At 43.3% G+C, this 109,708-nt stretch overlaps 13 protein-coding genes and 2 long non-coding RNA genes across 18 annotated transcripts; 6 read left to right on the plus strand and 9 right to left on the minus strand.

The window, feature by feature from the left end:
- Positions 1–9,875: 9,875 nt before the first annotated feature.
- Positions 9,876–14,595, minus strand: LOC122779845 (homeobox protein CDX-1-like). The gene is made up of 3 exons (XM_044042496.1): positions 13,939–14,595; positions 11,652–11,800; positions 9,876–11,436 (listed from the first exon to the last, which is right to left on the minus strand). Exons 1-3 carry the CDS (start codon positions 14,477–14,479, stop codon positions 11,203–11,205), a joined length of 924 nt encoding a protein of 307 aa, XP_043898431.1. The 5' UTR covers positions 14,480–14,595; the 3' UTR covers positions 9,876–11,202.
- LOC122779869 lies at positions 12,514–24,142 on the plus strand. 2 transcript variants are annotated; one of them, XR_006361617.1, is made up of 5 exons: positions 12,514–13,309; positions 19,747–19,940; positions 21,271–21,397; positions 22,142–22,253; positions 22,412–24,142. It is a non-coding gene; the product is annotated as an uncharacterized LOC122779869 (long non-coding RNA). The 2 variants fall into 2 exon arrangements; XR_006361618.1 differs by lacking the exon at positions 22,412–24,142 and adding an exon at positions 22,363–22,377.
- On the minus strand, positions 21,345–24,180 carry LOC122779858 (cysteine-rich and transmembrane domain-containing protein 1-like). The gene is made up of 5 exons (XM_044042511.1): positions 24,148–24,180; positions 22,397–22,500; positions 22,150–22,193; positions 21,869–22,040; positions 21,345–21,466 (listed from the first exon to the last, which is right to left on the minus strand). Exons 2-5 carry the CDS (start codon positions 22,467–22,469, stop codon positions 21,345–21,347), a joined length of 411 nt encoding a protein of 136 aa, XP_043898446.1. The 5' UTR covers positions 22,470–22,500; positions 24,148–24,180.
- Positions 24,181–24,970: 790 nt separating this feature from the next.
- On the minus strand, positions 24,971–32,064 carry apbb3 (amyloid beta (A4) precursor protein-binding, family B, member 3). 2 transcript variants are annotated; one of them, XM_044042467.1, is made up of 13 exons: positions 31,758–32,064; positions 30,382–30,545; positions 29,572–29,627; positions 29,440–29,488; positions 28,535–28,684; positions 28,046–28,173; positions 27,948–27,953; positions 27,659–27,773; positions 26,684–26,765; positions 26,507–26,590; positions 26,117–26,232; positions 25,843–26,022; positions 24,971–25,739 (listed from the first exon to the last, which is right to left on the minus strand). In XM_044042467.1, the coding sequence occupies exons 1-13, from the start codon at positions 31,804–31,806 to the stop codon at positions 25,521–25,523; spliced, it is 1,398 nt and encodes a 465-aa protein (XP_043898402.1). In that variant the 5' UTR covers positions 31,807–32,064; the 3' UTR covers positions 24,971–25,520. The 2 variants fall into 2 exon arrangements, with proteins under 2 accessions (XP_043898402.1, XP_043898403.1); XM_044042468.1 differs by lacking the exon at positions 27,948–27,953.
- Positions 32,065–33,105: 1,041 nt separating this feature from the next.
- On the plus strand, positions 33,106–37,028 carry LOC122779825 (flavin-containing monooxygenase FMO GS-OX4). Its single transcript, XM_044042473.1, has 9 exons — positions 33,106–33,315; positions 33,743–33,955; positions 34,303–34,441; positions 34,782–34,924; positions 35,028–35,080; positions 35,310–35,434; positions 35,527–35,634; positions 35,950–36,159; positions 36,632–37,028. Exons 2-9 carry the CDS (start codon positions 33,744–33,746, stop codon positions 36,962–36,964), a joined length of 1,323 nt encoding a protein of 440 aa, XP_043898408.1. The 5' UTR covers positions 33,106–33,315; position 33,743; the 3' UTR covers positions 36,965–37,028.
- Positions 37,029–38,366: 1,338 nt separating this feature from the next.
- LOC122779823 (P2Y purinoceptor 3) lies at positions 38,367–42,068 on the minus strand. The gene is made up of 6 exons (XM_044042470.1): positions 41,992–42,068; positions 41,722–41,877; positions 41,481–41,588; positions 40,892–40,894; positions 40,038–40,609; positions 38,367–39,558 (listed from the first exon to the last, which is right to left on the minus strand). The coding sequence occupies exons 5-6, from the start codon at positions 40,475–40,477 to the stop codon at positions 38,649–38,651; spliced, it is 1,350 nt and encodes a 449-aa protein (XP_043898405.1). The 5' UTR covers positions 40,478–40,609; positions 40,892–40,894; positions 41,481–41,588; positions 41,722–41,877; positions 41,992–42,068; the 3' UTR covers positions 38,367–38,648.
- Positions 39,201–39,781, plus strand: LOC122779871. The gene is made up of 3 exons (XR_006361621.1): positions 39,201–39,286; positions 39,392–39,577; positions 39,672–39,781. It is a non-coding gene; the product is annotated as an uncharacterized LOC122779871 (long non-coding RNA).
- Positions 42,069–44,277: 2,209 nt separating the features above from the next.
- Positions 44,278–46,661, minus strand: im:7136398 (schwannomin-interacting protein 1). Its single transcript, XM_044042276.1, has 6 exons — positions 46,653–46,661; positions 46,502–46,608; positions 46,320–46,401; positions 45,490–45,603; positions 45,255–45,372; positions 44,278–44,818 (listed from the first exon to the last, which is right to left on the minus strand). The coding sequence occupies exons 1-6, from the start codon at positions 46,659–46,661 to the stop codon at positions 44,724–44,726; spliced, it is 525 nt and encodes a 174-aa protein (XP_043898211.1). The 3' UTR covers positions 44,278–44,723.
- Positions 46,662–49,797: 3,136 nt separating this feature from the next.
- Positions 49,798–56,542, plus strand: LOC122779855 (P2R1A-PPP2R2A-interacting phosphatase regulator 1). The gene is made up of 9 exons (XM_044042507.1): positions 49,798–50,725; positions 51,210–51,294; positions 51,384–51,440; positions 51,700–51,746; positions 51,819–51,876; positions 52,217–52,281; positions 52,356–52,411; positions 52,633–52,717; positions 52,801–56,542. Exons 1-9 carry the CDS (start codon positions 50,637–50,639, stop codon positions 52,907–52,909), a joined length of 651 nt encoding a protein of 216 aa, XP_043898442.1. The 5' UTR covers positions 49,798–50,636; the 3' UTR covers positions 52,910–56,542.
- Positions 56,543–59,511: 2,969 nt separating this feature from the next.
- Positions 59,512–80,000, plus strand: nup98 (nucleoporin 98 and 96 precursor). Of its 2 annotated transcripts, none has more exons than XM_044042416.1 (35): positions 59,512–59,684; positions 61,229–61,342; positions 62,358–62,456; positions 62,827–63,012; positions 63,171–63,316; positions 63,563–63,670; positions 63,757–63,940; positions 64,608–64,774; positions 64,855–64,995; positions 66,952–67,090; positions 67,183–67,275; positions 67,369–67,512; positions 67,581–67,714; positions 67,819–68,006; positions 68,139–68,255; positions 68,674–68,863; positions 68,953–69,052; positions 69,179–69,292; positions 69,367–69,505; positions 69,652–69,829; positions 70,226–70,387; positions 70,995–71,240; positions 71,327–71,459; positions 71,707–71,960; positions 72,040–72,224; positions 72,308–72,570; positions 72,646–72,918; positions 73,000–73,157; positions 73,600–73,743; positions 75,941–76,086; positions 76,491–76,712; positions 77,155–77,396; positions 78,719–78,873; positions 78,959–79,070; positions 79,260–80,000. In XM_044042416.1, the coding sequence occupies exons 2-35, from the start codon at positions 61,264–61,266 to the stop codon at positions 79,460–79,462; spliced, it is 5,544 nt and encodes a 1,847-aa protein (XP_043898351.1). In that variant the 5' UTR covers positions 59,512–59,684; positions 61,229–61,263; the 3' UTR covers positions 79,463–80,000. The 2 variants fall into 2 exon arrangements, with proteins under 2 accessions (XP_043898351.1, XP_043898352.1); XM_044042417.1 differs by having other exon boundaries at positions 67,372–67,512.
- Positions 80,001–80,592: 592 nt separating this feature from the next.
- On the minus strand, positions 80,593–84,268 carry rnasekb (ribonuclease, RNase K b). The gene is made up of 3 exons (XM_044042513.1): positions 84,037–84,268; positions 83,107–83,189; positions 80,593–80,978 (listed from the first exon to the last, which is right to left on the minus strand). The coding sequence occupies exons 1-3, from the start codon at positions 84,112–84,114 to the stop codon at positions 80,834–80,836; spliced, it is 306 nt and encodes a 101-aa protein (XP_043898448.1). The 5' UTR covers positions 84,115–84,268; the 3' UTR covers positions 80,593–80,833.
- A 4,481-nt stretch (positions 84,269–88,749) lies between these two features.
- On the plus strand, positions 88,750–92,445 carry lg13h17orf49 (linkage group 13 C17orf49 homolog). Its single transcript, XM_044042509.1, has 6 exons — positions 88,750–89,091; positions 90,313–90,407; positions 90,654–90,755; positions 91,152–91,381; positions 91,466–91,570; positions 91,936–92,445. Exons 1-6 carry the CDS (start codon positions 89,071–89,073, stop codon positions 91,998–92,000), a joined length of 618 nt encoding a protein of 205 aa, XP_043898444.1. The 5' UTR covers positions 88,750–89,070; the 3' UTR covers positions 92,001–92,445.
- Positions 92,446–93,445: 1,000 nt separating this feature from the next.
- LOC122779702 (odorant receptor 131-2-like) lies at positions 93,446–94,399 on the minus strand. Its single transcript, XM_044042277.1, has one exon. It carries the CDS (start codon positions 94,397–94,399, stop codon positions 93,446–93,448), a length of 954 nt encoding a protein of 317 aa, XP_043898212.1.
- Positions 94,400–96,659: 2,260 nt separating this feature from the next.
- LOC122779830 (odorant receptor 131-2-like) lies at positions 96,660–97,965 on the minus strand. Its single transcript, XM_044042477.1, has one exon. It carries the CDS (start codon positions 97,856–97,858, stop codon positions 96,848–96,850), a length of 1,011 nt encoding a protein of 336 aa, XP_043898412.1. The 5' UTR covers positions 97,859–97,965; the 3' UTR covers positions 96,660–96,847.
- Positions 97,966–99,758: 1,793 nt separating this feature from the next.
- On the minus strand, positions 99,759–101,168 carry LOC122779834 (odorant receptor 131-2-like). The gene has a single exon (XM_044042483.1). The coding sequence runs from the start codon at positions 101,038–101,040 to the stop codon at positions 100,066–100,068; it is 975 nt and encodes a 324-aa protein (XP_043898418.1). The 5' UTR covers positions 101,041–101,168; the 3' UTR covers positions 99,759–100,065.
- Between the last annotated feature and the right edge of the window lie 8,540 nt (positions 101,169–109,708).

The following is a 109,708-nucleotide window of genomic DNA, read 5'->3' on the forward strand; positions in this document are numbered from 1 at the left end:
GACGTTATTATCCCAGAATGTGACTTTAATCTCAGAATTCTGACGAATCTGACTTTAATCTCGGAATTCTGACGTTTTTATCCTACAATATGACTTTAATCTCAGAGTTCTGTCCTTTTTTTATCCCAGAATATGACTTTAATCTCAGAATTCTGACATTTTTATCCCGGAATCTGACTATAATCTCAGAAATTTTACGTTTTTATCCCAGAATATGATTTTAATCTCAGAATTCTGACGTTTTTATCCCGAGGTTTTTTTTCTTAGAATCTGTCTTATTACTTCTGCTGCTACTACTCACAGTACCTGCATTATTAGTCATAATAGTTTAATTTTTATTTTATTATACTTTTATAAAATTTAAAGTCCAAATCTAAACAATTGTAACTACAAAATAGATTAATAATAGATTTAATAGATTATTTAATCCATGACGATACAATCAACAGTGTAACTGTGTCTATGTCATCAGTCAACTGAAGCACCTTCTTCTTCGTCTGGAGTTTTGATCATGGCGGTCAAATAAAAGTGACAACACATGATAGAAACATGCTGTAACAACAGAAGACCTGCAGAGGGCGCTGCAGGAGGACACACTGACATTCTCAGGAGTAGAGAACCGAGTCCACTCTTGAATAAAATCCTTCCTCATGTTTGGTTTTTGTCGTGTTAAAAGGGGAAAAAAAGCCAAACAGGTTATAAACTCTACAACCAGGAAGTTTAATTACCTTGAATTAATCCTTAATATTTTATGTTTACTGAAAGCTTTATTACATATAAGTGTGGGACCCAATATAGAATCCCTGGTGATAAATTACTTTTTGTTAAATTGTGTCATCATAACCTGCTCCAGTCTGGGCTTGAATTTATTTTGTTTTTTAAACACGCTGTTTTTTAAGGAAGCGTATTGCTGCCACACAAAAGTGGGGTGCTCACTATTAGGTTATAACGAGAAACTATAACGTTATAACAAGATACAATGTTTTCTCATTATCCATCAGTTTAAGTCTACGATGTCTTAAGAACACGTTCCCGTCTTTATCTCACTCTGAGACAAACTTTTCCAACAGGAAACTGAAGTTTGTAAACCACTCACTCTCTCACACCAAACCCCATAGAGAAAATCAGTGATTTTAGCTCACAGGGACACAGGAGCTGCTGGTCCTCTGCTGCCTCGTGTGGTCACTTTTTGTTGCTGAAGTAACTCTGGTTGAAGGATTTCAAAATAAGACATCTGAACTTAGTGATGGAGGCAGCAGTGGATTAACAACTCCTGTGTGCTGTGATTTTGTTTCCTGTCGTCGAGTCTGAGACCGACAGGCTGTAAATGTTAATGATTTTTAAAACATAACACACACACACACACACACACACACACACCATAAAACCATGAGAACCATGACATCTCTGTGTGTGTGTGTGGGAAACACACGTAACCGACGCTTCCACCACCATCACTGATGGTGAACAGTGCGTAGGTCAAAGGTCACACTCCTTCCTCTTTTATAGTGACGAGATGATGGTGAGACAGTACATGTGGACACACAGCATGTGAATACAGCAGCTGTTAGCGTGTTAGCTCACGCCACAGTCTCTCTGTCTTCTGAGTAAATTGTTAGCGCTCCCCCCTGGGTCACATGACACTGGCAGTGATGGAAACATGACGATGACGAGTGTGTTTACACACACACACATGCTAACTAGTGCTAACTAGCTGTTGTTTTTGTGGCTGTTGTCATTTGTTGGCAGTTGGCAGTGGTTTTGTGTGTGTGTGAGTGTAAACATTGTCCACGGCTGCTGTTCCACTGTGAGTCAACACTTTTATCAGCCGACTCTTCGTCTTTGAGTCTCTTGATGTTTTTGGTAGCTGATTCATCAGCGTCGTGAAGATAACATTCGTACGCAGCTCCTTTTACGACTTCTGAGAAGATCTGTTATCAGCACAGCCGACGCTAACCACACTCGTGTTTCACCTCAAGCTGGAGTACCATCATATTATATTATATTATATATATATTTGGTTCCCAACGTCTGGGTCGGGACCCACAGATGGGTCATGGGAGAATTGTGTTTTGGGCCCCAAAAGAAATTAGCATTATTTTCCCAACCTTTAAGTCCAGATTTAAGAGTTCCTCAAAATATTGATCAGATTTGCCAGAGATTTGCATTAAATTAGCCTAAAATGGCTAAGCTACACACAAACTAATTTGTTCCTATGGACAAAAAATGTCCACCATAAAAACTATTTTTGATGCCACATTTGTCTTAATTTACAGATACAGCTGCAAATGAGTGGCTATGTTCTGAGCAAACTGGTGGAAACATTTATAAAATAATGGAATTTCATAATAAAAGGTATTTCAGAATGGCTCAGTAGCGCCGTCTGAAGGTGGAACTCAGTAGGACAAAGTCAAACTAAGTTCTGACAAATTTCCCAAATCTTGGTGGAAACACGTCACAACCCGAGACGAACAAAAAATTGTATCCGGGCCATGATGTCAAACTCTACAGCAATTTTGAATCTGGCGTCCATCTTGGCAAATCGCACGTTACGTAAATGAACAAACTCAACTGGGCGTGTTTATCGTACCAACATAAAAAATGTGCCAATTTGCACGAGACACATCGAACATGAAAAGTCACTCGCAAATTCTAAAGGGCGTGGCCACGGCAACTATTGGAATTTTGGGCAAATGTCGACCATTCGTCACTTAACAGGAAGTGCCTTTTAACTTTGACATACGCTGACCGATCGGCTTCACAATTCATACGTGAGACAAAACACCCACCCCAAACACGCCTGTCGCCTGCTGGCCCATTGGCTGCTGCTGCTGCTGCTTATATTGTGATTTGATTTTTAAAAAGTCGGCCCTTTGTAGAGAGTTTGTGAAACGCTGTCATGTACTTGTGTGTGTGTGTGGGTTCTCAAACAGGGGGTCCATGAACGTCTGCTCCATAGTCACTGTTGCTTGTCTTATCTAAGGTTGTTACATCGACAACAACCTAATCCATAAATTCTGTGAGACTGTTACCATGGTGATGTGACTCTTCTTCACTTCAAAATATCCCGGTGGGAAAATTCACGCTGTGACTTTCACAGGTGCAGTCTGGGTAAAAAATGGCGGGAAGCAGGAAGAGTTGGGGTGGGGGGTGACCCCCCCCAACACACAGACACACACACACACACACAGACACACTGCCTGCAAAGCATTAGCATCTTTAACCAGAGGTGATAGCGGCACTCGGTCGACTCTGGGTCATGACCTTTAACCTTTACACGGTTTAACATAGAGTGAAGTAAGACTCAGGTTAATGATGTCGTTAAAGTGTCACCAGTATTCGTGTGTGAGAGGTCAAATTATGAGATTATGACAAGGCAAACAGTGACACACACACACAGTTACAAACCTGTGGAGCCTCATTGACTGACACACAGCAGGGAGGTGCTGCTTTGATGTGCGTGTGTGTGTGTGTGTGTGTCACTGACAGCTCGTCATTTACTCTGATTAATGTCACTGACCAGACTCCTTTGATAGATTCATTGTCCACATAGTTCTGACCACATTAAAGAGACGGTTGTTTTGAAGTGTATCAGGTTCTGAAGTACAGTCAGAGCTGACCGCGCTGTGAGCGCCTCCTGCTGCCCTAAAAAAACCCGCCAGCTTCAGTCTGTGATACATTATGATATTTATCGTTATAGTTATGATACCAACACAGCTGCTGACATAAACAGGCTTCTGCAGAGCTCTTGACGAGCTGTTCGTCTGAATCAGGTGTGCTGGGGCAGGGCAACATGTAAAACATGCAGGGCAGTGTTCTCTGAGGACCAGGGTCGGGAAACACCGTGTTAAGAACACGTTCACGTCTTTATCTTTATATCTTTAGACACTTTTCTAATCGCATTTGAAATCCTTTGTTCAGATTTTTATCAGTGACACAAAGTGACCACACGAGGCAGCAGTTGACCAGCAGCTCCTGTGTCCCTGTGAGCTAAAATCACTGATTTTCTCTATGGGATTTGGTGTGGGTTAGAAACATGATTTTTGGAGGTAAATTTGGACGAGAAAGATGAGGGTGAGGTTGTTTTTATTTTTAACTGTTTTTAACATGTGTGTTTGTGATTCTCCAACAGAAACAAGAAGAAGAAGACGACAATTCTGATTCTTCTTCTGTTACCAAACATGAACTTGGAGAAGAATCAAGGTTCTGCAACGTCGTTTCGAAACATCGCAGGTTATCACCAGGACGAAGGTTAATGACGAGGGGGGAGGAGGTACACACACACACACACACACAAACTCTGAAGTGCAGGTCAAAGCAGGTCAAGGCTGATGAATCTTAAACATTATATACATATACTGTATATATACATATTTATACTTGTTAATAATTCTGATTTATTCATGTTTTACTAACATTTACGTAAAACTGTGTTTTTATTTTTATATTTTTTATAAAGTGCCAAAAACATTCTAGAAATAAAGTGAAATCAACTTAAAATCTAGAAATCTTTTCACTTGCTACACTTTTTTATTCCCACGGAAGTAGAATTGGCGAGGTCGACCTTGACCTGTGTGTGTGTGTGTGTGTGTGTGTGTGTGTGTGTGTGTGTGTGTGTGTGTTAAGGAAAAGAGGAAGAAAAGTGAGTTTCCTGTTTTGTCTTCAGAGGAACTTACAAACTGTTTCTATTTAAATTAAATCCACGATGACTTGTTAAACCAAAAACAATAAATTTACTTTAGTCGAAACTAAATTCATATGCAAGTGTATTTATTTAGCTGTAGATTTGAAATCATCAGATTATTGTGGCTGCTTTCATCAGATTAGAGATTAGAGATTAGACAGACACACAGAAATAATGAAGTGAGCGTCAGAGACGTTGAGAAAAAGAGAAAACAAAATCCAAACAACTGAAGGCAGTAAAATAATAAATAATCCAGATTGTATTATAACGTGGGTTAATGTGTGTGTGTCTGCGTGTTCGTATGTATATTTTAATAATTAGTGTTTTTCAATAAATCCACGCAAATGTAATTAAGTACTCATGATTTTAATGACGTTATTGTGTTTTTGTTCAGTGACAAGAGAAATTCATTTCACTCTTTTTATGGTCACATTTATTTTGATTGATTGATTGATTCATTCATTTACCTGTAAACACACAGCAGAGATTTAGAGGCACGTGTAAAGAACTAGACACTTTAATCTCAGAATTCATGCACTTTTATTGTGTTTTTGTGGCTCTAATTCTCTGCTGTAGTAAACACAAAAATAACATGTATGAGTGATTTCATTAAATGTGCTCAATTAACTGTGGACCTTATATATACACAGTATATGTATACTGTGTATATGGAATACAGTCTGCAGTGGTGTTGATGTGTGTGTATTTTCAGGGGAATACCAGTAGTCGTGTATTATTATCTGTGGTGTTATTTTACGGCGCACTAACGTCTTTACTGCTCGTGTGTTTATCCACAATCACTGCGGCTGATGCAGGGTCGTATTAGCGCTGCAAGGATATTGTAAATGAGAGTTTATGGTAAAATGGCCCATAAACACGCGGCCGTATAACGTCGCACTGCTGCTTTATGAGAGGAGGAGAGAGCTGTTTACACACTTTCACTGTATTTGCTCTTATTATCGTCATCATTATTATTATTGTTGTTGTTATTATGGTCTGTATGGTCTGACTGAGGCCATGCAGTAAACAACACTGCAGACGTGTCACTGTCGGCCATTTTGTCTGGGGGTGGAATGTCCTGAAATGGCCGTCGCTGGAGCGTGTGTGTGTGTCTCTGTGTGTGTGCGTGCGTGCATGTGTGTGTGTTTGTCTGTGTGTTTGTCTGTGTGTGTTTGTGTGTTTGTGCATGCGTGCGTGCGCATATGCATGTGTGTGTGTGTGCGTGTGTGTCTGTTTGTGTGTGTGTGTGTGTGCGCGTGTGCATGCGTGTGCGCTGTTTGTGTGTGCATGCATGTGTGTGTGTGTGTGTGTGTGTGTGTGATATTAATAACGTCAGCAGATTTTCACTCACAGTTTGTTCGTCTGTTGGAATCAACCAAACGTTCTTTAATGAAACTCTGATGACCTTTAACCTTTAACACCATTTTTCCAGAATAACGTTCAATCTCTGGCACCCTTAAAAATGAAGATAAACTAAGAAGTTTGATTGTTTGTACACAAACAAACAAACAGATAATTGTGACAAACTCGTTGATTCTCCGGCGTCCTGCAACAGCGTGGGTGAAATGACCGTAATAACTCGTCTGTGAAACATGTTCAAGTAAAAAAAAGTACTTTTCTGCAGGTTTGAAAGACAGAACTTATATGACTAATATTATTATTATTATCATCATCATCATCATCATTATTATTATCATCATTATTATTTGAGATGGCACATTTGTTAATTCTGCGTCAATTTGTGCTGTCGGTCAAAATTCCAGCAGTTTCTGAAAGCTGAGAAGTTTAAAGCTCACGTGTGGTTATTACGGTAATTTCACTCACACTCTTTCCATCGTTTCTTGGACATTGAGACAAAAACGAACACAAATGTGATTTAAAATATGTTTTACACTGTTCAACTTTTGAATTTAACAATGTACAAACAATAAAACATTTGAGTTTTCCTTAAAATTTTAGCATGCAGTAAATTTGTAAATAACTGCCAGAGATTGAAAATTATTCTGGTGTTAAAGGGTTAAAGTTAAAGTAAAGTCGTTGAGGTTCTTCTATTAACTGTATGTGGAGTTTTACTGGCGATCAGGTGATGGTCCCTGTCTTTGTCGTGTGATCATGTGACCTTGGCGATAACAGCCGACGTGTCAGAGTCATAAAAACACAGTGAAGCGTTTCACAATCGTCTGCTGAGGAAAAGTGAAACTGAACGCAGCCATTTAAGCCCCTGACTCATCCATCCATCCATCCATCCATTACCGACTGAACCTGCTAACTTTGGCGTGTAGATGTAAGTCACCTGACAGTCTGAGGGCGGGGCTTGTGCGTTTGGTTGGCGTGATAGCATGAGCTCAATTTTAAGGGAATAGAAACACACCAGGTCTTACTGTATGTATATGTTTTATTAGGTTGTGATAAATAAATGAGTTAAAAACATTGTAAACCACTCACTCTACCACACCAAAGTCCATAGAGAAAATCAGTGATTTTAGCTGGCGGGGACACAGAAGCCGTAGGTCTACTGCTGCCTCGTGTGGTCACTTTGTGTCACTGATGTTTATCTGAACGAAGGATTTCAAAAGCTGAATTAAAGAAAATAAGACATTTGAACTTAGTGATGGAGGCAGCAGTGGATCAACAACTCCTGTGTGTGTGATGTTAAAATCACTGATTTTCTCTGTGGACTTTGGTGTGGGAGAGTGAGTGGTTTACAAACTTCAGTTTAAAAGTCAGTCCAGTGAGATAAAGGCATGAACTCACATAGATTAGTCTTAAATGATATACATATATATGTAAAAGAACCACTTGTACACATATATTAAATTATTTTGAACTATCTTTTGTTTTTGGTCAGAAACAGAAACGTCATGTTGGTGAAAACAATTTTAAAATCTATCTTCTTCTTCTTCTTCTTCTTGGTCTGGGAACATGTCAGTCAAAGTCTCATGTCTGCGTCTCCACACGTCCAAACTCCGGCTGCGGCTGTCGTCCCCGCCGTTATCAGAGCTCATCACGCCTCCTCTGCAAACATATCTGCGTCTCTGTGGTGAAGCCATTTTTACGGTGTCCACCCCCCAATAAAGATTTACGACGGGGAGGAGGCAGCGCTGCACTCGCCGTCTCTGTTTGCCCAAAAAAAAACACAAACGGGGGACGACTGTTGCTACACACGACATGGACACGCTCAGTTTGTCCACTCTGGTTTCCATCGAAGACACGGAAGACGTTTAACTGGAGGAAAAGGAGGAGATAATCTGGAGAATCTCAATCTCAGTCTCCAGACATAATTTAACATCTTCAAACACATGAAACATGGTTTTTATTACCTGCTCTTAATCTGAGTTTAGCCTGACCCTAACCTGGTTTAATTTACTACAGTCTAACCTGACTCTACATTTGAGTCTCATATGAATTTCACCTGATTCAAACCTAGATTTATTCTGAGCCTAACCTGAATCTGAGTCTAATCTGGGTTTCCCTGAGCCTAATCTATGTTTGAGTCTAATCTCAATCTCCTCAGACTAAAATTTAAACGTAATCTGAGTCTAAACTGCCATAAACTGGGAATATTCCAAGACGAACCAGTCTACCTTGAGTTTAATTTGACTTAGTCCAAAATGTAACTCACTTAAATCTGAATATAATCTGAGTTTCCCTGAGCCAAATCTGCATCTCAAACCTAGACCCTAACCTAGAGGGTTTCCCTGAGCCTAACATAAGTCTGAGTCTACTCAGAATCTAACCAAATTAAAATTATAACCTAATCTGTGTCTAAATTGACACAATCTGGGTCAGTGCTAAACTGATTCTAAAATGAGTTTCTCTGGTCCTAACACAAATGTGAGTCTAATCTTAATGTAACCTGGCTCAAACCTAAATTTAAGCTAATCTAAGTGTAACCTGAATTTTGCGTCCAATCTGACTCTACCATGAGATTATTTGGCTTGAATTTGCTGGTCTATAAACCCATTTAATCCTGGGTCTACACAGGATTTTTTATCAGTGTTAATGTGTTTTAATCTGCCGTCACTCACAAAACAAAGACTCGACGGGCAAATGCACTCCGACAAATAAACACCACCAAAGTGGAAATTAGACAGACACACAGATGTGAAAGAAGCTCTCGTCTAACCTGAATCTAATCTGACTCTGGACTTGGTCTAACCTGAGTCTAAACTGACTCTGGTCTTGGTCTAATCTGAGTCTAGCCGGACTCTGGACTTGGTCTAATCTGAGTCTAACCTGACTCTTGACCAGGTCTAACCTGAATCTAACCTGACTCTGGACTTGGTCTAACCTGAGTCTAACCTGACTCTGGACTTGGTCAAACCTGAGTCTAACCTGACTCTGGACTTGGTCTAATCTGACTCTAACCTGACACTGGACTTGGTCTAACCTGAGTCTAACATGACTCTAGACTTGGTCTAATCTGAGTCTAACCTGACTCTAGACCTGGTCTAATTTGAGTCTAACCTGACTCTAGACTTGGTCTAACCTGACTCTAGACCTGGTCTAACCTGAGTCTGAGTTGAAAAAACGTAGGTCTTGGTTTTCGCTTCAAGTGAACCAAATGCAGGAGCCACAACATACTATGACGCCGGGCATTGTGGGTAAACGCAACTAAAACATACCGGTTAGCGGCATGATGCAGCACCGCCTCAGGCGAGGAGGGGAATACGTTAACTTAAAAGGTTCTGGTTTGTTTCACCGTGAAAGCAAACTCGCACCAACCCCCAGTCCAAGTCCTGATCCTGAAATCAGCCGTGAGACCGGACTTCATGTCCTCACTCATATACAAGTTCACCTAAACACCTGCTGATAGAGTCTCTATCAGTGTTTTTAAGATACGACAAAAATGAGCCCAGAGGGACAAAGGTTCACACACACACACGCGCACACACACACACAGCAGCAGATAGCAGGATCCTGCTCTGTTTGTCCAGTGTTCGTCTTCTTCGCCCTTTGGACACCACACCTCAAACTGCTCCATCAATTAGCAAATACGCCTGTGTGTGTGTGTGTGTTGTGTGAATAAATGTTTGCGTGTTTGAAAAACTGAAACAAATGTTTGTTACTTCAAACACACTCACAGAAATAATCGATGAACTGCGACTTCTAAATACCTTCATTATACTGTAATTGCCTGTTGTTATTGTTTTTGTTATTTTCGGGAAATGAAATACGTGAAACTCGGTCGTTAACAATAAAATCTTCAGCTTTTAATACAAATTACATTTGGAAAATATAAACATGACAAAGGTCACAGACATTTACATGGATTTTAGGGTTTGTTGGAAGTTTGAACACTTCTACACTTCTGGCTCGGCTCGTTCCCACAGGTCATGGAATTCCTGGAATGGTTTGGACTTTGGTGAATGTTTTGAATTAGTGACAATCCTATCTGATATATTTATTTTTCTTAAAAAAAAAAAAACTACAACAACTTTCATTTCTGCTCGTTTTAGACGTTTGCTGCATGAACGTCGCTCACATGTCACGGGATGCACAAGGGCGTCACCTGGTCCTGGATACAGGGGGTGGAGCTTCCAGTGACAACTAACTATTTAATCTCAGAATTCTCACTTAAACTCTCAGAATTCTCACTTTAATCTCAGAATTCTCACCAATCAGAGGTCGTCAGTCTGTCGGCTCAGCTGAACCTCGAACCTCGAGTCGGGCCGAGCCGAGCTAGAACTGTGTCATCAGGTCCATTTGTTTGAATATTAAAATAAGGAAATTTTCACCATGTTTTTACTGCTGATGTCGCCGCCATTTTGTGTCAAAATCTAAACCATCGTTATTGTTACACTTTTCGTTCTTCTTTGTCGTATAATTTCATCACAGATGAAATGAGCAGCTGCATCAGAAGATTATATTCTCCTGCTTTAATCTGAGGATGGCACTCACATGCTGCGTTCAGGTGTAAAAGTTAAATATTTATAGGGAATTCATGTCGTCACGTAACTGCTGAGCTAAACTGCAACTCCCAGCATGCATTTCAGCGAGAAAAACTTAACTGCTAGTGCATTCCACTTGCGTTCAGAGGTCGTATCCTCCTCATAGCAATTTATGAGAAGGGATTATCAAATTAGAGCGCCCCCTTGAGGCTGTGATTCAGCAGCAGTCATCGCCCTCTAGTGGTAGAAAAGTGAAAGCCATGATGTTGGCGAAAGCAGAATAATGCACTTTTTAAAAAAGCTAAAATTTCATTGGCTGCAACCTTCCATCAGATGGAAGCGTTCCTCGTGCCTCATCCTTCATTTTTGCGGGAAATTATTGAAAATCAAAAGTTCTGTGAGTTCGAATAAAACAACAAGCGCTGGGAGTGAAGAGCCGCGTGTGGACGTCACGTTAGCGTCTTTCACTTTGTCACTCGTCAGCTGGAATCACACGGCAACAGAGTTTCCTGATGGTAGCCAGTCGGGAGGTTTTCAACCTGTAGACCCTTTTTTTTATTCTGATCCCCGACGTCGTTGTCCAATAGAAACATCAGCGTCCAATAAGGACATCAGCGTCCCTCGTCTTCAGTACTCCTCTTTGATGTTCAGAGGCAGAGACGATGGGGACACCAGCCCGTTGCTGCCGCTGCTGCTCGTCACCATAGTGACACTGCTGCTACCGTTTCTATGGAGACCGCCTCCTCCGCCGCTGGTCCCGGTGGGAGGGGTGGGCGTGGTCGTGGAGGAGGCCGGCTGCTGGAGCTTCTTCTTGTTGATCTTTCGCTCCTTCGCTCTGCGATTCTGGAACCAGATCTTCACCTGTAGGAGGAGGAGAATTTTAAAGACGTGTCCTCATCCTGGACAATTTTCAGAGACATTTTAAAAAGATAGGACATTTGCAGAAAGTGAGGATGTTCTCAAAAAAACAGGGCATTTTTTAAAAAAGTGAGGATTTTTTCAAAAAGCAAGGACTTTTTTTAGACAGAGGGGACTCGCGTGTGTGTGTGTGTGTGTGTGTGTGTGTGTGGCTGTACCTGTCTCTCTGACAGACTGAGCGATAACGCTAGCTCCGCCTTCCTCCTGATGGTGATGTATTTGCTGTAGTGAAACTCCTTCTCCAGCTCCAGCCGCTGGTGGTCGGTGTAAACCACACGGTACTTGTCTTTGGTGCGAGTTTTTCCATCTGTGAAACAGAAACATAAAGATGTTAGCGACGTTATTGACGTCAGCGACGTTATTGATGTTATTGACATTATTGACGCGTCGGAGCCAAAAAAACGACGACGTTTAGACGAATCCTTCATTCAACTCTCCTGTAGTCCAGGACTGTTGCTTTTATGGTTTTAATTTTGACTGATATAATGTCCATCATTTGTTTACAGTGTCCCACACTAAGACCTTATTGTCACACCGGACCAGGTTTGTACGATCTTTGTATGAAATGAGTCTCGTTGCGACGCCTGAAGACAACTCCCGCAGTAACAGTTTGAGCAGAGATGTCAGGGACACTGAGGCTTTGGATAGAAAACTGTGACCACAGTGTTTGTTTGTTTGCTTGTTTGTTTGTTTCTTGATGGTTAACGGACTTGGCTAACGTTAGCTTTTGTGGCTCACTGTCGGTGGTGCTGCAGTGAAGCAGTGAGTCAACAGTGGACGTTAGCTTCTGTTGGACAGACATCTGTCCTCGGGACGCTTGCAGTAAGTGTTGTTAACACAGAGAATCACTGGTGTTCGACTCACTACGACCACGTAAATGAATTAGTTAGTGGAAACACACACACAGATGGTCGTGCTAAAGCTAATTAAAAGGCCGTCAGCTCATTAACACGCTCTGATTCAATATTAACTTTACACACACACACACACACACACACAGGTTAAACAAGTGTTGCTCTCTGTTCAAACACACACACCGTCAGAGAGAGAGTGTTTGTGTGTGTGTGTGATCGATCACTGGGGAAAATCAGAACTCAAACATTTTAGTTTGCGTTGAACATCTGTGTGTGTGTGTGTGTTTCCGCTCCATTTGTCAGAAAGTGAAAAACCAACAGTTTGATTCCCCATACGTCAGATAACGAGACGCTGATGCGGGTGCACAATTCAAACGCACCCTCACTGCGCCTTCGCTCAGAGACGCCCGTCGACTCCACCGATTCTGTGCCCGCGACGCGACGCCATGGTTACGCCCGGGGTCCACATTATAGACTTTGAGGAATGTTTCATTTTCACAGACAACAAAATGTATTTTTTTTTATTGGTAAATTCAAGCGGGGCGGGAAGTTTGACTTTGTTTTATAATAAAATAAAAAAATCGGTTTGATGAAAGGTTGATTGTTTTAGTGTGGATGCGGACAAATTCTACTTGGACAGAGTTTATATATTTTTAGTTTTAGTGTGGACAGTGTTATTACGTTATGTTATGTTATGTTATGTTATGTTATATTGCATGGTTACATATTCAGTCCATAAGGCAGCAGTGTGTGTGTGTGTGTGTGTCACACTTCTTCACACTTCAAAGTGAGAAGTGACTTGTAAACGCTTGTTTTCTCTTGTTTTCTTGTTGTTTTCTCCGCCCTGAGACAAAGCGCAGGACAAAGCGCCGCCCGCGGTCTCTTCACCAGCGGGGGAAACATTTCCATCACAACGGCTTCAAACCGGATTCACACGTTTGATCCGGCGACAGGACGCGACAGTGAGAGACACGTCAGACACACACACACACACACACACATATATATATGGAAATATGAGATAAAAACAAACAAATATATAAACATGTATTTCTGTTATACACACACACACATATGTGTTTTATTAAAAAACAAAACTTCTATTCTGTAATATACAATAGTAAGGTACAAATATATATGAATACAGATAATGTGTATAACAGAAAAACATGTTTAAATGTGAGTGAGTGAGTGTTACTGTCTGTGCTGCAACTGTTCACTGTTTAATCTGCACCAGAGTAAAATTTCTCTTAATCATCTGTCCCATATGAAAATGAAGGACACGCACACGCGCACACACACATTTAATGTCCTATTTAGGTCACATGATTGTTATTTAAACACCATATGGTTGATGTTATTCCTGTTAATATTTGTATTGATAGAGTTTATAAAATAACATCAAGTTATACTGAAAATGTTAAAAACGTTACGTTACACATTATGGAAATGATACATTAAATATTTTTAAGTTTTCACATAGAAATCAAACTTTTTTCTAAACTTTAACCTCGCTTCACTTTAAATGTAAGTGTCTCGCGCGCGCACACCGGAGGATGAGCGCCCGACTCGTGTGACCTGCGGCTCTTACTTGGGTTTGCGGGCGGTGCGGAGCTGCGTCGGATCCAGTCATACGGGTTCCTCCGCTGCGGGGAGCCCGGAGACAGCGGCCCCGCGGACACGTTCAGGGACGCGGGCAGCAGCGCGGGCGGCTGCCCGCTGAACTCCGGGGGGCTGAAGCCCAGCGTGGGCCCCACCGCGCCGGGCACCGTGGACGCGGTGGACGCGGCCGCTGCCGCTGCGGCGGCGTAATGATGATGCGTGGACCAGTCGTCACGCGGCGGCGGCGCGGCGGCGGCAGCGGATGGAGGCGGAGGAGGCGGATACGCCGGGCTCCAGCCGCCTGCGCCCGGGCCGGTTGCCTGCTGCACCGGGTCGTTAGTGAGTCCGTGGTGCGGGTGGTGCGGGTGATGGTGGTGGTGGTGGTGGTAGCCCGCGAAATCCGAGTACTGCGGCGGCGCCGGCACCGCGAAGTTCTGCGGGCTGAGGCTGAGGCCCGGGTGTCGGGTGACCGGGTTCTGGTGCGGGTACATGGAGGAGTCTTTGTCCAGCTGAAGGTAACTCACGTACATGGTGGATGGAGGTGAAGAGGAGACGTGACCATACTGAGGCTCCAGCCTGAAGATCTGAACACCACAGTGCGACTGACTCACCTGACCTGCAGGTGTGAGGAGGAGGAGGAGGAGGAGGAGGAGACCTGCCTCCACCTGCTCTGTCTCTCTTTTATTGCTCTTATCTCCTCCCTCCTCTGTCTCCCCTGTCTTTAGTCCATGTTTCCTCCACAGGTGTCAAACTGGCGCGTAAACTTTTTTACACATTAGATTTATTTTATTCATAAATGTACTTTTATTGTGACGTACACATCGTCCCATAACAAAACAAACAAAAAACTTTGAAATTCTGTGAAATATCATCACTTTTTTTTTAGCTCATGCTACTTTTAACACTTTTATTCTCGCTCTAGTCCCGCCCCCTCTCCAGCAGACTAGAAGCCCATTGGTCCTTAGGTCTTTGTAGTTCAATATAAACTATTTTTTTCATCACTCACTCACTCACTCACCCACTCACCCATTCCCTCACTCACTTACTCACCCATTCACTCACACACTCACAAACCTATTCACTTTCATTAATTATGTAATTCATTCAGTCACACATTTATTCATTCATTCACCTTTTTTCTTCCTTTCCTCAGATAGTTAACCCACTCACTCACTCATTATTCCTTACATACTTTAATTCACTTAATCATCCACTCCTTTGTTAATTCATTCAATCACTGTTTAATTCATAAATTCATTCACTGTATTCAATTCATTCACTCACTCACTATTTCTTACATTCATCCAAACAACGTATTAATTCATTCACCTTATCTTGTTCTTTATTTTCTCAGATAATGAATTCATTCAGTCGTCCATTTGTTAATTCATGCATTCACTCACTCTTTCTTTCTTCCATAATTAGTTATTTCACTCTGTCACTATTATGCATTAATTGATTCACTCTAATCCATTCATTCACTCACTCTTTCTTCCATTAATTAGTTAATTCACTCACTCTTTCATTTATTAATGCACTCACTATTTCATTCACTAGTTAATGCATTCATTCACTCACATTTCTTTTTTGCTCTCTGCAATGAATATGTTTATTCATGCACTCACTATTTCATTCACTAGTTAATGCATTCATTCACTCACATTTCTTTTTTGCTCTCTGCAATGAATATGTTTATTCATTCACTCACCATTAATTTCTCACCTTTTAATTCACTCACTTTCATTCATTCATACACTCACTCTCTCACTCACATGCTCACTCACACCTCTCTCACTGTATCTAATATATTTGTGTATATATAAATTATTCCTTTAATTCATGAATCAGCATCACACCTTCTGCTCATGGGTTCACAACCACCTGTCAGTCACATGGCCACGCCCCATGTTCCCGCCCCTATACCCCCTCCTCTGTGTTGAAGAGGAATGAACTGCATGTTTATGGATTTATAACACATTTATTGTTTTACACTGATAGTTTAATTTAATTTCGTTTATTTCAGTTTAATTTCGTTTATTTCAGTTTAATTTTGTTTAGTTGAGTTTAGTTTAAGTAAGTTTAATTTCGTTTAGTTGAGTTTAGTTTATTTCAGTTTAATTTCGTTTAGTTGAGTTTAGTTTATTTCAGTTTAATTTCGTTTATTTCAGTTTAATTTCGTTTAGTTGAGTTTAGTTGAGTTTAGTTTAGTTGAGTTTAATTAGTTTGCTTTAATTTAATTTAATTTAATTTAATTTTATTTTATTTACATTTCAATTCATAAATTTCAATTATTTTAAACGATTTTACAATTTCAAACAAGTTACTTTTAAGTCATCTTTTAATTTCTTATTTGTCTTTGTATTTTATAGTTTGACATTTTAAGAAATAAAAATGTGTGTTGATGATGTTTGTTTGTAAAACAATAAATCCATGGAGACAATAATAATTATATTTTAGTATTTAAATATTATTTAAATTAAGTTAATTTATTATTAACCATTACATAATCTTTTTTTAATAATTACTAATGCTTGAGGGCCACACGGTGATGTAGTGGTTAGCACTCTTGCCTTGCAGCGAGAAGACCCGGGTTCGAGCCCCGGTTGGAACAAGGGCCTTTCTGCATGGAGTTTGCATGTTCTCCCCGTGTGTGTGTGGGTTCTCTCCGGGTTCCTCCCACAGTCCAAAAACATGCAATGTGGGGATTAGGTAAATGGGACACTCTAAATTGACCATAGGAGTGAGTGTGAGAGTGAATGGTTGTTTGTCTCTAGTTGTGTGTGGCCCTGCGATGGACTGGCGAACTGTCCAGGGTGTACCCCGCCTATCGCCCGATGTAGCTGAGATTGGCACAGCACCCCCCGCGACCCTCTGGTGGAGGATAAAGCGGTTAGATGATGACTGACTAATGCTTGATATCAAATAGATTTTATAGAAAAAAAGGTTTTAATCCTTTAAATGCCAGGTTTTTGTCATGATGTCACCAAAAATCCTGAAAATATGAATTATTTTATTATTAAAGTAGATTTGCAGAACACTGATGGGGTTTTTTTGCATTCATTTTTGTGCAGTGTCAAATAATCACACTCGTGCCACTGAGAACAAAAATTGTCCTTTTTAAAAACAAGTTATTAAAAAAATATATGAATATGCTATTATATATTCTACTTTTATTGAGCTGATTTTATTTCTGCCCGAATTATTGATATCAATTTCTCATTCATTTTTTAAAGCTTTTAACCCTGTCAATGCTATAGGTTTTATCATGATGCCACCAAAAAAAACAAAAATATGAATTATTTTCAATATAAATGCAAATTGCATGTGTTGAGTTATTACAGGGACATTTCAATGAGAGGGAGGGGGAATTGGGATCTGGGATCGCCATCTGCTGGAAATAACATGTTTTTTCCCTCAATTTGTTGAATATGGACAAAAACAGCGCCATCTGGTGGACAGTTGTAAAAATTATAAATTCCAGATTGACACCCAGATATAATAAAATGTATGTGTGATGCTTTAATAGAAGTGAGATGAAAAATTGCAGTTTGAATGAGTTTGAATGGGACATTTTTTTTGCGGTCTGAGTGTAACAACGGTCTGAGTGTAACAGCAGTGAGGTGAACAGCGGACCATTTTAAGTCCCACCTAATTTCAAGAGACTTCGTGTGAACATGTTGCAGCCCAAGACGAACAAAAAAGTCCATCGGGACCACAGCCTCCATTTAACAGGAAGTTGGCCATGGTAGCCACCATTTCACCACAAAACATGAGTCTGTTCATAAATCATCTGAGAGCATTTATTGTACCAGCATAAAAAAAAAAATGGGTCAGTTTGTACGAGACACATTAAAGAGAAAAAAGTTATCAAAAGGTTTTGCGGATTGAATAGGGCGTGGCTGCGGCAACCATCGGAAGTTTGGCAAATTTCAAACATTCGCCGCAAAACATGAAGTGTCCCTATAACCTTGCCGTTATTATTCCGTGGCTTTGTGGTCATTTTTACGGGGGTTAACTCTGAAAACTCTATATGCGATACTGAGATAGTGCTCAAACCTAGCGCCCCCTGAGATGAACAGTGAGCCATAATTAAGTTGGTGATTTGCGTCCGTCTTGGCGATTTGCACGCTGTGAAAATGTGTTTTTTTTACCCAGAAATTCAGTGTCATTATTCCTAGTGTGACACAAGATTCAAATTTGATCAATCAATAATCCCTCCCTCTGTCCATCCCAGTTTAGGAGCAGTACTTATCTTTACCTCCTTTCTATTTGAGAACAACATGAATTTTGGATGTTTTAACATCAAGTTTAAGACAAAATAGTTCATGCTTCGATTAAACGTTGAGATTTTTCATTTTGAAACGATTGTCGGGAGAGAGAGACGAAAAGAAGGAAGAAGACATTTCACCAAAACAGAGAGAGGGACAGATAAGCAGTGTGTGCGTGAACTGGGCGTCCATCTTGTGTCTGTTTCCCCCCATCACCTGTCTCCAGGTGAACCATTAACCAGCTAACGACCATAAAACTCCACTTTATGGAAAGTTTGATGATGACAGCGTCGTAAACGCTAAAGCCTTTTATGGCGTCGCTCGCTGTTGTTGTTCACCTTGACACAGTTTGTGTGCAAAGGAGGGAAAAAAAAAACCTTGCATGAACAAAGGTGACCACCAAACCCCGCCCTCTGTGCGCTTCCTCGCTTCTCTGCGAGCTTAGCATAGGTTTTTGTTGCTTATAAAAATGACAACAAAGAGCCTGTTGTTTTTGTGAGTGTGGAAGAGAGTTAGCATGAGAAGCTAATTCACGTTAGCACACATCATACATCTTGTCTCTATTTCAACCCTTTAACAACTAAGTTTATTTTAATCAGGGACAGAATTTTTTTTTCCAGAATAACTTTAAAAATCTTTAAATATAATTTACTGCTTGTTAACCCTTCGTGCTCACAGGTGCACTCATGGTAATTTGCCATGGGAATAATTAATACACAACTCCTTATATGGACGTCCTGTGTGTGTGTGTGTGTGTTCATAGGTCACATATTCAGGCTTCTAAGTGTCTTCTAATTGTTTTTGAGTCAAAATTAGTATTTAATTTTCTTTTTTAATGTCACATCTTTAGCAGTGATATAAAGTAGCAATAATTGTGCAGAAGTCATAAAATCAGACTGTTTTCCTTTTGTTTTTGTTCATAAAAACGAGCCAAGTGAACTTTGAACTGTGACAATTGTAAACATTTTAAGTACTTTTTATCTCAGGTGTATTTATATAGTTGGTGGGGAAAAATGATATAAGACACTCTGTGTCTACACTCATTCTTTGTGTAAACTGTACATTTTAACATGGTCATAGAAAAAAGACACTTTAATGTTATTTTGCCATTTGATCAGAAGGGGGCAGCACACACACAGACACACACATTACATTACATTGATTTACATTCATTTCCTGGAGACTTACTGTAATGTTAACCATAATTACTACTGACCTAATCCTAATCCTGACCTAATACCTTAACCTCACGTCTTCACCTTAATATGTAGTCATTTACATTATGGGTGAGTATTAAACTAAAGACAGAAATAAGAAAGGAAAAAATCACATTATAAGAAAAACAATAAATTGTTGTTTTTTTCTTTTATTTTCTTTTTTAATTTATTAAGCCAACATCAGTCCTCATCATACATGAATGAATTCTAAAAAGATTTTAACCCCCAAATTGCCAACTTTGGTAATTAAAAATGAATGAGTTTCGATGTTCATGTGTCCATGTGTCCATGTGTTCATGTGTTCGTGTGTAGGTACAGAAACAAACGCGTGCTACATGGAGGAAATGAAGAACGTGAAGCGTGTGGCGGGTGAGGACGGACGCATGTGCATTAACACAGAGTGGGGAGGCTTCGGAGACGACCACTCCCTGAGGGACATCCTGACAGAGTTTGACCTGATGGTGGACAACATGTCCATCAACCCCGGCGTCATTTTTGGGCATGAGGTGTGTTAGTGTGACTATATTTTTCAGTTAATGTTGTTTACAAAAAAAAACTGGCATAAATGTTGCAACAATATGCCAGAAAAAAAGGATAAAATGTTAGAAATGAAAAAACACAAAAATGCGTCTTGTGTGTTTAAGGGTTAACACAGTTATCCAGTTTAAGGGTTAATTCAGTTTGGCATTAAAATGTGTCAATATTTAATTATTATAATTAGCGTGTCATTCATTCAATTTTAAAGTTATGTTTCAGCCACTAATCTCATAGTAACACAGATTATTTATTTTTTATTAAAATAAGATTAAACACCTGGTGGTGAAAAAACGGCAACACACAAAGTCTAATCTTTTCCATCGTATCGTAGTTCCAGCTCAACTCGACTCCACTTTTCCATCAGTGATAGATCGTGGTGATACGTTCAAGAATCTGAGCGAATCATGTCCAACTATAGATCAGATTAAAAAGATTTAAAAATCCCTGAACACATGCGATAATCTCCATCATTTAGCAAAGGAAATGTCTGAAATGTCAATATTTAACAGAGGATTTCCGAGACTAAATTCAGACTTTGAGATTCAAAGTTGGAATTTTGAAAATTAAGTCAGTATTCTGAGATTACAATCAGAACACAGGAATTCTGAGATTTAGGTTATGATTTCCAAGATTAACCTCTGAATCCTGAAATTTAAGTCAGATTTCCGAGATTTAATTCCAACTTCTGAGATTCAAATTGGGAATTTTTAGATTAAAGTCCAAGATTGTAAATCAGAACACTTTTCTGATATTTAGGTCAGATTAACCTGGAATTCAAGTCAGATTTCCAGATTCAAAGTGGGAATTTTGAGATTTGAATCAGAATTTTAAGATTTAAGTCAGAACACTGAGGAATTTTGAGATTAAAGTCAGAATTCAGTCCAACATTTTTAAATCATACTTTTGAAACTTTGTGTCAGAATTCCAAGATTACAATCAGAGCACAGGAATTCTGAGATTTAGGTGTTTGTGTCGCGTAGAAAAATCCACGTCACGACGGTTTCTATGACGACCCCGACAACATTGAGGAGGAGCTATAAAGTCATGGAAAACAGCGTGACTGATAAAAAGCCGAGTCGTGCTAGAACTGTATCACAGAAAAGCGCCATAAATCACCTTTTCTTCATCTGTAAAGAAATGCTATTCTGTGTGCTGAACACTATGGGGCGGAGTCTAAAAAAATTCTGATCTGTGTCACATGATCAGTTTCAGTTCTTCTCAGGTCCAAATCCAGGCGACAGCCCAGGCAAAACTTTGCCCCTTTTTCATTGATTCATTTATTTATTTATTTATTTTCAGAGCTCTCGCATGATCATTTCTGCCCCACCTGCATGATGGGAGACTCGGGGAAGGTGCGGGTCAGAGGTCAGAGTTCAGCCGAGGTGCGACCTCACCAGGTTCCAGAGGCAGCAGCAGCACAGAGCAGGTAAACAGCTTGTTAGAAACGAGTCCTCGGCATGTCCTCGCCGCTGATCCTGCGGCTCCACCACGAACACTGACGGACAGAAACACAGAGGAAGGGGGTGGGGCTTATTCAATCTCAGCATCAGCCACAAGGTGGTGCTCCCTGTAATTCAGTTGATGTTGGATAAGAGTGAAGAACATGACACCAGGACCAGGATTATGGTCCGTCCATTTCGCTGTCAGTCAGACCTTTAGCATACGTTTTTGGTCACATCTGGACACAAGTCTGATGTGGTGGTTTTCAGTGAGTTGTGTGGACTGGTCTGTGGTCTGGTGTTTTCAGTGAGTTGTGTGGTCTGTGGTGTTTTCAGTGTGTTGTGTGGTCTGTGGTGTTTTCAGTGAGTTATTTAATGGACTAATCTTTGCTATAACTTCTGTTTTTTCTATGGAGACTCTTCATTCTTTGTTTTTGTGACTCTGACCTTTTACCTACCTGTGTGTTTTGGTGCCTCTCCGTACAGTTTGGGGTCGGGGCCGGGGCCGACCCTCTGGTAACCCTGGTATCCAGGCTGAATGACAAAGGTTCCTGGAGGCCCCATCGTCTCTGCTGGAGGCCCAGAGTAGTAGGACTGTTCTCCTCCACCTGTGTAGCTCTGAGGAAAAGTCTGGGGAGGGGACATAATGGGTTGTCATGGTAACAGTGATGGTCATGTGACAAAAATTGCATTAAATCTCTTTTTTACAGTGTTCAGATGATGTTTTACAGTGTTCTACCTGGAATGAGGAGCCGGGGAAGGCCACATGCTGAGAGCTGAGAGCTGGAAATGAACAACAAGGGGTCACATGACCGAAACATCACATCATCACAGACACCATTGGTAAGATTAATTGCAACACCGGATCAATATTGTTAGTTTTAACAGTACGGCATTTAAGTTGTTACACATTAAAGTTGGGAGTAGAGTCGTTTTTTTATTATGTATTTAGTTCTTTATTGTCTTTCGTGCTGGGACGGACAAACCTGTGGGGAAACCAGGGCTCGGCTGAGTCTCAGGGTAAAGAGGACGATACGGAGGAGGCTGATCGCTGCTCATCAGGACGACGGATGAGAAGAATCTACAGGAGCTGAACAGGAAGAGACAAAAAACAAACAAACAAAACAAAAACAAAATGAATCTGAATGAAAGCAGCATTGTACGGGTCCTCACAGCTGCCGCCCTACCAGAAGGTGGCACTATACCCTTAACTTAGTTTTCATTTGCTCATGTTTTATGGTCGGGTTTCTTGTCTCACGTATAAAGTTTCAAGCAGTTCAGTCAACGTACGGCGAAGTTACCAGGCACTTCCTGTTTTCGTTATGAATGGTCGAAATTCGCCAAGATTCCAATGGTTGCTGTGGCCACGCCCCATTTGAATCTGCAATACCTTTAGGGAACTTCTCATCTTTGATGTGTCTAGTACAAATTGCTGCATTTTTAAAAGATATAGGTACGATTAACTCGCTCAGACGAGTTTGTTTATTTACGGAACCTGCAAATTGCCAAGATGGATGCCAAATTCAAAATGGCCGACTTGCTATTGCGCTGAGGTAATGGTGCCAACTGTTCGCCTTGTGCTATGACATGTTTTCACCAAGTTTCGTGAAATTTGGTGCACTGTGTACGAACAATGTTACACTCGGACCGTTTAGCACAAAAGTGTCCCATTCAAACTAATTTTGTGAAATTTAGTGCAAATTAGTTTTCAGCTCTGTCCATGCTTCACCTTTGGGTGCACTACTGAGCACGCATTTGCCTTATGTTATCATTTTTTCCTGCCTGTTATGATTTGTGTGTCAATTTTCCGTCCGTTTTCACCAACGTTTAGTGCCTCAAAAAAGGTGATAATTCCAGGAATTCCAGTGTGTCCTCGCACCACTGTGTCCGTGCATATGTCCTACTGAGAAGACGGACATGTAGACAGACACAGTCATGCTCTACTGACTGGCTGAAGGACTCACTTGTCCCGCAGGTCAGGAGACACTTCACACATCAGTCATCTGCCTTCATACCAGTCTAATCAAATCAGCTGGTTTCCATGGAGACCACAGAGAAGGACAGAGGTGTCTCTGCATCCTGTTGTTGACTCATCACTTTGTTTGTCGTCAGGAAACTTGTTTACTGTTGTACTTTATGTTAACTGTGAGTTAACTGCGTCAATATCAATAGAATTTCAGTTTGTTGTTTTCTTTAACATTGTATAATCCTGCAGGATTGATTGAAGATTAAAATAATGTGAAGTGAAGAAGCAGCAGCTTCAAGTTCCACCAAAATAAATCTCATCGTAATGTGCAAAGTTTGTGTTATCTGTCGTCAGACCAGACGTCAATTCATAATTTTGACAGTTTAGTGACTTCACGCTCCTGGAAATGTAAAATCACCACAACACGAACAGTAATATTGATGCTGGACTCGACGGCAGTTTGCGCTCTATAATTCGTCTCACGACATTTTACTCACTCGTCACCGAGTGTTGATTTTGGAGTTGTTATCGTGTCACATCATCGCGCATTAAAGAGTTGCGCGCAAAGCGGTAGAACAGAGTGAAATAACTCTGGACCACGATCGGATTGCTGAACTATGTGTAAGCCGAATTCATACACACCTCGACACAAACGGAACCAACGCGCCGAAACGCGATTTCTAGAGCTGCCGGCGTCACTTAATGAACGATTTCTTTCAAACTGCCAGTAATTTAAACGGAGTTTGGAGCGCGAACGGAGTCTGAGCTTACCTGCTGCTGCAAGACGAATCTCGTACTGTTGAGACTCTGCTCTCTCTCTCCCTCAATCCTCCCCTCTCTCTGCCCCCTCCCTCTTCATCATCGTCATTACTACTACATGTAGATTTAGAAAATAAATAAAATAAAATATTATTATTATTATTATTATTATTATTCAGCTATTAACTGTAAGTAGAAACTAAACTTACTGTATATTTGTAAAAACAACAATATTATGTCCAGTCATGGCTTTTACTGTGAAGTTCATGGGGGCAACATATTAAAGCTGCAGTATGCAGGCTTGAATTTCACCTGGCTCAGCAATGCAAATCAATGGCGTTCAACGGCGAAACTCGTCCTACAGTTTTGAGAAAACACCCACAAATCCCACATCAAAATGTGCGGTTTGATCGAGAATGGTGTGCTGTGACTTGTGTTTCGAGTAACCATGGCGACAAAAATCGCAAAAAAACTGCAAAGAATTTCCACATAACTAACTAGCGGACAAACCTGTTCCTAATAAATTGACCGCCAACTTAACACACGACCATTGTTTGCTATTTTCATTCCAGTGAATGTCGTAAATGTGTTTGTGCTGCGTTCACTGACCAGCCTGCGAGGTGTTCAAGAACTCCCAGTGTTCTGAGGAAACTGTTAGATTGTTTGCAGTGCAAACACCTACTTCCTGTTTGTGTATTTTCAAATGTATGAAAGAGGCTTTGGGCCAAATGTATATAAATGGATATTAATTGACTGTTTTTTGAACGTCAGGTAAAATAAATGGTAGAAAAAAATTTAAATGTGTAAAAATCGTCAAAAGAAAAATTATATTTGTCTCATCATTAATCTTTATTATTATTATTATTATTATTATTGTCTTTAGTCATATAATATTACGTTACTTTGAAATGTCATTGTACTTTTCACACCTGTAACCATGGAAACCTGTACATGTGACGTAAACATGGAAACATGTCACTCGATTAACATCATAGCTCTTTGTTTAGCTTTGACATCAATGTCCAGTGTGGACGCAGTGGTTTTAATGTAGTTCCAGTGTCACTTAAGGCTTTTCCTATGACTAAAGTAATATTTCAGATATTTTAGGACACGTGTCCTTTTGTCTCGTCAGTTCCAGTGAAATCTCGATCACATGATCCTGAATCCAGGACTTGTCCACCTGGTGGTTGTTGACGGTTGTTCTGGTTCTGGTTGCGATGAACCTGCGTCTCCAGGACGAGTTCAGACAGGTGCGATTCAGGTCCCACCAGCAGGAGGCGACTGTTGCTGGTGATGCAATCGGACATGGACGATCAGAGCCATGAGTTCAGTGTTCGAGTTCCAGCCTCTGCTGATGTTTGGCTCTGATGGCCCCGCCTCCATCATTAGGAGGTGGCGGTCTGTTTGTTGCGAAAGGTCTCGAAGAACGCCATCATCCCCTTCCTCGTGCTGCCGTTACCCTTGGCTATCCTCGGCATCATCGTGAAAGGAGGGAAGGTGGCACTGTCCATGGAGTTGGCTCGTTTGACCTTTGATGTATTTGCACGCCACGACTTGGGCCTCGGCGGAGGAGTCTGAGCCACAAGACACTTCTGATACTGGACCTGACGGAGAGTTAGAAGGATGTTAAAGGGACACAGAGTCAGATCTCCAGAATGTGGACACAACCTGAGTGAGGACATTGCTGGGGACAGACAGGTGTCTCACCATGCAGGCGGCCTGAACGGCCTCGGAGAGGATTCCGGCATCTGGCTCACACCAGAACACGTGACATTCAAACTGCTGCGTGCCGCCGTCGACGATCACGGCGAAGGTGTGGCTGTCGTGGCCAACGCCCAGAAAAGTAAGGAAGCGCACCTGACACTCCCAGAACGGCTCCTCCCCATCCTGTCAGGGTCAGATGACACAGATTAGACAGAGCTGTGTGTGTGTGTGTGTGTGTGTGTGTGAAGTGATGGACGGTGTTGGACAAGGTTGTTACCTGTCCTCGCCACAGCGACAGGATGTTATCTGTGACGTGGATCACGGTCGGTTCCCAGTCCTCTCTGTCTGTGGAGTTCAAGATGCTCTCAATGGCTCGGTTCAACACCTCCATCCCTGTGACACACACACACACACACACACACACACACACACACATTACCGCACCACTGGATTTGGTGACACCTGGTAGTGGAGGATGGGTAATGTTAGGTTTGACATTGATACTGCTCATCAGTATATCTATGTTTCTATATTTGTGTGTTCACGACAGATGAGTTCAGGTGAGATTATCAGGCAAATTCAGGTGAGTTCAGGTGTGATTATCAGGCAATTTCAGGTGAGATTATCAGGCGAGTTCAAGTGAGTTCAGGTGAAATTATCATCTTACCCATGGCTCTGGACACTGGCAGGTTACCAATATACTGAACCTCAAACTTCTGGACCTGCTGCTGCACTGCCTCCAGAAACTCAACTGCAACAACAACAACAACAACAACGTGTTGTTTCAATAAAGAGCCAACCAGAGAGCAGCAGGTGATGTCAGAGGACAGGACGGGTGAATCACCTTGTCTGGGCAGGTCTTCAGGTGATATACTCTCCATGGTCAGTGAGCGAGTCGGTCTCATCAGCGACTTCTCTGACATCATCTATAGACAAAGTTCAGACAGTTATTGATCGTCTTTATATACAGTCACTGATGGTCTTTATATACAGTCACTGACAGTCTTTATATACAGTCATTGACGGTCTATATATACAGTCATTGACGGTCTATATATACAGTCACTGATGGTCTATATATACAGTCACTGGTGGTCTATATATACAGTCAATGACGGTCTATATATACAGTCACTGACCGTCTTTATATACAGTCACTGACGGTCTATATATACAGTCACTGACGGCCATTATATACAGTCACTGATGGTCTATATATACAGTCACTGACAGTCTTTATATACAGTCACTTATGGTCTATATATACAGTCACTGATGGTCTATATATACAGTCACTGATGGTCTATATATACAGTCACTGATGGTCATATATACAGTCACTGGCGGCCATTATATACAGTCACTCTATATATACAGTCCCTGACGGTCTATATATACAGTCACTGATGGTCTATATATACAGTCACTGATGGCCATTATATACAGTCACTGACGGTCTATATATACAGTCCCTGACATATACAGTCACGGTCTATATATACAGTCACTGACAGTCTATATACAGTCACTGATGGACATTATATACAGTCACTGACGGTCTTTGTATACAGTTACTGATGGTCTATATATACAGTCACTGGCCTTTGTATACAGTCACTGATGGTCTATATATACAGTCACTGACGGTCTTTATATACAGTCACTGACAGTCTATATATACAGTCACTGACGGTCTTTATATACAGTCACTGACAGTCTATATATACAGTCACTGACGGCCATTATATACAGTCACTGACGGTCTATATATACAGTCACTGATGGTCTATATATACAGTCACTGATCACACATACTGACCTTCGAGCACATGTCATGCAGAGCAGTAGCGATGGCTTTAGCCGGAGTGTTGCAGCGAAACACATGACACTTCAGCATACAGCTGTCTTTATCTCCCGCCACGAAGGCAAAGTCCCTGAGCACGCACACACACACACGTGCACACACGCGCACACACAGGTTTCTATAAGGGTTATGTACAGTACATTCATGTCCTGGAGACTAAATGTTGAACTTAAAATGTGACGATTTTTTATGTCCTCAGTATGCGGTAATTACCCTAACATACATGGGTGTGTGTGTGGTTTACCTGTCCCTGCCCAGGTGAAGGTTAGAGAAAACAGAAAAAGTAATAGTGTTAGTGCACACACACACACACAGATGGGGGGAGGCGTGTGATTGGTTTACCTGCCGTTGTTGCAGCCCACTCCCCACACACGAATGTTTATGATTGGCTGACAGTGGAGGGGGGTGTGGTCTAAAGGGTCCAAAAGAGTCAGAGTGTCTTTCTTCAGGACTAGCATCATCTCCTGACCCTGCACACAGACAGATGTAACCAGATCCTGAAAGGCTAATCAGATCTAAACCAGATCCTGAAAGGCTAATCAGATCTAAACCAGATCCCGAAAGGCTCTAAATCAGATCCAAACCAGATCCCGAAAGGCTCTCAATCAGATCCAAACCAGATCCCAAAAGGCACTTAATCAGATCTAAACCAGATTGAGCTAGGGACTGCTCTAAACCAGATCAAGACAGTGTGGACTTTTCTAAACCAGATCCTGACAGTGTCTACACATTTTACATTTTAAACTGGTTTAAACCAGAATCTAAGAGCAGATCCAGGTGTATTTTTAATAAAACAGTTTGTGGTGGATTCAGCTGGATCAGGTGTCTCACCTCCCCCCACGCTCCCTGTCTGTCTCTCTGCTCGGGGCTGCTGCAGTGAGACAGCTGCTGAATCACGTTACTGACAGCAAGACTGCTTCGGCCTGGAGACAGGTCCTCCTCCTCCACCTGCAGCCAGCCCAGTGAACGCACTGCAAAACACTGACAGACAGACAGATGAGAGAGAGACAGACAGAGAGAGAAACAAAAAGATGAGACAGATAGACAGAGAGAGAGATACAGGTGAAAGCAGGACACAGGGTGAGATTAAGGTCACTGAGAAAAAGAGAGAGTGAGATTAAGTCAGATTAATGCTGGATTCATATAAAACTGGAAGAGAAAGGTGGACACAAACAGAGAGATTAGGAGACTAAAAGCTTTGTATCACCAAACACAATCCAAATCCAGTCTGTATTCCTCTGACATCACAGCTGAGAGACGCAGAGGACACTTCCTGTTTGTGATGTTCATCACATGTTGTTATGAAACACTGAAATTCCTGAAATATCCAAACCAGATTCTGACAGTTCAGACTAGTCTAAACCAGATCCTGACAGTATATACTGGGTTAACGCCTGATTCTGTTAAGATATGTATTCAGTATTTTTGATACTTGATTTTTGGTTGAAACCAGACACTGCGATTGAAACAGCGAGTCATCTTTGGACTGGTCTAAACTAGATCTTAATAGTTTAAATGTGCCAAAACCAGATCTTCATAGTGGACTGCTCCAAACAGTAAGGTCATGGTGGGGAAACCAGATCGTGATCATGATATTACATTTTTCGATAATTCCTGAAAGAGTCGATCATTTAACAACATCTTACTCCATAAAATTAAAGCTAGACTTTTATTGTCTGACTAAACCAGGACGTCTCAGGAACAGAGTCTTGTTGTTGGTGGTGTTAAGGTCCCACCTTTGAGTCAGGGTCATGATTGGTCAGATAATCTTCATGCCATGAAGACCTGAGAAAAACAAAAAAATAATAAGAATGTGAACAGTTCTCAAAAACCCAGTGGATATTTTGGTACGAGCTTTGATGTGTTACCTGTCCTCAGTGGGACTGTCCGTCTGTCCACTGGGGTCCTGCTGTCCAGCTTCCTTCTGTCAAGACAGAGATATGCTAATCTGAGTAAATTTAGCAAACCCAGGCTAGAACATTCTAGGCCTATCTATGACCTGTTATAAGTCATTCTAATGCAACTTGTTGCTCGTGTTGCTCGTGTTCTAAACCCAGTGGTGGGCTGTCAGGGCCAGCAGGGCCTTCTCTGCTTTATTTACTATTTTTTTTAATAATCAAATTAATGTGTCTGAACGTGTCTGAATTCAATTACTTTTTCAGTATGTTATGATTATATTTCCAGAAAGAATATGGTTATTTTTTGTGAAGCTGAGCTGGATTTTCCATATGTCATTGAACGCATCATAGCTCCGTGGACCTGCTCTAGTTGTATTGCTGGCCTTTCGTTGAAGCTGCCATTTCCCATTTGGTTATAACTTTGACTGACGTGTGTCGTCAGCTTGTGAAATTGCGGTTGCTCAGTGACATAATGGAAGATGTGGTGGTAGTGATGCAGTAGCCTATAGATGCGCAGTGGTGTGCGTGTGCGTCATGGTTTTTGCAGATCATCTATTTCGTGAATATAGTGCATAATAGTGTGTTTTGTATGTGGATGTGTTCGTGCATGTTTTTTGTTTTTTACTGAAGGCCCTGACTGAAACCCCACGGTACGCTACTGTCTAAACTAGAACGGTCCGTAGACATGTTCTGACGTTCTGTAAAAGGTTAAAAAATGTCACTGTATCCCATATGACCCACTTCTATAAGCGGTTCTAAGCAGTTCTAAACTAGTCTGACCTGTGTATCGGGGGCCTCTGGTGTCCCGGTTACGCTGGGGTGTTGCCACTGGGTGGTGCCGGTAGGAACATGCCAGTAGTAAGTTCCTGTCGAGTCTTTGATAGTTCTCCAGCCAGAGGGAAGGTCTGAGTCCAGCAGCAGGTTCTGGTCAGTCCAGATGTTGTCTGCGGAGACAGAAACTGTCAACATCTGTCCCCACGATGCTATTAGCATTCCGCTGTGTTCACACAACCACAACAGACACGGTTCAGGTCATAAAAACCACCTGACAGCACACAAGCTCTGCCCCCTCAGTCCATCTGTTGAGATAATGTCTGATGTCCCCCTTGGACAATAAAGGACAAAAGTGAAAAATAGGACAATAAACTGCTGAACAAGCCGAGTTAGAATTAGAATTAGAAACGGGAGAGTTTCTGAATTATTAATAAACCCACAGAGACACAAACTGCTGAATCAGCTGATTTGGAGACAATGATATGACGGGAAGGACGTGGACGGATCAATACGCAGACCATCAGAGTCAAAGAGAGCAGACTGTCTTCTCTCATGGTTGACCAGTCTCTCATTGCAGAGAGCTGAATCAGAGACAGTCAACCTCATCACTGTCCTGATTAACATCTTCATCATCATCCTCACTGTCCTCATTAATGACCTTGTCCACATCCTCAGCTTCCTCCATCCATCAATGACACTGATGAAGGTCATTTTCTCTTCTTTTCCTCAGGAAAGACGTGGCTGAAGTGATTTCAAATAAAATGGAAACTGATGATCAGGATTCAGTAAAATTTAGGTTTAAACAGTTTCTGTTTACATCAGTTTACATTGGCTATCACCTGCTAAAATCTGCTAAAATATGTTAGCACCTGTTAACAACTGTTTACATATCCACTAACAGGCTGCTGAGCTTTTTCTGTATAAGAACTAGTTGAAATATGACTGCAGGTCTGTCTTCAGTTCTGTCTTCACGTCTGTCTTCACATCTGTCTTCACGTCTGTCTACATGTCTGTCTTCAAATCAAATCAACTCTGTAGGAATAGCTATTCAGGGCTAATTTGTAGCCCTCAAGCTAACTGCAATTCTAGATATTAAGTAATCTAGCTAGCTAAGTAGCCTTGCTCACACCAGACAGCAATCTCATTTGAGTTTGGTCCAGGGGGCGTGACAAATTGACATAGCCTCTGTGTGCCATTGGACAGACCTACAACCAATCAGTGCCTGTTGTCGTTGTCGTTGTTGTCATCCAGAAGTGATGGCGATCGAGTGAAGACTTTAGCCAACCATAACTTCAAAAGGATTGTTAGCATTGATGCCCAGTGAGGTGGATGCGGCCCCCTGTGTGTGTGTGTGTGTGTGTGTGTGTGTGTTTGTTTCTCACCTTCATAGTTGACAATGATGATGGCCAACATGTAATCCTTGCCCATCATGGCTCCGCCCTCCAAACTGTGTGTTATAATCAGCTGATCTCACAGAGACACACGCAGAAACAGGCCCAGATGACAAATGTTAAAGCCTCTGTCTTCTTATCTCTCTCTCTCTCTCTCTCTCCAGTGTCAGAGTCAGTGTCTCTCGTCCCTCTCTCTGGTCACACCATCACTCCTTGTTTTCTTCTCTCTGTCCTTTCATCTGTCCCTGCAGTCTCTACCTCGTCCCCTCTCTTGCTCTCTCTCCTCTCTGTCTGATGCAGGATGCTATTTTCCTCCTCTCTCTCACTCTCTCTCCTCCTCCTGATGATGTCATCACTCCCCCTCCCTCTCTCTCTCTCCCTCTCTGCCCAGCTCGCCCTGCACTGTAAAAACATGGCAGTAAAATAAAATGAGGTTTGTTGACGTTTACGTGGAACACATGTTTATATTACACTATTATATTATATTATATTTTAAAGAAGTCTCAGAAAAGTCTGACTGGACTCTGGGAGGTGGAGTGATCTGCAGCAGTGACGTACAAGAACATCAGCAGATCAGGGAGTTCACATGAATGTTTATTTGGATGTTTTTCTTGTCACTTTGTAAAAACACAAATCTATAATCACATTTAACATTTGTCTCTTTGAAAGAACTCATGTTGTTGTCGATGTCAGATTCTTTGATGTTTGCTCAAATTGTCATGATCATGATGATCATCAATAAGGAGGTGATTTCTTCTTTTCTGTCACATTGAGCTGAAACTCAGTGATTGTTTGCTCTTTTTTCTTCCTAAATAAATAAAAAAACAACAAGAACAAAGTTTGTTAAGATCAAAGATAAGGTCAAAGATAAGATGTTCCTTTATTTGTCACACAGTGTCACAGCAGACAAAAATCAACAAGTTAGAAAATAGAAGAAATAGAAATGAGGTAAGAAAATAAGTTTTAATAAATTATGTCCAAGAAAAACAAGATGAAAACAACATATAATACTATCACTATATACAGTATGTACAGGAAGACAATAATAGTAATAATAATCTATTGTTGATCACAACATATGGTTTGCTGTGAGTCTGACGCTGATGTCAGAAGTTTGTGTGGATTCACTTCATTCCCTCTTTTTCAATAAAGGTGGAGGAGCAGAGTGAACCACGTGGTGGCGACAGCAACACACTAAAGTGACTGACACTCGTCTGTCGTCACTCCTGCGCTGAAAAACATGCATTACTAATTTCAAAGATCATCCGCTGATGATATGATCGAGTTCATGTCGAGTTTTGATCTCGCTCTGGTGACCGGAAGTCGTCGCACTTTCCACACGCGCAGAACAAATCGTTTCCGGCAACAGATCAAGTGTCAAAATGGCGGCCCTTCCTTCGGCGGCTCTGCAGCGTCTTGTGCGTTGAGACGTGCGTTGACAGCAGCGGAGGACGGTAACGGTCGACGGTAACGACGATGTTATCGATGACTGATGACGATAAAATCTCGACCGCAGTTCAGACACGTAACAAGCTACTTCGCTAGCAAGGTAAAGTCTGTTGCGTCGATGTCGATGTGCGCATGCGCAGTTGCATTGAGTCGATATTGACTTTCGCGATTCTTCCAAAAATATAAGTTTTTTTGTGAAGTTTGTTTGCGCGGTTTTGTTAAACGTTCACGAACAGTGTAGTTTGAGTTTAAAATTTAAAGAGGCGGATTAAATTAATGTTTAATCCGAGAGGAGCAAAGTACAAAGTTCAGACTGATCCGTGAGTAGTTCACGTCACCTTTTTAAATTCCGGTCCACAGTTCGAGACACACATGTTTGCAGAGATAGAGATAGAAAAAAGAAAACCAAACAGCATGAATTATGAGATTAAAGTCAGAATTGTATTGGAAAAGTCAGAATTGTGAGATTAAATGTTTTTTTAAAGCTGAGGTTCCTCTCCCTCTCGCTCTCGCTCTCTCTCTATCAGGATGGCGAGGATGTTGCGGCGGGTGGCTGTGGTCGGGGCCGGAGCGGCAGGACTCTGCGCAGCCAGACACATCCTGTCTCGTCCAAACACCTTCACTCATCCAGCGGTGTTTGAGCTCAGCGACAACGTCGGCGGCACCTGGTGTTATGAGGAGCGAGTGGGCACACATGACAACGGCCGGCCGGTCCACAGCAGCATGTACAGAGACCTCAGGTGTGTGTGCGTGTGTGTGTGTGCGCGTCTCCTCATCATTCCTCGCATGGTGCATTGTGATTAATGAAGTATTTGCATGCTGGACTTAAAGGTTCTAGCATTTGAGTTCATTTACACTCGAGGTTATTTTGCACAAAGGAGTGTGATACATTTACAGGAGATTTCAGTGTAATTTAGGACAGAACAAATTCTACAGCAGGTGGCACATGGTAAGCATCACTAAAGTAAACAAAGAAATTATGTAAATACAGACAAACAAATACAAAATTTACGTTGTGCACTAGTTTAATCTCCTGTATTGTTTATTTCCTATCTCATTTTTAATTTTTTTTTTTTAATTTTGACAGAACCAACCTGCCCAAAGAGGTCATGATGTTTCCTGATTTCCCCTTTGACCCTGAGCTCGGCAGCTTCCTGCCTCATCAAGAGGTGCGGAAGTACCTGCTGAGATACTGTGAAAGCCACGGCATCCGGCCGCACATCAGGGTAAGTCGCCCCCTGCTGGTCACCTGACCTGACCGAGCCGTCGCACGTGATTTTCTTTGGTTTCAATATTGTTTATTTTTGTCCGAGTTTAACATGAGCTGCACACAACTGTAGCATGTTCTGCAAATTAATTTAGATGAAATAAAATGTAGAGCTCTACAGTGTTTTATACACTGTCTATAGAACTCTGTAGCGCTCTACAGTGGACTATACTCTGTCTATAGTACGCTGTAGAGCTCTACAGTGGACTATACTCTATCAATCTATCGTGATTGGATTTGACGCACAGAAAATTATCTCGTAAACTTTTTCCATCAACATTTTTGGATTTTTGCTCAAGTTCAACACTGTGGTGGAAAACGTCAAACCTGTTGCTGTGGCGGCGGGGGACGGGGGCGAGACGACGATGTGGGAGGTGACCTCATCCGAATCGCCGGGTTGTCGGAAGACCGAGACCTTTGACTCGGTCTTTGTCTGCGTAGGGTAAGATGTGACGTTGTGACGGGTGATGATGTCACTGACGGCGTGAATAGTGATTCCTTTTATCGTTTACGTTTGTTTCGATACTCTGTTCTCTGTTTTTTAGACACTACTCAAACCCACACATCCCAAACATACCAGGGATACAGAACTTTAAAGGTACAGTATGTGTGTTTTCTGTATTCTGTGATGGAAATAATGATGCAGCATTTCATTTCTTAAATCAGCCAAAAGAGACAAGGCGTTAATGGACAAAATTATTCAGCAAATGAATGGAATTAGCAAGAATTTGGATTTACTTTTCCTAGTAGCCGTTTGGTCATTCGTAGAATGTTTCCTTATGCAAAGCTAGGCTAAAGCTGGCTCTCTGCACTCGCTCTGTTTGTAGGAAAAGTGCTGCACAGTCACTCGTACCGGTTTGCGGAGCCGTTCTCGGGACAGTCGGTCGTGGTCCTGGGAGCCAAAGCGTCAGGACTGGACATTTCCTGCGAACTGGCTAAAGTTGGTGCAGAGGTACGACCGAGCTCTTCGCCTCTGCCCATAAATGTGCCGCCCTGTCCTCGCCGTCCACTTTCATTTTCTTTACAGTGTCTCTCTGTCTCCAGGTGACTCTGAGTCATCGTGCTCCTCGTCTCTCTGTCCCTCTTCCCACTGGGATTCGCCAGTCCAGTACAGTGGTGGCGATCGAAGACGACGGCAGAATTCGCTTCCAGGTGACGAGACTTTGACCGCTCCGCTCCTTCAGTGAAGCACGGACACGTCAGTGTCCAGACTTTGTCCTCCTGAGAAGAACTAACTACTTTAGCTGGTTTAAGGTTAAAAGTTTGCACTACCCGATGTTGCAAACGCTAAAATATCCCTTCCTACTTTGATTTGAAAGTTCAGGAGAATCTTTTGCGTCTTAGCAGGATTGCAGGAAGCACTTGGAGTTATTACGGCAGGACTGACTGCATTAAAATTCTTATGCGAACAGTTCGTCAGTCCAAACCAAACTACGTCCCTCTCGATTTCAACACTTCCTGTTACAGGACGGCTCGGTGGCCGGGGCTGACGTTCTCCTCTTCTGCACTGGCTACAACTTCAGCTTTCCCTTCCTGGACGCGAATCGGCTGGGTCTGGACATCCAGGACCACTCGGTGTCTCCGCTGTACCACTTCCTGTTTCCCCCCGCCTTCCCGTCGCTCATCTTCATCGGCATCTGTAAACTCATCTGTCCTTTCCCCAACTTCAACTGCCAGGTGAGTCTTTGTGGTTTAACTTTCTGTCCATGTCCTCGGAGACTCGCTCAGCATTCAGCTCGTACCAGCATTGGTTTCGTTCATACTTTAACAAGGGTCTGGTCTAGGAGCCTTCTTTGGGGGCGAGGGGTTCTTCTGAGTTTGTTTTCACACCTAATAGTCTGCTGGACTCTGTACGATTGTAGGCTTGGTTCCATTGGAGGTTGCAACACTCAGCCGGTCTGAGTTTGCGTTCACATTAGTGAACGGAACCTGTAAAAGGAAGTCCCCTCCTCGCCGAGGTGTTTATGAGCAGTTGTGATCCATTTCCACATCTGACCATCGTTCCGCACGCGATTTTAGGCAGACCTGAGTCCGGTTGTGCGTTCACACCTCCCCAAATGAGCCGGACTTTCCGTCCGACTTTCCCTCGGACGTCTTGGACTGTTACCGTCAGATGTACGCTCGCTCTTACATCCGCTGTCGCCCACAGGTCCAGTTCGCGCTGGCAGTGTTGGACGGCTCTGTCACTTTACCGCCTCGGTCACAGATGGAGGACGAGGTCCTGCGGGAGCAGCAGGAGAAGCTGCAGCGTGGAGTCAAACAGCGCCACCTGCTGGTGCTGCAACACACTCAGTGGGATTACTGCCAGATGCTGGCTCGCACTGCCGGCTTTGCACCACTGCCCGCGGTCGTGTGCAGTCTTTACGAGGAAGTGTGGCGGCAGCGGCGGATCCACCCCCAGAACTATCGCAGACTGAACTACAGGCTGGTAAGCGACTCGGAGTGGAGGCTGAGCGACGGAGAAACGCTGACGGTTTCATAGGTGAATGTCTGTTGCAGTGGAGACAGTTGTTGACTGTAAACAAATAAACACTGACGTAAACGTTTGACCGATCCTCTGAGCTCATTATTTTTTTGCTGATTGATGCGTGATGATTTTTGAAATTATTTCTATCTGATGTATGAACAAAGTGTTGGATCTTTGTCCCGCTGTGTTGTCATTACAAGACAATAAATTAAATGAAATCACTGAGCCATTTTGTAGACAACGGCTCAGTGTCCGGCGCTGTGTCCCCACCAGCTAAAATCACTGACTTTTTCTATGAGGTTTGGTGTGAGCGAGTGAGTGGTTTACAAACTTCAGTTTCCTGTTGGAAAAGTCTGTCTTACAGTGAGATAAAGACGTGAAACATGTTGAAACAATTCATCGTAGTCTTCAGTTAAGTGGCTAGTTTGTCTTCTCTTTTGAGTCTCGGTGCAGACTTCAGTACCTGGGACAAACCTGAACTATACAGAATGTGCTCGTGATGTGAATTATGAGGTGTGATGTCCGACTCGGCGTCAAACTGAGCTGAGCTTGTTTCCGCCTTGGTGTAAAAACTCCAGACGATTTTAATCCATACGATTTTAATCCAGATGACGCTGCAAGAAAACGTCAAAACACGAGCAAGTGACATCACAGAACAACAACAACAACAACATGACGTGGAGCACAAACACAGGGTCAAAGGTAAAAGGACGTACACACACGTATAGTGACTTCAAAACGGCTGTAATTGCCCGTTAAGCCTCCAGACTGTGATCTTCTCAGTTCAGTTAGCAAAACCATTGATTATCAAACGACTGCCACCCGACTCTTTAAAGCTGTAGTATGCAACTTGTCATCATAGCGGTGTGGATAAGAAAAGTTTCAGATGTGAATTCTCCGGTTCTCGTTCAGCAGTTTGACGGGATAAACCCTTCTTAAAACCCCTGCTCTGCGGCTATATACGCACGACGTGACAATAAAACTGTGGAGTGCCCGTGTGTTTTTCATTTGTCAAGCCCCCAGGGCCACCGTAGGAACAAAATGTAGTCGGGAGACACCCCCGTACTGGTGGGTCTGTGAATGTCAGGAAATGTGGAAATACTGACATAAAAACATAAACAAATACATTTTGTTTAGGACAGTACATTTACATAATCATGTAAGGACACATTGATTTATACGCCGCGTTCCCACCGAGTGGACCGGTTTGGTTTGGTACAATACGGATTTTTTACACGATTCCATTGGAGAAAAGTATCAAAATAATCAGCCCGAACCGTTCCATTCTTTGGCACCCTTCCCTTGGGGTACCAGAGTACTGTCGTGGGTCGCCAACAGAAAAACGTTGCTCCCTCGCGAGCGGTCTATTCTCATACAAAACTTTGACTTTGTCTTGTTGAGAAAAAAAAGCCACAAATTGAGCAGGACAAAAAAAAAGCTGCTGGATGTCCCCCATTGTTGTCTGTTGTGTGGTGTTCCATATTGTCATTGGTGTAACGTCATGCTACGCGGCCTTCGGACACAAGGCCTACACAAGCCTGACCTAGAACTTTACCATTCCAAACCGTACCCTCGCGTACTGTACCGAAACGAACCATACCGTGATGGAAACACAGATTTAGAGAGAAGATGTAGTCCGTGTAGTTCATGTGAGCCAGTCAAACGACTTGTGATGTCACTGCATGTTTTATAAAAAGTCTTAGAAGATGACTCTTGAAGACTTGGACTCGTTCTCCATGTGTACTTCCCTTTCAACCTTCTCTGCCGCCTCCTGGTCGTCCTCCCCCATCGCCTCCTTCTTTAGGAGCTTCAGTGGCCACCAGAGGGAGCCACTCCGGTGGTCTTGACGGACAGTGTTTTCTGCAGGCCAGCAGCAGGGGGCGCCCTTATCTCCTGTCAGGAAATATAGGAGGGCGTTGAGCCAGGCGTTGCAGGAGGCTAGCGGACGCGTGACCTTGTAGCAGATGGAAACGGTCTTCATGACATTGCAGCCTCCGAGCTGCCCGCGCCGCAGGAGCAGGAACAGCGTCCGTGTCACATGGAAGGGCAAAAAGCAGAGCGCAAACAGCAGCGTGATGGTCACGATGGTCTTGATGGATTTCCGCCGGCGGCGGATGTAGTGGGAGTACTGCGAGCCTGAGATGGAAACCGAGGTTCTATCCCGATCTCTTACTCCCTCTGTTGGTCCGTCCCCCACATGACAGTCATCACCACCCGCTATCGAGCTGGGAGGAGAGCGCAGGGTCTGAAATATGGTCCTGACCACCTGAGAGTAGCACCACGCAATAATGACGAAGGGCACGAAGAAGCCCAGCAGATGGAGGACAATTCCGTATGGTACGTAGTCTGCAAACTCCTTATCGATGGCATCGTCCCAGCAGTTCACGTATCCTTCCCCGTCCTGTTCCGCTGTCGTATTCCCACCGTCTCCTTCTCCTTCAGATCCAGGGACTCTGCTGCCTCTGCGCCTGATGTATCCCGTCTGAGCGAACCTGAAGATGGGGCAGGTGAGAATGAAAACCACCACCCACACCAATGCGCAGGTCCCCTTCACCACCCGCTTGCTCTCCAGAGTGATGGTCCTCATCGGATGGCAAATCCCCAAGTACCTGTGGAGGACAACCAGCGGTAAGTTTGAATCCCTCTCTTAAAACACACAAAATGGAAAGATTTGCTCAAACTGTGGATTTAACTGTTAGCTAAACTTCGATGCAATCAACAGGCAGGCAGTGCATCTAGCACAACAAGGTGAGGTGCATTCACACAAATACGACGCAAATCCACCCGTCCTCCACATGAGGGTCGCGGGGGCGCTGTTCCAATCACAGCTGACCTGGGGCGAAAGGCGGGGTCGTACTCTGGACAGATCGCCAGTCCATCACAGGGACACATATAGAGACAAACAACCATTCACTCTCACACTCAATTTGTCCAATTTGCCTAATCCCCCTAATCTCCATGTCTTTGGACTGTGGGAGGAAACCGTAGAACCCGTAGAACTCAGAGAACCTATTTTTCGATGTTTTGATCACCCAAAAAATGGATCTTTATTTCCCATCCGATCGACGTGTTTTCAGAAGCATCTTACCTGTGCACAGAGATGCAGGTGAGGAAGAAGATGGAGCAGTAGAGGTTAAAGTAGAAGAGGAAGCGCACAAGGCGGCACATGAAGTCCCCGAACACCCAGCTGTCCCTCAGCATGTAGCTCGCCACCAGAAACGGCAGCGACAGTCCGTACATCAGGTCCGTGGTGGCCAGGTTCACCATGTAGATCAGTGACGTGTTCCAGCGCCGGCCGCCAGTGCCGCAGCAGCCGCCATGGTGGCGGCAGGAGCGCAGCAGCACCACCGAGTTGAGCGTGAGGCTGAAGAGGAACGTCAGTGAGTAGCAGACGGGCAGGAAGACGTACTTGTAGGATTCATCGATACTGCAGGACGACCAATGGAGCGACGAGCTGGGCAGGGTGCCAGAGGTGTTGGCGTGGTTAGCGTCTGCAGTGACGCTGGAGACTCGATGTAATCCCATCATGAACCTTTGAAGGCTAGTTTTGGCAGAGCAGGATTGGCTTGGGTTCCTCTGGGATCATCTCAGCTTCTTCACCTTCAAGACTTCTCACTCCGCATTCCGTCATTTGTCCTTCCCTTCAGTCTGTCTGTCTGTCTGTCTGTCAACTGATCCATGTCGTGTGTAACACGGAGACAGAAAACAAACGTTTGTCATTAGTTTGGAAAAGCTCCCTCAGAATGTGCTGATGTGGACTATGTTCCGCTCAATTAGCTCGTCAATCATTAGCAATGCTTTCCGGAAACCTCACGCCGCTCATGTCAAATCATGTCGCAACAATCGTGGCAGTTTTTGTCAAGGTTCTGCTTAATGAGTCGAGACAAGACGTTATTGTTCAGACGACTTTGTTTGCCTTCATTCATCTGATTTTACACAAACCAACTTCTACATACACGACGAGAAGCACAGTACAAAAACTAGCTTCTTTCAAAAAAAAACAGTTACACAACAAAGAATGAACGAAAACAAATTTTAAATGCGTGAACGTTGAGCTAATTTTACACAAAATACTTTTAAATACAAACCTTTTTTTTAGAAAGTTTTATACAAAACAAATTCTTTGTAAACTATGTTCTATGCAAATTAAATTTGTCACAAAACTCATTTTATAAAAACATGTACACAACACAAATGAGAACAAATAAATAAATAAAAATATTTACAAAAAATGTTTTTTTTCTTTACAAACTAAATTTTAACAAACTGATTTTATTTTATTAATTTGAAACTAATTTTAAACAGTCCTTTAAATACAAACCAAGGCTTTGTTTTTGTTAGTTTTTTTACAAGACAAAATGCTTTTTTAACTAAATTGTAAACAAAATTAAGTTTTATGAAAACCAGATTTTCTATAAACTAAGATTTGTAACCAAATTGTTAACACAATATTTTTCACTGTAAAAAATTGAGTATCTGTATTTCTTTATTTTGACGCTTCAAAGCTTTGTCTGAACTTCTGAAGCTTTACCTCTGTTTGTCCTCCAGTCCTCGTCCCGTCGTTGTCGCCGTCGTTGGCTAAGAAGTGACTATTTTTGGGGGCTGCGACGTCTCTCGGGGCTTCTCCTCTCACCTTCAGCTGCTCAGTAAATAATTGATCAGCGTTCATTCAGTCAGAACTGCAGGAATGAAACCCAATACAGGACTGCAGAGCAGCAGCAGCAGGATATGAAACATAAGAAAAACAACAAGAAATAAAAGTGTATTCTCACCCTGAAGGCCGAGGAGCAGAGGTGGCTGTGTGAAAGTGATTTAAAGACACACGTCGTTTCAATGGGCTGCAGTTTTTAGTCGCGACTTCTGAAAAGAAGTGGATTATTCACGTCTGCCGTCCGTCTGTGCCATCTTTGTCCAAGTATGAAATAAAGCTTCATGTTCCCCGAGTGTCAAAGCACGGGAAATGATGAAATAACAGTGTTTCAGAATAAATATGGCTATAATTGAGGATAAAAAGTCAAAAAAGAGAAAGAAAAGAGACTCACCTTTGTGTCCACTGATGTCTCTCTGTCTCTCCTCGCTCTGCCTTTCGTTATCTGAGGCTTTAATTAGGAAGCAGAGTGACTACATGAACACAGCTCCTCCTCCTCCTCCTCCTCCATCATCACCGTCATCATCTCTGATTCACGTCCAGTTTGTCTTTTTCCAACACACACACACACACACACGGCTGGTGTGTTGAACATGTGCGACGTGAACACAGCCGCTGGTCAAACAGCGCTCAGGCAGCAGAGGTTTGAACAAACACGGCGTGCAACTCACTCTGTCATCTGTACATTTTTTAATCTCGTGTCCGTGGCTCTGCGGTCGTCTCTGCGGGGATTAATGAGCAGAAAAAACTCTTGAAACGTCAGGTTCAAAAATGCGACATGCCAGCTCTGTGGCGCCGCCCTGAGGTGAAACGTGGATGGAGCAAGACGAGCTTACGTTGCACTGAATTTCACGAAACTCAGCAGGAACAAAGACGTCCGTCAGGGCCACGGCCTCAACTTTAATTTTCTCAACTTTTACTTTAATGATTGTCAGAGTCAACGTGAGACAGAACTAATCAAGTTTGCTACATTAGCTCATTTGAGGTTTTGCTAATTATTATTGTTGCGTCTCAAAGAGTCTTTATTAAATGGGTTTTCTTTAATGTTCTTTGGCCGGCTCCAGACAACATCGTCTCTAGCTACCTGAGTGACTTTAGCAGCAAACATACAAACCGGCGGAGCAGCGTGGCTAAGTTAGCAACCATACTTTGTGTTTCTAGCGTTTTAATGGATTCTTGTTTCTTTTCTGGAGCTAAAATAAAACACGCCAAAACAAACACACGCCAATGCTAACAACACGTTTTATTTGCCATTATATTTCAAATAAAAAATCCTTTTATTTACATTTTAAAGTACATCTGTAAAGTTTGTGGTGAAAAGAGCAGTCTTTAAATATGTTTGATTAAAAATGTTTACATTACATTTCACTGTCTTGTTACAGCAAAAACACGACATTCAGCACGACCGGTACGAAAATATAATTTCTTTGTCAGAGAAACACATACACAAGTCGGGTATTCACATAAAACTTGGTTACAATAAGTGGATTATTCCCTTTACGAGTAAACAACAACAACAACAGAATAATAATAATTACTGCCTGGACCTGAAGTTCTTAGCAAATGTCATCAAAATCCTCAAATGTTTCTGTTGTCAATACGTTTAGATAAAAAGACAGAAAACAATGACATTAAATAAAAACTGCATATTTAGTGACAAAATTTCTCTTTTGCTTTTTGCATTTAGGAAAAAAACTAATGATTGTCTACAACTGCTGCGTCAAACAGTAACAAAATTAAATACGTGATAATAAAACTTAAATAATATCAAACTATAAACACAATGGTAACACGTTAATAATCATTTCTAAAAAAAAATTTGATCCCAAACACTTTTCCTGCTTTTGTCATTTGCCTTAAATATAAAACTCTTCTCTGTCTTTTTTTACTCTTTTGAATTCAATATTAAATAATAAACACTTGTGTTTAAGTGAAAAATAATGTAATAATAAGTCACGTCAAATGAAACCGAGCACAGTAGAGCTGCTAAATGTGGAGCTTTTATTTTGAAAACTCAAGATTATGCCAGTTGTATTTTGGGGTGAAGCCAACAGAGACTTTTATAAGTGCAGGGTTGTGTTTTAATGTGGACGGAACAAAAACTCAGACTTTTATTTTGAAAAGTGCAGGGTTGTGTTTTAATGTGGACGGAACAGAAACTCAGACTTTTATTTTGAAAAGTGCAGGGTTGGATTTGAATGGACAGAACAGAAACTCAGACTTTTATTTTGGAAACTGCAGGGTTGTGTTATAATGTGGATGCAACAGAAATTCAGACTTTTATTTTGGAAAGTGCAGGGTTGGGTTTTAATGTCGATGGAACGGAAACTCAGACTTTTATTTTGAAATTGCAGGGTTGGGTTTTAATGTGGATGGAACAGAAATTCAGACTTTTATTTTGGAAAGTGCAGGATTGGATTTTAATGTGGACAGAACAGAAACTCAGACTTTTATTTTGGAAAGTGCAGGGTTGTCTTTCAGCGTGGTAAAAAGAAACTTTTTACATCGACAACTGTGGGTTTTAGCATGGACAAACAGAAACTTGTAGTTTTATTTTGAAAACTGTGGGGTGTGTTTTAGTGTGAATGAATAAAAACTTAGGCTTTTATTTTAAAAAACTGTGGGGTTGTGTTTTAGTGTGGACAAAGAGGAACCTACTGTTTTATTTTTAAAACTGTGGGGCTGGGTTTTAGTGTGGACAAACTTGAACCTACAGTTTTATTTTGAAAACTGTGGGGCTGGGTTTTAGTGTGGACAAACTTGAACCTACAGTTTAATTTTGAAAACTGTGGGGCTGGGTTTTATTGTGGATAAACTTGAACCAACAGTTTTATTTTGAAAACTGTGGGATTGGGTTTTAGTGTGGATACACAGAAACTTACGATTTTATTTTGAAAACTGATACTCTTCTCTTCCTGATTGATTCCGTTACGACTCGACTTCCAGACGCGAATCAAAGTGTTGCTGACTTCCTGTCAGGAAAAGTTTTGACCTTGACGTCGTCAAACCACTTTTTCAACTTCCTTCCTCCCGAGGTCCACTCTTGTCTTCGTCTTTGTCCATTTCCCAGAGTTAGCGGTTTGGTTAATGTTAGACCTGGTCCGAGCGCGGATGCCCTACGTCCAATTAGGTCAGGTCCTGGACGTCCAGCAGCATGGCGTCCTGTGTCGTCCTCCACTGGTCTCTCACCAGCAGGTGGGCCACGAGCTCCGAGCTCAGAGCTACGAAGACGGGAAGAAGACGGAGAAACTCAGACGAGACAAAGACGGAGGGCGACATTGAGCTGAATGGCACAACAAGCAACTTTTAGAGTTTGTGTTCACTGACCTGGTCGGGACCAGGAGACCAAAACCTGGTCCTAATAAGGCAGAATCTCATTTCTGAGGAATTGGTTGAGGACTAAGATGTGTGTGTGTGTTCTTGAATTTGTTGCCTCTTTAGGTTCTTTACTGACCTTGTCGGGACCAGTAGTCATCATGGGGACCAATACCTGGTCCTGATATGGCAGGACCTAATTTCTGAGGAACTGGTTGAGTTTAGGACCAGGATTTGGGTCTGTGCGTGTCTGTGTGCTTGTATCTGTCCGTGTGTGCGTCTGTGTCTGTGTCCGTGTGTGCATGTGTGTGTCTGTGTATGTGTGTGTGCGTGTGTGTATACCGTGAACTTCCTGTTGCAGTGACGCTCTCATGCTGCTTAGTTGCTGCACTGAACACTCCTGGAGCTCCCAACGCTCCAGATGTTTCCTCTTGGCAACACAACTGCTGCTGGTCAGACGCTGCAACACACACACACACACCATCAAATATCCACACGATATCACATCACAACACTATATGTATGTCACTCTCCTTCTGTTCCTCTGTCCTTCCTCCTCTCCTCTCCGTCCCTTTACCTCCATCTCCTTCTGTTCAGCCAGCAGTTCGTCCCTCAGTGTCCTCAGAGCAGTCACCACTTCCTGTTTCAGCCCAGAGGCATGACAGCCTCTGCGTCCCGTCCCCACGGACACCTGATGGAGGCGTAACACCCGTGGTCAAACGATGGCGACATCGGAACGTTTCAAACAGTTGACCAGGTCTCACAGCTCTGCCACATCAGGGTTATGAACACTGGGGAGCGCTGTTCTGCGACTAAAGGTCCAGTTAGACAGACTTTTCCAACAGGAAAGGGAAGTTTGTAAACCACTCACTCTCCCACACCAAAGCCCATAGAGAAAATCAGTGATTTTAACATCACACACACAGTTGTTGGTCCACTGCTACCATCACTAAGTTCAAATGTCTTATTTTAGTGAATTCGGCATTTGAAATACTTTTCTCTATGGGCTTTGGTGTGAGAGAGAAACTTGAGTTTCCTGTTATAAAAGTCTGTCTAACAGTGAGATAAAGATAAAGTGAGAACATGTTCTTAAGATATCGTAAACTTAAGCTGACGTAGATCGTATCAGGTGACTCCCTTTGATAAAGATCCAGTATGTAACACAGGAGGCTTTATTGACAGAAATCAAATAGAATATCCATATGTAGGCTTCTATCAGAGATTAAACTGCTTTCATTTTGGCTGTTGTGGTGTTGGAATTTGAAGCAGCGGCTTGCTCCTCACACACAGAACTAAACTTTCTGCTGTGAGAATCTCCCGTTAGCAGATGTCACCAGTTCTTACGGACTGGACCTTTAAACTTCTAAAATCAACTATTTCGGTGTCCCTGTAACGTCAGTCACAGACCTCCTTGTTGTTTCCGTCCTCCTCATCTTCACTGTCTCCGTTGTTGATGAAGCACAGCTGCAGGTTCCTGTGGTTGTGAAACCTGTGGAGAGAAGACGAGCAGAGCTGGAGGACACTGGAGGACACGTGTGGGACACAGACGTAGCTCAGTGCTGCTCGTGTTCACGCCGCGACGTTTTTACCGTGATGCGACGACGGAGACGCGACACCTCGTGAAGTCATCTTCCTCCCCCCACACATCTGTCCACACTCCCCCGGCACTGTCGTCCGTCCTCACCCCCGTCCCCCTCTGCAGGAGACAGGACACAGATCATGAACTGGTTTCATGGAAACTTTGAGCATCTGTGTCTCACACATGTAAATGTGTAAATGCCACCACTCTTCTTTGTGGCTGACCTTTGCCCTTTCCTTCCTCTCCTGCTCCTGTTTCTCCAGCTCAGCTATGCGCTGGCTCAGGTCCTCCCAGTGCATGATGGGAAGGTCCTGGTAGTCCACTGAGGACGCAGCTGCGAGGTGAAGTCCCTTGTCGTCCTCGTCCTCCTCCTCCTTGTCCTCGGCCGTCTCTTTCTCTCCCTCCATCAACCTCTCTGGAAATAAACAGTGATTTTTTTTAAATGTTATTTTTAATGTTTAGACTCAAATATTATTACAGAAGAGTTTTACGACTGCATGTAAAAAAATGAAACTGCATAAACTCTTGAGATTAAAGTCAGATTTCTAAAAAAAAAAGTTGGAATTCTGAGAATATGGAGCATTAGGGCCCTCCACCCATCTACCACTCAATCCTCCACAGATTAAAAAAATAAATAAAACAGCATTAATTCCGCTAAACTAACTTTAATCTCAGAATTTTGACCCTTTTTCTTTTATTGAAGTCTGACTTTAATCTCAGAAATCTGATTTTAATCTCATATTGTGACTTTAATATCAGAATCCATGCTGTTTTGACATATATATAGATATTTTTCACATATGTCCCGTATGTAATTTACTGAATAGCGTATTTTTTTCTGATGTTTACATAGTAGAAGTAACTGAACTGAAGTACTTGTCTATCTGCCTGTCTGGCTGGCTGTTTGTCTGTGTGTCGTGTTTCTCGGTCTCAAACTTTGACAAACGTCTCCTTAAATGGTTGAAACTTCCCTCCGCGGCTCCGCGGAGCTCCGCTGTCCCGCAGACAGGTCTCCCTCCTCCGGCTGCAGTTGTTTACAAGCAGCCGGAGGAGCCTCGGAGCTTGTACCCACCTCAGTCACGTCCAGGCGGCCCCGCTGCTCTCCGACATGTCGCCCGCTCGGGCTCCGCGCAGTGCGGCTCTGACACCGGAGTCAGAATCACAGAAACATCCAGAAGAAGTAGAGAAGTTAAACATGAATACATTAAAAACAAAAAGGGACATAAAAGAACTTTAGCGGAGTGCGGACTGTAGGGAGAGAGGCAGGACCTTCCTCTTCCTCCTCCCCCTTCCTTCCTCACCCCCTCTGCTGTTCCCTCTTTAACCTCTTGGCTTCGGCGGAGGATTGAGCGGTTTAAACGGCACCGATGCCGGTGCTGCTCATGTGTCACGTAAAAACACGGAGCTCGTGATTGTGGCCTCTAAAACACTTTCAAACCACATCCTTATATATATATATATATACATACATATATACATATATATTCATCTCATTAAAGGTACAGTATGTAAATGCTGATTGGCTTGGTAGCGTGATGCTACAGAGTGCGGTATGTCACAGACCATACCGCACTCTTTTACTCTAGTACGCCAAGGGAAGGGTGTCAACGAATGGAACGCAAAATATCGATTTAATCTTTCAATATTTAAGTATTTGATTTGTTTGAAAATACACTTTTTGTTAGCAATGATTGAAATTTCACTTGCTTTGTGCTCTGTGACCATGGGTGGGCCCTTAGGAAGCTTCCTGCTGATTGGCTACCGGGTTATATGTATACGTACAGTATGTATATGTGTATATGTGTACATATATGTATACATACAGTATGTATATATATATATATATATATATATTTATACACGCTGTGTATGTTCCATTCTTTCACACCCTTCCCTTAGGGTACCAGAGTAAAATTTTGCGCTAGAGTCTGTTTTTTCTGTCATTTTAAATCGGTTTCTATGGCGGTTCATAGAAACCGAGTCAGCTTGGACCAGACAACGGGTTTTATAAATATTGGTGCTTTTCCCTTTTTCCATGATACTGTTCTAGTACAACTGGACTGGGTTTCTTTGCTTCTCCATCATAGAACCTGGTGTTTTTGACGTCAACAGACTGAAGGTCACTGATTGGTCAGAGAGTCTCATCACTGAAAGAGTCATAAGCGTGACGTCCGACACCAGAATCAAATCCAACAATGTCCAACTGCAGATCAAAGTTAAGATAACATGCGTTCATCTCCAACATTTAGCAAAGGAAAGGAGTCTGGTGTACTTCGAGGCAGCACTGCTGAAAGCCGGCAATCGTGAGTTCAATCACAACCACGTTCAGTGGTATTTCAGTTCAGTGACTGTGTCAGACGGAGCCTGTGCTAATTCTGTGAACAAATCTTTTTCATGATTCAGTTTCACCCAAAACAACTGCTTTACAAGTCACTAGTTTGTGTGTTTGTGTGTTTGTGTGCGAGTTGGCTCTCCAGTCTGGATCTGTGTGTCAGGCGGCAGTGACGGGGTTAAAAGGCCGAGCCTCCCAGTGTCCGGTTTCACCATTTTTTAGCGATGACGACAGAGCACAGGAGAGCAGATGGAGGATTTGGAGGATTCACGGCAACAAAGGAAACACCGCAGGATTCCAGCAGCATTCCAACAATATTCCTGTGACACTGCGGCCTTGGTTTCCCTGCAAGGTTCCGTTCCCCTGTGATATTTTCATATACATATATATATTTGAACTTTTATTTTTGCAGATCAGGTTTTCAGAGTGAACTTTAAATTGCATTTATTTGACTAAATGAAAACAAAAAACTTCTCCTGTTGAATTAATATTTTAAGGTCATGGGAAAACCACGTTTTTATATTAACTTTTTTCTCTCTTCAGACATATTTGTTTTGTTGTGGTTTCCTCAAACTATGTTTTTATATACTGTATATGTATATAACTATACATACAGTTATATACATATGTAACGATATGTATATAACTTTATATGTAGTTATTTATAACTTTGTATATACATATAACGAAATATATTCTTTTATATATATATCACCAGACATAGTAATAAATATGGTTATATATATAATTATACAACATTGTACATGTAATTATTTAAATAAAACCATTATATATTATAATATATATATATATATATATATATATATATATATACACACACACGCTATTTTCTTTGCAAATGTAATTGTTTTATTAATTATGAAACAAAAACACAGATTTTTACACCAAACATCTAATTTAATTAATTGGATTATTTATTTATTTTTAATCACACTATGTCTAAAAAAAAGTTACATCTACATTTGACAGTGTTATTAAATTAAATTAAACGTCAATAATAAGTGATTCCGTTGATAAAAGCTGAATCACCCCCGCGCTGCAGTTCCATTTGTGACCGGGAGGCGGCGCTGTTTGACGGTAGTTGGACTGCCTCTCTGTATGGGTGAAGGACTATGTTGTAAAAATCTTTTAAACAGTTAATTTTCGGTGACACCGGGCTTCTCCCGGGGCTCAGCTTCGGTGTGTCCGGGGAACGTGACACCGACTCTTCCTGAGGACTGTGTCCGGTCTTGGAGCGGCCGTGTCGGGCAGCTGCTCAGCGGTTTTCTGATCCCTGACTGGAGGTTTCTTTTTCTTTTCCTTTTTTTTTTTTTTTACTGCAAACCAAGTTAGCTCAACAGCTAATCCTAAAAGTCGCATCACCCGTGCGAACTCGAGTTAAAAGTTTCCCGGCAGAGTCGGGACATGTCGGGTGAGTTTTAACTGGATGTCCTGACGTAACTTTGTGCGCAGTGTTTTGCGCGGGGTTCGTATTTTAACTCGCCTTCGCGCAGCCACTAAATCTGCGTTGGAGAACGGAACGACTGAAGCGCAGCCACGGGTCATAAAATGTCACTAAGATCCGCAGTCACGCGACGATAAGGTGTCGTTCTCGGCGGGGAGGGGGGGGAATGCGGTAGAGAGCGGCCAGCTTCGGTGCTCACCCTGCGCTGACTCGGCGAATCTGGGTTTGCTGCTCGTGAGGCCTGCGGGTCAGGCTTCTACCGGCCTCGAGTAGAACCCGACGCCGCCGTCGCAGGGGGCGAAGGCCGGCTGCTGGCGCTGCCACTGACGGGCCAGCGGGAGCCACGGCATGGAGCGGATGGAGGTGGACCAGTGCGCAGGCGCAGGAGGCGGGGCTCTACGCAGGTCGAACAGCGCCCCCATGATCACCAGTGTCAGGTCAGTGGTATTACACTAATATGTGTAGCACCAAATCCCATTCATAAAACTCCCATTCAATTATGTCTACGTTGTTTATAAATAAACACACGCATTTTACAGTCGACATTTTAATAATACATACAGATCTTTACGTCGGCATAACGGTAAATTAGTGGGGATTTTCCAATCAATCAGGTACAGTATGGAAAATAAAAATGTATAATAATAATTGTAATGAACATTCAACACAGTACAGATTATTTTTAGAAACCTTAAATAAATGAATAAAGGAAACAAATGGAACATTAAAATGAAGGCTTATTCTTTCTTATTATATTATTATATATATATATTATTCTTAATAAAAAGCACCGTTTCGCCATTTTATTTGAGGAAATACTGAACTGATCGACTGATCTTTTTGCAAAACACAGATTTTCTCGACAGGCTCAAATAACCTGAAATGTCCCTTTTAACGTGTGTGTCTCTGTGTGTCTCTCAGTGATGGGATGACCATTTTCAGCCCCGTGTCTTCAGCTCGATACAGACGCAGTAGCGTGTCCATCAACCCCAGCTGTCCGTCTCAGGTCAGTGTCCGTTGGGTTTTTGTGTGTTCACCTCGCCACTCTCCTCGTGTGTTTTTCACTTCTCGTCCTCTTCTCTCCTCGTCCCTCAGCTCGTCCCGCTCTCTCCCTTCTCTCTGACCGGAGACAGACTGGACCAGAAGAGACAGGTGAGGACAGAGGACAGACACAGCACAAGCCACTGCTGACACTATTTTGGTAATTCCTCAGAGTTCCTCAAGGGGGCGACAGAATGTCAGGCAGTACAGCTTTGACTCAACTGTTGACTTTTTAGATTTTGAACACATTTACACTCTTTTACAAATCCCAAAAAAACAATTGAACAAAAGCCACAACTATGAACCTATTTACTACTTATTATATCAAATCTTTGATATGAGTCAATTTGTGTGTGTGTGTGTGAGACAGGAGGAGAACATGGAGATGACACTCAGAGGGAGTCTGCAGAGACTCAGGTACAGAACTTAAATTTTACTCCACATGTTTGAACTTGAGACCAAGTCTGATTCTCTGTCTCTGTCTCTCAGTGCTTCCAGTCTAGTTCCAGTTCCTCCCGTCAGTCCGTGGCATGACCACACGTCAGTGGTGAGCAGCTCTGTCACACTGTGGCTTTTATTTTGAAGGTGCTTGGTTGCGTTTCCTGTCAGTCAGGTTCAGGTTCCAGATCAGAGTCACAGTCAAGAACCAACTCAATCCAGATCAGAGGGTTTAGTCTCAATCCCGTAAAAGGTTTCCCTGTGAATCTGGATTAGATTTTAGTCAGAAGTCAGAATGTTTAGACCAAATCCAGATCTTTGTCCACATCAGAAGGATTACAGTAAAACCAGAGCGGTACCGATCCAGGGGCTCTCACTGAAACCAGATCAGATGTTGTGTTTGAATAAAACACTTCAGACTGAATCCACATGTGTGTTTTCTTCTTCAGTGGTTTCCATCGCAGGACGGCGGAGTCACGCCCAACTCATCCCCGAGTCCCACACGGCGGTTCAGGTTCTGGTTCTGGTTTCTGTGTTGAGTGCAGCTGCTTGTTTGCGCTTGTTCTCACGAGTGTTTACTGTTCACAGACCTGCAGTCAGCGCCACCGTCAGATGGCCCGCACTCACGCCGCTGAAGAGGAAAGGTGAGGAGACTCCGTGCTGTTCTACTTTAAAGGGATAGTTCAGGATTTTTAAAGATCAGTCGTTTAAAGTGGAGAGTCACGCCGAGACATGACAGAGAACCACTTAACCCTCTGTTACCATCAACTCTACGTCAGTCTTTATCTCACTGTGAGATAGACTTGTGCAACAGGAAACTGAAGTTTGTAAACCACTCACTCTCCCAAACAACTTTGTTTTCCAGGTGGCGTCGAGTCTGACGGACCCCCGAAGAAGCTCTTTGTTGCCGGGATCACAGACCCCGCCCACCGCAGCAGCTACTCTCTCAGGTGAGTGTCATCTGTGGCTCATTCATGTATCATGACATTGTGAAGAAAGCGTCTTTATCCTCCGTCTCCTCCTCCTCCCTCAGCGTCTCACCATCAACGGCAGACTCTCCACCAGCTGGGGGCGTCAGTCCTCAGTCCAGCCCTCTGTCCCCGCCCCCTTCTTTTAGCCCCCACCAGCACCCGGGACATTAGACCTCGCCAGCGTCTCTACAGGTCATCGACGCTCATTGCACCTTATTCGTTTTGCCGTAAGCCCCGCCTCTTCCCTGTGACCATGTGACGGACAGAGGGACCGATTACTTTCACTTCTTTCCTTTGTCGTCATGGAAACAGGTCTTCCTCGGAAACCGTCGACTTCAATCAGCTGTTTGCGCCCCAGTGTCGCTCACCGTGCGTCACGACTGGACAGAGACGAGGATCGCGGTGTGAATGCAGGTTCCGGCGGCCCTGCGTCGCCACGGCAACGTGTAAAACCCCTCTGGAGACGTTTGAGACTCCCGGGGACTCGCCGGTTGTGTCGTCGGGGACGATTTTGCAGATCCGCTACGAAGAGAAATGGAACATGTTTTATGACCCCAGCGGACGAACCCTCGACGTGGGAAAGTACGCTCCGTGTCGGAACGACGGACTTTTGAAGGAGTGTGACATGAGTTTGTTGACTGTCACGTGGACGCAGTCGCGCAGCGCAGCTCGCCGTCATCGTGAAGTTTTGGGTTTTTTTCCCCGGAAGATGCGAAGATGTGAAAATGTCTTGAGTTCTAGTCAAGACGTCGGAGCAGGATGTGGAAGGCTCTCAGTGAATCATCCATACCAGTTTCCTCGGGAATGACATTACATGACGTCACATTGCTCTTTTTTATTGTTTTGTTGTTTTATGCAACAAAGAAATTAGATAATAATTAAAAAAAAAAAAATAGGATCCACACAAATGCTGGTTTTTAGCGCATTCACTCGTGAAGAAAAGTGTTGTACTGGCACAGGCGTTCATAGGGAGCAGCCATGTTCGCGTGGGGGCGGAGCCGTCTGAATGTAACGATCTTCCCAGGAACGGCGGTGTCGACTCGTGGGTGATGGCATTATTTACCAGGGAAACGAGGGTGACGTTCATCACGTCATTTGTGTGATTTACGTAGGACTCTGCTGGTCTACTGCTGCCTCGTGTGGTCACTTTGTGTCACTGCGGTAAATCTGAACAAAGGATTTTAAATGCTGAATTAAAAAAATGAAGACATTTGAAGTTTGTGATGGAGGCAGCAGTGGATCAACAACTCCTGAGTGTGTGTGTGTGTGATGTTAAAATCACTGATTTTCTCTTTGGGCTTTGGTGTGGGAGAGTGAGTGATTTACAAACATGTTTTTTTCGGTGACACACCGGCTCCTGGTGAATGAAGAAGTTGTGTTTTGTTATTGTGCACGCGCGTGTGACCAACCGACGATAATCCCACAGAATCGGGGTCGTCAAGTTTGCACGAGTGGTGTTCGTCACGAACAATTACCGTGATTTAAAAATAACGTTCAAACTTCTTGTCAGAGCTGAGCTGCAGCTCTGCTCCAGTGTTTGCACACACACACACACACACGCGCACGCACACGCACACACACACACAGTATTGTACAGTTTTGTATTATTACTCATCGTCGTGCCTAAAACATGTCGTCATGTTCTGTGGGGGAGCGTCGGGCGGGTGACGCTGCGTTCGCGCTCGGTCGTTCGTCTTGGTCCTTTAACAGTCACCTGACCTGTCACCTGTCACGTAACCCCTCACCTGCGACATAATATTTGTATATAGAGTCTATAATGAGCTGCTTTTATTTTATTTGCTTTGTCTTCATCTTCAAAAAAAAGAGTGGTCGTCAGATTCAGTTTTAATCATCATTTATCTCAAATATCACTTTTTTTGTGAAATCTAGACGCACCCTAGTGGTAGCTAAGTTAATTTGCAGCCATGGTTCCGTCTGGAAACTCCTCAAAATCCAAACTCTGGTTTGGCCAATCACATCGTGTGTAGAGTGGGTGGGCGGGTTTAACATAATGACAACAGAGTTGCGACTGTGTAGTCCCGGCTGGTCAGTATTAGCTCTTCCAGGACTTGTAGGGTTGGAGCAGAATTCTTTCAAGGACCCGGTTTATCCCACCCCTCGGATTGAGCCCTGCCAGTTGTCTGCCCAGACCAAACATCCTGATGTAGGTCTGGTTTGCCAGGCGAGTACAATATCTGAAATTCCGAAGGTTTTGCCTTTTTCAAATGGTGGCTGGGGGGAAAAAAAGGAATTTGGCATCACTCTTTCCAGAAAACCCTTCACACTTTTGTCACCTTCTCCGAAAATAAATGTATGCCGCTTTAAGTTGTTGAAGTGAGAAAATGGTACAATCCAAACAACACCAAAGTAAAAGTAAATAACGGTCAGATGAGACTTTGAAACGTGCTGCCAATCGTTCTCAGCTGCACCGACACAAACTGTAGCTTTAAGACTGTTTTCTTATTTTTTACTTTGTCGGTTTGCATCTTCATGTCAAAGATCGTTCCTAAGCCAAGAAAAGAAATCCTAACCCTTACTAGTGTTAAACATAGTGGAGAGTTTTTTGCCAATAGCAGTGGCAGCCGTTTTGGAATCCTATGTCAGCGTTTTTTTTGTGGTCAACTTAACTCAGAAATGCTGACTTCCAACAACAACTGGAACGCCCCACTCATCCCAAGTTTCTTGGTTTCTTGCCCCATGGCAAAGAGTGGGCAATATATTTCAGGAATTGTTGCATCACATTGGGTGTGAATGCGATTATTTTGAACGTACAGGATCCCATTGTCGCGGAAAGAAAGACGCGTCTTGCGAGAGTGGGCAAAGTTTTGCTCTGGTAGGACGCAGCGAATTCTCAGCATCAAAGTTTGAGACGGTCAATTGTCTTGGAGTAGCACGTTTATCACAACATATTTGTTCTATATTCATTTATTTATGTGTTGGAAGTCAACCAGTCATCAACATAACTGAATTTGGAGATAAAAAGATGAATCATTTCACTTATTTATCGCGTAAAATGTGAAAGCCAATGCTACTTATTATGTTTGCGTTGTGGACTGCTGGTCGGACAAAACCAAACGTATGAAGATGCAAACGTTGAATTAGACCAAAAATAAATCCTTCAGATTATGGCACTGAGGTCAGGTGTGGTGAAAATGCAATATTGTCTGTTGTACCAGGGCGAACTTGGTGGGAACTTGTCACAGCCCAAGACGAAGAAAAAAGTCCATTGGGACCACGTCCTGAACTCAACAGGAAGTCAGTCATTTTGAGTTTGGCGTCCGTCTTGGCAATTTGCGCGCTTCGTAGTCTTTGTTTTCCGCTTATCCGGGTCCAGGTCACGGGGGCAGCCACCTCCACAAGGAAGCCCGGGGCGAGGAGGCTGAACCACCTCAACTGGTTCCTCTCGACGTGGAGGAGCAGCGGTTCCTCTCTGTTTGTCAGCCGATCCGCATGACGATCTCCCGCTCCGTCCTTTCCTCAAATCGTGAACGCAAAAAAACAGCTCTGATGATGCAAAGTGGAATTAAACGGACGCCAATCTGAAGTAAAACGCTGAAGAAATAACGACGTTCCACCAGAGTGAACTACGACTGAAAACAAAAAAAAGGGCTGCTGAAGTTTTAAGCGAGACACTATAAAGGGAACTAAGATCAGTTAACGCGAGTATTTTCAAAGTGTAAATAGTTGTTTTTTTTGTTTTCTTTCATTTCTTTTTTCCTTTGTGACAAAATTCTCTACATAAGACAAACGAGATGATGATGATGATGTATTTTCATGCAACAGAAGAGTAAAAGTCGAGTTCTATTTGACTGTTTCAAGTGTTCATTCCCTCCTGATGATCTCATGGCTGTAAAAAAAAAGAAAATTAAAGACTTTAGTTTTTAGTGGAAACAATTCATGTATAAAACATATATTGTTCATGAAAAATATAATTGAAATAAAAACAAAAACTGAGCTTTGTGTCTTATATGGGGGTGGAGTGGCTCAGTGGTTAAGACCGGTACCCTGTGTGCGAAAGACATCATGGTCGATTCCACCCCTGGCTGATTGTACTCGATTCCATTGTAAGTCGCTTTGGATAAAAGCGTCTGCTAAATGACATGTAATGTAATGTAATGTTATATTACAACGCTTTGTATTAATTTTTAAGATTTTTTTAAGATTAAGATTTTAGTATATAGAGTTATCTATATATATTGATATCTAGATCTGTAGACGGACTATGACATCATTTTCCCAAAAATCTTTTGCCCACGTGAAAACGAAAAGTGTGGAAAACGCTTTTTACAATTTGTCACAATTCGCTTCAAACTATGTCCAAAGGTTGTGAATTTATTAATGTTAACATTTTCCACATTTAGACCAATATTTGTTAATGTATACATATATAAAATAATTCTATCTAAATGTTAAATATAAATATTAAATTTTAATTTCTACGTAAACACAATGTATTTAAATTAAAGGTGACATCGAATGCTTGTATCGCAAATATATGTTAGTTATGGAGGTCTACTTACATATATTGATCAAACCCTGGCTTGCTGCCCCCTCACTGAGAGGATCGCAAAGGCATTCACCGAACTCACGACTGTTCACTGTCCTGGCTCCCAAATGGTGGAACGAGCTCCCCATCGACATCCATACAGAAAGCCTCCACATCTTCCACCGCCGACTAAAAACACATTTCTTTCGACTCAACATCAACTAAGACAACGACGACAAAAGAAAAAAAAAGAAAAAGGCAAGCACTTACTTGTACATCACACTTATGACTCACACTTGAGCACTTACTTGCTTCTTGCTCTTGTTTGTAGCCAAATGTTGAAATGCACTTATTGTACGTCGCTTTGGATAAAAGCTAAATGACATGTGATGTAATATAATGTCTTCCTATCAGAAAGTCCTTAATCCAGTTTTACTGTATAACTGGATAAAGGTGTATAATTATACACCTTTCCTCTTGTACCCATGCACAGCTTTATTAGTAATCCTTCCTTCCACATCATGTCATGTGCTTTTTCAATGTCAAAAAACACAGCAGCTGCTGACTCTTTGTTTGCCTGTCTTATCTCAGTCTCTAATCTTATCACTTGTATTTCTTGTACCACTTTGATAATTTGCCAGCATGTTAATCTTTCTGTTGTCATGCTTTCCATTATTTGCACATATTTGATGTTAATGCTATTGGCTTATTATCGCTAGTGAAGGATCCTGACAAGGTTTTCTGATAGGAACCACGACTGCTTCTTTCCAGGCACTTGGTAACCACAATTTATGTCTCTCCTCACTGTACACTGATGTACCACAGAGTCTAAACTTGGTTTTAACCATGTTTCTTGAACACATACTATATCTGCTCTTGTAGCCATTTCATTGATAAATTGCTTAAATTCCAGTAAACATCTCACATTGTAAAAGAATGACCATGATCATGTGACATCCTGCGAGGTTCTCCCTCACTTCTTCCTACGTCAGTTCCACTCATCCTCAGTGGCTCACAGCTTCTGCAGAGGTGATTCTTCTCTCAGCTCTTATTTTTTTTGGATATTCGTTTCCCTTCTCATCGTCTCACACCCACCATATGCGACACTATCATCTCCCCCACAGCTGCACCCTGCTTCCACATTTCCCACATTGTGCACACCTCCTCTTCTCTTTACAGTTCTTAGCTATATGTCCAAACCTTTGACCCTTAAAGCACCTTCATACTGTCATGTGCGTGAAAACTTTAGAAGAAAGGTGAATAAATGATGGCAATGAGGGGTTTTCTTTTACATTTTTTTAAAAATATTACGACAAAGCAGGTTATTTATTCATTGCTCATTAGCATTTATAGTTTTATATTAACTTCTATATTTGTGTCCAAGTCTCACATATTTGTCATTTTTAACTTACTAATCACTCAATAGAAAAGCCAAATACACACAAATACACTATCTGCAGGACCATAAACATTGATATTCTATGCTGAGTATGTCACTTGGTACATTACACCTGTGTTGATAACATCATGCCCACCATACATGTCAGAAAGTTCCCCAACCAGAAACTCTGGGTATGAAACATGCTGCGTGTTTGCTCCATTGCTTTTAAATCAGGCAACAAGGTTGAGTACAAAGCTGCCAAGTACGGACTGAGAAAAGCCATCACAGCAGCAAAGAGGCAGTACAGCTTCTATTCCACTGCTGACTCTGGACAGATGTGGAGTACAGGACCACCACCAGCACCATCAGTCCTACAGACAGCCTGCCAGACGACCTCAACACTTTCTACACCTGCTTTGAGGCTACATCCAACAACGCAGAGACTCACACACACACCTGGACCACCGGACGCCCCTCACCGCCACCAACAGTCTCCTCAGGTCAGGTACACCAAGTCCTGAAGAGAATCGACCCCCATAAAGCAGCAGGACCAGACAACATCCCTGGCCGTGCTCTCAGAGCATGTGCCAACGAACTGGATGACGTCTGAACTTCCATATTCAACCGTTCCCGAAGCCAGAGCACGGAGGGCGAGGAGAGCAGCCTGACCAACTGCAGAGAGTGAGTTCTTGTATGTCTTACCTCTCTGGGACCTGTGTCGGATATACATTAATAAACACACACCAAACATTTATATTCCGGAAGAAAACGTGTGTTTAACGGTCATTTTTATTCAGTCTCCGTCATTTTGTCTGTCTGCCCACATCAAATCCTGTTCGTGGCGCTCATGCGCGGGTAACGTACGTCTCGAGATAAACCCCGTAGAAGAAGAGAACATGTGACGTAGGACGTAAGACCGTGCGTAGCGACGTCCTCGAGTTTTCCCTCCTCGCTGACTCGAGGCTCAGACTTCGTGGATGTTTACGTGGAAAACCCCTCATAATTTGTACACATTTCGACTCCGAGTCTCCTAACATTCCACGAAGAGTCGAGGAACGGAGCGAGTGATATAGTTGAAGGTGAGTGTGTGTGCGGCTGCCATTTTCTGCCTGTGTGGACGTTGTTATGCTAATGTAGCGCGGCTACGTAGTTAGCGGCCGAGGCTAGGCGGCTAACGTTAGCGTGACAGATAAGGGGGACGTTGAACAGCGCCGATCGGTATTTTCTGTGACAAAATGCGTGACATTATCATCGGCAGTTGTGTATATGTGTGTGCATTAACCGTGTCTCACTGATGAGTCTCTTACATCTCTTAGCCGCACAGCTAACGTGTAGTTAGCAGAAGCGGAAACCATCGCGCCGCCGCTGCGTGTTGTGGCTTCATATCCGGTCTGGTCCGGTCCACTCCGGTGTCCTGTGCAGCTGGGTTTCCCTGCGCGTGCACGCATCATGTACAGGGGTTTCAGTCTGCAGATCCTCAACACATCCACAGTTTTACCGTGAACGTGACGTCGTTCAGGAAATGTCTCCATACACACGAAACTCTTCAAAACGCTGTAGTACACACGTCAGACCTGTAAGTGGCGCTCTAACGCTACACAGAGACCCTACACCCGTCATCGATATAATAATAATAATAACACTTAACTCACTTAACTCTTTCAACTTCACCATCAGTGAGGCGACAGCACCTGGTATCAGGTGTTTTTTTAATACCTGCTCTGACAAGGTTCCAAGTGTACTGATTGGTCAGAGAGTGTCGTGGAAACAGTTTCCATGTGGACAAAACAGCAATGTGATTTAAAAAAGAAACCCCTGCATATTCAGCTACACACATTTCTGTGTGGGTGGCCCATTTTTGTGGATTTTGTTAGTAACTATTTTAGCAGCTGGCTTTGATCTATGACGACTGATGACGTCAGAGATAAAAGGAAGGAGTAGAACAGTCTGGACACAAGTACTTCTAAACGGCACATGTATGAGGTGTTCATTTAATTGTGTATGACGCTGATTGACGAGTTGCACCTTTAATTTAGGTAATTAGAGCAGCGGGTGGCAGCAGTTCCCCTAAAATATAAGCCTGTTGTGTCTCCACCAAGTTTTTGATTTGGTCCAAAAACAACCGGTCTCAACTGCTCCATCCTTACACTAAATAAACATGAAACTTTTTGTGTATTAGCATAAAGAAATCAATTGATTTAAGTCCACGAGGTGGTGCCAAGTGCTCAATCTCACAAGGGCTGCTGTGTGAGTATATCACAATTATGATTTCGCAAATACTCAGCATTTTGCAATGACGTGATAATATTGTATGGTGACTTAAAAATTGTGATTAAATAAATCCTGTTGTGGTGTCTCTGGCGATTCCCACAGAGTAAAATGGAATGGTACGGCCTAGCTCCAGCCACAACACTTGGCTGATATTGGTGTAAATATCCCATGGAAGTTGAGGCAAACGCCTGCATTCTATTCTCATACAACGCTTCGTCAAAATAAAAATATGTTTGGTTTTCTTTAGGCAAAGTCTGAGCATTGTTCATCCAGAGAGACGCTGCTACTTGAGTTGTGCTGTTTTTTAAAAAAAAGGTTTTCACATTGTGCGTCTTTGTTTGTTTGTCTCCAGGCAGAAGTCGTGTGACGTCCTGCTTGCAGGGCAACATGTTCAACAAGTCATTTGGGACACCGTTCAGTGGAGGGACGGGCGGCTTCGGCAACACGTCCACCTTCGGACAGCAAAGTGAGTGTCTTTGGTTTATTTCACTTGCTTTGTTTTAATAAAAAGGTGACAGCGTCTCCTCGCTAAAGAGGGCAAACTTGGGCAGGAGTTACCTGGCTGAAGAAGAGGGAGTTTACAAGTGTGATAATGGTGGAGACAGCGATGTTGAGAGATGCTCCATCCACGTTCAATACATATAGCACTTTTCCACTGTAGTTATAGCACAGCTTGGCTCTATTCTTTTTTCTTTTCTTTTCCATCAGTGATCGTACCTGATACTATGTGACTTATGTGACGTCAACAGACTGCCGGTCAGAGAGTGTCGTCACTGGAAGAAGAGTCATGAGCACGACGTTTGAAACAGTCCCTCGATTAATTGATTATTGTTTACTGATTTTTCCGCCTCTTAAATGTGAATATTTTCTGGTTTCTTTGCTCCATACGACAAAGAAATCATTAAAACTGAATCATTCTGAAAACATCATCATTTCCAGGTTTGAGAGGGAAGGATCAACATTTACAAAATGTTGATAAAAATCGACAAATTAATCAATTATAGAAAATAATAGTTAGCTCCAGTCCTACACAGAATAATGCTGAACTGTAGATCAAAGTTATAAAGGCTTAAAAATCCCAAAAACATGGGTTAATCTCCAACATTTAGTGAAGGAAATTCTAGTGATTCAGTTACACTCAAAACAACTGCTTTACAAGTAATTAGTTTGTGTCGCACCACAGTTTCACAGTGTCACACCAGTTTTCATGACGACCCAGACCGTGTAGAGTTGAGCCGTGCTTAAACTGTAGAGTGGAAAAACGCCAGTAGACTTCATGCACTATGTTGTGAATAGAGAAATCCTGAACTCCAATTTCACAGAGGTTAGACAGATATCGGGATGGTATAGTCTTGAATTGAATTGATTATCACAGAATATTATTGGTGTCCTGGACCATCTCGTCTCGTGAGATACGCTGTGATTCACACCTCTAGTCAGCGTTGCGTCGGACTGTCCTCATGTGAAGTGTGTTTCTGCAGACGCCGGCTTTGGGACGACCGGAGGCTTTGGAGCGGCCGGAGGCTTCGGGGCAACTGCCAACACCGGAGGACTGTTCGGTACCACACAGAATAAACCAGGTCGGTCAGCTCACGTCTCCTTTCCTCCTTTTAAATTTCACATAATCTCCTGTTCACTCAATGTTAGCTGAAAGGGACTTGGATTTTGTTAGGACCATTTTTGGTTTTTCATCGTCATTTTTTCCTTTCACATACTCTTTGATCAAACTTTTGAGCACACCTAGCAAACAACTGCTTGACAGTCGAGATTGTGAAGCCCCTAGTAACTGAAGTGAAAGAGTTAACACACTCCTTCTAAGTCACATGACCTGTAGCTAAAAAATATTTAAGTAAAGGGTAGCCAGACAGACTGGGACCAGGTTGAGATCGCGTCCTGGCCTTCGTGGTCGCTCCACACCCTGACAAACATGGTTCATTTTTGTTCTTTCAGGTGGTCTGTTCGGGTCCAATACCTTCAGCCAGCCGGCAACTTCCTCCACCAGCACGGGCTTTGGTTTTGGTGCGGCGAGCGGTACGTCCACCAGTCTATTTGGAAACACTGGAACTGGCACAACCGGCGGACTCTTCTCCCAGACCAACAATGCCTTCGGCGCCAACAAACCCACGTCTTTTGGAAGTAAGAGCCCCAACGTTTTATTTACAGATGGGAATGGATCATTCACGTTGACCCGTTTCCCCCTCAGTTTCCAAATGGTTATAAATTTCCCTCCTGCAGATGTGGCTGTTTTGATGTATTTATCTGATGACGTGTCCTGCTCGTCTTGTGTCTTCCAGGCTTCGGGACGAGCACCAGCAGTGGCGGGGGCTTATTTGGGGCGACCAACACCGCCTCTAACCCGTTTGGCGGGACAAACTCCCTGTTCGGGGGCTCTGGGTTCTCGCAGGCCGCACAGCAGCCGGGAACAACCGTTAAATTCAACGTGAGTAGCGATTGTTTTCATAATGAGTAATGTGTCTGTTATTATCTCGACAGCTCGATTAGTTTCGTCCATGAAATGTCAGAAAAATGTTGTTCCTCAAACCTGGAGGGTTTTGAAATGCCATAGTGACGTTAACCAGTGTGGCAGATTCTCCCTGTTTCCAATCCTGAGGAGAGCTCTGTGTTTGTCATTCTGTATGAAGTATTTTTACACTGTTTGGTTTTTTTTTTGTTTTTTTTAATTCAGCCTCCAACAGGAAGTGACACGATGGTGAAAGCCGGCGTGACCACGAGCATCAACACCAAGCACCAGTGCATCACAGCCATGAAGGAGTACGAGAACAAATCACTGGAGGTGAGTTTTACCACGGTGACGCGCTGACCAGTCGTCGTAAGTGTCTGATGTGAGCTCTGGTGGTGATGGTTGTTCTTCTTCTGCAGGAGTTGAGACTGGAGGACTACCAGGCAGGAAGGAAGGGCCCAACCAATCCGATGGCACCTGCCACCGGCGGCTTGTTTGGTACAGCCACAGCCACGTCCAGCGCCACCCCGGGCCTGTTTGGTGCCACAGCCCCAAACACCAGCTTCTCCTTCGGACAGAACCAGAAGACCACGTTTGGAGCAGGTATGTTGAACAGTTCCAGGTTTTCTGATTTGTGGCTGTTGGTGAACACATGGTGAGCATTAACAGTGTCAACACTTGAAACTGAAAAGTGCAATTCAAGTTTAATAATAGAAAGTTACACACACACTATAAGGGCAAAGTCTACAACATCTTGTTGTAAAGTTTGTAAAACCACTCACTGTCCCACACCAAACCCCATAGAGAAAATCGGTGATTTTAGCTTGCAGGGACATGGGAGCTGTTGGTCTACTGCTGCCTCGTGTGGTCACTTTGTGTAACTGAAGTAAATAAGATTGAAGGTTTTTTTTAATGCCTGAAATGAGAAAATAAGACATTTGAACTTAGTAATGGAGGGAGCTGTGGATCAACAACTCCTCTGTGCTGTGATGTTAAAATCACAAATTTTCTCGATGGGCCTTGGTGTGGGAGAGTGAGTCGTTAGCCAAACAGCAGTGAACATACAGACTGGTTTCTACTGCAGGGGTGCTCACTGCATGTCAGTACCTTCATAGAATCACACTTACAAACACCTCAACTTACTCTTGACGTTGTCAGCAGTCATGTTTGTGTCTTTTTTCTATCAGTATATTCTCATGACATCCCAGCAACTTTGTGTTAGTTCCTGTTTACTTTGGTAAAGTAACACAGACTGTGTTTGTCTCTCCAGCGCCGGCCACAGGCTTTGGAAACGCGACAGGCAGCATGTTCGGACAGCAGAGTCAGCAACAAGCCGGCAGCTTCTTCAAGCCGTTTGGTCAGACCACCACCGCCCAGAACACCGGCTTCTCCTTCGGCAACACCAACACCATGGGCCAGGCCAACACCAGCAGCATGGTGAGTCCGCCGGTGTCTCGGACACGGGAAGAGCGGCTGCATCGTGTTTCTCATGTCTGACGCCGCCGTCATCTTCTCAGGGTCTGTTTGGAAACACGGCAGCATCTCAGGCAGGCGGCTTGTTTGGCGCAGCGCAGACCGCCAGCACTGCCACTGGCTTTGGCACCGGCACCGGACTGTTCGGACAAACCAACCCCGGGTTTGGAACCGCTGGCACACAGGTATGAATGAAGTAAACCGTTGGTTTAAAATGGGACACATGAAAATTAGGGCTTGAGTTTATGTTCCTTAAATGTGAATAGGTTCTGGTTTCTTTGTTCCAACTGACAAAGAAATCATTAAAACTGAACATCATATTCAGGGTAAGACAACATAGATCCACATTTTATGGACCAAACAAGTACTCGGTTAATCGAGAAAGTGATTGACAAGTTTTTGAATTCGAATTCTTCACACTTTGTATGGGTCATAAATAAAGGTGTGCACAATAATACTGCAGTAATTTGCTGTCAAGTCATGTGATTAAGGGGAAATCTTAATGATTTAGGAGTTCTTAAGACCCAGCTCTGGTTTAAGTGTGACTTTATATTTTCACTGTTATTCTGTATTTCTCATGCTTTTATACTCTCAGTTTTTCTTTCAGAATCGGTATTATTTTGTTAATTCTGACTAAAATACCATTTAATTTTACTCATATTTCGATGTTTTATATTGATATAGTGAAATATTGCGCCAATTATCAGTTTTCTTTTTCTGAATATAATAAGTTTTAACTAGGGATGCACCGATATGACTATTTCCGCCGATACCGATATCCGATATTAATATTGCTGCTATGGCCGATAACCGATATCTACCGATATCGATATATGTTTTAAAAAAACGTTTCTGAGATGATAAAAGTTTGTACAGAATGAAAATCACGCAAGCTGAATTTTTGAATGTCTTCCTTTATTTTCAAAACATGTTTTACCTCCAAATAACAAGGTCACATAAGACACAAGTAACCAACTACAAGTAAAGGTTTTTAGAAACCTTTACCACTTGTAGCAAGTGTGTAACTAAATTAAAGTACAGTTTAACTCCCTCAACTCACTAAACTCCTGTGAGAAAGTTTGGATCATAAATTACAAACATGAACATAAATAAAAATAATACCCTGCCAAAGTTACTGTAACCGAGATAAGGACGTCTATACTGGGTACGTAAATAAAGTCAACAACCCTTACTCCCGGCAACAACAACTGCGCCACTTCCCTTAACAATAAAACTACACAACAGATATGAGAAACAATACCTGACAAGCTCTACTAAGAGCTGCCATAATAAAAGAAAACATGTCAAAATACTTTATCAAACTTGCCAGTGTTCATGGCAACCAGATATTTATTCAATTGCAAAACATCGGAAAAGTAGCGCCGACTTGGCAGGTTGTTGCGGGGTTCAATATGCGCTATCAACCGTCGGAACCCTCGGCTGGTCGTCAAGAGCAATCATTTCCTTTACCTTGATCGTTATTGCCATGGCCAATGTCTTCCTTTGGTCGAGTCCCAGCTGCGCTGCTTTCTTTTTGTCTGCCGCCTAATGTTACTAGCGTTAGCTTCCTGCCGTTGTTTGTGTACTTCTGGGTGGCGTTTTTTCAAATGACATAATCAAATTTGTGGTATTGAATGACTTGACGCGGAACACTCCTCGCATTACCTCGACTTTGCAAGTGTTGCATAATGCTTTTTGCGTATCTTCTATTGACACCCTGAAAAAACGCCCACACCGCTGACATTCTCTCTCCTCAACACACACAAACACACATCTGGTGCTGCGCTTGCGCCACTGACACTGTCATATGCCCAAACAAATGCCGCATGGTCTCCCCTTCCCGACAAACATACACAAACAGCAATTAGACGGGTATAAACATCGGTTGTTAAAATCGGCGCAGTTTTACTCATTGAACCGATGCCGATATGTTAAAAAATTCCTAACATCGGCCGATAACAATATTAATGCCGATATATTGTGCATCCCTAGTTTTAACCGATTTAAACAATAAACTTTTAGTGTGACTTTTGTCCAGGTGACAGAAAACTGTGACCTCATGGTCACGTGCTAACAGCAGAGAGCAGCGTTCTCGTCAGATTAATGTGATTTTGTTTTATTTAATTTTTAAAAATTTGCAGCCAAGTTTATTTGGGAATAAGACGGCCGGGTTTGGCACCACCACCACCAGCGCTCCGTCCTTCGGCACCGGCGCTGGGCTCTTTGGAACAAACAAACCCGCACTGACACTGGGAACCGGCACCAACACCTCCACCTTTGGTAAGTCAAGTTTCAAACTAAGCCCCTTCTCTGAGAGTAACCAATGGCAACAACAACACCATCTCACTCTGTGCTGGTGTGTCCTGGTGCAGGTTTTGGCGCGGCCGCTGCTGGAGGGAGTCTGTTTGGGAATAAGCCGGCCACTGGAGGACTGGGAACCGGACTGGGAACCAGCTTTGGAACAGGTGAACACAGGAACCTTGACTCTGCACGTGTCCGTAGAGACGCATGATGGTTCTGTCACAGATGTGCTAACTCAAAGCAATGTGTGTGTTCAGCAGTGGGCACCGGGCAAACGTCTCTGTTCGGAAACAACCAGAACAAACTGGGCACGACTCTCGGCGGCATCGGAGCATTCGGAACGGCCGGATTCAACACCGGAACCAGCAGCCTGGGCTTCGGGGCTCCGCAGCAGCCCGTCGGTCTGTGTCTCAGCTTACACCTGAACAGTTTTCTGGTGCTTCCTGTCTGATGTGTTTTTTTTCTGTAGCTCTCACAGATCCAAACGCAGCGGCTGCCCAGCAGGCAGCGCTCCAGCAGCAGCTCAGCGTTCTGGCTTATTCACCGTATGGTGACTCGCCACTCTTCAGAAACCCACTGTCAGACCCCAAAAAGAAAGAGGAGGTTAGAGGTCACCGTGACTCTGCACGATATCGACTTTAGTTCCAGTTGTGTTTGTGGCTTTGCCGGTTCTCCGTCCACAGCGTCTTCTTGTCTTCTCCTCACAGCGTCTGAAACCAACCAACCCCTCGGCCCAGAAGGCTCTGACCACGCCCACACACTACAGGCTGACCCCGCGACCTGCGACCAGAGTCCGCCCCAAGTCACTGTCATCGTCCAGCTCTTCAAAGTCGCAGTTGTTTGACGGTTTGGACGACGATGAGCCGTCACTCACCAACGGAGCCTTCGTACCGAGGTACCGACCGTCGTCCACTGCTGCCTTCACCTCGCTGATGTTGACGTGTGTGTTCCGGGTGTGGTGGTAACTCTCTCTCTCTGTGTGTGTGTGTGTGTGTGTGTGTGTGTGTGTGTGCGTGCTTTTCTACAGGAAAAGCATCAAGAAGCTGGTGCTGAAGAACCTGAACAGCAGTCAATACAACAGTCAGACTGAGACGGAGACAGATGACCTGGCTTCACCATCAGAGTATCCACAGAATGGCCACAGGTACACACACACACACACACCGAGCATCGGTTGTGTTTCTGTCAGCAACAAATTGTAGCCACTTAACAAAAGACTCACCTATGGAAACTGACGTTCGTGAACCACTCACTCTCACACACCAAAGTCCACACAGGAGCTGCTGGTCCACTGCTGCCTCGTGTGGTCACTTTGTGTCACTGAGCTAAATCCTAATGACAAAATAAGACATTTGGACTCAGTGATGGAGGCAGCAGTGGATCAACGACTCCTGCGTGTTGTGATGTTAAAATCATTGATTTTCTTTATGGACTTTGGTGTGGGAAAAACTTCAGTTTCCTGTTTGTCTAACAGTGAGATAAAGACGTTAACGTCTTCTTGGCGAGTCTTGTTAGTATTTATTTTTTGCTGGTGACAACTCGTCTTGTTCTCCTCATGGCAGCCTTGTGCAGGAAGAGGAGGAGCTTAGGGAGCTGGCAAGCTCCAGAGGTGGCCGAGGGGACGACCACGAGGTCACCCAGTTCTATGTAAACCCCATCGCCAAGCCCATCCCACAGGGCCGTACACAGAGCAGCCTGCAGGACACCATTAGTGACCTCAACATGCACAAAGCAGCCAGGAACGGTCTGGAGGTGAGAAACGTTCTTCATCGTTACAGTTCTCACACAAACGAGTGCAAACGTATTTTCAGCAGTTTGATTGTTGTCTTTAAACTCCTCAGCTGAGCAGTGACGACGTGTCGGCTTCTCTGGGGGAGGAGTCTCTGCAGGAGGACAGAGAGGAGGAGCAGCAGGAGGCGCAGCAGTCTCCTCACCCTGCAGGTGAGAGACAAACCCTTTCACCAGCTCTGCCATGATAAATATTAAACCGCCTTGATTTGACGAGAATGTGACAGACAAAGCAAGAGAAGTGGAATTATGACACTGGTTTGGTTTTCTGTCTTTCAGGCGTCGTCCTCAACCGTCTGGGTTATTACACCATCCCCTCCATGAAGGATCTGGCCGACATGGTAGATGAGAGCGGCGAGTGCGCGGTGGAGAACTTCACCGTCGGCAGGAAAGGTAACGGCTTCTCTCTCCTCTGTTTGACTGAAGGCGACGTGAACAAAGCTTCACGCTCCGATTGGCTCCCACAGGTTACGGCTCCATCTTCTTCCCCGGCGAGGTGAACGTCACGGGCCTCAACCTGGACGAGATCGTCTTTTTCAGACGCAAGGAGGTCATCGTGTACCCGGACGACAAGAACAAGCCTCCTGAGGGGGAGGGGCTGAACAGGTGAGGCTGAGACCAAACTCATCCATAAACTGAGAGATTAGATGACAGATTGCAGCCCAAAACCCGAAACCCAAAACACGAGCAGCTGTGGCGCGATGTTGGTCAATTCCCGCCGTCATGGCGCACTTTGTCTTTTGTATCCGCAGGCGCGCAGAGGTGACCTTGGACGGCGTTTGGCCGAACGACAAGACGTCGTGCACGCAGATCAGGAGCCCGGAGCGTCTGTCCGACATGAACTATGAAGGCCGCCTGGAAAAAGCCTCGCGGAAACAGGGCGCGCGTTTCCTGGAGTACAGACCTGAGACGGGATCCTGGGTGTTTGAGGTCAGTCTCTGCCGAGTCTGGGCCTTTTGCCTCTGACCCCTATTTGACTCTCCCCCCCCCCGCACCTCCTCTATCAGAAAGCAACAAACTCCTCTCCCTGTCTCATGTCTTACTAACTCCTCCCCCCCCTCTCTAGGGTCTAACTAACTCCTCCCTCTCCTTGCTTCTATGTAATTGAATTCTGCAATTCTCTAAGTGGCCCCTCCTCTCACAGGTCTGACTACTCCTCCCCCTTTCTCTTCCTCAAGTGTTTTTAGCTCCTACTTCACTCCTCATCCTTTCTCAGGTGTATTTGACTCCTCCCGCTCGCTCCCCCAACTTTCTTAGGTCCAACTGACTCCTCCCCCTCCTCTCTCTCTCTCTCTCTCTCTCTCTCTCTCTCTCTCTCTCTCTCAGGTGGCCCACTTTTCCAAATATGGCCTCCAGGACTCTGACGAGGATGAGGATATTCCGCTCAAAACCGACCCCAAGAAGCTCAAGACCATGATGTCACTTCCTCCCTCCAAGCTGCAGCAGCAACTCTCCCCCAGCCAGCAGCAGGTGGCACCACAGGCTCAGGTAGAGCAGCCTGCACCCATCTACCCTCCTCTTCATCCTCCTCATTCTTGCTGATACTTCTGAAAGTCACTGAGTGTCAGAGTTACAGGACAGCGCATGATTGGTTGATTAGTTAATGGCGTGACTTCTCAGCCTGCAATCACACTTTGTTTTTTGTTTTTAACTCAAATTTTTTTAATTATTATTAGTGTTTTTATAGAGCATAGAAAAGTTAAAGGTTGAGGAATTATTTATCTGGGAACATTTTTAAAGACTCTAAACTCCTTTGTGACGTGTGTTTGTGTACTCACTTTAAAAACTGTAAGTCATTCAAGAAAATAAAGACAAACAGGATTGTGTTCAAGCTTTGGTCTGAGAAGTGTGTTTGGAAACCATGGTAACCGTGTTCACAGTTTTAATGATTTCTCTTCTCATTAAATATATTCATTTCAGAAGGTGAAAAATCAAACGAAATAAATCGATTGTCATAATAGTCGACGATTAATAATTAAGTAATTGTTTCAGCCCGATCGAGTTTAGTTAATAAGCGCCGCCCACCCCCCGTGGCTCATAACCGCTGTTGTGTGTGTGTGTGTGTGTGTGTGTGTGTGTGTTTGTGTGCTTTCAGTCCACTGTTGCTGTGGATGCCCCTGGGGCCGTGGTCGAGCTGGACAGCGACATGGCCGACATCACACAGAGCTTCCCGCCAGAGAGGCTGCTCGGAAGGAAGGAGAACGGCGGCAACCTGCCGGTGGGCGAGCTGTCAGACACGATGAGCGAGAAACTCGGAGGTTGGATCTCTGCCGAGCACGACGGCATCTCGGCGTCTGGCCACATGGCGACGGCGCTGGGCATCAACCCACACACCCTGCAGGTACAGAGTCGGGGAAGTGCGTGCGTTACAGTGACGTCACCGCGACTCGCTCCTCAAACGTCGTGGGTCTCTCTCTCTCTGTGCAGATCATGAAGGCGTCTCTGTTCGTTGTGGACGAGGAGGAGAGCGACATGTTTCAGGACCGAGGAGCAGTGAAGGTCACTGCCGACGTCTCGTCTCCTCGCCTCGTGAAGCCGGGAGCTCAGAGCCGACCCTCTGGTACCAAACTCTGTCCCGCCTCACTGATCCTCAATAGTCCTTTATTATGTGCCAGGTTTTTACCGCTGCAAAATACCCACGCCATGTTTTCATTGAGAAACCAATATCGTTCGGAGCTCATATCACTGATTTTCTCTGTAGACTTCGGTGTGGGAGAGTGAGTTATTTGGAAAAGTCTAACTGAGATAAAAATGTGTTTCTTGATTCAACTAAACCTGAAATATCCCTTTACCCCCCTCCTCTTTAGTGGGTGGTCTTCTTCAGGCTCGTTTTACCTCGGGCCTCCTCTCTCAGCTCCCAGACTCCCCCCGCCCTCCTCACCCTCCTTCTCTCTCCCGAGCGTCGCCAGTGTTTGGTGACACCCCCCGCCCTCTGCACTGGCCAGGGCCGGCCCCTTCCTTCCTGCTGCCGCCTAGGACTCCAGAGCCGTCCATCAGGACCATCGGCGCACGGCGTCTCGGCGGCCCCGTCCCCCTCAAGGAGTCCATCGTCTCAGGGAAGGTCAGTAACGCCGCCGCCGCCGCTTCCTTTAATGCACGACGAGCAGAGAGCATCGCTAATGCGCGCGTCTGTTTCACAGGGAGGTTTGTTGATGGACACCGGACTCTTCATGGGGCGGACCTTTCGGGTCGGGTGGGGACCCGGCTGGACGCTGGCGCACTGCGGCGAGCGGCTGAGCTCACGGACTTCCAAACAGCTGGAGCGCCAAGAGCTGACCACCAGGACGGACTTCAGCTTCCTGCCGAAACCTGCCAGAAACAAACCGTAAGCATGATGATGTACATGTGTCATGTATATCGCCCCCGGGTGTGGCGAAGTGTGATCACATGTTCACCGGTCTCCCGCAGTCTCACTCAGAGTCCGTACAAGGTGGTTCTGGAGCAGCTGGAGGGTCTGGAGCCTCCGATGATGAAGACGAGCGAGGAGGAGGACGATGAGGACAGTCAGGCTGTGCTGCAGCGCCCCCTGGAGATCTGTCTGGAGCACAGCACCATCAGCACCGCAGACGAGTCCGCCTGTCCGCTGGTGCGACCGCAGCCTGGTGTGGCGGCGCTGCACGAGTACGCCAAGTGGATCACGGAGCTGAACGAGCAGCAGGGGGAGGCAGACGGTGAGCGACACAGGAGGACGCAGCGTCGCCAGGTCCGGAGCAGATTCTCACTCTCTCTCTTTTGCTCTATTGCAGCTCTGCTGGGTCACTGGGCCGAGGTCTGGACTCTGTGTGAGGCGCTGTGGGGTCAGGTCGGTCCCGATCAGGAGGCCGACCTCGAGACGCCCAGCGACTACAAGCAGCAGCTGGAAAGGCGGCAGACCTTCTCAGCGTGGCTGTCGCGCGGCGCCACCTGCAGGGTTGAGGAGGAAGTGTCTGTGACGGGCAAGGGCGGCCATACGGAGGCGATCTTCAGCTACCTGACTGGAAACCGCATCAGCGAGGCATGTCGGCTCGCACAGAAAGAAGGTGAGGGGAGAGAGTGTTAGAGTCCAGGGGTAAGACTCCGCCTGTGTCAGCTGAGACTAACCACCGGCTGTTTGTCCTCAGGTGACCACCGTCTGTCCCTGCTGCTGTCTCAAGCCATGGGCTCCCAGTATTGCCGTGAGCTGCTGGCGCTGCAGCTCGCCGACTGGAATCGCATGCAGACGGACTGCTACCTGCCCGAGGAGCGACTGCGCATCTTCACGCTGCTCGCGGGAAAACCGGTACGTCTGTGTTTGGACTGAATCTGATAGTTTTTGAACTTTCTACATATCACAAACGGTCTAAGAGTTATGGTGATGAGACGTACACTGTGACTAACCCTGTCTGTGACGACACGACGGTAACGCAAGGTTTAAATCACTGTTAATCATTCACAGTATGGAATTTTTTTCAGGCAGTGACCGTTTGTGTGCAACAATAAATCAATTACGAGATTAAATTGAACTCTTTTTGACCTCGTTTCTGTGATTGTTCAGCTTCTTAAATGTGGATATGTTCTGGTTTCTTTGCTCCATAGAAACAAATAAATCATTCAAACTGAATTATTTTTAGCTTGTAGACAAAAACAAAGACATTTCATAAATGACAAAAACTGATTTTATGGACCAAAAACTGCTGTATTGGATTAATGAGAAAATAACGTGTGTGTGTGTGTGCGCGCAGGTGTGGCAGTCGTCAGACGACTCTGTGGTGAACGTTTGCTCTCAGCTGGACTGGAAACGCTGCGTCGCCGTTCACCTGTGGTACATGCTGCCTCCCACCGCCTCCGTGGCCGACGCCCTCGTCAAATATGAAGCTGCGTTCCAGGTTTGTTTGTTCATTAGAATGATGGTTTTATATGTTATTAACAGGTTTTTATATGTTAGTACGGCTGCGACGGGTGTCATAGAACTTTCTCTAGAACTTCTAACACGTGACGTCATCAGGCTGGCGGTCACTGAAGAGTCCTGACAGTCAAAGCCAACAATGTGCAACTGTAGATCAAATTAGCAAAGCAAAACTCTAAAATCTCTAGATTAAATTCTGAATCCTCAGATTAAAGTCAGAACAGAATTTTCATGATTAGCTTGTGAATCTTGAAATTTATTGCCCATTTCCAAGACTTAATTCAGACTCCTGAGATTCAACGTTGCAATTTGGAGATTTTAAGTCAGGCTTTTGAGATTTAAGACTGAATTCTGAGAAAGTCGTCACTGGAAGTGTCATGAGATCAGTTAAAAAATTCAATCCCAGATTAAATCACTATTGGCGCATTTCTACTTGCCTCGCTGTGGCACGATTAGATTGCATCTCAACTACAAAAACTGACTTGTTTTATACGCGACAGTAGAGATGTAACGATATGAAAATTTCATATCACGGTTATTGTGACCAAAATTATCACGGTTATCAATATTATCACGGTGTTGTTAGATGTGTTCAGAATGTTCAAAAAGTACTGAACACACACACTGAAATCTTTTAACAAAGTTTTATTTTAAAAAATATATTTTATATTATATGATGATTACTATTATTATTAATTATCATCTGACTGACTGACACGCGCGCGCACACACACACACACACAGATCCTCAATCTGTCGGATCTGTCGGATAATAATTAAGTAGCAGCAGTCGTACACAGCATGAAAATAAAATAAAAAACACAGAAACAAACAAATGTTGCTCTGCTACGGTACGTGTCGTCTGCACACACTACTCGCTTTCGCTGATAGCGCCCAATAACATGTATTTTTACAGGAGTAACGTTAGGTAACACTTAACTTAGGTTTCCTTTATTGAGAAAATAGGAACGTTTTACAGACAAACCATGACATTTCCCACTATTCCGAAATCCCATTTTTGTTGACTTACTTTACACTCGCTGAAAGGTTGTGGGTGGTGGTCACGGAAGTGTTACCCCCCTTCGCGGAGTTTTTTTTTTTTGTCTTCAATTATTTTACCGTCAACATCTTTTAAAAATGCAAAATATGCCCAGACTTCTGATCTTGTTTTTTTACTGGGGGGAAATCTCTGGAGCACAGGTGGCTTCAGCCGTGTTGTCACAGGACAGTGGAAACTGCACATGCACGCCCGCTTCTGAGCGAGTGCCGTTCAGGTGCTGCTGCTTCTTCAGGAAATGAGCAGTATCACTGAGTTTTTCGGTAATCAGTTGCGGTAATCAATCACGGTTTTAACGCTAATTAAAATTTGAAACGGTAGTACTAACCGTCAGGAATTTTAGCGCGGTTTATCGTCATACCGGTAATCGTTACATCCCTACGCGACACACACACGAGTGACTAGTAACTTTACCCCAGACTCCTGTAGTTGTTGGAGATTAACCCACGTTGTTAGGATTGTTGAGTAGTTTTAATTTATCTACAATTCGGTACTGTTCGCCTTGACACGTCTCCGGAGTACAGCCTCCCACTCCACAGGCTACAGCGGCAGGTCTGTGATGCCGCTCGCGATCAGTGGCGCTGTCCCTGAATACACCACTCCACTTTAAAAGACTCCTGTTAAATATAGAGGTTTCCCTGGTAGTTGTTGGAGATTAACCCACGTTGTTCGGATTGTTAAGTCAGCGGCCGGCAGTCTGACCAATCATCGCATAGTACCTGCTTAAGCACGCTTGGAACCTTGCTGGAGCAGGTACTAAAAATAGTACCTGGTACTATGCTAGTGGAAACACTACTTAAACCGCGCCGAGATGAGGCGAGTAGAGCCGGTGAAAATGTGCCATATTTAACAGAGGAGTCTGGTGGAGTTAGCGACAGCACTGCTGAAAGTTCCTGCCGTGACTGTGAAACGGAAACATGCCATAAATGTTTAGAAATGTGTTTCTCAAATCAAACTCGGCTTGATTCTGCCGTGAGGATGAGGGGGCGTGGCCACCAGCCATCAGTGTTTGTACAGAACATTCACGTAAACGCCAGCCCTGCTCTGTCTCCCTCTGTCTGTGGCAGTGGTACTGCAGCCTCACTTTTCCACTTCATGTGTCAGTGTGTTCCTCTTACAGGGCTCTGGTGAGGGAGGGAGGTACGCGTATGCCCCGCTACCTCCCTACCTGGAGGCGGAGACAGAGGAGATGGAGGAAGAGGAGGCAGAGTCCAGACAGCCACTGTACGACGTGTGCTTCCACCTGCTCAAACTCTACAGTGACAGGTAAACCTGCGTGTCATGTCACACTCAGCTTGGGCACGGCCGTCATAGAAGCTGTTGTGATGTGTTTTTTAGGTCAAAGCAGTTTTCAGTGTAATCTGTTCATGAAGGCCACATCCACACAGAAACGGCATCTTATTCTTTCGCCATTTTACAGAAATCAACATTTTTCTGATATTGTACTCGATTAATTGAGAAAGTAAAGGACAGATTAACCGTAAATGAACGTTGGCTGACTCCAGAGTTGAATGTTTGCGTCCATTCGTCTCCGTCTGGACTCTTCAGTTAATCAGGAAGTGTCTGCAGATCTGGATTAATGTCCTCTCCACCAGGGGACGTGAGAAAGATCAGTGAGGAACGTGAATAATGAACATTTATCGTGTGTGTGTGTGTGTACGTGTGCACAGACACTACAGCCTGCAGCAGCTGCTCGATCCTCTCGCCGTTACCTGGGAGCGGCTGGACTATCGCCTGAGCTGGCACCTGTGGAGCGTCCTGCAGGCGCTGCACTACACTCACCTGAGCGCCTCGCGGCAGGGACTGCTCCACGCCAGCTACGCTGCTCAGCTGGAGAGCACTGGACTGTGGCACATGGCCATCTTCATCCTGCTGCACATCCCCGACCACACGTACGTCCACGGCAGACGAGACGTTTGTCCAGGGGAAAATAAATTGAGACATTTAAAACTGTCATTGTCACTTTGGGGAAAAAATAATTCCATGATATCTACAGAACATGTTCACGTCTTTATCTCCAACAGGAAACTGAACTTTGTAAAACCACTCACTCTCTCACACCAAACCCCACAGAGAAAATCAGTGATTTTCTCTGTGGGGTTTGGTGTGGGAGAGTGAGTGGTTTACAAACCTTCTTTCCTGTAGGAAAAGTCTGTCTCACAGGGAGATAAAGTTCGTAAAAATGTTCTTAATTCATTTTCTCAGAGTTCCAACGACAAATGGAAGGCATTATTAATTCAGTGAACTATCCCTTAAATGTCTGAGAGATGATCGTTACAGATGATTGATCACTGAGATTATTCAGCAGTAAAAACCTATTTTCTCTCTCTTCAGTCAGCGGGAGCGAGCAGTGCGGGACATGTTGACCCTCCACTGCCCCCTGCAGGAGACGGACGAATCTGCGCAGAGGGAGCGCTTCCTGACCGAGAGGCTGCTGGTCCCAGAGCAGTGGATCCACGAGGCCAAGGCCACCAGAGCCCGCCGCGACGGGGACAGACACCAGGAGGCACTGCACCTGTACCGTGCTGGATTCTGGAACCAGTGTCACCGGCTGCTGATCCAACACCTGGCCTCAGGTCCGCCTGCGCCCCCTGCTGTCTGTCATTTATACTCACACACTCAGACACTAGTTGGCATCGATAACGTTGTTTTACTGTGCGTCACCGTGGTTACATATAAAATGAATTAGCTAATTCCTCACTTGACTTATTTGTACACTTAAATCCATCAAATGTCCTCTCTTTCTAAATCATAAATGTTTGTTTCCTCGTGTGTCTCTCAGATTGTTGTGTCGTTTTAAATCTAACGTTGTCTCGTGTCTCTCAAATTGTTGTTTTAAATCTAACGTTGTCTCGTGTATCTCAGATTGTTGTGCTGTTTTAAATCTAACCTCGTCTCTCTCAGATTGTTGTGTTTTAAATCTAACATCGTCTCGTGTCTCTCACATTGTTGTGTCGTTTTAAATCTAACGTCGCCTCGTGTCTCTCAGATTGTTGTATTTTAAATCTAACGTCGTCTCTCGTTTAAATCTAAGATTGTTGTGCTGTTTTAAATCTAACCTCGCCTCGTCTCAGATTGTTGTGCTGTTTTAAATCTAACATTGTCTCCTCTCAGATTGTTGTGCTGTTTTAAATCTAACGCGTGTCTCAGATTGTTGTGTTGTTTTAAATCTAATCGTGTCTCTCAGATTGTTGTGTTGTTGTGTTTTAAATCTAACGCCTCGGTCTCAGATTGTTGTGTTTTAAATCTAAGGTCGTCGTTCTCAGATTGTTGTGCTGTTTTAAATCTAACGTCGTCTCGTGTCTCAGATTGTTGTGCTGTTTTAAATCTAACTGCCGCGTGTCTCTCAGATTGTTGTGTTGTTTTAAAAAACGTAGGTCTCTCAGATTGTTGTGCTGTTTTAAATCTAACTGTCTTGTGTCTCTCAGATTGTTGTGTTGTTTTAAATCTAACATCGTCTGTCTCAGATTGTTGTTTAAATCGTCGCCTTGTCTCAGATTGTTGTGCTGTTTTAAATCTAACGCCTTGTGTCTCTCAGATTGTTGTGCTGTTTTAAATCTAAAAGATTGTTGTGTTTTAAATCTATCTTTAGAGATTGTTGTTTTTTGTTCTCATCTATAAAGTTTTAAATCTAACGTCGTGTCTCTCAGATTGTTGGGCTGTTTTGAGTCTAACGCCGCCTCTGTCTCTCAAATTGTTGTGTTTTAAATCTAACGCCTCGTGTCTCAGATTGTTGTGCTGTTTTTAAATCTAAGGTCGTCTCGTGTCTCTCAGATTGTTGTGTTGTTTTGAATCTAACATCATTTAGTGTCTCTCAAATTGTTGTGTTTTAAATCTAACGTCGTCTTGTGTCTCTCAGATTGTTGTTTTAAATCTAATGCCGTCTCGTGTCTCTCAGATTGCATCATCAACGACAATCACGACTACCTGCTGGAGTTTGTGGAGGGACTGTCGGTCCCTGAACACAGCGCCACCATCCAGGACTGGGACACTGCAGGAAGAGTTTACCTGGATTATATCAGAGTCATCAAGACACTGCAGGACATACAACAGGTACAGTGTGTGTGTGTGTGCGTGTGCGTGTGCGCGTGCTCAGTGTAATAATGTTTGTTTGTGTGTTTTTTTTGTTCGTGCTCAGATGGTAAACTCTGGTTATGAAGTAGAGCGTCTCTACACAGACGTGACGTCTCTGTGTGGCAGAATTGAACTCCTGCCCTGCAGCACCGCCAGAGACCGCCTCGCCCAATCAGGTGAGACCTCCTCCTCCTCTTTTCCTTTGTATGTTAATTTTCACGTGTGTGAAACGGTGACGTAACAAATTTTTAATGTTAACCTAGTTAATGATGATAAACCAGTTTACCAACCTCTGTTTACTAACTACTGTAATCTGATAACAAATGTTTAGACCAAACAGTGACTTCGCCCCCCTCTTTCTGCAGAAATGGCGAAGCGTGTTGCTAACATCCTGCGTGTGGTCCTGAGTCTCCAGCACGGTGACAGCACGGCGTCCGACTCTACCGCAGTGCCGCTCAACCAACTGGCGCCGCATGTCACCCGCCTGCCGATGCCTGAGGATTACACGCTGGAGGAGCTGAGAGGACTCACGCAGTCGTACCTGAGGCAGCTCGTCGTCGGCCAATGAGAGCACAGGATGCTGGCGAGAGAGAGACGTTTTGCTGCAGAGACGCAGCAGAAAGATAGAGGCAGGGCCGTTTCTGCGAAATGACTACGAAGCTGCAACGTTTTCAGGGAAGAATTTCAAAACGTAAATGATGCAAAGAGGCCAACAAACGTCGACTGTCTTTGTCGTTGACCATATTTTTTTGTGTGTTTACGTCATGAACGGTCAACTCCCTGGTTTGACCTCTGACCCCAAATAAAGTGCGGCGTCCTATTTGACCTCTGACCTCAGAGATGGGAGTTTGTGAATATTAATGACGACTCGGAAGTGAAAACGTGTAAAATGTGCGAGGATCTATTTTTGTAGATTTTTCTGTTTGAATGTAAAGTGTGACGTCACCAGATTAACAACAACCCAGGTTTTTCTTTGTTTTTCACAGCACTTGATTTTCTTCATAAGTGAGCAGCCGACAACGATGGCTAGTTTTTATTCTCCACATTTGATTCTTAATAAAACCTTCACTGATTCACCGGAACACTCATTCATGGATCAATAGTCACTTTGCTGATGTTTGTTTTTCTTTCTCCTGTGTGTGCTGTCGAATTTGCTGATTTTTTTTATTAATAAAGTTGAGCAGAAATTAACAATTTGGGTTTTTTTCATAAAATTTGTCACGATTCAAAAATAATAACCCCACTTCTGTTATCTGAATATATGTTATATCAATGGCTACTGATTATGTTAATCGTGCATTCAAACAAAATGACATTAACATAAACTCTATATATTGAATGTTTGGCATCAAAGATTGCATTTAAATTTGTAATCTGATTATATTTTATGTAATTGCCACATTCAGTATGAGCTGATTATGATCATAATCTCATGAGATTTAGTTTACTTGGCTGTTTAATATGAACTATCACAATTTGTTTCTGATTGTATTTAATATGAACTGATTATATGAAGTATTTTCTATTAATGATTGTATCAGGTTTAATAAACTGGAGTCTGGAGGTTTTATTTGTAATCTGAATAAGATTAAATTTAGCATAAACAGATTATGAAAGGTATTTGTATATCACTTTTATAAAAAAGTAATCTGATTATCGGACTAAATTTGGCGTAAATGAGAAAAGAAAACGACATCATTCCACTTTTCGCACACTTTATTGCAGCCGTTGCTCGTGGACGCCTCGTGTTTCATTTACGACACAAACATCAGTTCACGTTAAAAACACCAGGGGGAGACATAAACAAAACCATCAATGTACAACGTTTTTGTCACTTTCATGGATCTGTTCGCAGGAGGAATGATGTCACACGTTTTAACAACAAAAACAAAAACAAAATAAATTAACTGCGGCGACGTCAGGTCAAAGGTCACGCCCTCTATGTGACCATGTACTCCTGCCGTTTGTTGAGTCGAACCTGACAGAGCGAGACGGCGCCGACGGCCACGTAGACGGCGGCGGCGATGAAGCAGTTGATGCCGACCTGAGTGTAGAGACCGTAGATGTTTGACGGGGGATTTTTACTGAAAACACAAACATGAGGATGTAAATGACACGCAATCATAACAACAACAACAATAATGATGATGAAAACCAGGGGGGTATTCCATCAACGTAGCTAAGAATTGCCAGACAGGTGTAAGCTTGAAGCTTGACAAAGCTCCACCTCCCAATCTCGCTCCAAGTCGTTCCATCAAGTGAAATCAGCTGGCTCCACCTGACGCTTAGTCAAGCCTCACCTGTTAAGCCTCAATTTGTGCGCGCCCCACAGGGAAGATAAATAGCCCATTCTAGTCGAGCGCGAAAAATGCAGATTACAGCCACATAATCCGAAAGAAGGGCAATACCGCGGCAATCAATAAAGCGAGGGATGTGGCGTGGCAGAATATTGCCGACAGGCTGAATGCGTAAGTGACAAAGCAAATGAAGTATTTCAGCATCATCATGTTATATAAATCCTCCATCAAAGCGACAAAATATATGTAGACAATAATCTACCAATTGATTTCTTGATGGTTTTTGTTTTAAACTAATCAAATTATGTGGACCTATTAATGCAACCAAATCCCTAAATTTAAAGGAAAATCCCCAAAGAACAAAAAGACAGCCCTAATAAGTAACATTCATATGAACATAATTAAAATAGCATTATTGTTTCACTGCAATTTATGTGAAATTCTCCATATTTTATCATTTGGCAGCCCTAGTAGTTATGTTAGAAAGTAATATTCATCACATTTGAATGTTATGCAAATCGATGGGATAGCTTTAATTTATTTCCTGCATGGCCAATTGCTGTTTAATTGTTATAGAATTGACATCATTTTCATTTAAGCCTGTCATTTTTACATGTTTACATGCTGTATTTGTGCTACTTCTGTATTTTGTCCCAGATGCTATATGTTGAATTGATGTATTTTCATTTTATTTTATGTAAAGCACTTTGAATCACCTTGTGCTAAAATGTACTATATAAAGTTGCCTTGCCTACATTTTTGATAATAATAGGTTACATTTAATCAAAGTATTTTACATGACTCATCACATGTATCATACAATTGATGGTAGATTATTACATGAAGAAATGCAATGTTGGTTATCATTCTATAGGAAATAATCATATGACAGATCTATTGATTGTAAAAAAGTTATTATTTATCTAGAATCATTTTAGCAAATCAAGCAATTCAATGGAGACAAGGACCCCTATTACAGTAAGTGAATGCAGGTCACAGCAAATCAATCATCTATCTCCTATCAATCAGAGGCCCTAACCCTTGTTACATCAAAAGAATGATCTCTTTAAATTTCCTTTTATTATATTTTTTTGCTAATTAGTTTAATTTTGTATTTATTTGTGTCTTATTTTTTATCATATTTTGTTTTGGTGATAATGTTCTTTAATGTACTTAATATATAATTATTAGTATAAATAATTTCTTTAATACATTTTATTATATATTTTATGTTTTATATATTATTTTATCATTCCATGACAGTTGTTTGTCTCTGTTTCTATCTATTGGACATTCTTTGATCATAGATGGTGCTAAGCTTCACTTTTAGCCTGCTACAGACCAGGTTTGCCTGGCAGCATAAGTTACCATGGTTACTTGGCTGGCATTCACATTAGCCACCTTGGTGGAACAGGGTTGAGGCTCAGATTGATGGAACGGAAACCTTTTTCCTTTTTTCACTTTTTCCGTAGTGTATACGTTTAAGAAACATTCAACCTTTTGTGGATTAACATTAAAAAAAAAAATCAGTTGATGTTTTCAGTCCACTCGATGGTGCCAAGTGCTCACTTTCTCTACAGCTGTTGTGAGAATATCGCAATATATGACTTTGCAAATCCCCAGTATTTTGCAATGGAGTTGTATTGTTATTGCGACTTATATGTTGTGATAATAACAAATTGCAACTTAAATATCGTGACTATATCGCACTGTGACTTAAAAATCGTGATTACATCGAACTGTAACAAATATCGTGATTATATCGTATCTGACTCCTATTGAAAACCGTAGGCTTTTGCGTTTTGCGTGTCTGTAACGCCTGTGTCGTCAATTCTAGTTCCGACATCCGACGTAAATGGACCGCAGTGATGGTTGCGAATGCTGACTCGAAATTCTTGGGATTGTGATCACTCACTCGTTACGAATGTCCTCCTCAGTGAACGGCACGTCCTCGATCAGCACTGCCGACTTGGTGCTGAAGAAGATTCCCAGCATTCCCTGCAACACAAGAAGAGATCAGATTAAAATACACCAACATGTGGTGGGTTGCGTGTGGTCTCACCCACACCAAACCTCACAGAGAAAGTCAGTGATTTTACAGGAGCTGCTGGTCGACTGCTGCCTCCTGTGGTCACTTTGTGTCACTAGAGATATTTTGAATGAAGGATTTCAAACACAGAAATTTACAAAATAAGACATTTGAACTTAGTGATGGAGGCAGCAGTGGGTCAACGACTCCTATGTGCTGTGATGTTAAAATCACTCATTTTCTCTGTAGGGTTTGGTGTGGGAGCACTTCCTGTTCTTACCATCACATGACACTGACAGGTCACATGACTCATCTGCAGCTGCTTCACCATCTGATCATTTCCTCCTAATAACTGATCTATTAACATCTTTTCCCACAGTCGATCGTTTATTTTCACTGATCAATAAGATTTCATTTCAATAAAACACACGTTCAGTTTAACGTCACGTGACACCGACAGCGGCGTCTTCTCGCGTCGGATAAACTGAAATCAACAAATATCGAACACTCACTCTTTTAATAAATACCGTCAACTATGGTCGTATCTATAAATGATCGATCGACCTATCGCAGCTCTGTTATCGATCGCTGATGTTGTTTCCGGCCTCGGGCTCCGTCTATAAACCGGAAACGGCTGTGTTTTCTCGCTCGTTCTTGGCGTTAACGTTGTCTGTTCGAACAATTCAACGGCTCCAAAATCAACAATCGCAAACTGCGTCGGTTTTTATGCGACAATACGAACAAAAAGAATTGAAAAACACATATTTTCACGACATTTGCTCCGTCCTCCGGGAGTTAGTCGGTTGCGGCTCTTACCAGCATAATGACTCCCCAGATGCTTATGACGATGCCGCAGGCCGCCATCTTAGGCCCGCAGAACAGCAGCGACGGCATGTCCGCGGTGTTCAGTACAGTCTCTGCGCGATGTCTTATCTCAGTTCGCTGAAAAAAGACGAAGAACAGCTTGCGTCGAAGGCACGGAAGCCGCGGGGTCAGCTGATCCTCATCCGTCGGTTCCACTCGGAGGAACTCGGTGATTGTCGGAAGCCGCAGCGAGGTCGCCCAATCAGAGAGCGTGAACCGTTAAGCCCCGCCCTTTCCGCTGGCGCTCGCCAATCTTGCAGTGATGGGAAGTTCAGCTCTTTTTAAAGATTCGTCTGTTTCGGCTCGGCTTCTATATTGGTTTGTTTGGCCTCTTACTGTGAGGAACATCTCCAGCCTCATCATCAATCTCCTCCATTAAAGAACAGAAGCTGGTGGAGCCGTCCAAGAATCTCCAGGAGAACATCTGCCCTCATCACAACGAGGTGATGAAGATGCACTGATCAGCAGCGCATCTGTTATCTCTGCTCTGTGGACGAACATCAAGTTTGTGTGTGTTGTGTTTCATTGACGTGTACAGTCACACACGTGTGTGCACCACTTTCACCTGAATGATGTTGAATTGTTTTAGAATGAAAACAAAGTTCATGTGTTCACTGGTGAAGAGTAAATATTTAAATGTAACTCCTGATTTCATGTTGATGTCACCATTAGGGTTCAATAAAAGACTTTCTGGCTTTGTTTCAAGCTTCCAGCAGACTTCTCTTTTCTCCCCAAGACAGTCTAGCTGCAGACCTGCACTGTCAGGACCCTTCGTTGCAGACCTGCACTGTGAGGTCTCCTGCACTGTCATGACCGGAAGTTGATTCGAAGCCTTTCAAAATAAAAGCGACCATACCGGAAGCACGTATTTTTCGTTCCCAATGTTTCTTGGATCTTTATTTTATGTTTACAATGTAAATATGTTTATGTGTATCCATGTGTTTAATGAAAGAGATTTAAAAAAAAAACTGTATATCTTTCCAGTTCAACTGTATAAGTTGAAAAAAACATTTACATATTGATTTACTTTTTTTTATATAGGCATATCTTATGTTTGTTTGTAATTATAACACCTCATAATTCATTTAATAATTGCTTAATATTGTTTGTGCTATGTTCTTACCTTGTGCTGTTGGACAACATGGAGGGTGTGAGGGTTGATGATTTTAAATGAACTTAGCTTTGTGTATTCAAAGTGAATTACTGAATACCTAGTTACATGACCCAGATAACCAATATCTCCTAAGCAGTTTTTTTTAATGATTTTAATTTTTAGTGTTTTAAGAACAACAGCAACGATTTCCACAATTTTAACTTTTGTTTTTTTCTCTTTCTAATCACAGTACTCACAGTACGCTAAGTACCCTCGTTTGTCCATAATCTCTTCACAGAAGAGCCACATATCTTCAATCTGGTAAAAAATAAATTTAAAAGGCTCAAGAATTAATTCTTTCTCTTCCTCATTCAGATCCATGGTGCACAGCTTTCCCATTTCCTGTGCAGCCTCCTCAGTTTGGGTGCTGTTCATGTTCAAAATCTGAGGCATCTCCACTCCATTCTTTATCTACAATAAAACCATGCAAAAAAAACAAGTCTTAGTTAGGGACCAATGACAAATAAGTAAGTACACACTATAAATACTGTTTATACTCTCTTTCTGGGTGCAAGTGCAAACACACACACACACAATATCAGCAACATTCTAAAGTTTTCAACTTTTCACTTAACTTCTCATTTTCTGCTATTGATTTGGCTCACATAACACATACATTTTGACTTGCAGAGCAGAGAATCTGATTCCAAACTTTTCATTTTTGAAAGTGACTGTCTAAAACTGTACATCATTAAAATAATTTCAGAATAGTAAGACACACAGAAAAGTGAGGTGTATAAACACACAGACAAATACATTGTGCTTACCTTTAAATAAAATGCTAGCTTTAGTGTGTGCCTCTAAGTGGCTCTGCAGCTTGGACAACTTTGTAGGTTTCACTTTTAGGCACAGGGGGCAGTGAAATTGCCTGCAGCATGACGTGCAGCGTTCAACTTTCGGCGTAGTGCTGGTAGTTAAGATCTAAATATGCATCTGTAAGAGACAAATAATGTCGTAATAAGTAAAACAAAATTATATAAAAATTATATGATATAACTCAGTTTTCTTGGTCTTTGAATAGGAAAATGACACATTTAAGTGAGCACTATCATACGATAACAACGCTAAAAACTACCCAAAAGTCCAAAACCAGATTCTTTCAAATTAATATAACTTTACAGGACAATATATAGTGTGCAACATAACGTTCTAGTGAATAAAGACTGTTTCTGTTTCTTCGTATGACGCAAAGTTGTTGTCACTTGACTGTTACTCACCTCGTCGTCTTCACACTTCACATGGGGAACGAAAAATACGTGCTTCAAGTATGCTCGCTTTTATTTTGAATATATGCTTTATATATGCTATATGCTGCAACGAAGGGTCCTGACAGTGCAGGTCTGCAGCTCGACCCCTCTCCTTTATTTTACATTCCAAAAACAAACACCAGGTGGCTCCATTGAGCTGTGTCCCACAGCTCTGTGAGGGGGTGGGCCGGTTTCAGTGATTGACAGCTCGTTTCGTTTGTCACAACCAATATAGGAACGCTATCGTGGTGAAAGTGAGGTAGGAAGGAATAAAAGGAGGATTGCACCATGGCGGTCAGAGGAATGTGATGAAGTTGTTAGATATGGAATTAAGGCTTTTAAAAAAGCCGAAAAGAAAAATCTTATTCCTTCTAAAAGGACGCAAGCGACGGCGAGAAGAAAGAAGATCCCAGATCAGTTTGTGATTTAGTGGGAAACAAGTATCGATCAAATCTGGAAAATGATTCAAACGAACGAATGGGATTAAGGTAAGAATACGGAGAGGAAAACATTCAAGGAAGTATTTGGTAGAAAACGGAGCTCCTCAGGGAAGCATCATAAGTCCTTTGTTGTTTTCCATCATGATGAATGACATTTATCATGACATGGAAAAGGATTCTGGATTGTCTTTATTTGCAGATGATGAAGAAACAACAATTGTAATGATGAAAATAGAAGGGTGGGCGTATAAATGTGGCTTTAAATTCTCAGTTCATCAAACAAACACAACGATATTTACAAATACAAGAGTTCATGATGGAGGAAAACTAATAAATACTTCAAACTTTTAGGGGTATGGTTTGATGAGGCAGGTCAAAGGTCAGGTTCTAACTCCATGTCCTAAATATCAAAGAGAAATCATGAATCCAACATTGAGAGACGTGTCATCACAAAAGAACCTGAGTGACTGTTACTAAATATGACTGAGTGTGTGTGTGTGTGTGTATGTGTGTACTATTATTAATATTGTTAGCAGTAATAGTTCATTTACATCAACTGTTTAATCCACACTCCATACCACATGGTGGCAATAATGCACCAAATGGTTGTTTGCCAACCGCCATAAAACCTCAGAAAAGAAGAACCGCTCTTGCGTGTCAACAGAAGACTCGGGCCATTTCTCAATATTCATACTTGTGCATACTTGCGTACTCCTGTACTTGTGAAAACGTCATCAGCCTCAGTCCAAGTTCTGTTCCAATTCTCAAATAAGCGAACAGCAAGGACGGTTCTCAAAACCGGAAGTGTTCTCGCTCCGCCCATTTTTACCAAGTATGCATCGGAGGTGACTTAAGCATACTTGGGATGGCCATGTATCCCAGAATACATTTCGGCGGAGCATAGCTGCAGATAATATAAATATAAATCTGAAATAAGTGTTTTTCTGTGTCCCAGAACAAAGTTTTAACATAATTTGAGGCGAGAAATTAGTCATTTAGAATTCAAACATGTGGTTTGTGTATGACGATATGACGTATTTATAGTTTGGCAGCGACATTTGTCAGACGTGATCAGCTCCGCCTCTGTGGACGCTCGGTGCTCACTGTGCCCGGCACAGAGCAGCATTACCTCAGCCTGTCCTGATGAAATGATCCGCTGGCTCAGACGTCGCCGTCATTAGATGCTCGGTGTGATCCATAGATTTGTTGTTGACGTGTTATTTTGATTTTAATGGAAACGTTTTGACCTGACAGTTTGAAAGTTTGTATATTATTAATTTTTTTTTTTATTTTAACTTTGAATGTTAATGTCGCACGGTCATTGTATCTGTATTAGATATGTAGAGTAGTATATATTTGTACAAGTCATATATATATACTACTCCACAATGCTGTAATATATCTATTTTCCACATTGTATTATTTGTATTGTATATTTTAATAGAAATAAATTAATAAATGAAGTTAAATATTTAAAATGTAAAAATAATAAAAACATATATATCCATTTATTAAAAGTATATCATATGTTCATTTATCAACACAGTAGGTGGTGGTAATGAGGCTGCAGCACTTCGCGCCAGCCACTATTCAAACAGCAGAACAATACATACATACTTGCATACTTGAGTATTGAGAAACAACCACATACTTGTGTACTCCTGTACTTGGCAAGTATATAATCCCAGCGTACTTCTCAAGTATATACTTCCCAAGTAAGCAAGTACATACTTGCTTACTTGAGTATTGAGAAACGGCCTCGGTTCTCCCTGACGGGAGTCGGCTCTTTCGGTTCGCTACAAAGAATCTTAGAGCCGGCTCGTTCGCGAACCACACATCACTATTGCCTTGTTCGGCTTGTTCCGTTTCCAACCTCGCACAGCGCCTCCTTCCTCTCGTTCATCTTTATTGCACGATATTTCCGATATTTCCCAAAGACTACGAAGATAATTAAGCGTCCACAAAACGGCGCGTGTGTTGTTTTTTTGTTAAACTTCCACTCTGCTCTCAATGGAAGCGGCTAACCGCCAGCTTGCCAGCTGACGATACAGAGGCTAACTGTGGCTAGCGGCTAGCTGTGGACGTTCGCACGTTGTTTTGACTGAGCAGGATAGTTAAAGAAAGAAAGAAAAAAAGCGTCACCGAGATGACGTCAGCGTCCGCTAAGGTGAGTTTCATAACGAACCGAGCAGGTTCGTCACAGTCTGCACCAAACCCCATAAAGAAATCTTAACATTTAACGCTCAACTCATTGTTTTGAAAGCGAACTCGGTTAAAGTGGATTAGTTTAACTTTTGCACGTCATCAAACGCATCTCGTTGTGAATTTGGCCTGATGAAAGTAAATAATCTGAATAATAATTCAGATTATTTATTATCAATGTGTATGTGTTGGTCAGTCTCTGCTGTCAAATGTATTTGCAGTAAAGAAATAAAAGTGTGTTTTGTGTGGAAGAAAGTAGGGCGGAACGATATATCGTTATCGTATCGATATCTAGATATGAACATTCAAGATATTCATATCGAAAAAGCAACGATATAAACAATATAGATTTTCCCCCGCACTCACCCTGCATGTACAGCTCTGGCAGTCACAATAAACATCATTTTTACGATTGCCCTTGAACGCACCACTACGGCCAGCCAACCACAAACCTTATTTCATGCTTTCTCTGGATCGACCGCTTAAACCAACCAATGACAAACATAGGAGGGCGGGAGGGAGACTGAGACGCGCAGATACACACACACGACATACACAGCGGGAAAAAAAGTGACATGAGTGCGGAGGTCTTTTGGATTTTAAAAGGATGATGTCCACCAGAGCGAGGTGTTGTGCAGGTCGTGCTTGGCGAAAATTCCGACGAAGCAAAGTAGCACAACAAACATGTTTCACCACCTGAAACAACACCATCGCGTGCTGCACGAAGAGTGTATTACAGTGAGAGAAACACCGGGGACTTCTCAGTCATCCCAAAAGAAGCCCAAGCAAAGTGTGTTTACTGATGCGTTCAGTAGCGTTACACCGTATGAGTCGACGTCCACTAGACAAAAAGGCGTTACAGAGGCTATAACATACCACATTGCAAAAGACATGGTACCCGTGTACACCGTCTCACAGTCAGTTCTCATCAATAAAACTGCACTTTCCATGTGGAAAGTTTCCACAGTCTTTTGTATTTTTATTTTTCTGAAAAATGCTTGGTTTTCCCCGAACCCGTAGTCATATCGTATCATATCGATATCGAGATATCTGGCATGAATATGGAGATAAGAAATTTTGTCCATATCATTCAGCCCGTAGTCCTTGAAGAAAGTGAGGACTACGACTTGTTTCCATGACAACAGCCAGTGAACGCCATCACATTAACTTCTCGTCTTCTCTGTAGGTGGGCGAGATTTTCTCTGCAGCCGGAGCTGCATTCACGAAATTGGGAGAACTGACTATGCAGCTCCACCCGGTGTCCGACTCCAGTCCTGCAGGGTGAGACGTGTTATACACAGTCGTATTACACGTTGCGATAAATATCATGTGATTGTTGGTGAATTTCCCTCATCTGGATAATCGTGAATGGAGGAAATCGTTGATATCTTTGTGGGAGCCAGTCATTCATTACGTTCTTATTGTTTAACTTTGACATGTTTACGATGAATGTTTGTGTCCTCTGTGATATGTTTGTGTAACATTAGAATTGTAGTTGTTTACGACTGTTCTGTCGGGTTTTTTCAGAGCCAAATGGACGGAGACGGAGATCGAGATGTTGCGTTTGGCCGTGCGACGCTTTGGAGACGACCTGAACAACATCAGTACGGTGATCAAAGAGAGGACGGTGTAAGTTCACATTTTTTACCAACTATGACGTGACTGAACCAGGTCTTTACGATCTCTTTTTATTTAAACTGATCCACAACGTTTAACATCAATGAGCTGCTTTATTTTAACTTTTAAATTAGAATCTGAACAAAACTGAAGAACATCAGTTTTAAAAATGAACTACCACCAGCAGTTAGTTAGTTAGTTGGCTGGTTGGTTAGTTAGTTAGTTGGTTGGTTGTTAGTTCTTTGGTTGGATGATGAATGGATTGGTTGATTAATGGTTTGGTTGATGAGTCGGTTGGTTGATGAAGTGATTGGTTGATTTATGGATTGGTTGATGATCGGTTGGTTGATTTATGGATTGGTTGATGATCGGTTGGTTGATGAATCCGTTGACCGGTGTCTTCTGCAGAGCTCAGATAAAGAGCACAGTGAAGAGGAAGTTGTACGAGGACAGCAGAGTCCCCATTTCCTCTGAATCACCGAAGAAGAGCGGCAAGAAATCGTCAGTTGCCATGACGCCGGCGCCCCCCACCTCAGCTCCCGCCATGATCGCTGTGCCAAACTCACAGGTTGTCCTGGCAACGGGTATGCAGAGCACGCCATCGCTGGCCCCGCCTATCAAGAAGCAGAAGACCGCAGGTGAGAATCAACAGGAAGTGACTTCTGTCGGGTCAGATTTTAGGCATTGCTAACTCACCTGCGTGTCTTGCTCCGCCCCCTCAGATGTGACACTGAGTGCGCTGAACGACTCGGACGTGAACAGCGACCTCGTCGACATCGAAGGACTCGGCGATGGCTCGTCCAATAAGAAGTTAAACTTCGACCAAGGTGAGTGAGAGAGGAACAGAGACACAGAGCGCCCCCTTCTGCAGACGACCAGCCTCAGTGAGAACATGGCAGCCAGCAGGAACTCGCATAAAATCTACGTCTCACTGTGAGACAGAAAATTCACTCACTCTCCCGCACCAAAGTCCATTTGGACATTTGGGATTTGGTGTGGGAGAGTGAGTGAGTTTACAAACTTCAGTTTCCTGTTGTAAAAGTCTGTGTAACAGTGAGATAAAGACGTGAACGTGTTCTTAAGACGTAGATTTAATAGAGGTGAGTTTGCTGCAGGGGGCGCTCTCAGAAAACCCGAACCCTCTCTTTAAAGCTGAACTCAAACAGTTTGGTTCATCTTGTTTTTTTTTCAGAGAGCCTGAACTTGGACTCCAGCCTCATCATGAACTCCAGTGACCTCCCCCTTCTCTCCCGCTGACCTTTGACCTTGCAGAGTAACGAGTGAGAGTCTCCAGCTCTTATTTTTCAAACAGTTTTGGACGTTCGTGTCAAAGTTTTAAACCTTTTCTTTAAATAGAACAGATGATCAGAAATCATCAGAAACATCTTTAGTTGTTTTTTTTCGTTAAAAAAGGCAGATTTTCTTTTTGACGCAGAATAACGTTTCACGTTGTTTTAGAAAATAAACGTGCTGTCGTGTTTTTGTCTCTGACGTTGCGGAGAAACTTGCGATCTTCGTAAACTCTGAGTAGAAACAAAATTCATTTTCGTTGTTTTGGGGAAAAAAAACGTAAACAGAACTTTGTTTACATATGAGTTTGTCAGTTTGATCAATACAAATATTGATTATTGACAACATTGAAACAAACAGTAGAGAATCAGACGTGTGAAAAAATAATTAAATAAACACATGAAACACTCAATTTTATTTCTTTGTTTGTTTTTTATGATGCAAAAATCAGAGCAAATTAAAATGTTACCTTTATCTGTAAATAAATATTTAATATTTCAGTGAAAAAGAGGAAAAAAAAACTTCAACAAATCAATTTAATCAGTTTATCAGTTTTTTTTTTACACAATTAAAACCAGTTTGTGGTTTTTCAGCTTCTTAAATGTGAACGTTTTCCAGTTTCTTTGCTCCACATGAAAACAAATGAGTTGATGGAGGAAAACTCTGAAAGTATAAATATTTTGTTAAGTTTTTATGGTTTAATTCTGAAAATCTTGCACTAAATTAAAAACTAAAACTAGATTTGTGTCCACAGTGTTAATTTAATGTAGCTTTCTCTTCTTTAACTTACTGAGATTCAGGTCCTGTTTTTTTCAAGAAAGACCTGACGCAAACGTCATAATTATTTTTATATATATATATATATAATGTCATAACAAGCTCAACTAAAAACAGTTTTCAGTTAAATGAAAATGACTAAACTCATGCTCATGACTCAGAAAATACAGAAGACATTTTATATTTTTTTATACAGAAGAATAAGTGTGTAGTTAACACATTCCCATCTTTATCTCAACTGAAGTTTGTAAACCACTCACTCTCCCACACCAAACCCCACAGAGAAAATCAGTGATTTTAACATCACACACACACACACACACACACACACAGGAGTTGTTGATCCACTGCTGCCTCCATCACTAAGTTCTAATGTCTTATTTTGTCACTTCGGCTTTTAAAATCCTGAGTTCAGATTGACCTCAGTGACACAAAGTGGCCGCACACAGCAGCAGAGGACCAGCAGCTCCTGTGTCCCCGCCAGCTGATTTTCTCTATGGGGTTTGGTGTGGGAGAGTGAGCGGTTCACAAACTTCAGTTTCCTGTTGTTAAAGTCAGTCTCACAGTAAGATACAGACGTGAAACACGATCTTAAGACATTGTAGACTTGAACTCACGTAGCCTCTGCGGCTGCTTCAGGGTGAGATGTGGACTTTCTTTAAGGAGCAGCAGCAGCAGAGGTGGTGGAAGAGGACGGGTCTGATGGTCTGGTCTCTGAGTCCGTAGATGAGCGCGCTCAGACAGCGCGGCAGCACGATGATGAACACGTACAACACGTTCAGGATTCGTATGAGCACCGCCGTCGTCACGACTCTGGAGATGAGGAGGAGGAGCGAGTTGTGCAGCGTAGACGAGAGGCTGAGGCCCAGCTGGACCAGGTGCAGCAGCAGCGTGTTGCGGGCTTTCAGAGCTGAGGCGCCGTCCGCCGAGGACGCCGCCCTGGCCGCAATCACCACGGCAACGTATGACGCGATGATGGCCACTGTCGCCGACACAAACAGGAAGCATGTGTAGGCTCGGTCGTACATGTCGGACGCTGGCCCAAGGAACATGACCATTGTCCCGCAGATGGTCTTCATCTGCAGAGAGCCCAGCTCTTCAAAGGGAAACTGCAGCAGCAGGAGGACGCGGGTCACGACGTTCAGCGAGCACACGGCCCACACCGCAAACACGGCCACCACCGTGTTCCTGGCGGTGACGATGGTGGCGTGTCTCAGCGGGAAGCACACAGCCACGTACCTCTCCAGGGACATCGCCACCAGTGTGAGCGGCGACACCTCATTGGTGAGGTTGGCAATCATGACCATGAGTCCGCAGACAGGGAACGTCAGCATGACCCTGCAGATGGACAGCAGGTACAGGACCTGACCGAGGGACATCTGAAGCGTGTCCGCCAGCAGCAGGTTGTAGAGCAGCACGTAGCGCGACGTCTCGCAGAACACGCGCCTGCTCCTCAGAGTGAACAGCGTGGTCACGTTGATGAAGAAGAAGATGCCGCAGGACACCGTGGTCAGAGTGGACAGCATCACTCGCTCCGTCAGATCCAGGCCAGTCGTGACGTTTGTCCTCGCCGGAGCTTCACCGGACATTTCTGACGGAGACGCGTCACGGAAACAGGACACGCAGGAAAGGATCTTCTTCACACACTTTTCTGAGGAGGAGGAGAAGAGAAGGTGACGGGAACATGTTCTCTGCTGCTGCTGCTCGACTTCATGTGAGCAGAGCTCATCTGCTTCACTTTGATATCAACCTCATCACATGACACGGTCACATGGTCTGTTTCTGCTCAGCACTGATCCACCATGTTACCACCTACCCTCAGTATGAGGTAAAAAAAAAAAAAAAACATTTTAACATACACATTTGCCGGACTGAATCCGAACTTGTAATATACATGTTATCCGGTCTGAATCCGAACTTTTAACATACACGTTACTCGGACTGAATCCGAACTTTTAAAATACATGTTACTCAGACTGAATCCGAACTTTTAACATACCGTTACCGGACTGAATCAACTTTTAAAATACATGTTACTCAGACTGAATCTGAACTTTTAACATACATGTTACTCAGACTGAATCGAACTTTTAACATACACGCTTACCGGACTGAATCCAACTTTTAACATACGCTTACTCTGACTGAATCAACCTTTAAAATACCGTTACCGGACTGAATCAACCTTTAAAATACCGCTTCGGACTGAATCAACTTTTAACATACACGGACTGAATCTGAACTTTTAAAATACCGCTACTGGACTGAATAACTTTTAACATACACGTTACTCTGACTGAATCGGACTGAATCAACCTTTAAAATACCGTACTCCGGACTGAATCCGAACTTTTAACATATCGTTACTTTCGGACTGAATCTGAACTTTTAAAATACACGTTACTCGGACTGAATCCGAACTTTTAACATACACGTTACTCAGACTGAATCCGAACTTTTAAAATACATGTTACTCAGACTGAATCCGAACTTTTAACACACACGTTCCTCACAGACACACATTCACGTCTTTATCTCACTGTTAGGCTTCAATAACAGGAAACTGAGGTTTGTAAACCACTCACTCTCCCACACCAAACCTCATAGAGAAAATCAGTGATTTTAACATCACAGCACACAGTTGTTGATCCACTGCTGCCTCCATCACTAACTTCAAATGTCTTATTTTGTCACTTCGGGTTTTAAAATCTTTGTTCAGATTGACCTCAGTGACACAAAGTGACCACACGAGGCAGCAGAGGACCAGCAGTTAAATCACTGATTTTCTCTATGGGGTTTGGTATGTGAGATTGAGTGGTTCAAACTTCATTTTCCTGTTGTTAAAGTCTGTCTCACAGTGAGAAAAAGACGTGAACATGTGACGTCTACATCATACGTCTTATACGAAGTTGAAAATCACATGACTTACTGCAGGGCAGTTGAGGCCATGCTCCCTACATGATATCACTGATTTCTAAAAAGCTGAACTATTAAACTTTGATGTAGATATTTGATCTGTAAAATTAACTAACTGCATCATTTTTGCGTACATGATCATTTCCACTTCATCTTCAGTGATTCCCATGGAAAGTTTCAGGGAAATTTACCGGGAACTTTCCTTAAAGCAAACAAATGTGTGTGGGGTTTTGTTTGTTTTTGACAGTAAAAGAAAAAAAGTATAAACATGACTGATTATTAAGCATATGGAGATGATTTCTTTGTTTATACGGAGCAAAGAAAGCGGAAAATATTCATATTTAAGAAACTGAAACGCCACACAAATTTTTATTTCACCGTTGAAATGAAAGAAATGAAAGGTGTTGATTTTCTTTCATAAAACAGTTTTGAAAGCTTTATTTTTCCACCCTCATTGTTTCATTGACTAGTTTGTCCTTTTTTGTGTTTCTGTCGACGATTTTCTCCGTTAATCGATAAATTCTTTGATTCTTGTCTGGTGGCTCTGACTTTGCTGTTTCACAGTTGCTGTCAAGCAAGTTCAGTTTCAAGAACTTTTTCAAACCTTGAAAACGCAGCTGAAAAACTGCAGCTTCGTATCTGACAGAGAAAAACTGATTTATGCCACAACGTCTTTAAGAACATTTTCACGTCTTTATCTCACTGTTAGACAGACTTTTCCAACAGGAAACTGACGTTTGTAAACCACTCACTTAAATCCAAACCCCATCAGTGTTTTTAACATCACAGCACACAGGAGTTGTTGATCCACTGCTGCCTCCATCACTAAATTCAAATGTCTTATTTTGTCACTTCGGCTTTAAAAATCTTTGTTCAGATTGACCTCAGTGACATAAACTACGAAATGAGGCAGCAATAGACCAGCAGCTCCTGTGTCCCCACGAGCTAAAATTTTCTCTATGGGGTTTGGTGTGGGAGAGTGAAGTTACCTCAAAATATCAAGTATATCTTTAAGAACGTGTTCATGTCTTTATCTCACTTTGAAACACACTTTTCCAACAGGAAACTGATTTTTGTAAACCACTGTAAACCTAATATTTCATCATAGTTTATCACAGAATTCACTTTTCAAACACAACAGTCCCAATAAAAAAACTCGTACGACGTGCGATGGATTTGGCGGCGCACGGACGTCGGCTTTGACGACAACAGTACAGTCGGTGCAGTAGCGCGAGTCGGATGGCGTGATCTCTGATGCCGTAGATGAGAGAGCTCAGGCAGCGCGGGAAGATAAAGATGCACACGTACAGAACGTTCTGGATGCGCACGAACACCAGCCGGGCCACAGTCCTGGAGACGGCGATGAGGATGGGCAGGTAGACGGTGGACGAGAGGCTGAGGCCCAGCTGGACCAGGTGCAGCAGCAGCGTATTCCGAGCCCGACGAGACGAGGCGTCCGTTGAGGACGCCGAGCGGGCCGCAACCACCACGCCGATGTAGGAGGAAATGATGGCCACGGTCGCCGACACAAACAGGAAGCAGTTGTAAGCTCTGTCGTACTGATTGGACCTGGGCCCGAGCATCATCGACACTTCCGAGCAGAAGTCCTTCATCTGCAAAGAGTCCAGCTCCTTGAATGGAAACTCCAGCAGCAGGAAGACGCGGGTCAGGACGTTCAATGAGCTCACGGCCCACACCGCCACCACGGCCGCCGCCGTGTTCCTGGCGGTGATGATGGCGGTGTGTCTCAGCGGGAAGCACACGGCCACGTACCTCTCCAGTGACATCACCACCAGCGTGAGCGGCGACACCTCGTTGGTGAGTTTGGCGATCATGTTGACGACGCCGCACACGGGATACGTGACCGTCGTCTGACACGCGGCAACGAGGTAAAGCAGCTGGCTGAGCGACATCTGTATGGTGTCGGCGAACAGCAGGTTGAACAGGAGGACGTATCGAGACGTGTCACGGAACAGCGCCTTACTCCTGAGCGTGAACATCATGGTGCCATTGATGAAGAGAAACGCGCAGCACGGCACGGTGGTGAGTGTGGAGAACAGTGCCCGCTCCAGTAAACCCTGGTACTGACTTCCTGCCGTGCCGTTGGTCACAGACTGGTTCACACTGGACATTTTCCAGATGTTTCCTCAGCTGAGGACGCAGAGCTGCTCTGCACACTTTTCCCGCCCTCGTTCTCTTTATGAGCTCCTTCCCTCTCACGTCACAGCGTCACATGACCACAACTGACCAACCGTCTTTCAGTTTTCTGCTCTTGTGATTTCTTCCACGGAAGACGAGAGAAAAGAGGAGAATCTGTGTGGTGAAATTATTCTGTGGGATTAGTTTCATTTGTTGTTTTCATTAAGTGATATTTCAAAGTTGTTGTTTTTTTAAGTTAAGACAAAATAGAGAGAGCTTAAGTCTACGATATCTACATCACACGTTCTCGAGTGAGACAGACTTTTCCAACAGGAAACAGAAGTTTGTAAACCACTCACTTTCCCACACCAAACCCCATAGAGAAAATCATTAAGATTAACTTGTTAGTCGGACTAAATCTGAACTTTTAACATAAATGTTAGTTGAACTAAATCTTAACACATTTGTCAGACTAAATCCGAATTTAACATATACGTTAGTCGGACTAAATCCAAACTTTAACGTACATGTTCATTGGACTAAAACTGAAAGTTGTTGGAAAGCGTAAGGTGGACTAAATCTGACATTTTAATATACATGTTTGTCGGACTGAATCCGAACTTTTAACAAACACATTAAAAGTAAATTGAACAAGTTTAGTTTAATATCTGTTAAATAAGTTGAATTATTCTGGGTTTATTTTATGTATTTTCTTGACGTAAAAGGGCTGAAAACACCAGCCTTTAAGTAAAAGATGATGAGTTTATTATTCATTAATATGTTGTCACACACACACATACACACACTGAAGAAATAACAAATCACAATATGAGTTCATTTTTTCAACATGATCACAATTATCACTTTTAAACAAGTGAGCAACAAAAATTATGTTCCAAAAGTAAGCAATAATAATAATAATTATAAAATGTGATTGATGTGGTCCTTAAAGACAAAATAAATGATATGATCATACAAACACATCCTCAAAATGATTATTTCTATGGATACATGATATTATCTGCTTCAAAATATATTTTCAAACACGATTGATTACTTTTTTTATGTTTATTTGTGAAAAATATATACATTTTACAACAGAAGAGACAAAATGTCCTCTGCAGAGAAGAGCGGATATACTGTGTCTCATTATGTCACTTTTTAAAATCACATTAAAAGACATGGTGTTGTGCTACAACAAGGAATTTTCAAAAGTGGAAACTTTCCATGGGAATTAACGGGAATTCTTCCAAAAATGTTCAGGTTGTGACTTAAATATTATAATAATGTCATAATCTTTGGCTAAAACAATCAGATTTGAGTGGTTTACAAACATCTGTTTCCTGTTGTTGAAGTCTGTCTAACAGTGAGATAAAGATGTGAACATATGATGTCTACATCATACGTCTTATATGCAGTATTTGCAATGAAAAATGATCAGTGGGAATGAATGAAAATCAACAGGGAGAAACTTGAAGCTTTTCACATTTTCAGGTTGTGAACTTAAAAATAATATACATTTTATCATAATCACATTTGATGCAGTACAGTTGAAAATCATGTGACTCACTGCAGGGCTGTTGAGGCCACAAACATTACAGTTTACAAACTTCAGTTTCCTGTTGTTAAAGTCTGTCTAACAGTGAGATAAAGACGTGAACATGTTCTTAAAGACGTTTAGAATTAAACTGTCTTTATCTCACTGTCAGACAGACTTTTCCAAAAGGAAGCTCTCCCACACCAAACCCCAGAGAGAAAATCAGTGATTTTAACATCACAGCACGCAGGAGACGTTGATCCATTGCTGCCTCCATTACTAAGTTCAAATGTCTTGTTTTGTAAAATTCGGCTTTTTAAATCCTTTGTTTGGATTAACCTTGGTGACAAAAAGTGACCACACGAGGCAGTGGTAGACCAGCAGCTCCTCGCCAGCTAAAATCACTGACCCTATATCTCACTCTCTATCTAAGTTTGTAAACCACTCACTCTCTCACACTGAAGTCCCAAGAGAAAATAATTGTAGCTCATTTGGACACAGAAGCTTTTGATCCTCTGCTGCCTCCATGACTCAGTTCATATGTCTGATTTTGTGACTGCTGTAAACCTAATATTTCATCATAGTTTATCACAAAATTCAAGCACTTTTCGAACACAACGTAGATATCAAAGCACTTTCAAAACAGTCCCAGTCTATTGACCGTTAGGTATGAAGTGCATCAGATTTGGGGGCATGTGGATGTCGGCTTTGACGACAGCACAGTCGGTGCAGTAGCGCGAGTCGGATGGCGTGATCTCTGATGCCGTAGATGAGCGAGCTCAGGCAGCGCGGAAAGATAAAGATGCACACGTACAGAACGTTCTGGATGCGCACGAACACCAGCCGGGCCAGAGTCCTGGAGACGGCGATGAGGATGGGCAGGTAGACGGTGGACGAGAGGCTGAGGCCCAGCTGGACCAGGTGCAGCAGCAGCGTATTCCGAGCCCGACGAGATGAGGCGTCCGTTGAGGACGCCGAGCGGGCCGCAACCACCACACCGATGTAGGAGGAAATGATGGCCACGGTTGCCGACACAAACAGGAAGCAGTTATAAGCTCTGTCGTACTGATTGGACCTGGGCCCGAGCATCATCGACACTTCTGAGCAGAAGTCCTTCATCTGCAAAGAGTCCAGCTCCTTGAATGGAAACTCCAGCAGCAGGAAGACGCGGGTCAGGACGTCTAGTGAGCTCACGGCCCACACCGCCACCACGGCCACCGCCGTGTTCCTGGCGGTGATGATGGCGGTGTGTCTCAGCGGGAAGCACACGGCCACGTACCTCTCCAGTGACATCACCACCAGTGTGAGTGGAGACACCTCGTTGGTGAGTTTGGTGATCATGTTGACGACACCGCACACGGGATATGTGAGCGTCGTCCGACACGCGGCGACGAGGTAAAGCAGCTGGCCGAGCGACATCTGTACGGTGTCGGCGAACAGCAGGTTGAACAGGAGGACGTATCGAGAAGTGTCGCGGAACAGCGCCTTACTCCTGAGCGTGAACATCATGGTGCCATTGATGAAGAGAAACGCGCAGCACGGCACGGTGGTGAGTGTGGAGAACAGCGCCCGCTCCAGTAAACCCTGGTACTGACTTCCTGCCGTGCCGTTGGTCACAGACTGGTTCACACTGGACATTTTCCAGATGTTTCCTCAGCTGAGGAAGCAGAGCTGCTCTGCACACTTTTCCCGCCCTCGTTCTCTTTATGAGCTCCTTCCCTCTCACGTCACAGCGTCACGTGACCACATCTGACCAACCGTCTTTCAGTTTTCTGCTCTTGTGATTTTCATCCACAGCAGATGAGAGAAAAGAGGAGAATCTGTTTATCTCACTGTTGGACAGACTTTTCCAATAGTGAGATAAAGATGTGACGTAGATTATCGTTAAGTGGCTAAAATCAGTTTTTCCTTGTGTCCCCACTGGCATCAGGGGTAAGTACTTACGACAAGGAGTTAAATAACCGAACAGCAGTGGGGATGAAGGGCTTTCGGTAGCGCTCCGTCCTACACTGAGGGTGCCGGAGCCTGCCGCTGAAGGAGCTGCCAAGCCCCTCCACAGTGAGGTGCAGTGGGTGGAGTGTGTTCTCCATGATGGAGGACAGTCTGGATAATGTCCTCCTCTGTCCTACCTCCTCCACCGATTCCAGCGGGCGGCCCAGGACAGAGCCGGCCCTCCTGACCAGCCTATTCAGTTTCTTTCTGTCCCAGTCCGTACTGCCCACTCCCCAGCAAACCACAGCATAGTGGATAGCAGAGGCCACCACAGAGTCATAAAAAGTTCGGAGTAGAGGTCTGCACACTCCGAACGACCTCAGTCTCCTCAGGAGGTGGAGGCGACTTTGACCCTTTTTGTACAGGGCGTTGATGTGAGTGGTCCAGTTCAGTTTATTATTGAGGTGAACACCCAGGTACTTAAAGTTATCCGCCAGCTCAATGTCCGAGCCCTGGATGCTCACCGGTAGGTGTGGTGGGGTCTTTTTCCGGAAGTCGATCACCATCTCCCTCGTCTTTCCGGTGTTCAAGCACAAGAAGTTGCTCTCACACCTCCTCCTGCAGCCTCACATACTGCGGCCTGTTGGTGAGGTAGTCGGTGGTCCATGCAGCCAGCTGTGTGGGGGGTGGGGTGTTGGACTGAGGTGTTTTGGAGGTGAGGACGGTTGGTGGATGGTGGCTGTAGCCGCTGAAGAGCAGGCGTGTGAGGAGTGGGGGGCAGAGGTGGAGAGGGGAGGGGGGCCCTGACCGAATCGGTTGAAGTATTGATTCAGTTCAGTGGCCCATCGCTGGTCCCCCCCTGCTGTGACTCTGGCTCCACTCCGTCCATGACCTGTGATGTTCTTTAGGCCTCTCCACACATCCCTCGTCCTGCTTTGCCCCATCTGCTCCTCCAGTTTCCTCTTGTAGACGTCCTTAGCCTTTCTGATCGCCTGCTTGAGCTCCCGCTGGACTTCTTTCAGCTCCTCTCTGCTCCCTGAAGCAAACACCCTCTTCTTCTTGTTCAGCAGGACTTGAAGTTGAGGGGTCACCCATGGCTTGGTGTTGGCAAAGTACCGCACCCTGCGGGTTGGTGCGACGTTCTTCTCACAGAATTTTATGTAATCTGTGAAACAGTCATTGAAGCCGTCGATGTTATCACCATCAGAGAAAGTCTCCCAGATTGTTGTCTCGAAGCAGTCTCTCAACCTCTCCTTGGCTTCTTCATTCCACATCATTACAGTTCTTTTCTGTGCGGGCTGCCTCCTCACCACGGGTGTGTATTCAGGTCACAGACGTATCAGGTTGTGATCAGAGCGGCCGAGTGGAAGGAGGGGGGCGGAGGTGTATGCACCCTTATATTTGCATATAAGAGGTCCAGCGTCTTGTTCTCCCGGGTGTGGCACTTCACATACTGTGTGAACGTGGGGAAAAAGGGGGAAAGCAAGGCATGGTTTAAATCACCATTTATGAGCAAGAGAGAGTTCGGGTGTTCCTTTGCAGTGCCGACACTGAGCTGTGCAGCCTCTCACACGCTGCGGCTGCATCGGCTGAGGGAGGCCGTCCACGCTTCATGACTCCACCGAACTGGACCAGACCCAAAGATGGACCAAACACCTCGTTATCGGCTCACAGTCGTGTTCTGGGCAGAGTATTTTCTCAATTATCTTTGTGTTAATTAACTTCAGTGAATCTAATTGTTTAATTGATTTTGTTATTTGATTGAATAAATTGTTACTTTTTATTCACTTAAAGGAATGCTCTGTGTATGATAATATTTATTTAAAAAAATATTATTAAAATTCATTTTAATAATATTAATCAAATTATTGCCAGTAACTATTGATCCCCGACATAATGGTGCCCCGTGTGAGGCTTTCAAATTTGTCACAACTGTATATGTACAAAACGCCAGATATCTTGTTAAATTTAACTTGAATTCTTGGAGTTTCGCCTGAATTGCTTGAATTTGACTGATTGGTTAACTAATCCTTTCTGATGCTGGTTGCTACTGCTAAGCGTGTGTAAGCATTTTGATCATGTCCTGGATGTAGGCTGGACCGGATCTGTTTGTAGCATGGAACGCAAGCACTAGAGTCTTGAAGCGGACGCAAGCAGCTACAGGAAGCCAGTGAAGGGAGCAGAGGAGCGGTGTAGTGTGGGAAAATGTTGGTAAGTTAAAGACCAGTCGAGCTGCTGCATTCTGGATGAGTTGCAGAGGTCGTATGGCACACGCAGGGAGACCAGCCAGGAGGGAGTTGCAGTAGTCCAAGCGTGAGATAACAAGAACCTGGACCAGAACCTGTTGGGTTAGAAGAGGCTGTATCCTTCTGATGCAACATGTATCTGCAAGATCAAGCTGTTGCAGCAATGTTGCCAGTGAGGGAGAGACGGTCATCAAGTGTCACACCCAGGTTCCTTGCGGTATGAGAACGAGCTACCACAGAGTTGTCGAGGGTGATGGTTAGAGCTGTGGTGAGAGAGCCCTTTCCCGGGAGAGAAAGTAACCCAGTCTTGTCGAAATTGAGTTTCAGGTGATGGTCAGACGTCCACTGAGAGATGTCGGTCAGACAAGCGGAGATCCGTTCTGCTACATGTGTGTCGGAGCTGAAAAAGAGAATGAGTTGGGTGTCATCGGCGTAGCTGTGATAGGAAAAACCATGAGAGAGAATAACAGAACCAAGAGAGTTGGTGTATAGAGAGAAGAGGAGAGGGCCTAAGACAGAACCCTGAGGGACCCCAGTAGCTAGAGGACTCAGTTCCGACATGGATCCTCTCCAGGTTACTCTGTATGTTCAGTTTTGAAGATAGGACGAGTGTAGGGTGCAGAGCCTGAGACACCTAGTTCTTGAAGGGAGGAGGTAAGGATCTGTTAACTGTGTCAAACGCTGCAGAATGGTCCAAGAGGATGAGCACAGAGGAGATAGAGGCAGCCCTGGCAGTGTGGAGTTGCTCAGTGACAGCAAGAAGTGCAGTTTTGGTCGAGTGACCTGCTTTAAAACCAGACTGAAGAGGATCAAGAAGGTTGTTCCGGTGAAGGTAGGAGGAGAGTTGATTAAAGATAGCATGCTCCAGAGTTTTGGAGAGAAAAGGAAGAAGAGAGACAGGTCTGTAGTTATTTACTTCAGACGGGTCAAGGGTGGGTTTTTTAAGGAGGGGGGTCACTCTGGCCTCTTTAAGAGAGTCTGGAAAGCAACCAGATGATAGAGATGTGTTAATGAGGTGGGTGAGGAAAGGAAGAAGATCAGAAGCAATTGACTGAAGAAGGTGAGAGAGGATAGGGTAGGAGGTGGGGCGGGAAGAGGTTATTAGGGAAAGAACTTGATCATGAGATAGAGAGGTGAAAGAGGATAGAGAAGGAGCTGAATTTGTGGTTGGTACAGTGGTGAGATCAGGAGGTGGGGTTGAGAAAGAAGAGTGAATGTCATCTACTTTTTTGTGAAGTAGTTGACAGTAAAGTGAATTGGTATAAGGGAGGAGGGAGGAGGGGGAATGGGGGGGTCAAGGAGGTTAGAGAAGATCGAGAAAAGTTTTTTGTGGTTAGAGAAAGAGGATTGAATTTTAGTCTGATTTAGTCTGAAAGATTGTTTGGCTGCAGAGATAGAGGCAGTGAAGGTAGAAAGAAGAGAATGATAGGAAAGCAGGTCATCAGGGTGTTTTGATTGACTCCATTTCCTTTCTGCTGCCCGTATTGTGGCTCTCTCAGCATGCACTCAGTCAGACAGCCACGGGGCTGGAGAGGACTTACGAAACCCGCCGTGAAGTAAGAGGACAGAGAGAGTCAAGAGAGGAGGACAGAGTAGAGAGGAAGGTGTCTGTGGCAGAGTTGGGATGCATGAGGGAGAAGGAGTTAGCTGAAGGAACTGTGATCATCAGATTGGGAGAGTGGGAGATGTAATGTAATCTTGTGAGCCATGGGAGGACTTTCTCCTCTGCATAGAAGCAGCATAGTGCCATTCAGAACCCAGATTGTGGACAGCCTTGAATACTGCTAGCCCACACCGATATCTAGGCCCTTTGGTTGCTCTGAACCCTGCGACCAGCATCCCAGCCTTTAGACCAAAGGGGCGACTGTAAGGGCCTCAGCCTGCATCTGTAATCTGTTGCTCTTTATGAGTAAGGCCTATATGCTTGGGGGGGTGGGGGGGGTGACCTTGAGTCCTCCTCTGGGTAAGGTTAAGAAAAAGTTAAGGTTCAGTAAAAGTTGAACTTCCTCACACTTTTTCCACATGTTGACTTGTTGTCACGGAAGTTTTGTTTTCAGCTTCCTGGAATACTCAGAGGAATGGCAGAGGAAAGTCACTCCCCTGATAACTCATTTAAGACACATTAAAAATTCAAACCCTCACTCATTAATGTTGGCAATAAATATTGATGTGATTAATGCTGCTGCTCCCCCGTGTGACACTTTTAACACAAAGTCAAAGTGAGAAGAGAAGAAGACTAACTTAAACAACTTAAACATAAACAAGTAAAAGAGGTTTAGAACAGCCAATGGTAACAAAACACAAAAAATACACACAGTCTGAAGTAATTTGGAGTAAAAAGTCCTTCAAAGATAGTGTCCCTGCAGGAGTCCACTTTTAAAAGTCCACTGTGGGTGACTATAAAAACATGTTGGCACAAAATGGCCGCCTCTGAAAAAAGCTCAAAGACACTAAGAAACAAGTTACTTATTAGCTTCATACCAGTTTGCTGTGTTAGCTTAACTTAGCTTGGAATGCTAAATTATAAAATCACATCCAGATTCCCTGTTAGAAAAACCAGCATAGACCAGCATTTTGTTGTGTTTTGGTGCTGGTCCATGTTGGTCTATGTTACATTTACATTTAAGCATTTAGCAGACGCTTTTATCCAAAGTAACTTACAAGAGAGGAATACGCTACATAGAAGAATCTTGGAAAGAACTTCACTCGATAGAAACAGTGGACTGTTGGAGGATGAGAGTGTCAAGGTGGATCCAAGTGCAGGAGAGGCTAAGTGCAAGGACAGAAGACACTCTTGTCTGGGTTTTCAAGGGGCTTCTTGAAGACAGACAGGGATGCCCCTGTTCTGGTAGCATTCATTAGGTCATTCGATCAGTGTAGAATGACACATGAAAAGAGTCTGGTTTGTCTTGTGCGCGGTGTTGGCACCGCCAGATGACAATACTTTGAATGGAGTAGTTGAGGGGTCACATGAGCCTTTAGAAGAGACCCATGAAGCACTTTGTAGGCCAGCATCAGTGATTTGAATTTGATACGGGCAGCTCAGGGTAGCCAGTGGAGCGCAAAGAACAGAGGCGTGACATGTGTACTTTTAGGCTTTAGGATTGAAGACCAGGTGCCTTGAAATCCATCTGTAATGTTTCACAGCACAGGTCGGGAGGCCTGTTAGCAGGGCGTTGCAGTAGTCAAGGCAGGAGATGATCAGAGCCTGTGCTAGGAGCTGGGTAGCCTGTTGAGTTAGGTACGGTCTGATTTTTCTTATTTTGAATAGAGCAAAGCGACATGATCGGGTGACAGAAGCAACATGATCTGTAAAGGTCAACTGGTCATCAATCATGACACCCAAGTTTCTTGCTATCTTGGAAGGAGATAGGGAGTTGATATTAATGCAGATGTTATGATCTATTGTTGGCTTGGCTGGGAAGACCAGCAGTTAAATTTTGGAGAGGTTTAGCTGGAGGTGATGGGCTTTCATCCATACAAATATGTCAGAGAATCTGAGATTTTTGCTGAGACCATGTGGTCGTCAGGTGGGAACAGCTGGGTATCATCAGCATTGCAGTGATATGAGAAGTTATGTGAGCGGGTGGTGTACATGGAAAAGAGGAGCATGTTGGTCTATGCTGGTCCATGTTGGTCCATGTTGGTCTTTCCTGGTCTATGCTGGTCCATGTTAATCTTCGCTGGTCTATGCTGGTCCATGTTGGCTTTGCTGGTCTATGTTGGTCCCCAGCATCATTATTCTGGTCTATGCTGGTTCCACAGCATCACTATGCTGGTCTCAGCTGGTCCATGTTGGTCTTTGCTGGTCCATGTTCATCTTTGCTGGTCTATGCTGGTCCATGTTGGTCTTTGCTGGTCTATACTAGTCTATGCTGGGTTTTCCAGTAGGGTTCAGAACGACAGACACACTGTTTTTGACATAATCAAGACTTAATTATTAGCATCGTACCAGTTTGCTCCGTTAACTTAATTTCACATGTAGTTTCATAAGAAGAATGTGAGGGAATCTGTTTTGTTTAAACGACCATAGTGCGAGCGTGTTTTGTTGACAACAGTCCAGTGAGAATACATGGACAGTGGTATGACATCAAATCATGACAGACGTTGTTGTCTTTGTATTTTCTTTTCTTTGCATTCTTTTCTTCTTTTGTAATTTTTTCCATCTTGTTCTGAGTGTGACTTTCCCACTTCAGTTGAAGCATTTTACAAATGTTGTCCTGAGGGAAGAGGACTATTCCCTGTGAGGATCCAGAGGACTTTCAGTTTCATTAATGACATTTGTCTTGTTATTTTGCTATCAAAGAAAACAAACAAACCTTTGACAGATCCTTGTGTTGTTAATCTGCATTTGAAAGTTCTACGTTGGGAAAAATCCTTCCCATCAGACCAAATCTCCTGATGTCTCATTTAAAAATACATTAATTATTCCAATCAGTAAATATTGACGCGGCTAATGGTTCCTGCGGGTGTTAATCACGAGTCTTCATGGAGAGCAGAAGATTTAACTGTTGTGATGTTTGTGGAGACAAAGTTTAAAGACGAGTCCAGAAAACTTTGTTTGACATTTAGGGAATTTAACCTCATTCCTCAGTCTCAACCTAATACCTGGACCATGACCATTTCATTTTAATGAGTGTATTAAGTGTACTAAATGTACTACTGAGATATGTCAATCCCAGCTGACATAGGGCGACAGGCAAGGTCACACCTTGGACAGATTGCCTAACCCTCACAGGCACACATATAGAGACAAACAACCATTAACTCTCACTCATGGTCAATCGAGAGTGTTAAATTTTCCTAATCCCCAAATTGCATGTTTTTGGACTGTAGGAAGAAACTGGAGAACCCAGACAAAAACCACACACACAGAACATCCCATTTTGAACTGAAGGCCCTTGTTCCGACCGGATTGTGAACAAAAGCCTCTGGTTGAAACAAGGGCCTCCCTGCATGGAGGCCGCTATATCAACTGTCCAGGGGGGTATTCCATCAAGCAGGCTAAAGGCAAAGCCAAGCTTAAATGGCCAAGTCTGGCTAATATGAGTGAGAGTTTTGTTCCATCAAAGAGGCTGAGATTAACCCCAAATCAGTAACCATGGAAACTATGACTCTGGCTAAGCCTCAACCATGGCTAAGCCATAACTGTGGCTCAGGTTTCCGTTCCATCAATCTGAGCCTCAACCCTGTTCCACCAAGGTGGCTAATGTGAATGCCAGCCAAGTAACCATGGTAACTTATGCTGCCGGGCAAACCTGGTCTGTAGCAGGCTAAAAGTGAAGCTTAGCACCATCTATGATCAAAGAATGGCCAATAGACAGAAACAGAGACACACACAACTGCCATGGAATGATAAAATAATATGATAAACATAAAATATATAATAAAATGTATTAAAGAAATTATTTATACTAATAATTATATATTTTATAATATTAAGTACATTAAAGAACATTATCACCAAAATAAAATATAATAAAAATAAGACACAAATAAATACAAAATTAAACTAATTAGCAAAAAAAATATAATAAAAGGAAATTTAAAGAGATCGTCATTCTTTTGATGTAACAAGGGTTAGGGCCTCCGATTGATAGGAGATAGATGATTGATTTGCTGTGACCTGCATTCACTTACTGTAATAGGGGTCCTTGTCTCCATTGAATTGCTTGATTTGCTAAAATGATTCTAGATAAATAATAACTTTTTTACAATCAATAGATCTGTCAAATGATTATTTCCTATAGAATGATAACCGACATTGCATTTCTTCATGTAATAATCTACCATCAATTGTACGATAAATGTGATGAGTCATGTAAAATACTTTGATTAAATGTAGCCTATGATTATCAAAAATGTAGGCAAGGCAACTTTATATAGTACATTTTAGCACAAGGTGATTCAAAGTGCTTTACATAAAATAAAATTAAAATACAACAATTCAACATATAGCATCTGGGACAAAATACAGCATGTAAAAATGACAGGCTTAAATGAAAATTATATCAATTCTATACAATTGGCCATGCAGGAAATAAATTAAAGCTATCCCATCGATTTGCATAACATTCAGTTGATAAATGTGATGAATATTACTTTCTAACATTACTACTAGGGCTGCC

This window comes from Solea senegalensis, linkage group LG13 (genome assembly GCF_019176455.1).
Source record: "Solea senegalensis isolate Sse05_10M linkage group LG13, IFAPA_SoseM_1, whole genome shotgun sequence".
NCBI lineage: Eukaryota > Metazoa > Chordata > Actinopteri > Pleuronectiformes > Soleidae > Solea > Solea senegalensis.

Coding starts and splice junctions, on each gene's coding strand:
- LOC122779858 (XM_044042511.1), bottom strand. CDS start 22,469: ATGAGCAGCGATCAGCCTCCTCCGTATCGTCCTCTTTACCCTGAGACT. Junction 22,194..22,396: donor GAGCCCTGGTTTCCCCACAG/GTTTGTCCGTCC, acceptor GTTCATTTCCAG/CTCTCAGCTCTCAGCATGTG. Junction 22,041..22,149: donor TCCCCGGCTCCTCATTCCAG/GTAGAACACTGT, acceptor TCCCCTCCCCAG/ACTTTTCCTCAGAGCTACAC.
- LOC122779825 (XM_044042473.1), top strand. CDS start 33,744: ATGGCGAGGATGTTGCGGCGGGTGGCTGTGGTCGGGGCCGGAGCGGCA. Junction 35,081..35,309: donor AGGGATACAGAACTTTAAAG/GTACAGTATGTG, acceptor CTCTGTTTGTAG/GAAAAGTGCTGCACAGTCAC. Junction 35,435..35,526: donor TGGCTAAAGTTGGTGCAGAG/GTACGACCGAGC, acceptor CTCTGTCTCCAG/GTGACTCTGAGTCATCGTGC.
- LOC122779830 (XM_044042477.1), bottom strand. CDS start 97,858: ATGTCCAGTGTGAACCAGTCTGTGACCAACGGCACGGCAGGAAGTCAG.
- LOC122779823 (XM_044042470.1), bottom strand. CDS start 40,477: ATGATGGGATTACATCGAGTCTCCAGCGTCACTGCAGACGCTAACCAC. Junction 39,559..40,037: donor ACCTGCATCTCTGTGCACAG/GTAAGATGCTTC, acceptor TGTCCTCCACAG/GTACTTGGGGATTTGCCATC.
- LOC122779855 (XM_044042507.1), top strand. CDS start 50,637: ATGGAGCGGATGGAGGTGGACCAGTGCGCAGGCGCAGGAGGCGGGGCT. Junction 50,726..51,209: donor CCCATGATCACCAGTGTCAG/GTCAGTGGTATT, acceptor TGTGTCTCTCAG/TGATGGGATGACCATTTTCA. Junction 52,282..52,355: donor AGTCCCACACGGCGGTTCAG/GTTCTGGTTCTG, acceptor TACTGTTCACAG/ACCTGCAGTCAGCGCCACCG.
- LOC122779834 (XM_044042483.1), bottom strand. CDS start 101,040: ATGTCCAGTGTGAACCAGTCTGTGACCAACGGCACGGCAGGAAGTCAG.
- rnasekb (XM_044042513.1), bottom strand. CDS start 84,114: ATGCCGTCGCTGCTGTTCTGCGGGCCTAAGATGGCGGCCTGCGGCATC. Junction 83,190..84,036: donor TCTGGGGAGTCATTATGCTG/GTAAGAGCCGCA, acceptor CTTGTGTTGCAG/GGAATGCTGGGAATCTTCTT. Junction 80,979..83,106: donor GAGGAGGACATTCGTAACGA/GTGAGTGATCAC, acceptor TTGTGTTTTCAG/TAAAAATCCCCCGTCAAACA.
- lg13h17orf49 (XM_044042509.1), top strand. CDS start 89,071: ATGACGTCAGCGTCCGCTAAG. Junction 91,382..91,465: donor CAAGAAGCAGAAGACCGCAG/GTGAGAATCAAC, acceptor CCGCCCCCTCAG/ATGTGACACTGAGTGCGCTG. Junction 91,571..91,935: donor GAAGTTAAACTTCGACCAAG/GTGAGTGAGAGA, acceptor TTTTTTTTTCAG/AGAGCCTGAACTTGGACTCC.
- LOC122779845 (XM_044042496.1), bottom strand. CDS start 14,479: ATGTACGTGAGTTACCTTCAGCTGGACAAAGACTCCTCCATGTACCCG. Junction 11,801..13,938: donor CGCACCGCCCGCAAACCCAA/GTAAGAGCCGCA, acceptor TCTGTTTCACAG/ATGGAAAAACTCGCACCAAA. Junction 11,437..11,651: donor TCAGTCTGTCAGAGAGACAG/GTACAGCCACAC, acceptor CTCCTCCTACAG/GTGAAGATCTGGTTCCAGAA.
- apbb3 (XM_044042467.1), bottom strand. CDS start 31,806: ATGATGGGCAAGGATTACATGTTGGCCATCATCATTGTCAACTATGAA. Junction 28,685..29,439: donor ATCATGACCCTGACTCAAAG/GTGGGACCTTAA, acceptor TCTGTCTGTCAG/TGTTTTGCAGTGCGTTCACT. Junction 25,740..25,842: donor CCGTTCAGGCCGCCTGCATG/GTGAGACACCTG, acceptor ACTCTCCGTCAG/GTCCAGTATCAGAAGTGTCT.
- nup98 (XM_044042416.1), top strand. CDS start 61,264: ATGTTCAACAAGTCATTTGGGACACCGTTCAGTGGAGGGACGGGCGGC. Junction 63,671..63,756: donor ACGAGAACAAATCACTGGAG/GTGAGTTTTACC, acceptor CTTCTTCTGCAG/GAGTTGAGACTGGAGGACTA. Junction 68,864..68,952: donor CAGCCAGGAACGGTCTGGAG/GTGAGAAACGTT, acceptor TAAACTCCTCAG/CTGAGCAGTGACGACGTGTC.
- LOC122779702 (XM_044042277.1), bottom strand. CDS start 94,399: ATGTCCGGTGAAGCTCCGGCGAGGACAAACGTCACGACTGGCCTGGAT.
- im:7136398 (XM_044042276.1), bottom strand. Junction 45,373..45,489: donor CTGAACAGAAGGAGATGGAG/GTAAAGGGACGG, acceptor TGTGTGTTGCAG/CGTCTGACCAGCAGCAGTTG. Junction 44,819..45,254: donor ACTGCAACAGGAAGTTCACG/GTATACACACAC, acceptor CCGTCTTCGTAG/CTCTGAGCTCGGAGCTCGTG.